Raw genomic sequence first — 144,179 nt, forward strand, 5'->3', positions numbered from 1 at the left:
TTTAGTTTGTATTAGTGTTACCTGTAGATTTTAATTTCTGTAGCCACTCTGCAGTCCGAAGTCTTTTGCTTTTGACTACGGGTTAATCTCCAGTTGTCACTGATGATTGTCATTTGGACCTTTCTGGATTACAATCCACCATCAAAATGATAAGTGTAATTATTGCAGCTGCTGTGAGAAAAGGCTATAAATGATCCGTCACATGCCATATACCCTACAAGCTGGGACTCCTTCATGTAAACAGACATGACATAATGACGCAAAAAGACGAACGGTGGCATGTTCGAATTTCCCGTGGAAACCCACCAGTACCGATTTTATTTTAAAACATTATTACAAACTTACCGTTGTGAATTGGGTTAAGGTAAGGAGATAGTTTTGAACACTGGCTGGTTATGTACTTGCTCAAAAGATTTTGGATCATTTTTAACCAAAAAAATGTTTCGGACTACAGCTTTAAATAAATGCAGTCTTGGTGAGCAATAGAGACTTCTTTCAAAAACATATTTCAAAAATATTTTCATAATTTCAAAAAAAATTGTTATGTTTCCAAACTTTTGACAGATATATATGTGTATAGGCCTATATAAAAGGAGTTTCTTATGCTCACCAAGGTATCATTTATTTAATCAAAAATATAGCAAAAACAGCAATATTGTGAAATATTATTACAAGTCAAAATACTTGCATTATATTTGAATATATTTTACACTGTAATTTATTCCTGTGATTACAAAGCTGAATTTTCAACATCACTGCAGTGTCACATGATCCTTCAGAAATCTAAAATGCTGATTTGGTGCTAAAAGGAATATTTCTTATCATTATCAATGTTGAAAACAGTTGTGTTGCTTAATATTTTTTGTGGAAACCATGATAAATTTTTTTTTTCTGGATTCTTTGATGAATAAAAAGTTCAGTGAACAGCATTTATTTGAAATATATATATTTTTGTAACATAAATGTCTTTACTCTAATTCAATTTGATCAATTTTATGCATCCTAGCTGAATGAAAGTATTTTTTTTTTTTTCAATAAAAAACTTTTAAATGGTAGTTTTCAGAATTGCTTTTCAATATTCCACTGCAACCTGTTTATCATTATTATCATATTAACACTCAAGCAGCACACTTCATGCTGAGAAAGGCTTCACTTGTCTGAGGTTGCATGGCTGCTTTTGGCATGACTTTGCAAGTTGATACTCTGAGGCATTAATTAACAGAGGATTTTTGCATTATTAATAGTGAACATCCCAGAGTCAGTGAAATGACTTTCATTTCCCTTGAGTGTGATATTGCTACAGGGAAGTTACAGAGATCACTAGGCAGATGATTCATCCAATCGCAAACTGCTCTGTATGCTGATATATTTCCAATTCCTGCACATTCATATTAACACTAGGGCCTAATTTATGAAAAACCTTCTTGTAAAAAGTCATCATTTATAGGCGTTTTAAAAATAAATGACATATAGTTGTGACGCGAGCATCACTATCATGGGTTATTGCAGTCCTACATTTAATTAACAAGTTGCCCAAGGCCTCTTAAAAGTTCAGCCAAGGATATTATAATGAACATCGCTTGAAAGGAAGTCGCAGACCGACAGAACACATGTACACGTTCTATGACATTTAAACCATACAGGCAGCTTTAAATACAATTTAGGTATTGCTAGCCTTGGTTGCTTTTCCCTTAAAGTATAGTTCATTAATTTATTTGCAACTTAATGAAAAATAACTATGATTTTTCCTTCAGTTTGGAAAAAAAAGAAGAAGTGTGGAAACAGAGGGACAGTAATACACACACTGTTGAAGCCCAGCAGACAAGTGGGCATCACCGCGAATAAACATTTAAAATAAGCAACAGTCATAACTGTTTATATATGTTAAAAATATAACCATAACATTTAAATGTGCAAAGTTATATCTAATCTTTCAAGTCCTGTCATGAGTTGCTAAGGCTTGGCATCCATGCAAGGATACCAGGAAGATGTATGGAAAAACATACTCGGATCCCCCAATGCACGGCACAAATGATGAATTCACACACAGTAGGTCTGGCCACCAGGCGCGCCGTTGACACGGGGGACAGGGGGGTCAGTTTTGAAAAGACAGAAATCGACCCCCGCACTTTTGATAAGGGCTGCTTCAATCAGTCACACTATATCATCTTTTAGCTTAGGATATTTCCTTTCAAATGAGACCATTTTCACGTTTCTGTGAGCTTTCGTTTGTAAATAACTGTTTTGTCGCGGACGTGAACAGGAAATGCGCTCTCGAACGGAGAAACACGCGATCTCCAAACAATCGATCAAAGCGTGCTAACGTTTTAGGACAGGTCGATGATATATAAATCATGCCCGAACGTTAGCGTTTGTCAATCAAGCCAAACCGTCCATTCAGAAACCGAGAAATTTGACACTTTAAGGTAAGGAGACTGATCTCTCAGGTTGATGCGCGAGCTGGCTTGACTGAAGTTTTCATGAGGATATAGTTTATGGACTGTTTTGATTTCGGTAATTACATCTAGAAAGGTAAAAGCATTGATGGTATCTATAAAAGAGGTATCTGAAAGCGAAACGAAAGTGATTATTGCCTCGACCAGCGACGCAGTGGGGAGGACGCACGAGAGGAGACCTGCGAAAAGTGAATCTTGTTTTACAAGATTTACTCATCTTCTTTCAGACGAACACAATCGTATATCCTTAGTCCTCCAAGGTTTAGAATGGTTGTGAATGCGGGGCCACGATTTAAAACAAACAAACAAACAAACAAAAAATTCATCCATCCATAATCAAAGTAATCCATATGGCTCCAGAGGATTAAGAAATGCCTTTTGAAGTGAAGGGATGCGTTTTTGTTAGAAAAATATCCAAATTTTAAAACTTAATAAATTCAAATAACTAGTTTCCAGCGGACGATTGTACGCATACTACGCAAGCCGACTTGCGCCAAATGAGTAATCCTCTGACGCGATGTATGACGCAGGATGTAGAAGTATCATAAGCTCAAGCTCCTCTTCTATTATATCGAAATCCTCCAACATTTCTATTTAATATTTCTCATTTTAGACTTCTAATTCATGACTGGTGTTTTGTTTTGCTCTCTCCTCGCTTCGTCATTGCGTCGGGTCAAAGGTTGCTCTTCCGCCCAAGTGGACTTGTGCAGTATGCGTACGGTCGTCTGCCGGAAACTAGTTATTTGAATTTATAAAGTTTTAAATATGGATATTTTTCTTACAAAAACACATCGCTTCACTTCAGAAGACCTTTATTAACCCTCTGGAGCCATATGGATTACTTTTTTATTGATGGATGCATTATTTTTTACTTCAAACCGCGGCCCCCCATTCACAACCATTATAAACCTTGGAGGACTAAGGATATTTTAGTATATCTCCTATTGTGTTTTTCTAAAAGAAGATAAACATATACACACAGGATGGCTTGAGGATGAGTAAATCATGGGATAATTTTCATTTTTGGGTGGGCTACCTTTAAGTAGGCTACATAGATTGTCTAATTAAATTATTTAAGTGAGGAAATAGTTGTACTCTGCTGGGAATCAAGACACTCATATTCTTGATATATGGAAACTCCTATGCACATTGGCAAGAGTGCAGTCCTCATTAGCAAAGTGTTTAAAGTCTAACATTTTTAAAGACATTTTTTTTTATTTTTAAGTACATTTAGTTCATTTCTTTTTATTCCAAAGTGTTTTGTTAAACTATTTTTAGTGCAAAGCAGTTGAATTTCTGTCAAAGGTGCTTAACTGGGCTTCTTGGCCGAGTGCCCTGGTTTAATGCAATGTTCGATTTGGGAGCTTTCCAGACTTCTGGACAGAATGTCCATGGTCCCCCACTCACTGCTGTCGTAAACTAGCCAATTAATGTAAAAGCTGCAGGGATATCATCAATAACACTGTGACATTTTTAACCAGTGTGTGGCACAAGGACGGTTTTAGTGTTGAACAAGAGCCATGAGCTTTAAAACAGAATCTCTGAAAGTGATAAAAGTAACTGTCCATTACGTAAGGCTGTCAAGCCTCAGATGGCTAGACCGCTGTTTTGTGTGGCCTGAGGTTTTGTGTGTAATGCATATTGTGACTAGTGACTGTTAGAGTCTGCACACTACCAATTGTATGCCAAATATCAACACAGGAACGTGTGCCTGTATATTAAAAATGTTGAAATTATACAGTAACAAGGCCAGTGCTTTGAACTGGATAAAACTAAAAGTCAGCATTCTGCAGGAGGTACTAGATGCATCCAGGCTCTATTTTGGCTTAATAAGGCCAAAGAGATAAACCTGGTCCCAATATGGCACACATGACGCAGGTAGTTCATTATGCACCTGAGATACATTAATATGGATCGCACATCCTCATAACCCACAGTGCTTATTGCACAAGTTGCTATTATATCACCGTTGAGAGTTTTGCACATTTGTTCATCGGGAGGAGGTGCTTACAGGAGGAGGCTGAATCTATAAATACAACAGGGGAACCATTTGATGGTTAGAGTAATTTTAGCTGCAGCGGACGTTATCTAGTAAACAGTCAGTGATATCAACACACCTCCCTTTCAGAAAGGTGCTTACATGGCATCTGGGTTTGTGAGATCAAGACATGTCTTTTATACCATCTGTGATGTCGTGAGATTTCAAAGGAGAGGAGGCAAAAGAGAGATAAGCAAAAATAGCAGACAAACTGCATGGAAATGAAAGAATGTTTCCCAGATATTTTCGTTTTATCTTTTCACTCCAATCCTGCCAACAGTTTACTCTGCATGAGCTTTTATTGATCAGGAACAGAGCTCAGTTTTAGAATAACAAAAACATTTGGATGTACAATTTTTTTTTAGACATAAATACATGATGAATAATTTAAATTTACTGTAGCTGTTTCTCATCTGTTTGCATGAGAGGGCAAAGAATATGTTGATTGAAACAATGGTTTACACAGGTGTTATTCAGAATGTTATTACAGGAATATAGTAGTTGCAACCCGATCTCACGGCAATTCGTACATATTTTACAAGGTGAAGGTGGCTAATTCGTATGAATTTGTAAGTTTTTTGCTAAATCGTACATATTTTACAAGTTGCCAAATTCGTATGAATTCGTATGAATGACCTACCCCTAACCCCGCCCCTAAACCTACCCGTCACTGGGGTTTAGGGGCTGTTTACACGACACCGTTTTCAACTAAAAACGTAAAACTTTTTATGCGTTTTGGCCATTCATTTACATGACAACGGCATTTTGGATGCCTGAAAACTTACTTTTGAAAACGGGTTTCAAAGTGCAAGGTTTTGAAAACGGTCTCTGTGTAAACAAGAAAAATGCAAATCTGTGAAAACAATGACGTCATACATAAGTCTCATCGCCATCTAATGGCCTGCCATCAGAATACAGCGTTTTTAGTCGTTTTCACGGATTTGTGTGAATGGTAATTGTTTTGACAATGGTGTCGTCTGTACGCGTAAAACTCAAAGGAAAAACCTCTCCGTTTTAAGCATATCGTTGTCATGTAAACGTACCCTTAGACAAATCGGATTAATTCGTTCGATTGAGGTCGTATAAATTTGTACGAATTGGCCACCTTGTAAAATATGTACGAATTGGTCATGAGATAGCATTAGTAGTTCACCACAAAATTTTATTCATGTCGCATGTCGTTCCAAACCGTTTGACTTTCTTTCTAGCATCAAACTTAAAAAGAGATGTTATATAGAATCTTTACACTCTTTTCACACAGTTAAAGTGAATGGTGACCAGGTGCTGTCAAGATCCAAAAAGGCTTTGTAACGTGCCATATCAGACTGGTGTGCCAGATATTTATATTGTTTTAAGCCATTATTCTGTAGTAGTTCTCAATTCTAATTTTTGCAATTTGATTATGCATTTGTTAATTAATATATATTCAGTTTATATATTCAGTTTATAAGACACAGTAAAATTTGGCATCTTTGACCTTAAACCTATTGTGACATGACTTGAAACATTCTATGTTAATACAAGCAAATGTAATGGAAGATTTGAGAGCTATGGTGGTGCTTTATTGGTCAGTTCAGTTTGATATCACTCCATATGTCACATGCTCTGATCCCTTATCAGGTGCAGTCAGCCTAAACAGCAGATACAGGTTCATACCTTCATCTTTTAATTGCTTTGACAGCTAACTTCAGTGATTGTTCTGACCTGGGGTTTGGTTCAGGGTCTGTGCTCTCTGAAACATGTAAGTCCTATTTTTCCTCCAGCCATTTATAGCTGTTTGGTCTATGACCCTCCCCTATTATCCCCTATGTGATGCTGTCATTTCTCTCTCTCTCTCTCTCTCTCTCTCTGTGTGTATATATAGAGATATATACAGTATATACAGAGGGGTATAGAGATATATACAGTATATATATAGAGGTATATATGCTGTATATACTCCAGAGAATGCACTATAAATCAAGCCATTTTTGTGAACTTTTTCATCATTGTTTATATGAATCAAACAACAAAAGAAAAACAGAAAATCACACACTGCTCTTGATCGATAAACTTTAGTAGCTTTAATAAGAATACATTTGCTGATCCTTTATCCTTAATACTCTAGAGAGGAGATAAACATGGCGGACTGTGTACAGCACACTCAGGGGAGGAGCTAAGCTAATAGGGCAGATTCCGTCGCCAGTTGTGGGCGGGGCCTGTTCCAATGTGACGTTGAGCACATTCCCGAATGGCTCATTTTGAGACACTGTTTCACATTTATGGGGAAAATAACAAACGGAGTGGATGGATTTTTACCACAATAGGGAGGTTGTGTTCACACACTGCGGACACATAATTATGTTCAAAAACAACATAAAAGTGAATTTAGGTCCACTAGGCATAATAGGTCCCCTTTAAGCCATTTGAAAGCACCAACATTAGTTGATTTACACAGATGCTGCACTTTTTTTGGCTGTATTTTTGGAAATGGTGAAATACAAAGGCTTTAATTAGCTTGAGCATTTTATTGGAGCACATTTTTCACTAAATGTGTTCATTTGTTATTTAAAATATCTAAAATACTAAGTATTTCAAAGTGTTAAGTTTTTCTTCCTGAAATATTTATGTACAGTCATTCTCCACTCTTATAATTTATCTAAGCAGAAGTTAAATTGTCATGCGTGTAATGGTCTGTGACACTTAAGTATGACATTAATATTTATTTATTTTTTTACAACAGATGAAATTAAGTCATACATCAGCAAGTGACAGGATTAAAATAGCATTTTAGCACATCATAGCTGCAGGCTTACTGTGTAGCATTTTATTTCTGTTTACAGTGTGGTAAATTATCACCTGACACAATTACTTTACTTGATTCTGAGATGAAATATGTCATAAAGAAGCTGAGAGTGTCCCTTAATTTTCCTCTGCTGAAGATGGCAACTAATAGAGTTGTTTATTTGTTTTAGCATTTATTTGACACTATATATTAATTTCGCAGGGACTGCCTTGAAAGACTGATCAGCACTTAGACACATGCCAATGGTGGAAGAGCACAACAGACATTCAAGACTCTCTGCCAAGGACCACATGAATCAAATGGAGGCCAAGGAACGTAGACGGTGCTATTTAATAAACACAAGTGCTGGATACATGTGACCTTCAAACAGATGATTCACGTACATACATTCTTGTGATTCGGTGGAAATCATAGTTTTTTATGTGCTTCCCTGCAGGGGATGTTAGACAGCTTCAGGAGAGCACATAAAGACCACCTCTGTTTATAGGGCTGGCTGTCCCTGCAATAACCTGAGATATACTGTCTTAAATAGTCTGATGAACAGCTGCAGAAATGCTGGAAAACATGCTCACACAATGTTGAACATACCGAAGATGTCATTTCCTGTAGATGAATCCATGTGTAAATAGTGTGATAAACCAGGTCCCCCACAAGACAACCGATTCTGAGGCACTTCACTAGGTTCAGGCCAAAAATTTATTTCTGTCATCATTTAATCTCCCACTTGTCCTGTATGAATTTCTTCTGTGTTACCCAAAAGAAAATATGTTGAAAAATGTACATACAATGAAAGTCAATGGGGTCCAATGTTGTTTTGGACCCTACTGACTTCAATTGTAAAGACAGTGTCTTTAGTATAGTATTAGTAGAGTATAGACTGTCTACTTATAGGATTAGTCCACTTTCAAATAAAAAATTTCCTGGGGGTGAGTAAATTATCAGGAAATTTTTATTTGAAAGTGGACTAATCCTTTAAAGGGATAGTTCACCCAAAAATTAAAATTATCCCATGGTTTACTCACCCTCAAGCCATCCTAGGTGTATATGACTATCTTCTTTCAGACGAACACAGTCGGAGATAAATTAAAAAATATCCTTAGTCCTCCAAGGTTTATAATGGTTGTGAATGGGTGGCCACATTTTGAAGACAAAAAAAATGCATCCATCCATAAAAAAATGACTCCAAGGGGTTAATAAAGGCCTTCTTAAGCAAATCGATGCATTTATGTAAGACAAATATCCTTATTTAAAACTTTAAAAAGTAAAATAATGAGCTTTTACGCATTCGATGTACGTCAATGTTTTCTGTCAAAATAGGGAATTGTTTTTCATCTCATGCTCCAATTTCTTATGGTGTACCCCAGAGTTCCATTTTGGGTCCTCTTCTCTTTGCACATATGCTTCCACTTGGCCATATATTTAGAGACATAATTTATCATATCACTTCTATGCCGATGACACTCAGCTCTATCTTCCTGTCAAAAACAGTAACTGTTCTGTGTCTAGTCTGTTTGAATGTCTGTGTGACATTAAACGTTGGATGGACATGAACTTCTTACAGCTAAACAAAGATAAAACTGAAATTATTATCTTTGCCCCGTCAGATATGACCTCTGACAGTGTTGTAGTAGTACTCGAGAATGTGTACAATAGTAACGAGTCGCTCAAAAGTCGGAAAATTCCTATTATTTTTACATATCCGTCAGTATGAGGCGTTGCCATAACGCGTTGCTATGGGTTGCGTGCGTGTGCCACAGACTGATTTTCCACAGTCTGTTCGAAACCTAGGCTCTCGAGCCATATATGGTTCTTTCTCTGAGTGCTCGACGGAAGAAAAAAATAAACCAAACAATTTTTTAAACTTTTTTTTCCCTATCAATAATCAAAGCTAGCGTGTCGATTTAATTAAAAATCTATTTATTATATATTTTAAAATATCACATAATTCACCAATGCCGGTTTGTCATGTATAACATCCCAACCAATCGTGATCTGGCACAACAAGTTCAAATTTCATTGGACAACGTGGAAATGACATGGACAGACGAGCGATTTCTGCGGTTTGTCTCATTTTATAAATCAAATTGCATCGCTGACAAAATGGATGTTAACTGACTACAAAGCCAAAAAGTCGCATTAATGGTAAGTAGTGTTCAATTCATTTAGTGTTGATACACCATTTACTATTTGATGAAACTATCATAGTTAATGAAGCCAAAGTGCCACCTACAGGCCTATTATGTGAAGTGTAGGCTGGCGAAATGGTGACGTGAAAGGACTTTATTATATTACCATTTTTGATAATTATTAGCTTATGTGGCATTATGAAATAAGTCTCTTATGCTCATCAAGCCTGCATTTATCTAATCAAAAACAGCAATATATATTTTAAAAATATTATTACAATTTAAAATAATGGTTTTCTATTTGAATATACTTTAAAATATAATTTATTTCTGATGCAAAGCTGAATTTTCAGCATCATTACTCCAGTCTTCAGTGTCACATGATTCCTTCAGAAAACATTCTAATATGCTGATTAATTTTTAAAGTTGGAAAGTGGAAACAGTTGTGCTGCTTAATTTTTTTTATAACATGCTGTGATCCTTTTTTTCAGTCGATTGATTTAAAATCTTTGATTTAAAAATGTTAAAAATAACAGCATTTATTAAAAATAGAAATCTTTTCTAACCAATTAACTTTACACCACCTACTATGTGGCCTTTTTACCCTTAACTGATAATATTTTTTAAACCAATATCACTCTAAGTAAATAAAATACAGTGTACATGCCATGGTATATTTGATGAGTATGGTGCCAATTTTATTGTTTCCACCAAACATTTACATATTCTTTTAGGTCTTTAGATTTCTTAGGTCTTGTCTCAGACCCAACCTTATGTGAACTTGAACTTGTCTCTGACTCGACCCTCTCTGGTCTCGGTCTTGACTCGGACACAAATGAGCTGGTCTCGACTACAACACTGACCTCTGACATAGTCAATCAGCTTGGTTCTCTTTCTTTTAATGTTCATATTTGTGTCAAAAATCTTGGTGTCATTTTTGATTCCAATCTGAGTTTTGATAAGCAGATTAGCGATATTGTAAAAAGCAGTTTCTTTCAGCTAAGATCGATTGCTAAAATTAGGATGATGCTCTCTATTTATGCTTTTATTACTTCAAAGTTGGACTACTGTAACTCTCTATATCTGCGTTTGCCTAATTCAACTGTCAATCGACTACAAATGGTCCAAAATGCGGAGGCCAGGCTTTTGACTGGCACTAAAAAGCATCAACACATTACTCCTGTGCTTGCCTCCCTCCATTGGCTACCGGTTAAGTCCCGGATTGATTTTAAGATTTTGCTCTTTGTTTTTAAAGCTTTACATGGACTTGCTCCTCAGTATATCAGTGATCTTCTTGTCCCGTACAATGCCCCAAGATCCTTACGCTCATCCAATCAATTTCTTCTTTCTGTTCCTCGCTCATGTTACAAAACTAAAGGTGATTGGGCTTTCTCGGTGGCTGCTCCTCGACTCTGGAACAGTCTCCCTCTCAATATTAGATCTTCCACTTCTGTTTCTACGTTTAAATCCTCTTTAAAAACGTATTTGTATTCTTTATGTTTTAAGCTTGTGAATTTTTCGATTGCCCTCAAGGTTTTGATCCAGTGTGTTAATTCTTTTTTTTTTTTTGTGTGTGTGTTTTAATTTTGTTTTAATTTTTCTGTACAGCACTTTGCTTGCAACTCTGTTGTTTTGAAATGTGCTTTACAAAATCAATAAACTAAATTAACTAAACTAAGTACGTCCAAAAAACGGTAACTTCCGCAACATAGTACACAATGACAATAACTTCTATGCAATGACATTACGTACAATGCGTTATAGCGTACTTGCGTACTAGTGTATAGAAGTACGCATGGCGTAGTGTAGAACGTCATGTCATTGTGTACCATGTCGCTGAAGTTAACACCTTTTGGACGTACGTGAAATGCGTATGTCCACTATTAGCAGATATTAAACTATCCCTTTAATATCTGGTAACACTTTTTTTGATGGTCCCCCAACAGACATTGACTGTAAGTAACTTTGCAAGTACATGTCAAATTATTCTACTAACACTAACCCCTAAATAATACTGTAATGATAGTTGACATGTAGGTACAACATTACTTATTATAGTCAACAGAATGTCTAAAGGGGACCATCAAAATAAAGAGTGACCTAAAACGGTCGGTTTCATTAACATTTTTCAAAATATCTTCTTTTGTGTTCCGCAATAATGATAGAATTTCATTTTTGACTAAACCATCTTGTTTAATACTTAAGCCACAGAGAGTGTGCTTTTAGTGCAAATGATGACCTAACCCTAACCCACATGAATCATCCTTTACAGGCTTTGCTAAAATACTAAGTGACTAGTAAATTTCGGAGGCTATACTATAATTGACTCTAGCGGGGTCCCTGCAGAGTCAAGTGACAAAAGTACGCAGTGGTGGGTGAGTGACTCTTTCATGTTGGCAGTGTAAGAGCTTGGCACAATCTCTGATAATACTGAGCAAAGACAGACACAAGGACACTTCAATGCTGTTTTATTTATTCCTGAGAGTAAGATTAAAGTGTCCTGGCAAATATCACCAAGCTAATTTGGATTGTCATGTGCATATTGTGTCAGATTGTATCAATAAATCCAGAGTCTGTTTGACCTAATAAAAGGGTTTAATACAACTGGAGAAACTCCTGACAGGATGATGGAATTCGCTCTTCTCTAAAAATCTCTAATCTCTTTAAAAGCTTCTCCTGGCCAAATATGAGTCAGATTTAATGTAAATTTTCTAGCGGCATCAAAATACGGGTCAAATACGAGAGAGTAGAAAATATTTTTAGGCTTCCAAACTCAAAGGGAACACATGACAGAATCAGGTGCCTATTTCATGGATGTTATAATGCATGCATGTTGTTGATGTTCAACCTTTTGATCCCACAGACGTTTTGGTCTTTCATTTATATGCTGATTTCTGTCCCGAGTGAAATTGGAGTTGTATTTAAATAACTCTCCTGGTCTGCAGCGAGAGATAAAAAGTGATTGATTGGTTATGAGCAATGACAAATTAAAAGTATTTTGTCCATAGTGTAACGTAATCATGGATATTTTTGAGCTTTTAACATTTTTTTATATCACAGTTTGTTCTATTTACATTTATATGAGTTGTGGACATTGCCTGGTTTAATTAATGAATGGTATAATGACAAATTGTGCTTCTTTTCTCATATGTCTAAACTGAGTAAACTGCATTTCATTGCGTAGGAAACGATAATTAAATTTTTAATATCAGTCCAGGGAGCAAATGATGGGATTGTCATGAAACATTATTGTCATTGTCTTCATCCTAATGAAGTCAAACACAAGCCTCAAAAACTGCCAAATATGTTCAAATACATAGTTAAAGTCCCTGTAAAGCAATATTAAAATATGTGTTCTGAGTTTGTCGCACCACAGAAAAATGAGTTATTAACCACACAGCCAAATTTGAATGATTAAAAACACCACCAAGTAAATGAAATAACTTATCAAAATCTTAAAAAAATAAACAGTGTTCTCTGCTGTCAAATGCTGGGGGTGTGTCCGCTGTCTGCGCTGAAACCACGCCCACTCGCGAGAAAGATGCTGTCTCTCTCAACTTACTTGGAAAAACAAATTTTCTAACCAGAATGCATTGCTTTTGTCAGGCAGCAGCCAATCTTTGCGGCGCCACATGAAGTCGAATGAGCCTAGAGGCCAAGGCGGGAGATAGTCGGTTCAGCCCCATTCACCAATAACAGCGGATTATCAGTGAATCCCTGTTGTCACCGATGAAAGTTTGTAAAACTATCCGGTGTTAAATTATGACTGCAGAGGCAAGTGTTGGTGGTTATTGTCAGCTCTCCATCAAGATGGCTCTTCACAAAATTAATCCACCTCTTCTTCATATCATCGTTTTTAGGAAATTTAAATAATTAGACTGAGCTGTTTTTTATATTATCGCAATCAGGTAATATGCATTTGAGTGACAAAGGCATAGCTAGCTAGCAAAATGTAGGCTGTAGTAACTAACGTAACGACAGTAACTCGCAATTGAGTGGGCACTGATGCTAATAGGCTGCAGTTATTAGGCTTGTTCGACTTCATGTGGCGCTGCAAAGATTGGTTGCCGCCTGACAAAAGCAATGCATTCTGGTTAGAAAATTTGTCTGACTTTGAACGGTGCTGCAGCCGCCTTAAGCCCCAGGTATACTTTGGCCGTCCGCGTTCGTGCACCGTCCGCATGACCTAATATTTGTCATGCGGCGGGCTCGCGGCCGGCCGCGCAGTCTCGAAATTTGGGCTGCACGCGGACGGGGACGCGTGCAACAGCGCATGCGCAAGCAGGACAGAAGAGTCCACTAGGTGGCAATACGCACAGTACTGAGCACAATGTGCAGTCGTTGAAGAAGTGTGTGTAAAGAGCGATTCAAAAACAAGACAAGTAAACGCAGAAGCATGTCTTCTCCATCGTTTTTGATTCCTGTTCTCTTGGTGTATCTTTTGAACTGTTGCAATAGTGGATGCACTATTTTTCTTCTCCGATCCTGCCCAGCGAATGTCGTGTTAATAACACGACGTCTGGTAAAGAGTATAGAATAAATTGTACTGCGCATGTGTCGAACTCGGTCATCCGCGCGCATCCGTGGTTAGTATACTTTGAAAGATGCGCGAGACGCGTCCGGGCGCGGAAAGTGAAGTATACCTAGGGCTTTACGATCACATGTGCCATCGAAGTACCGCGAGAGCAAAACGAGACCAGCCACCTAGGTCAGGCACTGCCATTAATCAAAATCAGCTGCGAAAGCCTTGATAACAACACATTGTATTCTCATTAGTCAGATTCTGTGATGACAAGGACGGCATCTTTCTTGCGAGTGGGCGTAGTTTCAGCGCCGACAGCGGACACACCCCCAGCATTTGACAGCGGAGAATACTGTTTATTTTTTTCTGTGACAACAAATCCAAATTAAACCCTGAGGCAGTTGGACATAGTGGTGTATTAGAAGTAAACAATTATAAAAAATACTGTTCGGTTTCTCGCACAAACCGATCGTTTCGTGTCTTGGGACATCAATGTGTCGTCACGAGCCGCAGGGTTTAATTTGGATTTGTCTGCATGTTTTTTTGACTCTTATAGATGGACATTTTTGGGTGAACTATCCCTTTAAGCCCCGATCTGTACAAGCTGACGGAATACCACAATATTATCGGTATTTAGCAGTGACATTGTCAGGCTTTTCTGTTTACAACAAAGTAAGCAAACTGCCTGCACAAAACATGGTAGCATTATAATATAACAATATAATATGTAACGATAAAGTTTACAGTGGCTTCATAAATTAATTCAAAACATAAAAAAGCTAAACACACCTGATGCACATTCTTTGTTCTTCATTTTCTGTAAGTAGAAGTGCTGTATTTTTGTGTACTTAATTAAGAGAAGGCACACTGCCATCTTACTCCGACAAAAGTGACTTGAAAGCACCTGCCGTCGTAAACACGACTTCCCACCTCGTACATACGAACTTCCTCGGAGGACTTGAATGCTCCATAGTTCATCTCGAACAAGCCTAGTATAGTGTTAGGGGCGGGGCCATGCTCAGTAGCTCGGGTCTGTCATCGAGCCACCGTTTTAACCCCGCCCAAAAAATCCTGAACACAGAATTGGTGAAGAACTGCTTAACGCTCTGACTCCACAATTCAGTACTACATAGTTCACAGTCTTTGTAATGTGTTTCAGCAATACATTTGTAACATTTATTACATGGCTCTGTGGAATACTTGATTCTGATTGGTCAATGGCGCCATCCAGCAGTATGTTATTCCCCGATAACAACCGCTAAAAACAGTTAACACAGGCTCATCCGGGTTACTGAAATCTGCAGCGCTACACGGTTGCTAGGAACGTTTTTTCCTCGTGGAAGTTTTGCCTTTGGTGAGCTAATAAAATATTTAAAAGCAGTCAGATTTTGTGTAGTTATTTAATTATGTCATCCGGTATCGTGGACTCGCTGTCTCGTTTCATACAAACACAGCTGCTGGCATTTTGCGACTATTTTGTTCACTGTAATGGATTAAGATAACAAACAGGTACGATTTTAAATCAGTTTAATCTCAAATCAATATCTCTTATCCCTATAATTATTTATGTGGTGAAATGCCGTGTAATATGTTATGACTGTACCGTATCTCTTAAATGTGTTTCTGTCTAGTTTGAAATTGCCGCACGAGCAACTGCTCTCTCTGCGGAAGCGGACTCAAATCGACTCAGATCAATATTTCGTGTCTAATTATTTACTTATGTGGCAAGTAGCCGTGTAATAAGCGGGATAATGTACATCCAGCCAGTTGTTATCTCAGAATAAACCCCGACAGGGTGATCAGGACCCCAACGCGAAGCGGATATATGTACAACCAGCTGGATGTACATTATCCCTTACTTATAATGGGTTTAGAAACAATTCTCAGAATAGACTTAACAGGGACTAAAAAAGGAAAGACCTACTTTATCCTTAAAGGGATAGTTCACCCAAAAAAGATATTTTGAAAAATGCCTCGTTGTTTGTTTGCATAATGAAAGTAAATGGGATTCAATCAATGTTGTTTTGGATCCCATTGACTTTCGTTGTATGGACAAAAAACAATAGAAATATTCTATAAAATTTCTTATGTTATATGGATTTGAGTAAATGATGACAATGAATTTTCCATTATGGGTGAACTACCCCTTTTACAACACTTGTTTCATGATGCAAAGACTGCCTTTTTGCTCAGAAATATGCATTTGTTTGGAAGTTAAAAATAATCATCAAAATCAACGGCCAAATGATTTTGTATTCCTTAGAGAATTATGCTCATATGAGGTTTACAGAGCCAAAGGCCTAATGTCAAAAGGCGTGTGAAATCTTTCCTCTTGTCAAGTCTCTTGTTCCCTTAGACAGCAGTGATTTCATTTTAGTGTAGCAAATGACTGAATAGTGTGCAGGCACACTGACTTTGTTTAGCCTGGAGGGGCTAACTGTTCACAGTCAGAGATGGAATGGGTATAAAGCCATTGTCTGCTTCAATCAAATGGGGCTTTTAGTAGAAATTCATTTTACTGAACAAGCTGAATCATTTCATCATTCTTTTATCCACTTGGCTTAATCAATTCTCTGCACACTCTTATGTGAAAACATCCTCTTATTGGATGAAATCGAAAAATAATGTTTTGTTAAGAGAAACAGTGTTCTAAGGTTAACTGAGTTTACTTAGACTCACTGTGAGGCTCATGTGTAATTTCTTTAAAGAAATGAAAATGCACCATGTATCTCACAGCGTGTCAACCCTCTCAGTTGTGTTCGTACATGAAACGTGTCATATTCACATACTGAGGCACAGGCCTCCTAATCAGCACAGAAATGATTCTAGTTTTTCTCATCAGTTTTGTTTCTCCAGTTTTATATCTTTTCCTACAAATGCAGGACTATGGGTGCTGGTATCACCGATTAACTGACAAATGAGACAGGAAGTCGCTCAGTGGGCTCTGACCTCATTCTACACTATAATTCAGATTAATGAACATCTTCAGCATTTCTTGGTATAAAATAGTGCAAATAGTAGACTTTTTTACACTACTTATGGTAAGAGCATTTGCATCTATTTTGTGCTTGAGTCTGGTTGTTATCAGGAACAGGAAAGCATGCTTTTATGTTTAACAGCATCTATTTACAATAGCAGTGCTGAACAGTTCAAAATGCTTCTCATTAAAATTGTAAATTTTGCAGCAGGCTCGCAATGTTATAATGAGGGAAAGTTTGCTGAAAAAGTCAACACAAAGTATAAAAGGAAAGCTCATAGCTATTGTAAAGAAAGGAAGAACATTTGTTCCTCTGACAAATTTCTTTTTGTTGTTCTTTTTCTGTTATTAGATCAGATTAAGGTTAGATTATTATTTTAACAGATTAATATATTGGTTTGAAAAGTAGCAGTTATAAATAAATTTGGATGAACTGTAACCGGCAGTTTTGGTGTCATAATTGTTTCATAATTTTTTCATAATTCATAATTTCATAATTCATAATTTTTCACAATTCATAATTTTTTATAAATGTAGAATTTACATAGAATTGACCATCTAAATTAGTTTAAAGAGGTCATATAATGCAACTTTTACAATATTTAAAATAAGTCTCTGGTGTCCTCAGAATGTGTATTAGTGTGTATTCACTTTTTGAGGGTGAGCAAAAACGCTCCGTTTTTGTGTGTCCCTTTAAATGCAAATGAGCTGCTGCTCTCAAGAAGAGAGCGGAGTTTCAAGAGCTCGTGTTAGCAGCTTGCAGACTCACTGAAAATGTCAGAAACTGTTCAGCCTTTTATGTTCAAACTGGAGTCGGACAATGATGGAGAGACTCAAGAAGAAGTGACAACATGTAGAATACAAGAAGACATTTCTGAATGGTTAGTTGATGAATTTATGCAGCTGGTGTGGAGTTAACTATCTTAAAGTCATTGATTAGCATATTCTGTCACCCCTTTAAACTCTAAATGCACTCGAATTCTGTCATAGAGAAAGATTATAAGTAAACAGTTAATTCAATTAAAACGAAATGTGACAATTAGAAATACTCAAAAAGAATAAATACAAGAAAAAACTTCATAAGATATTGAGTACAACACTATTTTTATATATCTTGCACATATCAAACATTAAACAGTGAGGCTTAGGTATCCTCATATCACAAAGTTTGTGATTAATCCACAGCCTAACCTTTAGAATTATAGCCGGGTGTAAAAGTTGTACCGCAAGTTTGAGATCTCATGCCAGTAAAAAGCTGTTTAAAGAGCACTGACATTTAGCATTAAGAGCCCAACATGTTCTCAAAATCAAAATTCCTTAAAAATTACTGCCTGTCATCTTGGAGTAGTCACTCAGTCGATAGCAGACCTCCCAGGATTGAAAGCTTTTAAGATTTATTGGGTCTTAGTAAATCTTTTAAGTCTTGTTGCCAGTATCGCAGCATTACACTGTCACTATCTCAGTTCTCTAAGTCATGAATGCGGATCCAGGGGCACTGGGTTTCTGGTCAGCAAGACAGAATTGTTTTTTTTTTTTTGTTTTTTTTGGATTTACAGCACTCTGTGCACTAAACTTAGCTTTGCTAGTTAGATTCAGTGGATTTTTGAAGTCAGTAGTTGCGAAAGTAAAGTGAACACTGAGGTTACACTGTCTAGGTTATGGAAATGCTGAAATATTGAAAACTGTCATGAGTCACCAAGCAATCCAATCGAGTTTCTTTGAGCATGTTGGCAATCAATTTGTACATGACTGTACTTGCTGTTAAATTTACACTTTAGGAATAGAAAATTGATTTCAAAACTACACTGTAAAAAATTTGGTATCAGAACAATTTTTCTTTTGTCAAATCAACTTATATACATAATGTGGTTCAGATAACATAATATTTTGAATTTCTGTTGATTAAACCAATTGCCTTCATTGTATTAACTCAAATTTTTAATTTCAATGAACTCAATATTTTAAGGCAACCAGGTAACTTACTTTTTAAAGTTAAACCAACAATTCTTTTTTACAGTGTACTGCATTTGCCCATGAACAAAAGAAAACAGTATCATGTGCCCTGGATCCCAACACCAGGTGGTAGAACATTAATGAGGGTGAGTCCTGACACAGCCGCCCTAACCCTTAACATACTGGTTACGCACAGAGAAGAGAAATAAAGCTTCTGTCTGCTTCAGGGCTTTGTGGTTTAATTAGCCTCATATAAATAGGCTGTTTAGGAGTGTGATCTGTGACCATGCTGTCCCTGTACCCTTGAAAAGCTCAATAATCTGCAGTACGCCAGCTATGGGGTCCTGCTCTCACACAGGCAGGATAATAACCTCTGGGAGGATCTGTCACTTTTTTTGAAAGTCAAAAGTAGATGCCACTTTTATTCCGAAGTGATGCTGGGAAGCGAATAGATGAATGGTAAATGACTGCAATCCACATGAATGCATGATTTAACAGCAACTTCAAAGACATGTTGCCAAATAATAGCCTGGAGATCTTTTATGATTTTTTTTTGTAAAGAAATAAAATGCATGCAACCCTGGCATCTGAACTTCTATAGATCACTAGTCGTTTCTCTGGAAAGGTGCAGGAAATTGTTAACACTGCGTTATCCTTCCCTTGGTGTCACAGTCTCAACATGGAATAAAATCATTCTCACTTCTGACCTCATCCGTCACTTCAAAAAAAGGACTGATGTGTTACCAGATGACCTCAAACCAGGATGAAATCTATTCTGAATCACGATCCTTGCATGAGATAACCCATACATCTGCTTTGGATTGATATCAAATAACAAGATTCACAGGTGATTTGGCATACCTGGTTAATATTCATGTCTATCATATCAACAAACAAAAGGTTTCATGCAGGGTAAGAATAACCAAATCCACTTTTCCCACAACAAACAAAAGGTTTCATGCAGGCTAAGAATAACCAAAACCAGTTTTCCCACAACAAACAAAAGGTTTCATGCAGGCTAAGAATAACCAAAACCACTTTTCCCACACTATTCCCACAATACATTGCCATTTGCAAGAAATTTCTGCAAAAATAAGCAGGCTTCTCTGCCTCTGAAACTATTTTTATTTTCAACTGACAGTACCGAGCCCTCTGATTTTTCTATTTCTTTTTTTAACGATTAAAACAATTCTCAGTGGAAAAAATTCCAGTCCCGATCTACATATTTAGCTTATTGAAAAATATTGTTTCACATGGAAATATAGATTACAGAAGTAAAATGGATTGCAAATGCCATTTCATCTTGACTTTAAAGGAGTGGTTGATTAGAGAAGAGGAAGAGTTGTTGTTGCCATGCCGTCATTTTACGCCAGACTGCTTCAAAACGAGGGCTGGATTTGCACAAAAGATGAACATGACGGCACATGCTAGTCGATGAGTTGAATCAACTCCACAGCAACTACATAAATTTATCCACTAACCGCTCAGAAACGTCCAGATGCTTTCCATAAGTTGTAACTTCTTCCTGAGTCTCTCCACCAGTGTCTGACTCGGGTTTGAACAATGTAAGGCTGAACACCGACAATCTTCATTTTGGCTGCGTGAGATTCTCCAGCTTTGTTGTTGTTGAGCAACCGAAGCACGAGCTGTTAAAGTTCCGCCCTCTTCTGGAAAGGGGGCCGGGAGCAGCAGCTCATTTACATTTAAAGGATTAGTTCACTTTCCAATTAAAATTTCATGATAATTTACTCACCCCCATGTCATCCAAGATATTTATGTATTTCTTTCTTCAGGCGAAAAGAAATGAAGGTTTTTGATGAAAACATTCCAGGATTTTTCTCCATATAGAGGACTTCAATGGTCTCCAAACAGTTGAAGGTAAAAATTACAGTTTCAGTGGAGCTTCAAAGGGCTTTAAACGATACCAGACGAGGAATAAGGGTCTTATCTAGCGAAACGATCGGTCATTTTCTAAAAAAAAAAATGTAAATGTATGCGCGTTATATAAAAAATTATGATCGCCTTCAAGTGGTTCCACCAAAACCGCACTTCCGTATTCTTCAAAAAGCTTATGCTGAATGTCCTACACCTTCCCTATTCAACTTACGGAACGAACGCGGCGCCAGTTCCGTTTTTTCCGTAAGTTGAATAGGGAAGGCGTAGGACATACAGCGTAAGCTTTTTGAAGAATACGGAAGTGCGGTTTTGGTGGAACCACTTGAAGGCGATCATTTTTTTATATAAAGCGCATACATTTAAGAATTTTTTAGAAAATGACCGATCATTTCTCTAGATAAGACCCTTATTCCTCGTCTGGTATCGTTTAAAGCCCTTTGAAGCTGCACTGAAACTGTAATTTTTACCTTCAACCGTTTGGAGACCATTGAAGTCCACTATATAGAGAAAAATCCTGGAAGGTTTCCTCAAAAACCTTCATTTCTTTTCTACTGAAGAAAGAAGGACATGGACATCTTAGATGACATGTGGGTGAGTAAATTATCAGGAAATTTTAATTTAAAAGTGGACTATAATAAATGATATGTGGGGTATTTTGAGCTGAAACTTCACAGAAACATTCTGGGGACACCAGAGACTTATATTACATCTTGTAAAAGAGGTATTATAGCTCCCCTTTAAAGTCTAAAATCTTCACCATAAAATCAAAATTGACAATTCTTATTTTTTTATGGAATATTGCAGAATATCCATGTACATCATAATTTTTTTTAAATCAATGTGCCCTCATAATCTTTAATCAAAATAACTTTCCCTCCCTCTTGCAGCGACATCTCTTCTCTCAATGACTGTGTTTTTTGGTGCAACCTCACATGAGATCACAGCAATAGCAAACCACAACCATCTAATCAATTCCCAGTTTTCTTATCCAAGAAGCCGTTTCACTCGGATATACGTCACAATACAGAAGAAAAGGCTATTGCAACTTCTGTTTCATGCCGACTTTAATGCATAATGTGCTACTTATTTAAAATCTAAGACAGGGTTAAAGAGAACCAAATGAGTGTGGTTTTTGTAGAATTAAGAGCATATTTCTCCACAAGTAGACCTAATATATTATGAAATGTCTCAAACATTCACAGTCTTAATATTCCAGCTATGCAACACTTACTTCTGAAGACAAACTGTGCTGAGTAACGTTTAGTGCACTCTTGGGTTCTAAAAATATCTATTCACCCCTGAATGTCCATTACGCCATCAAGGCTATTTAGTACTGTGCTGTGAAGTGCGAGGTTGTCATGTTTTACAAAGCACCCTGTCTGGCATGGTTTATAGTGTCTCCTGTGTGGCTTCTCATTCCTCAACCCTATTCTGTAAACAAACACATATTATTATGGTTACTTGATTGCCCACTAAGCTCCAACTGTGTGCTTACTACAAATAAAATCACTTCTATAAATAGACAAGCTAAAAGTTCTGCTATAGCGGCAATTCTGTGGTATTTTTGGGCCTTTGTGCTTGTTTTTCTGTATAACCAGTCTAATTTTGTTTAAAGGTGTGAATTGTGTGTGATGGGAATTATGGCCATTGTTTGACAAATTTCATTACTTGCAACTTCTCTCACATCCCTGTGACAGAAGAGATGAAAGAAACAAACAAAAAAAAATTGCATATAGAAATTGAATAGTGCTGGTCCATGTTTAAAACAATAATAATAATAAAATAATCAGATGTGTGTTATTGCTTGCATTCAATATTGTTCCACAAGTAGAGTATGTGTTCTCATAACATAGGGTTTATGAAGTAACATATGACAAGACCAACAATTTTAGACAGTATTGTCACTTGCTTACAGCTAATAATAATGTGTAATATTGTTACACATTATGCTTAACCCTGTCAGGGACTCTTCTTAATCATTTGCACACTGTCACGTGTATGTTCTGTTTAGTTCACCTTCTGTCTTGTCTGTATTAGTTCTCATTATTCACCATGGGTTCTAATTAGTTAAGTCTTGTCAGCTGTGTCCGTTTAGTAGTCATCATCTGTGTATTTAAATTCCTGTCTGTTCTCAGTTCATTGTCAGTCATTGTTGGTGTAGCTAGTAATGTTGTTTCTGTAATGCCAAGTTTACACTACGGGATTTTAAGCCCGGTTTGCCAGTTAACGAGCTCGCCGACAGGTTGGGCTGTGATCGGGGAAAAATCAGCGGGTGATCGGCACTCGCCAATCTTTATGTGTGAACTACTCAAGGACGCATCAAAGAGGCTCGCTGACGCATCGCAGACGCCAGACAAATATCTAGCATGCTAAATATCTGGAGCTGTCGGCCGACTCGATGTCCTGTGGTGTCACGTGTTGCAACGCAACAGCCAATGAAATATACACTGATGTCTATGGAAGCAGCAATAACAATCCATTCAAATATAATTTGCTGACGTTTATTCATATCAGATACACATTGTGTAAGTAACTATAAAGCTCACTCACTCTACTGTTCTCCCAGTTCACCGGCCACATGTATTTCAGGACAAATGGATGAATTCACGTTATATATTAAGATCAAGGTCATTATATAGGTTTTTAAATGACAAAACATTCACTTGCACATATTTGAGAATCGGAATAACAGATAGTTGATGACATGGGGAGAAAAGCAATAAATCTGTTATACAGTGTGGCCGGCTGGCCGCGGTGTGTCACATGACATCCATGACACATTGTCATGGAAACAATAAAGGGAAACGTTCTAAAATAACAGTCACCTTAACTCTGGGAGGTCAGCCAGAATGTTTTAAACTCATGTGTGAAAGGGTTATTTTAATTTTAATTAAATTTAATTCTAAATTTCATCTAATTTCCTCCCAACATCTATTTTCAAATAAAGTCATTGGGTGACAGTTGTCATCAGCTCATGTAGTGTGTAACCTCCTGTTGCATATCATTAACGGAATGTCACGTAGTGTAAACACCACAACGATCTGCCAACGTTTAAAGTCCTGTAAACGCTATTGCTATCTTATCCTGTGTTCATCATCTTCCTTCATGGACTTCGTGTAACACACCTCACTCTATAAGCAGTTTCTCATCTCTATAAACAATTTCTCATCTGTGTTTACCAATTTTCCAATTTTATTTTGTGCATAATAATGTACTGTGAAATTAGAACATATTAAAAAATTCTTACACAAAATGCCATCCACTATGCTTTTGTCTAAAGAAATACAAGACCATGTGGAAAATATTTCTCTGCTTTCTATCAGATGGTTTACACCACTGGTGAAAGAGTTTTTGTTCATTATTACTGATTAGCGCAAGCCAGGATCGTAAAGTTGATGCCTAATAATCTTTAACAATTAAGTGATTGTTAAACCTAAGCAGCATGTTGGAGCCTACTGAAAAATTACAAGCCATTTACAAGTCTCAGTGAGTGATTTTACACAGCAATGATTAATGAAGTTCTGTCAGCACACAACAAACTTTGTTAATTACGGAATGGCACATTTTCTTCCTCACATATACGCCCAATAGAAACATGTGAAAGCTTGAGTAACTAACAAGCCTGCTACTTTTTCTGAAGCCTTGAATTATTCTCACTAATGACGTATCCATGAGGATTTAAACAGATCTTTTATACAGTAACTTCTGTATAATTTTGACTCACTCTTCAAGGAAACAGACGTTCATTTTCAGTGAATAACAGTGATGCATGAAAAAATGTCTATCACCTCAAAATCCCCACACTTTCCTTAGCCTCAAAGGAACTTTATCCGAACAGGTTTCATTGATTGGTTGTGGAATGTGGAAAACAGGAACTTGGCAGAAAGTCATCTTGTGCCCACATTTTGGTCATAATCGTGAAAGGGCATGTCAATTAAAATGTGAAGTCTACCCTTCTAGTTTTTGAACTTCCAAGCCTATACTGAGTGACAGTGATCTTTTTTAGGCTTCATGGTCTATTTAGTTTGAGGAGCTCTTCTTAGGAAACTGATGCAAGGGAATAGAAGCCAGACTGATCTATCTTTAGCATGAGCCCAGTGAGTTATAATTCATCCATATATAAGTGCTTTTGACATATCTCACCCCTTCATTAGTTCCTCTCCTGAATGAGAGGAATAGATGAAATGACCGTGAGGTAAAACAGGAAGCCACGCTTTCAGGTCAGAGTAATTTTTAGTGGCTATGAACAGTGATGCAGTTCTAATGATCTGTGGTGAACCACCAAATTTTGAAACTGAAATCATCTGACGTAAGTTTGATACAAGCTCTGATTCGAATTTGTATTTAGCCTTCTATTTGTTAATGGTTGTGTTGTAAAAGGTAAAATTAAACATTTGTGACTTTGTGCGATGCCTCAGTGAAAAATAAAGGTTCTTTAATGGCATCAATGGTTCCATGAAGAACCTTTAACATCCATGGAACCCTTCCATTGGACAAAAGGTTCTTTAGATTAAAAAATGTTCTTCACACTGTTTCTTTAAAGATCTGTAAAGTAAAAGGTTCTTTGGGAACCAAAAATGGTTCTTCTATGTCATCACTTCAAAAACTCTCTTTTGGAACCGTTATTTTCAAGAGTTAGCATTAGCAAAATTTAAAGTTCTAATCTAAAACAGCTCTAGGTGTGCCACCCGGAAGTGCTGCCACCCTGTTTGTTTGTAAATAGCAATTCTTTCTTTACAACAAGAAAAATGAAACAGCCATGAGAGCAGTGCCAGGACCAATATTTGCATTTACTGAAAAAGTGAACGTCAAGGGTTTTCAATAGAAAGAGAAAATTATGCCCTAATATGATTTTCTATTTGAAGCCAGATCTGAATAAGTACAATGCTATCCAAAGGTAAAAATCTGCATAAGAATACACCTGCCCTTACTAACCCAACCCTTGAATGGTTATGTAATTAAGATTCTCATTTGCTTCTCTTTTTCAAGTGACCTTAACATCTTAAAACCCTAGAGTGAGTATGTATCTTGCATATAAACTTAGGTCAGACCTTAAAATGTGCCATGTCCTTATATTATCCATTTAATTGCTTGGAAAAAAACTATATATTAAAAATGAGTAATGATGGTTTGTTACTAAGGGTACATTTACATGACAACAATGTACTAAAAATGGAAAAATTGTTCCTTTGAGTTTTTTTTTTTTTTTTAACGTACAGACGGCAAAGTGTTCAAAACAATCCCCGTTCGCACAGATCTGTAAAAATGATTAAAAATGCTGCATTATGTGGCCAGGCCAGTAGTTGGCAATGTCACTTTGTAAAGAAACACTACGTGCCTATAGACTGAAGATGTATTATGCATCTGCATGACGTCACCGTTATCACAAATTCAAGTTTTTTGAGTTTACACGGAGATGATAACGGTATCGTTTTCAAAAACTTGCGCTTTGGAACCCATTTTAAAAAGTTTGCGGTCTTCGTTGTTGTGTAAATGAACGGCCAAAACACATGAAAGATTTTCCATTTTTAGTTGAAAACGGTGTAGTGTAAAGTAAACGGCCCCTAAATGAAGAACAATTAATTAAGTAAGCCGGCTTTCGGATGTAAACACGGAAGCCTGCACTGCATTCACTACGTCAACTGTGTATGACAAGAGTTCAAATTGTTAAATAAAGTTGTTATTTTTGTTTTGTTGTTGCGCACAAAAAATATTCTCGTCGCTTCATAACATTAAGGTTGAACCACTGTAGTCACGTTGACTACTTTAACAATGTTTTTACTAACTTTCTGGACCTCAAAAGTTGCAATGACATTCAGAAACCCTCGGATTTCATCAAAAATATCTTAATTTGTGTTCTGAAGATGAACGAAGGTCTTACGGGTGTGGAACGACATGAGGGTGAGTACTTAATGACAGAAATTTCATTTTTGGGTGAACTAACCCTTTCACTCTGCACTTTTAATGAATATACATTTAGATATTCATCTTATAGATCCACAAATTCTGTTTGATGAGATGTCATACAGGCATAATAAGCTTCAGTGTAAATGTTGCATGCACAGAATTGCAGTTCCTCATTATTTGCATGGAAAAGAGAGCATATCAATCACTGAACATTCAGATGTGGGGCGGCTGAACCTCAGCAGTGTCAACATAGATATTACAGTGAGTATTTTCCCCTAAATGTGATTTAGTTAGTTTAAATGGAAAATGATTAGAGTGTGCACCGCTCCGAGACACAGAAATGAGCTTATTTATCACAAGACATGCTGCGTCCAGCCTCACATGCACACTGATGAAAGATATTCTTCTGTCTAAACCATTCTTATTTCAGCTTAATTTCAATGAGGGACACTTGACCACTGCCAGATAAGCAGATGTAAATAATAAATATTTACAACATTTGCATATATGCAATGATTTTGTGAATTGTGAATATCATACACAGGAGGATTTGTGTTACTGTTTGTCATTGGCATAAATAGCAAAACTGATTTACCCGAATTCACTCTGGTTAATTATCGTACCTGTTGAATTTCTTATTTGAAAGTGAGGCTATTTACATCAGCATTGTGATGGATGTGAAATGGAATATAACAACATATTAATCACAGCACTTACATAATAGACTTTTATTCAGAATAATGGATTCTATCAGTGTCTTAATTAAATTATTTTGTCTCTAAATATTACTCAGACGACATACCCAATCAACCAGTGCCCTCTCCTTGAGCATGGCACTTAACCTCAGGTTGCTTCAGCAATTATTATACTATTTATAGAGTTAAAAGTCACTTTGGATGAAATGTGTCAGCTAATGACAAAGAAAGCAAATGCGTGTCCAATTTGCATAATTTACAGTTCAAATATTTGCTGATTGCTCCAGATAAATATTTCAGACAGTGTTTGAATTCAGAAGTTGAAGAACAACATCTCAGGACATCAATTTAATGAGGAAAAATGGTTCTAAACAGTACCAAATTAGGGTTCTTCGGCTTGTAATAACAGCAGAACCCTTTTTGGTTCTAAATATAACCCTTTTTGTAAGGTTCTATAAAGAACCGTGCTTTGAAAGTATAGGACCTTAATGGTGTTATAAATAACCTTTTTATTAATATTTTATTTTCATTAATATTAGTATATGAATATCTTTAAAGTTACAGTGTGTCTCTTCTATTTATGCAAAAACAATTATGTTTATGAAGGCCAAAATTAGCAAAAAACGGACAGTATACGTGAGCCCTTTAATGTTAAAAGGAAAAAGTGATATAAAGTCATGGGATAGCTTTAATGTTTTTGTGACTGGGTATGTTTATGCATAAAGTAAAAAAAAAAAAAAAAAAAAAAATTAACAATATAAATCATAAATTCAATATCTCTGTTACTTAGTGGAGAGGATAAGTGAACAAAGCTGCTCACACTAACATGTTCTGTTAAACTAAAAAGAGAAAAAGACATGAGTGGTAGGAAACAGTAACAAATTGAAAGTTTTATAGTTGAAAGTTTTACATTTTATAGACTTTTTACGAAGGAAATAATTTACCTGTTGAGAGTGTTGTTGACAGTCAGGCAGCTCCAGAAAATCAGTAATGACGTAGCTTTGACAGTTACAGATTTGAAAAACAAAAAGGCGGGAAAAAAGAACCCTAAACTCTAACACAAAGAACCATTTCAGCATATAAAGGGTTCTTCAAGACGATACGGTTCTAAATAGAGCTGTTTCTACGTGTAAAGAACCTTTAAAGAACCATCTTTTTTTGAGTGTAACACTTTTAAACAAAACACAGCGTTAACCATACAAAGACAACACTACCAAGGGAACACAAACAAAAATAAACATTAAACTCAAATTAATGTGAGATTCACACAGGGAGTTTTAAAATGGTCTCCTTCCCCATAAATTATAAGGCAATTCAAAAACATCTTTTTAAATATATAAAAAAATGATTGTATTACATTTTTGGTCAAAATGACATTTTTTTTTTTTTTTTTTTTGTACACAGAGTCCCTTTTTGATAACCTCTAACGGTGCATAGCCTACATGGCCATTTAGACTTAAGCGTATTTGAAAGCAACTACAAGCTCACACATGAATCATTTTCTGCAGCCAGGTGTTCACAAAGAGCACAGACCTTGAAATTTCATCTATTGCTTTCGCACTAACGCAACAAAGACAGTCGTAAGCTGATGACGAACAAGAGTGATGCAGTCTTGAGTTGTGTCAATATCTCGCAAGTAGTGAAGCTGTAAAGCTCCTCTCGTGTTCTGACTGTGATTCGCTCATTGGTCGCTGAACTGTCAGCAGCTCGAGCAGCGATGAGCCACTCACCCGGAGGACTGCTCACTCACGGCTCTTATGATGTCCCCTCATCTGAACTTATGTTTTACTCATCTGCCAACACCGTGTCCGATGAGACAGCTAACGTTTGAATGAGTTGATTTTTACACGTTTGTAAGAAAGCAGGATAAACTTTACGGACTGTAAAGTTTCTTTTTTTTAATGGTAAACGAACATTTAGCTACGGAAGAAAAAGCAGCAGCGATGGACGCCTCAAAATTGGTTTTATTGGTTTTAACGGTGAGCTGCGTGTTTTCTCCGGTAAGTATACTTTGTTTTTGTGTTATGGTATTGTAAATAGCATATGCAGTTGGTTATTGATTCATTACATTCATTATGAGATGCCGTTGTCATGTATAGCCTATATTTTCAACGATTTTAAACCCATTTGGTGTGAATTATGTCATTTGTAAAGGGATATAACGTTATATTCCTCGCATATTTAGTAAAAACCATAAATCTGACTAGAAAGCCACCGAGAAGTTGGATGCTGATTCAAGAGCAGTAGTCAGTGCGCTTGGGACGAGTGAAGGAACCGTGTATCTTTTACTTTATAAAGGCATGATATTGTTGACTTAAGCAAGTCATTTGTAATTGTCTTTTTTAAGACAGTGCATCTTAAAATAGCCTACTACTTTTTAACCTCGCAGAATGGGCTGAGCTCACCTAGTGTCCAGATAGCGAGGAATCATCTTCACGTAGAAAATTACTTAAATTTAATTGAATTTGAAAATCATTTAGGCTTTAATAATGAACAGTTTTGAGCCACGTGAGATCATGATTTTAGTTTCCCACCTTTATTGATTTTTACGCATTCATAGCACCAGTCCCCACAATAATCTCAGTGAATACTTGCATCTATCTATCTATCTATCTATCTATCTATTTTGGTAATTTATATACTTTTTGATTATCAGATGGTTAATTCCATTGGTTTGTAAATTGTAACTTGCTCTATTAATTTATTGATTTCTCTCATATCTATCTATATATACAGATTCTGTTCTGAATCTATCTATCTATCTATCTATCTATCTATCTTTTGAATTAAACATTTAATATGCAATTACAGTGTGTGATTGTGTTTTTTTTTTTTTTTTTTACTTAATCAAATGGTTAATTCCATAGGTTTGTAAATTGTAACTGATTGATTGCTCTATTAATTTATTGAATTCTCTCACATCAATCTATTCTTTGCTGAATCTATCTATCTATGCAAAATAATCCATACTGTGAAGTCATGAGATTAACACATTTCCATATTAGGGGAAAAATTAGGCACTTTACAAAACCAGAAAAAAAAAAAAAAATAAAAAAAAAATTAAACATTGCAAAACCAAAATGTCGTAAGGTTTTGGTTCAGCTATGATACACATGGCAATTGTAACCGAAGCATTCGCTGACAATGTAAATCATGCACTTCAGTGTTCACAAAAGCCTCTTACCTGCACTTTTAGCACACTTCACCCTCTTGAATCACTGTTAAAGGCAGCAGTGGTCTGCCTCTCTCACCATGAGTTGAATGAAAAGACATTTTGGTACTGACTAGGGAATTAAATGTACCAAACATCAGCTAAAAGCATCCTTTTTAGAAAACATTCCTGCTGCTATTTATTTCAGCAAAAAATGGGAATTCAGGTTGACTTGCATGTTGGAGGATGTTTCACACTTGATGGAAAGCAGCATGGTTGCAGTGGAAATGTATTTGTTTCACTTGAGTCACATTATCAGCATGTAATTGAGCTGTATTATATAAGAAGCTGTGGATTTTCTGGTCTGAGTTTAAACATATTGTTAACCTTTGGAGGACTCTAGTGCTAGGTTCAGCTTTGTTCCTTGCTATTTGTTTTATCCTGGAGATATTTGGCATCAGCTCAGCTTCCTGCTCTTATCAGCTGCTTTGCAAATGATGCAACATCTTTAGCATTTGAAATGGAACTTTACTTCTAAAAATGACAGTTCCAAAAGGGTTTTCACAGTGATGCATTAGAAGAACCATTTTTGGTTCCCCAAAGAACAGTTCAGTAAACAGTTCTTAAAAGAATCTTTTTTTCTTTCTAAGTGTAAAGAACATTTTAATAATCTAAAGATCATTTTTCCACTTTAAATAGGCTTTTGTGCAGTGGAAATGTTCTGTTGATGTTAAAGTTTCTTCATGTAACCATCAATGTCAACGAAGAACCTTTATTTTTAACAGTGTTAGTAAGCTGTATTTATGGATGGTGGCTGCCACCGCCTTCTTCACTAATTTACTTTGTTCTAAGGTCAACAAGCTTTCAACTGAGCTTGTTTTCAAACTGATATAATCTTGACACTTAGCTTCATGGAAGATAAATGAATGTGCGCTTCACGCTTACTCTGAATTCTAATGATCCTAGAGGGAAACTTTTAAAGACAAGAAATCAATCGTTATGTAAAACAATTTATGTAGCATGTGTTTTTGATTAAGAAGCAACTATTGTAGCATAATCAGTAGCAATACAATTTGAGTCCTGTAAATGCAGGTAAACAAAGTTTGATTATTTCATTTTATTTCCATTATTCCATAAGTTGTCAGTCTTTTACTGTACATTTAACACAAAGCATGCTTATTTTATTCTCGCTGTTAAGTGTAAGATTAACAAATTTCCACCTTACTCAAAGAGGATTAGTTCATTTGAGAATTTAAATTTCCTGATAATTTACTCACCCCCATGTCATCCAAGATGTTTATGTCTTTTATTTTTCAGTCGAAAAGAAATTAAGGTTTTTGAGGAAAACATTCCAGGATTTTTCTCCATATAGTGGACTTGAACAGGGTACAACGGGTTGAAGGTCCAAATGCAGCTTCAAAGGGCTCTACACTATCACAGCCGAGGAATAAGGGTCTTGTCTAGCAAAATGAATGAAGAATTTAACCACAAATTCTCGTCTTGCACTGCTCTGCGATGTGCCACGCATTACGTAATCACGTTGTAAAGGTCGTAGACGTAAGTACCAGATCCAGTGTCTACAAAGCGAACATGCAAAGACTAAGTGTCGTAAGTACAAAAAAAGATAAAACAATGATGTCGGTATCATGTAGAGCTCTTTGAAGCTGCATTGAAACTGCAATTTGGACCTTCAACCTGTTGAACCCCAGTGAAGTCCACTATATGGAGAAAAATCATGGAATGTTTTCTTTTCGACTGATGAAAAAAAGACATAAACATCGTGGATGACATGGGGGTGACTAAATTATCAGGAAATTTTTATTCTGAAGTGAACTAATCCTTTAAAGAACTTACTATTAAAATTGGGCATAGAATAAGATGGAATACTCTTTTTGAAGACAGACTAAAAGAACACATTATAATACAATTACTTTTAAGTACAACAAATGTATAGTTTAAATTGCATTTGCTCATATTTGTCAAGAAAAGGGCCTTTAGGAAACAAATGAGGAGTTTTACAGCTGGAGTTGATATCCATCATGATAATGAGGTTTTGTTACAGCACACACAATTCCTGATGCAAAACTATGCCTTCAGTAAAAGGTTTGTTCTTGTTTACTGCAAAAAAAGAACATTTTTGCTCCTTTTGTGTCTTATGCATTGTCTCTTGGAGCTGTATTGATATAATCAAAAGAACTAGATTTATATTTTGATAAAAGTATTCTCTTAAGCTTTTTTTTGGCTAAAAGTTGAGTTGCTTTTTTGCACTTGAATTCATTCCTTCACCTTCATTCTAACAGCGGGAATCAAGCGCTTAAGGCAGCAGACTGTGTGTGTGGAGAAAGTTTTCCAGACAGATTATAAGAGCTACTCACTCTCTGAAGAGCTAGTGCTGGAACTGGAGCGAAAGTAGCATTAGATTTCCTCAAGTCTTCCACTCCCACTCCCAAGAACACTCCCACCAACACCCAAACCTCATCATGACATGCACTTCTGTCTGCATGGTGTGTCAGCCAACCTCACTTACTCATGAAGAATAGATGTGAGACACCTATTGCTTAAGCACCATGACAACGGCCTTCATCTGTATTCTATATAACCAACTATATTTATAGCACAGTTTAAGCTAATGTTTTTTCACTCACTGAGAGATCCGTCTTTCTCAGGTTGTCCTATCTGGGCGCCCATATGTGGCGTGCCAAGCAGCAATCATTTTTGATAAATTGACTGAGAAATCGATAAATCAGAAGAGAAAATGGTAAATTAAATGAGCAATCAATTATAAAGTGGATTAATAGATAGAAGAATCAAGATTTTGATCATTAAAGACAATTAATAGAAACATAAACGATATTTAACATTTAAAAAGCAATATTCAGCTATATCTATCTATCTATCTATCTATCTATCTATCTATCTATCTATCTATCCATCTGTTCATTCATTCATTCATTCATTCATATATGATTCTGCCAGTCGGTCTCATCTAGGCAGCTTTGTTGACATATTTTCTTTGACTATAAAGGTTTTGTTAGTGTGAAATCATTTAAACAGCTGCTGGAAACTAGTGCGAACACTGGTGTCATGCTTCAGTTGTATACAAAAGTTTTATAATAACAAAACCTGACATGTTTTTATTATATAGTGGTCGAGGGTCCTCAGTTTTATAAAGCAGCAGAAAAATCCCTAAATTCTTCTATTATCTAAATTCATGGTGTGACACAGAGCAGATGTGCATGCAGGAAGTTTATGGTTGTCTCTGGGGTGGTCATTTATGACTCTGCTCTGCATAGTCTGTTGAGTGATTAACTTGGGGTTTTCACTTACAGCAGTAGTGTGAGTGTGCAACAGATGTATTTCCTGTTTATTCAGGTTTGTATTGCTTTTCCTTTTTTCCTCTTTGCTCATAAATAGTACAGGTCTGAACTTCTTGACGGCAACAATATTTTTGTGGTCAACAGACTACATAACAAGACCCCAAATCACTGTGAACACCCGCAAAGAAACCTGCATGACACACTAGCAGCACTTGCTTGAGTTTAAACTCATGAAGACCCTAACTGAGGGAATCTCAGCATGCAGTGAGTGTGCAGAATTAGGAAAACTGCTGTGTTTTAGGTTGGCTTTTGATTTTCAAGTGATTGTGCTTTCAAGTGATTGTGCTTACTTAAAAGATGGACTGATCAGTGTTTCATCCACTGATGTGTGTGTACCAGTGATTGATTGGACCTGTTGATTTCATTGTGCACTTTCAATATCATTGGTCTTGTTGGCTTCCCTTTTAAGTTATGGTGACATGAGATCATACCAGTTAACCATTCAGCAGAAATCAAGTGCTGTTTTAGACAAAATGTACATTCATCTAAGAAATTAAAGGAAAAAACATTAACTATAAAAACCTCAAGGATCGGTATCGGGGCTGATTAAGCAGTTTTTTAACTGATCGATGTTGGCTATCCTAAGCCTGATCCTTTATTTTACGTCAGCTGTCACGCAGGTGTCGTGCGGTAGGTGGTGATACGCACCTTCAAGTAGGTTTTCCAATCGCCATTAAAGGAAAAGAAGTAGTTTAAATGTGCTTGTGTGACACTTGAGAACCAATGAAGTCTGTTCTAGTGCTTCATACACACACATTCAAGCTTCTGTGCTTAGCATATCTGCTGTCAGACTATCTGAGACATCGTTGCCATAATACTTTGCTATGGGTTTGCTTCTGACTTGACTGACAGACTGGCATTCTGACACAGTGAGCTTCATGCTTTCTAACCTTATCTCCACTTTTTTTCTTTTCAATGCAATTATTCTGTTTATTGTACATATAAAATAAAAGAAGTTTATATCGGTAGTCCCATATTCATAATTGTGACCACACAGTCTGTTAAAGGAACACTCAACTTTTTTTGAAAATAGGCTCATTTTCCAGCTCCCCTAGAGTTAAACAGTTGAGTTTTACCGTTTTCGAATCCATTCAGCCGATCTCCGGATCTGGCGGTACAACTTTTAGCATAGCTTAGCATAGTTCATTGAATCTGATTAGACCGTTAGCATCTCGTTAAAAAATGACCAAAGAGTTTCGATATTTTTCCTATTTAAAACTTAACTCTTCTGTAGTTACATTGTGTACTAAGACCGAAGGAAAATTAAAAGTTGCGATTTTCTAGGCCGATATGACTAGGAACTATACTGTCATTCCAGCGAACTTTGCTGCCGTACCATGGCTGCAGCAGGCACAATGATATTACACAGCGTCTGTGACCCCTGCTTGCACAGGGAGCGTGCCTTGCAACCATGGAGACATTTGTGAGAGACGCTGCGTAATATCATTGCGCCTGCTGCACCCATGGTACGGCAACAAAGTTCCTTGATTATTACGCCGGAATGACAGTATAGTTCCAAGTCATATCGGCCTAGAAAATCGCAACTTTTAATTTTCCTTCGGTCTTAGTACACGATATAACTACAGAAGAGTCAACTTTTAAATAGGAAAAATATTGAAACTCTTTGGTCATTTTTTTTAACGAGATGCTAACGGTCTAATCAGATTCAATGAACTATGCTAAGCTATGCTAAAAGTGGTACCGCCAGACCCGGAGATCGGCTGAATGGATTCGAAAACGGTAAAACTCAACTGTTTAACTCTAGGGGAGTTGGAAAATAAGCCTATTTTCAAAAAAAGTGGAGTGTTCCTTTAACAATGTCTACCATTGTAACAGATGTTTACATCTACCAATGTCTTTATACATAAGTTCCATATATTGGAATTACTTCATGGTGATAGATGCAATTTTTTTTTCTTTCATTTAAGCCCCTGCACAAAAAACTTGATTGGACATCGGCATCCCTATCTCAGACTTCTCAAAGATTTTGAAACTAGCACAAAGAATACCGCAGCTTTTTAATTACGTCATTACAATGATCTGGACAATGGAAAAGTTCATTCTGTAAAATAATAAGATCTAAGAGAAAGTATAGTCATTAAGGAAAAAACAATATGTTAGACGAATTTTCCAAACCTGTAATTTTTGTTTATGTTGCATTGATCAGTACGGCAGTTAAGTACTTATACTGACACCTAGCGGTGTGGATGCAGATTTATTATAATTATTAAAGTTATTAGACAGTTACAGTTTTTCATCTGTTCGTTGTTAATCACAAAATTTCCTCTGGATTAAGTTCTGACTAATAGAGACTGTAAAATTAATTTATAGGTAAGAAGACCCTTCATATTTGACTTTATTTGACACTTCATTTTTTGCAATTTAGTAAAAGGCTACTGAGATTGATTTAAAGGTTTAAATGGTTTTGACAACAAATTAATTTTTTATAATATTTCATGTAGTTTCTCTCTCTCTCTCTCTCTCTCTCTCTCTCTCTCTCTCTCTCAGTTTAAATTCATTACCAAATATGTAGACCCTAAATTCTGTCCACAATATTAATTTGGTAACACTTTGCAATAAGGTTCATTGCTTAACATTAGTTAACCTCATTAGTTAACATGGAGTAATAATGTTAGCATTTATTAATCTTTGTTAATGTTAATTTCAACACTTACTAATACATTATTAAAATCTTGTTAACATTAGTTAATGCACTGTGAACCAACATGAACAAACAATGAACAACTGTATTTCCGTTAACGAAGATTAGTAAACACAGTAACAAATGTATTGCTCATGGTTAGTTCATGTTAGTTAATGCATTAACTAATGTTTAACTAATGAACCTTATTGTAAAGTGTTACCATTAATTTCAACATTACAGATTTTCTCAAATGATTTGACACATTTCTTCAAATTAAAATCACTGCTCTTAACACAGTGATCTGAACACTTTGTAATTGTCCTAAACAGATTGTAAGTTTTCATTCATTTCATACAGATTACAAATCATATGCATAATTTTCTCAAAACATTGTGCACAAAATTCACAAATCTGTCCTCAACAGTTTACACAGCTAACCAAAATTTTAATATACCAGGAAAAAAAACATTTCCAGCTCTTTTTATGGATTTTACAAAAAAATCACAAACGTTTATGTACCATTTTTCCAAACAAAACTCTGTAATTTGTCATATTCTCAATTGCACATACAATGATTTCAGTTGGCCCCAAACTGTATCTGCTGGGATAATAATACACAGGAAAATCACAGAAAACGCAATTTTCTTTTTGAAAGACAAAAACATTTTAAAAGACAAAAAAAAAAAAAAAAAAAAAAGACAAGCATGAGAAGGGGAAAGGAAGAGGTGTAAGAGTGGAAGGTGGTGGAAAGAGTTGAGGAATGGGTGTAATGAGAGGGAGAGGAAGAGATAAGGGGAGAGAAGGAGAGAGATTAGGAAAAGGAGGGGGAATAGGAAGAGTAGAATAGGGATAAAGGTGAGGAAGTAAACAAAAGGTTAAAGTAGAGGCATTGATGTAGTGGAAAGAAAAAGAGGAGAAATTGTAAGAAGACATAAACTGAAAGAAAGGGGACAGCAAGATAGAAGAGGAGTGAAGAGACGTAGAAGGTAGACTTTCAAATGAAATGGGAATCACCCTAATTGACCATGTAATAAATCATGGCCTCTTCTTGAGTGAAGCTAGGACACAGAAGTGTTACTATGACATTCCACTTCTATACTTAGATAATTAATGTGGTTCAGATAAAATAATATTTTGCGTTTCTGTTGATTAAACCAATCGCCTTCATTGTATTAACTCAAATTTTTGATTTCAGTGAACTCAAAATTTTAAGGCAACAGGTTAACTTACTTTTTTAAGTTAAACCAACAATTCTTTTCGAGAGAACACACCTGTAGTTTTGATGATAGTATTTACTTTTAATAAATGCATTACCAGAAAAAAAATGCAGTGCTTTATTTTGCAGTAAAGTTGAACTGTTTGGCTAAAGTAAGAGTACGTTTATTTGGCTGTGTTAATTGTTTTGAGTGACCTTAGTTTGGAGAAATGTGTCAAATCGATTGAGAAAAACTGAGTCCAATTACCACATTTACTTGATATTGCTCAAAAAAATTAAAACACATTTGAACAAATAATTGTATGACCATGCTGTTGACAGTATCAGTAATTAGTGTCCATCGGTGTAAATGTAGAAAATATATGAGAAGAGACTGGCCATTTGCTTTGAGGACAGTAAAATTATATGACATGTCAACTGTCTAACTGCGTTTTAGCCTGAAAGGCAATGAAACAAAAGTGCATGTCCCAGTGTTACCTGATACTTCTGTTCTCCTCAACTGCAGTCATAGTAATAAAAATAAACAGTTCATTGGCAGCACATTACTGCTGGCAAAATACTGTTAAGTGTTCCCAAATAGTCATGATTTTGAAATAATACAGTGTGCCGTGGCTTCTATGCCGTAAGCAAAGTGATAAACAGAATTGTCAGTGAAAGCATAAAACTAGAGTTTATAAATACTGCAGATCCCCCATATGGATGGCATATGGCCTGTTTGTACTTGAACTCACTAAAAGTGAAGCATCAATCCAGACAGTATTCAAAACAATTGCACACATCGCCTTTAAGTTGTAAAAGAATCTGTGTTCCTCAGCCAGCTCTGTAACACCACACTAGACAGTTTTAGGGAACATCTGCTTGCCAACTTGCCGTTTGTTACTTCCTTGCTATGTGCAGAATCTGCTGCTGTCTGCACTTACACTAACAGGCTTGAGCAGAGCGGCGCTATTATCTGGCTCAGGAAAGAGCGTAGCAGGTTCATCCCAAAGGTCAGCAGATGTTCTGATAAGTCATCTGAGGCACAGGACTTCATTATTCAGCTCAGCTGTGTGTGTGTGTGTGTAACAATCCTGCGTGCTGTGTTTAGTGGTATTAGTTGCGGATTTGAGCTGGATCAAAGCATACACAGACCAACTGCCGTATTATTTTGATACCAACAAACTAAACAGTTAATAAGTAAGGGATAACGTGCATCCAGTTGAAATAAACTGATCAGGTCTTGTGCCACCCTGAAGGGGTTTATTTTGCAATAATGACCTGATGATCTTGCTTATCTTGCTTATTTTCATCTACTTTCCAAATAAATTAAGAAATGGACATAAAATGTTAATTTCAGATGAGTTATTTTATTATGTGATTTGAATGAAATGATGACAGAAGGATACGAGAGGCAAGAAAACACACAAATATGTAGGAAATAGGTCGGTTACACTGTTTAGTTACCATACACTCTAAAAAAAAAAGGGCTATATAGGACTAAAAGTGGTTCTTTGGCTCGTAATCATAGGGGAACCACTTTAAGTGCTGTATAGCACCAAATCTTGGTGCTTCAGTGGTTCTTCAGCTGTTCTTCAACGGTTCTTTGGGATGACTGAGGTGCTATATAGGTGCTATACCGTACAAAGAACCTGTTAAGCCCCTTTAAAGGTTTTTACACACCAAAGAACCACTGTTGGTGCTGTTTAGCACCATTTTTGTTAAAGAAATAAAATGCAATATGGCACCTCTTATGGGTTCTACATAGCACCATTTGACAAAGGTGCTGTAGAGCACCTTTACAGATACGGTGCTACATAGCACCATAAGTGGTTCCCCCATGATTACGAGCCAAGAACCACTTTTAGTGCTATATAGCACTTTTTTTTTTAGAGTGTATTAAACTGCAGAATGCCACGTTTGAACAATCAGAATCAAGGGATAAACATTTTTAATTGCTTAAACTAATGTAATTATGACTAATTAGTGATTTCATAATCAGTACAAAAAAAAAAAAAAGAACTTTTTTTTTTTTTTTTTTAAATTGTAACAAATATTAACCAGATTACTTTCCATGAAAAATACTGAAGATTCTGTGCTACAGGTCATGTATGAAATTTTTGACTTGTGGACCCCTTGGTACATGTGAACCAAGGTTTGTTTAAAAGATCTAATGTGAAGTCTTTGAGCGATAAGATAATCTGATCTCTAATATTGCAACACTATTTTCCTGTTGAGCTTCTCATTTGGCGTGTCAATGAGAAGCTCTGTGGTTGACGTTCTGTCGCCAAGGTCTAGGTCTGAGTCATTGCATGGTCATTGTTTAGGGGACAAGCCCCCGTCTTTCAGTCTCTTTCTCTCAAATGCCACTGAAAAGCAAGGCTGACATTAAATAAATAGATCAATACTGCCCACAAAGACTGTTTAAAGATTCTTATGGAAGAATATACTCTTTTATCAAAGCTGAAAGTGAAGTGTTGACTGCAGAGATACTTTCACAGACTTTTCAGCAACTGACTTCTTTGGCGTTACTGTCTGTCTCTCCTGCTAGAAAAAACTACTCAAAGTGGTTTTCTGGTCTCTAAAGCTGGTCTTGTTTGCTGGTTTTAGAGGGGTTTTGGGCATTTATCTGCTCTGGCCGAAAAACTGTAGCCGAACACTTGTTTGGTCAGGCTGGGAGACCAGCTAGATCATCCTAAACCAGCATAGGCTGGTTTAAAGTGTTTTTTTTTTTAGCAGGATCCTAGACTTATCCAGTGAGAGGCGGATTATGTGCTGATATTTTTGGAAATGAGCTGTTTGAGGAAAAAAAAGTGTAAAAACACAAGGCTTGGACCAGCTAATGACCAGCTTAGACCTGCTATCATGTTCCAAAACACAGCAATCCAGCCTAAGCTGGATTTTCCAGCAGGGAATCCACTTACATAGTTGAACTCTCGCAAATAATTTGAGCATAAACACAAATATCTGAGCTGAGTGTGTGTGCTTCGCCAGGAATGCATGAGCGATCGGCCCATTGCCTGACCCGCCGCTTTATTGGGTCGCTTTCACACGCAATGGACCCTGCACCTGATGAAGGCGCCAACGCATAAGAAAGAATGCGCATCCGTTATCTGATGTAACTCCGAGGAGAAATATTTGAGGGAATTTGGCAGATTTATTATCAGACGAATAGCACACTGTTATTGTAATTTAGGGAAATCACTGTAAACAACCTCTAAATGGCTCCTTTGTCCTCAGTTTTATGGAGAAGCAAATAATCTGCTCCATAGAAACGTCTCTAATGCGGTTTGCATAAGAGACGTTTCTATGGAGCAGATTATTTGCAAGTAACAAACTGCGGGTTTTGCAGTTTGTTACTTGTTTCCATGAACCAAATGATGTTACCAACTTTGACTAGCACACAGGATACAACCTTTTATACTTTAGACTGAGAAGGCAATTATTAACCAAGGATAACTACATTTTCAGTGTTGTTTCAAGTGTATTTTTGTGCACTCTTCCCTTCCACTCCTACTTTTACAGTGTCTTAGGAGCTACACAAGGTTAGATGATGCAATAAAAAGTATGATGGAATCTTCTGCTGGTGGGGATTATAGGTGCACGCATGGCTGATGATGGCAGTGAAGCAGCCTCTCACTGAGCTGACCCTATTATCCATGCACCAAAGTGCTGGAGAGTGACAGCTGAAACCGAGCAAAAATAGCACCTATATTTTCAGCATCATTTCTGCTGCTCTCCTTATAAACATTTATTATAAAATGCAGCTCCATCATTTAGATCTTATTAACAGTGTCACAGAGCAGGTAGACTTACCTAAACTTAACAACTACCTTACAAACTATTAATAAGCAGTAAATTAGTTTATTGAGGGAAAAGTCGTAGTTAATAGTGGATACATGTTCCCTATACTGAAGTTTTATCGAATCTTTTGTTTGATTGTGTATTTAGGATACATAAAGTGTAAAATTTGCCTCAGCAAGATGAAAGATTTGGCCCATTTATTCCAAAAATGTAATTTCCATCATTTTCATTTCCATAACTGAATGCTGTTAAATACACTAAATCATTTAAGATATGGTGAAAATGACGGCAGTAAAAAATTTCATGACTTTTAAAAAGAATTGTGTATACATTCAGAATTCTGTTATACTGATACTTTTATTCAGACTTCTATTTTAATCAAATGTTGTTCTTTTGTACTTTCTATTCATCAAAGAATCCTGAAAAATGTATTATGTAAAAAAAAATGTATTACGTAAAAAAAAGTACTACAAAAATATTAAGCAGCACAACTGTTTTCAACATTGATAATAATAAGAAATCTTTCTTGATCACCAAATCAGCATATTAGAATAATTTCTGAAGGATCATGTGACACTGAAGACTGAAGTAATGATGCTGAAAATTCAGCTTTGCCATCACAGGAATAAATTTTAAAGCATATTAACATACAATACAAAAAGTTATTATAAACTGTAATAATATTTCACAATATTACTGCCTTTTATTCCTGATTTCTTTCCATTCATGTCAGTTGTTTAGCTAGTACTGGACCCAGCAGAAGTGCTTAAAATCTAACTTTTTCCATTTCTCAGTAACTTTATCTTGTTCTAGATCACAAATCTCTGGTCTGTGCCCTTTGTCTCACATTAAAATGCACAGACACACCTATACCCACCATACACACACACACACACACACACACACACACACACACACCAAAACAGAAGCATGCCCAGATGCTAACTCAAGACAATAAGCTGGGCACCACAAACACCCACACACATACAACATTATTAACACTATAGGGATTCAGTCCACCCTGTCCATTAAACCCCTCTTCCCCTGCACCATGTCTTCATTGACCTTCTCAAGCTGTTCGTTGGACTTTCACGTTCTTATTGACCGCAGGCTGTCTGCCACTGACTGTCAGCATGAATTTGTCATCAGCAGTGGACATCAGTGAGCAATCTGACGATTACTCACTGGCCCCACACGCCTTTCCTCCCTTATAGGCATGATATCATCTCCACAGTGCAACGCCGCTCTTTTGTCTGTGTGCCGCTAGCGTACAGGCGAACAACGGTCTGTCATTTTGTCAATAAGAATGGTGTATGGCAAACTAAAAGTCTGATAAGTAGTTTTAAAGTTTGTGAATTTTCCAAGCAGTCTAATTCCCAGTAGGCCTTTGCTGTAAATATTTAGCTACAATAAGCCCCCCTGAGACTTCAGTGCAATCCATAAATATGCATATGAAATGAAAGCCTTACAAGATGAAAGCTGACACCTTAAAGTAATAGACTATCCTGAGAAGAATATTGTGGTGAATCACTGAGACGAAAGAGATTGAAGCTTTGAAGGCTGTAATGTAGTTGAACAACTGAAATGCTCTCTCTCTCTCTCTCTCTCGCTGTCTCTTTTGCAGGTTGGTGCTGTTCAGATGTGTGACGTGGTAAATGAGATTGAGCTGGCAAGAGCGAGGTGCGAGAATAAAACAGCAGGAAACGTCACATCAGGTGATATTTACAAAATAACGTTGCTTTGTACCATTTTCACAGTCAATAAACAATTTTGCATTGATGGGGAAAAATAGACGTCACTCATGACAGAGATATGTTTGGTGCTGAAACAGAACAAAAATAAAAACAATCTAGAATTGATATTTGTTGAAATGGAAAATATATCTTTTTTGGTATTAAATAAAAATATAACAAAAGTATATAACAAATAAGAATTTTATGTGTATATACAGTTGTGGTCAGAATTATTGGCACCCTTGATAAATATGATCAAAGATGACTGTAAAAATAAATCTGCATTGTTTATCCTTTTGATCTTTAATTCATAAAATTAGCAAAAATCTAACCTTTAATTGAAGGAAATGAATTGAAAGTGGGGGGAAAATCACATTATGAAATATTTTTCTCCAAAACACGTTGGCCACAGTTATTGGCACCCTTTTATTTAATACTTTTTGCAACCTCCTTTTGCCAAGATAACAGCTCTGAGTCTTCACCTATAATGCCTGATGAGTTTGGAGAACACCTGACAAGAGATCAGAGACCATTCCTTCATGCAGAATCTCTACAGATCCTTCAGATTCCCAGCTTCATGTTGGTGCTTCTTCTCTTCAGTTCACTCCACTCATTTTCTTTAGGGTTCAGGTCAGGGAACTGGGATGGTCATGGCAGAAGCTTCATTTTGTGCTCAGTGACACATTTTTGTGTTGGTTTTAATGTTTGTTTTGGATCATTGTCCTGATGGAAGTTCCAACCACGGCCCATTATAGGATTTCTAGCAGAAGCGGTCAGGTTTTGATTTTTCATCTGTTGGTATTTGATAGAATCCATGATACCATGTATCTGAACAAGATGTCCAGGACCTCCAGCAGAAAAATAGGCCCACACCATTAAAGATCCAGCAGTATATTTAACCGTGGGCATAGGGTACTTTTTATCCATGTGTGCACCAAACCCATCTGGTGGGTTTGCTGCCAAAAAGCTCTTTTTTTAGTTTCATCTGGCCATAGAAGCCGGTCCCTTTTGAAGTTCCAGTCTTGTCTGACAACTGAATATGCTGGAGATCGTTTCTGGATGAGAGCAGAGGATTTTTCTTGAAACCCTCCCGAACAATTTGTGGGGATGTAGGTGCTACATAATTTGATAATTTTTTTAGGCTTTCTGAGACTCAAGACTCAACTAATCTCTGCAATTCTCCAGCTTTTATCCTTGGAGAGTCTTTGGCCACTCAAACCTTTCTCCTCACTTAACATTAGGACGATTTAGACAGACATCCTCTTCCAGGCAGATTTGTAACATCTTTAGCTGATTGGAACTTCTTAATTATTGCCCTGATAGTGGAAATGAGGATTTTCAATACTTCAGCTATTTTCTTACAGCCACTTTCTATTTTGTGAAGCTCAACAATCTTTTGCTGCACATCAGAACTATATTCTTTGGTTTTTCTCATTGTGATAAATGATTAAGGGAATTTGGCCTTTCTGTTTGCTCATGTTTATACTCCTGTGGAACAGGAAGTCATAGCTGGAGAATTTCATGTTCATGATGACCCTGGTGTGCTAAAAAATGTAAATATGAATGGGAATATACTTCAGAGATATTTTACTCATAAAAAATTCTAGGGGTGCCAGTAATTGTGGCCAACGTGTTGTGGAGAAAAACATTTCATAATGTGATTTCCCCCCCACTTTCAATTCTTTTCCTTCAATGAAAGGTTAGATTTTTGCTAATTTTATGAATTCAAGATCAAAAGGATAAACAATGCACACGTATTTTTATGGTCATCTTTGATATTTCATATTTACCAAGGGTGCCAATAATTCTGACCACAACTGTAATATATAATATAAATAATATATATAATATAAATACTGATGCTTTAGCCTAGCTGATTATTTTGGTTTTCCAGCAAAGGGTCCAGGGACCAGTGCTTCGCACATAGATATCACAATTAAATGGAAGCTCCTTTGAGGTATGAAGTGGGTTATCCTCCACTGACTTGTTCTTCTGGTTGACGAGATGAACTGGCAATCAGGCATGAAAGACAATTTTTTTTTGAAGTGGAAGAAAAGTCAGACCCCCATCATGGATAGAAAGTGGAATGAATGAAAGGATCTGCTGTGCCCACAAGCATTTCATGTAGCTGTTTGAAGTGAAAGCCCTAGTGTGTATTGTGCATTATTCTAAGATAGACTTGAGAGTTGGCGTTACTAGCACCTTGGCATTGCTAGCATCAGTTGGGCTACAGAATAAAGAATAATGCTGTAGATTTAGATTTTTTTTTCTTAGATAAAGAGCATTTTAGCTTTACCAGCTAATTGATAGGTTGGGTTTTTAAGGTTTAAGGATGAGCAACTTGGTAGCTAATGAATCTAGAGGGAGTTTTTAAACAATCCATGTAAATCTTTAAAGCTCTGCTGTGACTTTTTGGTAGTTATTGTGGTTAGGTATAAATTGTGCCCAATGTGCAGCTTTGAATAACATTAAATTAACAATAACATGAATTTATCTGGTGTAATGCAGGACATGGCACAAAAAATACTAGGGATGCACCGATCCGATACTCAGACCGGGTATCGGCTCCGATACTGCCATTTTTGCCGGATCGGGTATCGGCCGGATGGGACCGATCCAAATCCGATATTGTGCGTGTACTATTCTGTGTTATTGTTAAGCTCCACAAAAGGCACAAAAACATTAAAAAGCACAATAAAGTTTCCGTGCACTATATTCCAAGTGTTCTGAAGCCACTGCATAGTTTAATTTGAGGTACAGATAAATATTTAAGTCGTTAAATTAACCTAAAGTTCATGTAAATGCCTCCCTCCGCTGCGGCTGTCAGTCATTCTCCATTCAGCATTCAAACTGCGTGTCGCGTTCGGTTACGACAGTCAACACAATGAAACTCTCTCCAAGATGAATCAATTTTTCTATTATTATACTTCATCTGTAGACAACGATACCGGTAATACAATACGCATCAACTTTGTCACTTTGTGCTTTGAACTTTTCAATGCGGAGCTGTGACTCCATGATGCTTCAAGTGCATCATTCTGCACACGGGATGCGCATAAGCGCTTTGTGCCGCTCTGTATGGGAGCCGTTCATATTATAATACTTTTGCGCAATGAAAGATTGTTAATAGCATTTTTTGTTCTGTCCTATCTATCATATGTTGCTTCCTCATTTAAAAAAAAACTCCGCTATAAATTTAAAAGAAATGTCTTTTAATTTTATAGTATAGCCTATATTTATATATAAATATATTTAGTTTATGTCATGTATGACTCAAACATTCATGAAAAACAAGCTATGAGTCCTGTTTATTTTGAATGTCTACCAAGCTAGTGAAGCTATTGGTTTATTTACAGTTGTTGCACTGATGCACAATTATTTAATAAATAATTCACTACATTTGTGTCTGTTATTTTCTTTTACAAAGTTAGGAAAGTAATGTTTAAGTCAAGCCTGATACCTTGCACAAAAGAATGATCCCAGTTTCTTCCACACAGTGAGGCATACAGTTTATTAGGTAATTTAGCACTTTTTTTTATTATTACTTGAATATCGTATCGATATCGGCCAAATCTAAATCCCAGGTATCGGAATCGGTATCGGAAGCAAAAAAGGCGGATTAGGTGCATCCCTAAAAAATACCATTGATTTGCATCAGAAGACTCATCTAAAGTTTGCATATTGTGAGCTCTGGAAAACTAGAATTTATAGTAGGTGTCATTCAGTAGGCACTTATTTGCGAAGAGCAAAGAGACATAAACTGGTAGAAGATCTACACCTGAATAAGTTTATGAGTTTATGTTTGGGAAAACAGTGCTTTAAACCCACAACACATCTGTAGATAACTGTTAAACACAGGTAGGTGAGGTGTAGTGCTATTGGCAGCCGTTTGACCTAAACATTGAGTTTACGATCCCTCAAAGAATTTTTTTTACAAGAGTTCTATTCAACAACAGCATTATTTCAATTTCAAAACCTGTTGAGCTAACTTGTATTGTTTTTGTATTATATTAGTAGTCAAGGTATCTATTTTTTCCTTTCAGAGTTTCCTAGTCAGTGTGTATATAACCATATTGCTTTGGTTATATTCACACATTTATCAGATTTCAATTAAAACTGAAATCCTGTGAGGATTAAATTTACATGTCTACAATCTGTGTGCTGCTGACCCACCCGCACATCTATATACGTAGTGTCTGAATGAGGTGGATTTTTAAACAGGCAACTTAGCTCTGGAACATTCCGCTGTAGCTTAGAGAGGACGAATAAGATAAACTAGCTGTCAGTTTTCCACATTCACAGTCACGAACCAACTCACCTCGTCTCATGAATCAGACGGATGCATTCTGGGGGCATGAGAAGTGTCGTAAATATTCAAAATATTACGGGTAAAGCAATAAGCTGATACCAAATCTCAGTTTATTGTACTCACAGGTGTCTAACTGAAGGATGAGGGAAGTGTGTGTTTAAGAGTCCTCATGTTACTTTTAAATAAATCCCATGGTTAAATTTAGGCAATGAGTACACACAGGACTTAATTAATGAAACCACTAGTGAAATTAACCAGTGACAAATTTTTCTGATGATTAATTTACTGGACCACTGGATATATTTATCTGTATAATGATTAATCCATGTTTTTGTGCATGAAAATAACAATTTAATGTAGTAAATATATGCTTAAATAGAAATGTGTAGTTTTTGTAGAAGATACACATGCACATTTATATACATTTTATCAAACAAATATCACATCAGCATATGAGAGTCACTCATTTAACAGGATCGCTAATTTAACAGTTTTAAATTATGAAAAAAAGATCAGTCAAGATTAGAAAATTACTGAAAATATTAAAATCATGCAAGTCAGAATCAGAAAGCGTAGTTAAAAAATGTCTGTCAAAATATAACATACAACTTCCGGTGTCCGTCAGGTACCAAGACATGTTGAACGATGTTAAATAACCCCGCAAAGTTTTTCGCTTAGATTACAACTCTTTAGCATGCAGTATTTCACTCAGTTCCCTGATCATTCCAATTCAATTTCAGCAAGTGAAGAACAAATTTATACTCGCGTGTGTTATGTATTATGCACGTTATCATCTCAGACAGCATGTTGAAGCCGCTAAGTCCACCTTTTTCTCCCTCTTCTCGGAAAGTGATGACGTAGTCAAAACATCCAGTACTGTGGGTATTCCAGGAAAGCGTGTACTCCCTGGACCTCTGCTTCTCGTAAATACTACCGTGTATTGTGCACGTAATTTTTTGACAGACATTGATGTGGTGATTGAAAACAGATGGATTGTAAGGTAATAATTATTTATTTCTTAGCCGGCAAGTATTCAGTGAAGTGAATGATGCCCATGAGTGTGTTATGTCGATGTTTTTAGCTCTAATATTCCAATCGATAGCCAGCCTTAGTTTTTGACGGAAGTGATAACGTGCGTAAGGGGTGATCTATGTTTGATTTTTGGGTAATTTGGGTAAAGTTTTGGGTAAAACGTGCTGGAGACATTCAAAATGCTTTTTCGTAGTTCATTATACTTATTTTAAGGAATGAAGTTTATTTTGTGACTTAAATAAATTACTCAGAGACTGACATGTTCGGCAAAAATGTTACATTCAGCTGTCGCAAAATCATTGAGTTTTGAAAATCAAGTTTATTTTTATCAGGAAAGGATTGTTTTTGATACACAAAGTAGTTTTAATGGTCTCTTTTAACAAAAATAATTTATTTAAACCCATGAAAATGCAGATCCTGTTGTAAAAAATACAAGTTGTTTTATTATTACCCCTTAGCTGATTTTTGACTCATATAAATATTGTGAATACAGTAACGGCTGAAAGGAAAATACCCAAAACACCCAAAACAAAGGAACGGCTGAAAGCGAATACCCAAAACAAATTATATCTCATGTTTAACCAACTACAGAGACATCAGAGTCAGCGTCAAATGACAGAAGGACTAGCCAAGAAAAAGCTGTTTTCGGCGGGCACATTAGTACTAAGTGCCTGGTGATCGCCTGGACCTCACGACCCCGAAAACATCGAAGCAAATTCTCAGAGGCGCTATCTTTTTAAATAAACTCCAGATTTAACGTTTAAACAACTACATTCTCGCAAATCTCATCTGACAAAACTCCTAAAACTATATTCCGTGACACATCAACAGTAGTATTTAGAAAATTATAGTGGATTTTTGTCCTCCACCATTGACGCTTATTGAGAGAAATGCTGCCTGTCTAGAACACGCAGAGACACGCGGAGTGATACAAACGGTGAACAGTCCCCATGCTGATACTGGTGAAATATCCGCACTTTAGGAAGGCGTCTCAGCCAATCAGATTCAACAACCAGAACTAACTTATGTATATAAGACATATACTTAAAACCTAATTGTGTTTTTTGCTTTTGTACAACAGGTCTATATTGAGTTAACGCTAAGTATTGTACTTTATTCTTTTGCCAGGCTGCAAAGGAATGTGGGATATTATTGCTTGCTGGCCATCAGCCAAAGTTGGGGAACATGTGGTTATCCCTTGTCCAAATTACTTCAGACACTTCTCTGATCATCATGAGGGTAAGTTGAACTCACCATCAAAAACCTTTGATGAACTTCAAGGCATTAAGCAACAGGTGTAACTCCTGAAGAAAAGTGTAAAGTGTCTTGTCTTATCTTGTCAGTCGCTGTCATGGGCTGTCACATTGCTGTAAAACTAAAAGTTTAGAGGCACTTCAGTGTCTGAAGTTGTTCAGGATCTAATCTGAAACTCCCACATGCTCACTGGAGTAGTTTCTTTGATATCAGACTTCTCAAGGCAAACTGGTGTGCTTGGGAAAATGGTAACTCTAAAATGAGCATAAAAAAAACAACATCTAGCAAACAAGAGTTTAGTGGTATGTCGTCATGAATGTACATATGGTCAACATAATTAATAGCATGTTTGCAGAATTCATAGAATGACGAAAATTATTTCAGACATTAAACTATTTATAGACAATGGAATCTATATTTAGTATATAAATGCAGATATTACAACTGGAGGTTACATTTTACATGCAGAACTGCTGCTTTGAGTGGATGGAATGGGTAATTCATCAGGAGGCAAATCAGACCCATGGATTATGTACTGCCATTAGGTCATGCTTGTTTATCTGATATTTCTGTCTCAGCCACATCTCACCAGTAACTATTAATTAAACTCATTAAAAGTCTGGCAGAATATCAAGTTTAACAGACTTGCACAACACCCTTTTTTTGCAGTGCATTTTTGGGTATTTTATCATACATGGATGTCTTAGTGCAAAGTTCTATAAATGTATATTTATTTATTTTTATAATCATTCTTTACAAATAATTCTTTAAATAATAAATACCATGTTATTTTTGTGTTATACTTGTCTGAGGTCACTAGTGAAAATCTGGGTTTCAATAGCAAGCTATAGGATTTCGAAAAAAGAAACATAAAAACACTCAAATTATTCTTATGATTATAATTGTTAAAGGCAAAATAATTTTATACCTGAAGTCTCAGAATTTTAAATCCCACTGTAAATTGCTCTATTGTAGATTAACTGTTGAATACACTAATTAACATTTATTAAAATCTGCAATGCTGTAGATATGTTTAGGTTTGCAAAAAATGTCAGTGTGTGATGCAGAATGTGCATCAGGTACAGTCTACAAGGAAACCAATGTCGATTCCATATAGTGGAATTACAGCCTCTGTGTTGGAGGATGTAAAGTGTTTCTGCAATGATGAAAGAGGGCTGGAAAGAAGAGCACATCTCCTTTGAGGAGCTCTGAGTTTTAGGCAATTATTTTCCAACCTGAACACTTTAGGAATGACCTGTGAGAATATAAGTAAGATTCTGCCATTTTCTTTGAAAAATCCTTTTTCATTTTTTTTTATGCTTAAAATGGGCACCATGAATGTAAGGATTTGGTCTATATGGGCATCAAATAATATTGTGAGTTTTGATCACGTCACTTAAGGTGAGTGTGAAAGTGTCAGATGATTCCTTCTCAGATAACGGGGCACCAGCCAGGAGTTTCACCATGACATTAAAGAACAATCAAAGATTGCTGAACAAATACAAATTATGAGAAAGGAATAAAGTGTATAAAGTGATTAAATTGGGTGTGGCTATGGCAGTTACGTTATCTTATGCCTCAAACAAAGTAAATGAAAGATTATTTGTTATTAACTAGCATCAGTTATATTACTTTTATTGTAAATTAGAAAATCATATACTGCTTTTCATATACAATATATTTCTATATATTGTAATCATTATGTTCACAACTTGTAATAATTACAGTGAGCTCATTGTTTCTGCCTAAAATTAATACATGATGTTAGCTAACTGCGTGATTTGTTTACAGTATGCACTTTTCTGAAATACATTACACAGTCACCTCTGATAACTGATCACTCATTACATAGACATGTGTATATTCTGTAATGCTGCTTTGAAACTACATGTATTGTAAAACGCGCTATACAAATAAATGTGAATTGAATTGAATAATATACAACAATGCCAAGGTCTCTAGAAAGAGGTTTGGTTAAGTGATATTTACGGTCACATGGTCGAGTGAGCAGTCTGATGTCAGTGACATTTTACACTGGTTGTGCTGGGTAACAATGCAGTGGGGAAAGGAGCCAGAATCTGTTTCAACAGCCTTGAACATGAATCTCTGTGGTATACGGATCTCCTGGAGCACCAAAATGGGTCCTAAAATCTGGAACACGCAGATAGGCCCTGAAGTAGGTGCAAAAGGTCCTTAACAATCTGGAACATGCAGATTAAAGTACCTTGAAGTGAAGGTTTGCTCTCCTGAGCTTAACCTTGTTGCAAATGTGTCTGTATGCCTTTTGCCTCTGTAAGCCAGAGACTCAGAACTTGGTGAATCCGCTTTTGTCTCTTGGCATGGAGACAAAGATAGTGTCCAAACAAGATGGAAAAAGATTTAACTGTGATGCATGCATTCATTTGTACATTAACAGTTGAATTTGTGTAAGATGTTGCACTACAAATAGCTATAACTGAGAATACTTATTTCTCTGAATAAGTATAAAATGGATGTGTCTAGTTTAAAGGTCTGTTTTAAGGTTTACAAACATAGTTATGAATGGATTGGATGGATCACCGTTGCCTCCCTTTGTTTCAGCCACTGCTCTTGCATCCAAAAAGTCCTAAAGATTTTTTTTGTTTAAACCATAATGGGTCCAGGGCAGAAACTGCCCATGGACCAATGAGAAGTCCTGTCCTTTGAGAAGTCCTCCCTTGAGGTGTCTGTCAGTTGTCCTAGCATCCTTATTTGATGGTGTGGCACATTTGTTTGTGTTAGTCCACCAAGATCCCATCGAAATGTAGCAAACCTTTCTGCACTGTTGCAGTAAGAGAGGGGCCCTGCCATAAAACTGGGCCCTGGAATGTGCCATTCCCTACCAACAATTATATGGAACTCCAGGTGATTCTTGTCATAGTGTTTCCAAGCTAGCAGTCTGGATAGAAGATGCAGCCCCTTGGTTTAGCAGAGAGGTTAAAAATCACTGCTGTGTGAGAGTTTTCATGCCAGTGACATTTCTAGGCTAAAGGAACATTGGAGAAAGGAGTGATTGAAAGTCTTGAGAAGAGCCAATGCTGATGACTCAAACATAAATCGTTGTTAGCAACAAAAAGGCAGATTTTTCTTTTCAGAGACTTTTGTCTTTTTGTAAGATGGTCACTTTAATGAAGGTCACTTTATATTTTGCAATTTTTCCAAATGCCTTTTATTTATAGATATTACGGTTTTAGCATTTTCCCCACATCCAATCTTAAAATCTGAAAAATCCGCAAAAATACTAAGTACTTATAACAATATTTGTTAGAAAATGATTTATATACATTTTTTTACACACATAATGACTGGCACAATTTCCATAATGTCCAATTACACCAGTACCAATTACTGGTTTGCTTGTGTTCCCTAGTTTCTTTGGTTTTTAATTAGTGCTACACCTGTTCTGTTTTATCTAGATTACTTTGTTACTTGTTACAGATTGTCTGTGTATTTAAGTCCTTAGTTTCCTCAGTCCTGTGTTCCGTGTCGTTAATGTTTGGTTGTTGTTATAGCTGCCTTGGTATTCTCCTGCATGTTCTCTTCTTGGATTTGTGATTAAATACTTTTATTTTTTGTGATTCCTTGTTATAATGTGCTTCTTTATAGCAATGATTCATGGCAATCACTTGCAAACAGTTTGTTTTTAATTATTTATCGTAATTTAGTAGATTTAAGCAGTATTTTTTTTTTTTTCAAATTATGCAAAAGTTTTTTATTATTATGGTGCATAGATTTTTAAAAATATATATTTTTATGTGATTACAGGTTTTAATATGATTTTTGCATGGCTTAAATTTTTTTTAAAGGTGCAGTAAGGCATTTCTGGGAAAAGCTGTTGAACATTTAAATCAACACCTATAAACAAACAATTTTGTGAATATTTGCTAGATGACTGTTCTGTGTGTGCTGAAAACATTTTTGTTTGAACATAGTCCTGGCTGTGTAAATAGGAGAAAAAACAAAGTGGATCGGACCAATCGGATTGGTAGAAAGACTGTAGAAAGAGAGATAGCTGAGATGTAACCAAAGAGGAAAAGGTCAGAGAATTATAACTGAAAGAAGAAGGGTCAGGCAAGAGCTAGGATCCACATTCATATTGAAAAAGCTTTCCAGCGCTGGAGAGACGTTAGAGGTCTTAAAGGGAAAGTTTACCCAAAAACATCATTTACTCACCCTCAAGTAGTTTCAAACCTGTATGAATGTCTTTGTTCTGCCTAACACAAAGAAAGATTTTTGGAAGAATGTCAGTAACCAAACAGATCTCGCCCCCCGTTGAGTACCATAGTAGGAAAAATAAATACAATGGTAGCCAATGGGGGCAAGATCTGTTTGGTTACTGACATTCTCCCAAATATCTTCCTTCCTTTCTTTTTTAGGTGTACTATCCCTTTAAAATGGACACAGAGGTTGCTTTGTTTCTGCTAGATATGCGAGTAGCATTGTTTTTTTTTTTTGTTTTTTTTGCTGTTTCACAGAACCAAGATATGCCACAGCTGATTCATCCATACATGCGTGAGCTGTCTGATGCACCAGCTGTTAGTGTGTTGCCTGTGTTACATAGCGTGTTCATTATTTTGGGGGCGGAGCAATGAAGGTATCAAACTGTTCTTACTTATCACTTGATCATCTGTATTTCAAGTACAGACAGTTTGTTTCTGTATGGAGGTGTATTTATGAGGTATTCATGGAGGTCCTCAGCCTCGACATTTAATTAAACAAGGCTCTAATCTTACTCTTATGTCATTTTGTCCTCTCAGGAGAGCTTAATTAATGAATGTTTGATTAATGAGGCACAGTATGCCACCTGATTTTTTTTAGTGCCTGTGTATATATATATCACAAATCATTAGCTCATTCAATCATCTAACAGAGCTGCTTGTTTCATATGCAGCAGAGTGTGAAGGTGGCCACGTGTGAGTGCTGAATATAAATGTAATCATATTCATTGATCTTTCTCCAAAAGAGATCAGTCATGCACTCTGTAACTTATATGATTCCCCACAGGCAAATAGTGAAGCCCTTCTGGTGCTTCCTTGTCATCGGATGAGTTTATTTTTAGCAACAGAGTTCAATTAAATGAAAAAGAACAGAGTTACCATCTGAGCCCTGCTTTGCAGACATATAGCAGTGTATAAACTCTCACCTCACAGGGTCCCTATATGCAGTGTTCACTGCTCCCTAAAAAACTGAGTATCTGTAGAAGTTTACTTCAGTTGGCAATTTCTTATTTTTATTTTTTATATTTTGGAATGCCTTGCATTGCAATGTCATAAAACTTGAGGCAGACTAAGTCGGATTAGTCATAGTCTTAATATAATATAATATAATATAAAACAGTTAGTTCCTGTCCTTGATTCTGATAGGTCAATAGCTGTGTTTTATTCATGATAAAACACGGCTATGACCGCTTCACCCAACGGTTCTGTGTATCACTACACAACACCCTTAGCAACCACTCTTAGCAACGTAAACTGTATGTTCTCAATTGATATTGTTCATTGAAGCTTACTGTATTATGTAGAAGAGTGTTGTGAGAAAGAGATCGAGTGAGCGAGTTTATTACCTGCATTCAGATTTAGCATTTTCCTTCAGGTCAGTCCTATGTTCATAATCAAAAATCTGTTTAAATGTCCAATGTATCATCTTGTCCTTTTAACAATTAAGGGGGGTTTCCCGTGACTGACAGCTCTAGTCAAAGCATTTGTCAGTTGCGTCTTGTTCTTTGTTCACAACAATTCAGTGTTTTCAATATAGAAGTCTTTGCTACTGACTGACACACTCATAAAGACAGTCTTTGCCGCCATACAATGGCGTAATAATGTAACTTCTGTTGCTGTTCACAGTCAGGGACTATTTTTTTCCGGCGGAAGGAAGGCTTTAGTGGAAGTTTACGTTATGAAAGTTGCATTGATACATATTTTTGGCTTTAATATTTGTATTGTGTAGTAACCGTTTTATAAAAACAATAAGGTACTCGAGGCTAGTGCTGTATCGTGAATAAGTCACGGCTGAAGGGGTTCTCGTTGTGCCTAACAACGCCCTTCAGCCGTGACTTATTCACGATACAGCACAGCCTCTCATACCTTATTGCTTACATATAATATAATATAATATAGTGTTATATAATATATGCAATATGTATGTATGTATATATACAATTTCACATTTTGTTTCGTTTCAATTTCGATGTCATCAAACTTGAGGCAGACTAAGTCGGATCAGTCTTAGTCTTATGATGATATAAAATGTCACGTCTAGTTTTGTTTTTGTTTCATGTCTTATTTTGAAATTGAAGTTTCCTATTTGCCATGTACTCCCTTGTTTGTAGGCTTGTTCGAGATGCATCAGCGTCACGCGAGAGCGTTTGGAGAGCATTCGGCTCCTTATGCTTTTGAATCGCTCTCACGGTACTTTGATGTCAGACGCCGATCGTTCTTCGCAACAAGCCTTGTTCAACTTGAACAAGCCTTGTGTCTTTTTCTAGTCATGTGATCCTGCCATGTGCTCCCCTTATCATGTCATGTGTCATTGGTTTGTTTAATCATGTTCAAAGGTGTGTCTTGTCAAGTCATTAGTAGTTTGTGTATTTAAGCCCTCTTGTTTGCCATGTGTATTTGTGTTCGTGTAACCACTGTTTGGTGTTTTCCATGTTTGCCATGCCACACCAAGTCAAGTCTAGTCTTTGTATAGTTTGATCTTGTTCATGTTGGGATGAAATAAACCTGCACTTGGGTTCTATCAACTTGCCATCAGTGGACTTACTTACATAAAAATACTTAAATTGAAATCAATAACTATTAAATACATAATAATATAATATAATATAATATAATATATGCATTATGTATGTATGTGTGTGTGTATATATATATATATATATATATATGTATAGTACACTGACACAAATTCACGTTTCGATTCGATTTTAATTAACAGGCTTGCAATTTTATTTAAGTCCGATTTTGATTTAGTCTGATTCGTTATCAATGCTGTATCTAATGCTGTATACATTTATTGCTGCTATATTATATACTGCTATATTACTGGTTAAATAGCTGATTTGTAAATATTTAAACCAAGATTCGATGTGCAAGATTCGATGTGTGCGTGAAACACTTACTGAACTAGGGAGCAGATTGAGACACACCCTCAATATGCAGCTTCTCTCACTGCCACCACTCTACGATACATATCGTAACATTTTTGCATCGCAAAATATCGCACTGCGATATATCATTACACCCCTAATATATATATATATATATATATATATATGCATACATGTGCATTTATGAAAAATGAAAAAATAATTATAATTTTAATTCATATCATTTGTCACACTTAAAGGGGACCTATTATGCCCCTTTTAAGAGATGTAAAATAAGTCTCTGATGTCCCCAGAGTGTGTATGTGACGTTTTAGCTCAAAATACCGCACAGATAAATTTTTATAACATGTTAAAATGGCCACTTTTTGGGGTTGAGCAAAAATGTGCCGTTTTAGTGTGTGTCCCTTTAAATGCAAATGAGCTGCTTCTCCCGGCCTAAGAGGGCGGAGCTTCAAGAGCTGATGCTCCAAGCTCCGGTGGCAGAACAATCTCACGCACTAATAATGTAAAAAACTCTCCGTAGCGGTGTTCAGTTCAAACCGGAATCTGAAAATGATGCCTGCAGAGCCAGAGAATATATGCTGCGTGGAGATAGAACAGGCATAGTTCAGTTTAATTGCAGTTATAACTCATGTTGTCATCTTGCTTTTATCCACTATTAGTACAAGCCTGTTGTATCGGACCCCGTTTGAATAAAGGCCAAAACTTTATTGATGAGCTTTATGAAGTTTATTGTACATCACACAAAACATGAAGCGAATGTTTTCACTCCAGAAAATCACCATAAGAGCTGAATAAAACAGTACATGAAGTGCACGTTAAAGTCTTTTATCTATAAACTCTCTCTCCCTTGTATTATCATCAACATACACAGCGAATTACACAAAAACACTTGTTACAACTAACAGTAAACAAGTATATACAGACCTTATACCTTTTCGGGGGTGCTTAATAAACTAGTAAACTTTATATCCATAAATCAACTCCGATGGACTGTAATAAAGTGCACGCTTTCCCCTTCTGCCGTGACCAGTATCGCTCCGGAGAGGATCATGAACAGTTTGTACCGATCCATCCTTGAGTAATAACTTCAACCACGGTGTCCTCAGTGACTCAGATGGCGGGAGTCTATGGAGCATCGTATGTTCGTTGGTACATCCAACAACAGAACATTTGTAATGTTTTTTTGTCACAGACATTGTATATCTTTAGCTGATACAGCGAGTACACAGAAATGGCAGACTCTGTGATTCTCACTCAGGGGTGTGTCTATGCTAACAGTGCAGATCGTCACCAGTCATAGGTGGGGTTTCCCCTCTCTTACGTAGGAGTAGGGGGAAATAAAAAACAGTGTGTTCTGAGAGACTGAAAATGATAAATGGGGATTATAAAAAAGTATTTGGTGGATTTTTACCATTATAGGCTGGTTGTTTACACACACTGTGGACACACATATGTGTTCAAACACCTTATAAAAGTGAATTTTGCATAATAGGTCCCCTTTAAAGGCTCAAATTTTAGTTTTATATTTGATAGTTGCAATGATTAATGTTAAAATAAATGTGATTGGGGTTCATTTAAAGTATGAATGTTTTTCCTATGTTGTAACTATTGCATCTTGTGAGATTGATATTTTTATATAACATTGTGGAAACCAAACCTGAGGTGAATTACTTTGGGTAAAAACATTGGATCTTTTCATCACATATATAGCCAAATTTTGTGGACTACTCAGGTGGTTTGCAGTGACTGCTGACTTAATTTCCACTTTCTCTGAAGTGATATATTGTTTCCTGCCCTTTGAACTGAACATATACTCTCCTTATTATTTGGAAGCTCAAATTTGAATATCCTGCACATAATACTGTACTGGTGCTGATATACTGATGAAATACAATTCAGCAGCAATACCTTTCACTTAAGTCCCACACATTTCTAATGGATTTTGCATGTAAAGCATACGCATTACAGTGCTCCCTCTGAATGGGAAAGGATAGATTAGGCTTTTCAGAATGATAAAAGTCTGTCCGTAGTTCAATACCGAGGATTAATGTGACATTCTGGATTTGCTTTATGGGATCTCTGTGGCTTATGACAAAGCCGGAGGTCCACTGGAATAATGTGTGAGGATGGATATATTGCATGTGGGTGTTTGCGCACGTTGATAAATGCGAGAGGGTTGGCGTCAACCTTACATGACAAACAAAGCTTACACTAAAAGCCAAGAGTACACTAAAAGCCAACATCCCATTCAATAATATTACACAAGCTTTCAGGTACTGGTAACATGTTTGTATAAATTCAGTGTATGAAAATTAGCAGATTTTAATCCTTGTCTTTCTGATAATCTCAGCAATATGCATATCATATAAACCAGCATCAGGTATTAGCTGGATTAGTTTATAGCAAGTGAAAAAGAATCTTAATCCTACATGTTAAGCATGATGTACCTATTAATATTAATGCATTCATTTATTTATATCAAGGTTAAAATATTGGCTTTTTTATATGGCGGTAATAATTACTGAAAGTGTCTCAGATGATTCAGATGTTGTGTGGTGTGCTGTTGGATTATAGGAATGAGATTTTGCATCTGAAAAATTTTGAAAGATACATTACATGCAACATGTCGAAAAAATAAATAATCTAAAAGTTGAAAGTCAACTGGATTTCAAGCAGGTGGCAGTTTTCAAATTGTTTTAGATGGGATCATTCAACATTTTGTTATTATGTCAGGATTATCTGATAAGCTTTTCACACCTCAGACAATTTTGCAAAGGAAAATGTAATCTTTTTTTTTCTTGTCTGTTCTGATAATGTTCTGACAGCTTGTCTCGTGATTGTTTGCATGTTTGCCTATGAGATTTTAAAAGATAAATCGGTAACACTTTATTTTACAGTGCCGTAGTTTCACATTACTACATGTACTTACTATAGTAATAACAGTAAATTATGCATAATTACAAGTAACTAACCCTAAACCAAATCCTAACCCTAACTGTAACTCTATAGTAAGTACATGTAGTTAATTAATAGTACTCAGTACTTATTTGAGTAATTACAATGTAACTACGGTACTGTAAACTAAAGTGTAACCGATAAATCTCTTAAAATAGATTAAAATAAAAGATAATTTATTAAATGCATATGTTTATGATTTGTTTGTATATTATTTTTTTCCAAACTTTTGCAAATATTGTGATACAGGGTTATTATACTTAACTAAAAAACTGACACTAAACCATAAAAAACATTTTCTTATTAAAAATACTGTAAAATAAACATTAACTGAAATAAAGTAAAATATAAAAAACAAGGCAACATTTCTCCTTTTATTCAAATTAAACTGATGTACTAAAATAACTAAAACTGAAATAAAACTTAATTTATTAAAACGGAAAATATAAAAAAATAATTCAAACTATAATAGTATCTCAATGATACTGTCATGGTATGATTACATAATATACTTAAATAAATAAAATAATATATACACATTTTTACATTATCTCTAGATTAGTGAGGTACCACTGAATTTCCCAAATCTGCAGGAGCAACCAACTACCTCAAAACAATTATCTGCAGTTTTAAGTAGTCTACATATTACCCTTAGTTTATAATATCCTGCATGTTACAATAGCTTCACTTTTACTGATCCATAGTTTTGACAGACTGTTGTTTTATTCAAATTTTATTGCAGACTACAGTGGATCGTATAATTATCAGTAACAGAAACACTTCAATTGATGTTAGTCACAAGTCAATATTGAAACATAATAATCACTTCATTAATCATTGCAGAGTTGATTAATCTGTTGATTAATTTAATATTGGTGCTTTCTGTCAATTCATTTATTTAGGTCTGTTTTTTTTATGAGCCAATTAGCCAATCAACTTGACACACAAACTTTCACGTTCAACTTGCTTTTGTAGCCTTGACATTCTGAAGCTGTGTTTAGTACTTTTATGGTGCGTCTTTGTCTCCAAATGACAAATAAACTGATCAATACATATTAAAGGAACAATAAAACTCTCAACAGGTTATTAGAGAAACAAAAGTGTAATGACAAAAACAAATGTCAGAATGTCATCTTTGTTTAATTAAAAGAGTTATCCAGGGTTTATTCCAATTTTTTACACATGGCAATGTATATAGTTGGGGGTGGAATATAGTTGTTTTTGATAATGACATGACAGATTTATTTTGTTTACCCCATGTTTCAGTGTGAGTCAGTTGGACAAATCTAGACATAACAATAACCAATTAATAGCCAAATAGACCTTATTATCATTTCCCCTATTTTACCTTCTTCAAATTTAATAAGTTTTTGGTGGAGACAAAGTTAAAAATTCCATTAATTGGCCCAAAAAAGTTCATTTACCAATAAATCTTTCCAGCAGTTGGAAAACACATCATTCTCTACCTGTCAGTATGATTCATTCAGCTGTGGACATCATTGTTATATCTAGATGGAGGTCACTGCCTGTCAGGGCAGGCACAGGTGGTCTTTGTGGCTAGATTTAATGCATTTAAGCTGTTTCTGCTGGCATTTGTTCTTTTTGGAAAGTAATTTGTTGTTTTTTAAAAGTATGTTTCCATTTCAGAGCTCTGTTGTATGCCTCTATTCAATGTTCATTTTGTAATGTTATGAAACTGCATTGCTTTTTTCATTCATTCAGTGTTCACAAAACAAGTGCATTGAAGAAAAAACACACAGGGACTCATGCACCTACAGTCTTTTTAATTCAAGCCTGAGTAAAATTGATTGGCTTGTTTTGGATCAATATGTGGCATTGTAACACAGGATCCGCTATGAATTCACTGAGGAGGAATTAAGTGTCCTTCCTCCAGAAGTATACATCATATTTTTCAAAATCTGTGGTCCATAAGACAATTCTCTCTCTAAATGCATCATTGTAATGGGATACCCATACCTAGTCCTTGAATGTCTCCCTTATTCTTATATAAAAGGCTCTTAATTGAGTCATAGATTGTGGTATAATCCAAGGTAAATGATCTCATAATCATTTGAACACTAGTTTATTAGTCTCAATAAAATTTTTCAGTAGTTCAGCTGTTTTCAAAGTACTATAGCTTTTCCAGTTACAAGCTCTTTTTTTCAACGAGTATCTAGTGCAATATGTCTGATTCATTCTAGTGAATCGATCCATCTTAAATGGTTCAATCTCAAATGTAGAATTGGAAAGTCAGATTCATTCCAATGAATAAGTTCATATTAAATGGTTGTCTCTCTCATACTGTATGTGGAGTTGGAAAGCCTGATTCATTCTTAGTGAATTAGTTCATCGTAAACGGTTCTCTCTTAAATGTAGAATTGGAAAGTCAGATTTGTTCTAATGAAATGGTTCATCTTAAATGGCTCTTTCTCTCATACTATAGCTGTGTCCCAATTCAGAGGCTGCATCCTTCAAAGGCCGTGAAGTTTGAACCGAGCACTGTTATATGAGACGGTCTAGCCTATGGAGGATTATTCTTGTTATCTAGTAACAAGTAACGTTTGTACTGGTTTTTAAAGTTATATTAATCTGTCTGAAAACAAAACAGGGTTCCCAAACTGTCTAAATATGTTCACCATGGTCCATTTCTGCATATAATAAAGAGTATAAACTATATTTAATTGTATTGTAGTAAGATAATACAACATTTGAAATGATTTAAAGTTTATTTTTTATGTTTACATTTGTATTAATAGATATTTAAGTAATTTGAAACCCAAAAATTAAGTTTAAAAGTGTAATTCGGCAATTTCTCTAAAAAAAATTCTTGCATCACTGGTGCGCAATGAATTCTGGGGTAGGCAAGACTGTGAAGGATCCATCTGTTGTATCCTTCATTTCACAGGAAACGAAGGACGCATTTGGAGGCCGCATTTGAAGGAGCCTTCGAATTGGGACAGACTTCGTCACGCCACGGTGAAGCAATCAGCCTTCGAATGTGGCCTTCAAAGGATGCAGCCTCTGAATTGGGACGCAGCCATTATGTGTAGTTGGAATGTCTGATCTTTCTAGTAAATCAATTCATCCTAAACGATTCTCTCCCAAATATAGAATTGGAAAGTCAGATTGTTCTAATGAATCAGTTCATCTTAAATGGTTCTAAGTCTCATAGGCCAACATGTCCTCCAACCAATACGCCCATATAGGTTGTTTGTCACTTCCCTGAAATACGGCCCATAGGAGTGTTTACTAAAGTTACGCCCCTATCGACAACAGGACACTTTCATTTTAATCCATGAAATAAAGTGTATATGCACTATAAATCACTAAGGGTAGGTTTAAGGATGGGGTAGGTGTAGTCGTTAATAAAAAAATGAGTTTTGCTAAATGGAAATAGGACAAATGGCGGGTAAGGGACCGTGTAAAAAGTCCACACATTGCATTTAAATGAACACGCATTTTGATTGGTAATGACGGTCAAACGTCATTTCATGACGAGAGACGTAACACGACACTGTCATTATTTTTACACCAGCTAGAGGGCGCATGACTTTAAAACGTAAAAATAGGTCGTAATAAGGTGCTTGAAAAAACGACCTATAGGGTGTTTGGAGGACAGTCTCCATAGGCTGCATCTGAAAGTTTAAAAATGCTGCCTCCAAAGTATGAAGGCATTAAGGCATGTCTGAATCCAATGTTAGATTCACTTTCTGTCTCCTGAGATACTTTTATCTGATTGATTTTTGAATCGAGTGTCTGAAATCAGTTTTGCGAGGTACCTTCATGCCTAAACACTGCCTACAAAGTCATTGCCTGATAAGGCAGCAAGGCAACAAGTCAGCTGCCTAAGTTTTCAGACGCAGCCATAGTGTATGTGGAGTTCGAACTGAACAAACTCAGGGTTTAAATAACACAAGTCAAACTAATCAATGAAATAGAGAACAGGTGCTGATCATAATCAATCAATGAAAAACCAAGAAAAAAAAATAAACCAACATAGAAACAGATGATCCCTTACAAATGTGTAGCTAAAATCTGATTAATTCTAGTGAATCCTTCATCCTAAATGGTTCTACCTCTCATATATAAAGTTGGAAAGTCTGATTCAGTTCTCTTTCTCATATGTAGCATTGCAAAGCCTGACTCATTCTTGTGAATTGGTCATGTTGAATGATTCATGTAAATGAAAAGATTTTAAAAAATGATTCACAAATTTAAATATCCATAGTATATGTGCTGTTTTTGACTTGGTTGTGTAAATTAGGATGTTTTATCAGCTTAAGTTTAAAACTGTCAAACTGTCAGGGTAATTTTTGTAAGAGAAAAAAGTGGCTCTGATGAAATTACAAAATATATAAAAAAAATTTAATGTCATTTGGTGGCTGTGGTAATGTAGTGCACAAGAAATATAACAACAGTCTTTAATATCACACTTAGGAAATTACAGGAGAACTCAGGAGAATCAGCTAACACAACCACTTAATTCAAAGACGATACATGACAAAGAACTAAGGACAACTCAGGGCTTGAATACATGGAGAGTAATGAGGGAACTAAACAGGTACAGCTGAACAGAATGAATAACTAATTAGTTACAAATGAAACAAACTACAAACTCAGGCAGACATAACAGGAACTAAACAGAACATACATGTAAAAAAAAAAAAAACGTAAACAAAATGTAATTCTCACTTAAATAACTTCAATGTTGTTTGCTAATTTTGTTCAAAACTTATAATGCAGTTAACTACCTTTTCAAACAGTATTTTGACTGTAGTTTAACTACTTCCCCAACGCTGTTTAAATCTTATGACCTAAAAAATGTTGTTTTTCTTTCCCAAGCATCTCAATAATTCATTATTTAAATTTGTATACAGCATAGATCAAAACAATACTCTCACTGAATCACAGTGCTCAGTTGGGTCTCATTGCGAGACACCTCAGCAAGAGGGGTGACGTGGCTCCGCATTTCTCTGCTTTATTCCAGAATGCCATTTAACTTTGTGTGGACTCACTCCAGGATGCCAGCTTTCAGGGCTCACTTTGTTTTAGTTAAAGTCAAAAGAGTAATAAACAGATGCAACTTCTAAATAGAGCAGCCAGCATGTGTATCTTGAGGTTAATGACCTTTACATTTTTCACACAGGTAACCTCTCAAAGACTTGCACTGCTGATGGCTGGACTGAGATGGACCCGATGGAAATCGCAGTGTATTGTGGCTATAATCTGAATGGTACCGTTGACGATGTAAGTACAAATTGTTTACAAAAGCTCTTTTCAGAGAGTAATTGTTTCTCATGGGGACGTAAGGTGATTTTAACATTTACAGTATAGGGGCTAGTCAGTCATTTGTATTGCCATCCGATTTTTTTTTTCTCCAACCATCTGCGTAAAAATTCCTGGTTGAATTACCTACTGTTGTCAAGCACCAAGGTCGTGTGTTAATTTAAATGCCATCCGAACTCTGAATCCACATTTCTAAGTTTACAAGAAGGGATCAATTCGAAAGTCATTGTCTAAATCCTTTTTTGACCACTGCCAAGCACCATATGGTAACTGTTGCATTTTACAATAATGTACAAATGGACACTTTTATTACTGAAATGCTGGAAACTGTTTACAAGAATAAGATTACTTCACCACTCTACTACAGTGAGTGGGAGCTGTTAAGAAGACAAAGAAATAAGAGAACAAAATCACTTTTAAAACAATTTACTCGAAACTAAGAATATATGCTAATTTCCACATTTTTTAAATGACATCCATCATTTTGAGAGATAAAATGCTAGACAGAAAACCATTTCAACCGTAGCGTGTCAGTTTTCTTATTTTTAAACAGGATATTTAAATAATCAAATAATAAATAAGTAGGGGTGTAACGGTACACAAAACTGACAATTCGGTACATACCTCAGTTTTGAAGTCACGGTTCGGTACAGCAGGGGGGAGAAAACTAAATTGCTTTTTTGCTTTTTTGAACAAATGTGTCTCTGTGTTTAAATAAATTCAATTATGATTAAATTTTTCTTAAGAATAAAAAATTATCTCTGCTAATGCTGTAAACTATATAGGGAGCCCTTACTTGCACATTACTATAATAATTAAGGTTATAATTAACAACAGAGCCCAAACTATTAAATTCAGTTGCTATTTATTTTTAGATATAATAATAAATACTCAAATAACAAATTGTATGCAAACATGTAAACTGCACATAAGGCAGTTTTTGCATTAATTTCTAAATCTAATTATAAAATTACGTTTTTACTCCAATTCATTGTTGAAATATAACCATTTACACAGTGGTTATCATTTTCATGACAGATTTATTTAAACATACGTTAAATAATCAAGACATCACTAACAGATTAAGTAAAATATAATTAATATAGGCTAATGCAGTTCATATATTTAGCGAAAGAATTAATTTCTCTAGCGAACTACTGTGTGGACACTGAATGACTTGCCTGAGGTACATGTAATGCTACGTGACATATTGTTTATAAGCTGTTTTATTGATGTTTTTCCACCACTGAAACACTAATTGAGCAATTACACAAGATATGATACGTTTCAGTAAGTTGTACTGTATACCTTCAGATGTTCATTCATGTTTGTTCTGTAATTAGTATTAAAGAGGAAGAGATGATCATGTTCACCCGTGCTGTCACTTGAACTGAGGCACCTATACAGTCATCTGTCACGCCACATTAAAGAGCATCAAAATTTATGGCATTTATGGTTTGAATTTCATGATAAAATGGACAGAATTTGAAAGATGAAACTTTAAGCAGCACATTCCTGGATTCGTAGAATCACAGAAATTTCTCCTCCACTGTGAATAAATTGCCACCTGAGGTGTATGCAAATTTATTTTTAGACGGTCCCCATGAGAAACAATTACTGCCCAAATAGGGCTAAAATAGTTTACTATCGCTAAAGGTGATTGGAAGACTTTAGAGAGCATCATACATGCAAAATATCTTAGTAAAGTTATGTCAAACTAGTGTTTTCAACTCCACTGGCATTATACAACACTGAAATGCTCCGACTCTTGACGTATTGAACTTTTAGCCTACACAAAGTGATCGTTCTCATGTTATGTTGAGTGTTCCTCACCCCAAAAAAAAACAAGCTTTACCGTTCACCCTTTTTCAGTCAACCTCTCAGCCTCCATTTCCAGCCTGCCTTTTATTGCCTAGTGCAAACTAACAAGTCCAAACATAATAGCTCCTTTATTTAGCAAAGCACATCGGCATAGTCTTTGGATGTATTTGTAAACACACAAATAAGCCGTCGTTGAAGCAGTTGTTATATAACATGAAACACCTTGATCTTTTGAGCAGAATGTAGTTAAGTGAAGAGCAAATGACCTTTGCCCTTCAATGAAAGCTTTCCCAGCATGTTTTCACATCAACAGGATGGGTAATCAGCACGCCCGGTCTTCAGACCCACCGGGAATATGTGGGCATGGGACTTAAAAGGAATTTTATGTTGTTGTTGATGAGTGTCTGATGCTCCTTGTTGCCATGTTCAGGTTTTTATATTTGACTTTGGTCAAAGACTATAGAGGGGGTTATTTAAAATACGCTCTACGCAGGTGAGTCTTTTAAAGATTTGCGTGGAAGAGACAGCACAGTGCCCATTCTTACCACAAAAAAGATAACCTTGAGTAAGAATCCTCCTTTTCAGACATCAGGATCCAATAAAATGGACAAAAAGAGTTATGGTCAGATACCAAGGTTGTTGTTTTTATGAGCTGTAATGTTTGTGAAGATTGTTTTGAGGGGCAGTGAATGCTTGTTTTGACCCCACTGTTGTCATTCATACTGATAGCAGTGTGCTTTTTAAAAATCTTATATTCAAAATCTTGTATTGAACACAATTGTGACATACTGCATATGAGATACATATTTAGACCAAGACAAAATATAAATTTCTTGCTTTTAAAAGAATGGTTTGCTAGAAAGTGCATTCAGTGATGTTAAAAAATATGATACCGTAATCAAAAGATTTTATACACTACTGTCATTACAAATTTTTAATGCTTTTGAAAGAAGTCTCTTATGCTCGCCGTCACAAAGGCTGCATTTATTTGACCAAACACAGTAAAACAGTACTATTGTGAAATATTATGTCAATTTAGAATAATAGTTTTCTGTCTTAATATATTTTACAACATAATTTATTCCTGTGTGTAATGTTTAGTGGCTGTAGTAAAGTGCACAATGATGGAATGTAATGAATAAATCCAAAACATAACACACTGGAGATCGACAGAAAACAGAATAGCACAACCACATGAACATAAACAAGACCGAACACTGAACAAATGGAACACCGGGCTTAAATACACAGGGAGACTGATCAAAGGAACTGGGAATAGGTGAGTAACTAATTAGAAACCGTGACAGATGAGTAACTATGGAAACTAACAAGGAACTATAGAACAGACAAACGGGAACGGGGAAAACCAAACTAAAACACAATCAAACTGAACAGAACTAAACATAACCCTGTCACTGTGACGACAAAGCTGAATTTTCAGCATCATTACTCCAGTCTTCAGTGTCACATGATCTTTCAGAAATCATTCTAATATGTTGATTTGCTGCTTAAGAAACATTTCTTATTATTATCAAACTGTTAAGCTGCTTAATAGATTTGTGAAAAAACTGATGAATATACTTTGATGAATAGAAAGTTCAAAAGAACTGCATTTATTTGACTTGCTGAATATAAGTATTAATTTCTTTCAAAAAAATTTTTACTGACCCCAAACTTTTGAACATTAGTGTAAATTGAAAATTCGAGCAGACATGGTTGTTTAAATTGAGTCCAGTGCTATTTTAACTAGTGAACACACATTCTTTCTTTTCTTTTTGCAGGATAGTTTCTTCAGGTCGGTAAAGATTGGCTACACCATTGGACACAGTGTTTCTCTCATTTCGCTTACTACTGCCATTGTAATACTTTGTATATTCAGGTAAGAAATTCTACATTTGTCGAAACTATGCTAACATATAGGTCTAGAGGTGGGTTATGTTCAGTCGATTATGTTATTTTGCTAAGACATTGTGGTTAGACTTTTTTTTTTTTTGTTGTCCTTGTTACAGTATAATTATACATTTAAGCACTGAGTAATATTAATTAACTACATGTACTTACTATAGAGCTAGGGTTAAGAATAGGGTTTTGGTTTAGGGTTAGTTGCATGTAATTATGGATAATTTATAGTTATTACTATAGTAACTTCATGTAATATGTGACAAGGACAATTGTTTTAGATGTATCATGTTTGTACTAGTACTGTATTTGCTTTAACTAGTTTTAAAGAACCCATCCAAAGCAATTATTTCTAGGAAAAATGGCAGTTCAAATGAACTGAGAGTGAACTAATATCATTTACTTATTTTAACATCTTCATATAAATTAATTGCATGAACAGGGTCCAAGAACAGGGTACAAATACAAGGTATATATATTTCAAGGATGACATTTTGATGAAGCTAATGGTTAACAGGCTTTAAACACAGAAAATAGTGCTTTATGCGTGGTTAAAGCCAAACCTAAATGCACCATGGGATGTCATGAAACGAGTCACTGAATCACTGAAGCTGTCGAGGATTAAACAGCGAACAACATGCTTCCGTCGTGAGACTACAGCGATTGATCCTGCTCACTAGAGGCAGAACGCCCTGCTAATGACAGAGATAAGAGCTTTCTTACATGTATTTTCCAACACACACATTTCATCTAAGCCAAAGAAGACTCTCCGCCATTAGAGAAACATTTCAGTGCAGTGCTCATAAATAAACCCATGTGAAACACCATTTAAAACCATTTACGTGGCACCAAGTTAGCATTCAAATCGTATAGGCAACATTATTTATGTAGGAATTAAACATTGCATACATTTGTAGTGGATTACACTATTTATGATGCTGTTTTAGTGGATCATTCATTTTTGACATGGCTCATTACTGTGGCATGCTCATTACAGTAACTGCTATGGATGTATCTTGTTCATAATAAGGTGACCAGATTTCTGAAATGGAAACCAGTTACATTTCCTAGTTCAGTTGTCAAAATATTGTCACTGAAATGTCAGTTCTACCATAAAGACTCAGAGGGCAGGTGAACGTTTACTTGTTATTTATTCCATAAAGTATAAACAAATGGTAGTGAGCTACAATGTTTCATGTTTAGTTGTATGGAAAAGTTCTTTGGCGTAGGCCCCGTCCTTCGTCCGAATCCTGGGGATGCAAATTTGGCTGATCCTGCCTGAAGATGAAGGCAGGGGCGGAGCCTACCCCTGATGGATCGACAGGGCCAACCTGGTGGTGGTGGGGAGGATGGAGGGGAGCGTCAGAGTCATCAGCTGCGAACGTGAAACCGAGAATTCTGTGCTCATTAACACCAGGTGTCAAGCAGTGATTGGCCAGACTTATTATTACGAAGGATGACGTGACATTAAGTCTTCCTGGTAGAACTTGCGCTGGCGCTTTCATTTCTATGAATTCAAAAATGAGGACAATACATTTAGTATGTTTTGTTTTTTAATTGTGGGTTTAAATATACTATATTATTATAATTAATAATTATTATGATGTTTGCGGGTCAACCCTAATTGGTTTTAATACATTTCACAAAAACCAAACTATGCAAACTGTTTTTTTATTATTTATTTATTTTGATTATTATTCATATTGGAATGCATATTTCACCCACATGATATTGTTAAGATGTGTGTGTGTTGGATTAAAGCCTAAATTAAATCTGTTCATCATATAAAGCAATTGTGTCTCTTCAGAAGACTTGGATTTAAACGCTCTATTCATATGGATTTATTTTACGATCTCTTTATGAACCATCAGAGTTTTGGGTGAATAGACTTTCAGTGGACGGACATAAATCTCTCAGATTTCATTAAAAATATTATTTGTGTTTCGAAGATGAATGAAAGTCTTACAGGTTTGGAACGACTTAAGAGTGAGCAGCTAATGACAGAATATTCATTTTTGACTGAATTAACCCTTTAACATGAATAGAAACCGATAACAATTGATAATTGATGATAATATTGTGTCCAGGTTAAGCTCTTCATTAATTAGTAATTTTGTTAATTTCTGTAAAGGCCTTTGCACACTGAGTCCAAAATTTTAGTATGTGTTTTTCCGTATTCGTGATCCTAAAAATTTGTCACGCACAGAGACCTTGCACACTGAGTCCGATGCATATTAATGAATCCGTTGCGAAAAAATTCGCAAAACAATACAAAATAGAGTCTTCAAGCAGTGAGCACTATAAAAAGAGAAAAAGAAAGAGGAAATATTGGGTCCATCGAATCCCATATTGCATAGAGAAAAAGGAGAGTTCACCTCATCAAGGAGCTGCATGATTATCCCGAGCGTTTCAAAGTTTACTTCAGGATGTCAGTGGCTCAGTTTGATGCTTTGCTACTGGCACAATCTGTCTTATATTCTGTCTCTTTGTATTCCGCACTTTGTTTGTCATACAGTGCTACTGCTTTATGCTGTAGATGAAGTGGATCAACTTGTCAGATGGCATTCGGGATTTTGGCGTTCGCTTGTACGGTGGCTCTGGATTGTCAAAACGTCTCTCAAAATGCCTGCCACGGATGCGAAAAATGCAGAAAATCGAATCTGATCCGAATTTTTTTATGACGGACGAAAGTTTCTGAGGCAGTGTGCAAACGTGATTGACATAACGTGAGGTCATATTTATTTTTTAATGTGCGAAAATTTCGCATGCGAATTTCGGACTCAGCGTGCAAAGGCCTTAAGTTTGACTAAATAATCAGTGTAGCTGGCAGCCCCCTTTGTTGATTAAAGGGATAGTTCACCCAAGAATAAAATTTTTGTCATCATTTACTCACCCTCATGTTGTTCCAAACCTGCATGTTGAACACAAAATATGATATTTTAAAGAATGTTGGTAACCAGACAGTTGACGGCACCCATTGACTTCAATAGTATTTTTTTTCCTACTATGGAAGTCAGTAGGTGCCGTCAACTGTCTGGTTACCAGCATTCTTTAAAATAACGTATTTTGTGTTCAACAGAAGAAAGAAACTCTTACAGGTTCGGAACAACTTGAGGGTGAGTACGTAATGACAAAATTTTCATTTTTGGGTCACCTATCCCTTTAAAGTGGCTATATGTAGAATTCAGAAACCCCTGTTATTAGCAGCACCAGTGGCCATTATGCGAACTGCAGCCAGCAACTTATTGCTTGTTCTTGCACTCGTGCACACGTAACGTACAAGAGACTGAATGTGATTCAAGACCCCAATATACTTACGGCGAAGTTCTTTTTTATTCTTCATTTAAAACTAAAAAGAATTTTGGGTAACACTTTAGTATAGGGAACACATATAAACCATTAACTATGAATTTTCCCTCAATAAACTCCTAATTTACTGCTTATTAATAGTTAGTAAGGTAGTTGTTAAGTTTAGGTATTGAGTAGGATTAAGAATGTAGAATAAGGTCATGCAGAATAAGGCATTAATATGTGCTTAATAAGTACTAATAAATAGCCAATATTCTATTAATATGCATGCTAATAAGCAACTAGTTAAAAGACCCTAAAAAAAGTGTTACCGAAGTTTGAAATACATTTGCAGCAATATACTTTTAACAAACATCCTGACACCATCCACGCTGCTTAGAGCGACGTTAATATGTAAATATGTGCTGTGCTCTTTCCTCTCAGTAACAAAATAAACAACAAAAAATGGCAGCATGAGAAAACAGCAGTTAAGAAAGCATCTGATCATAGAGATGTGAATATGTTAACACAAGCATTTCACCAGCCTCATGACGACAGATGAGGTCATTAAAATTGCACTGTTTGGTTATAAAGTTTGAGACTATAGACTATACAGATCTGGCTATGTCAGACTATAGTTTGAAATAATCCCTTTGACATATTGACATTACAATACAGAATGCCTCTTTCAGCGTTATTCTGAACATTGTATAAGCATTCATTTCATATGTGTCATTGAACGGAAGAGAGGCTCTTGGGAGCGCACGTAAATATCACATCCTTTTGATTTTCCCAGCAAAAACGTCCTAAATCCTTCACATAAAAATACATGCTTTCATAGACAACCTAGGAAGTCAGGGAATTGGGTCTCATTTTTTATGTTTCATTAGAAGCTGTTCACACATTGGCAATAAAAAAGCGATTAATACATGAAAATACTTATAGCCTCTTTAAAATATTCAATATATGTTCTGCTAACCAACAGGCTATGTTGGTCAGGCTTTTTTACACTGTATTTGCAGGCTGTTTAGAACGTGATGTAAAATGAGGACATTTTTGGGGACATGACTCCAAAAACCAGGACTGCGTCTGGGTCGCGTCAGTTCACCCTAGTAAGAGGCAGACCTATAAAAATGCAAAAGTTCTGCTGTAAACAGCCATAAATGGATACTTTTGGCAATTCACAGCACACTTATTACAGCGTAAATCCTCCCTGGAGCATCCTGGGGTTAAAGTGCTTTGCCCAAGGGCACAAATATGATAGTTCACAGCTTTCCCCTTCTGATTACCAACCTGAGCTTTAACTACACCACAGCCCACCCTAAATGCTGTCATTCCCATCAGTAATAAGGTTCATGTGTATCACCAGAGTACTGCTCCTCAGTAAAGCTGCTCATGTTCAGCTCTGCAGCAATGTAATCAGTCCTAATCCCATCTCTTAACACTATCTGCACTCGAGCTGCAGGCTTAAGCAGTCTTAACTGAGACTATATCAGTCTGATGTGGGATTTCAGGAACTGACAGGGGCTGAAGACCTGATCACACCTCAGGTTATTATTGCCGGTTTGAACACTTGCTCCCACTCCATTGAATGACTCAGGTCACAAGTTGTCATTGCTTGGTGGAAAGACAGTCTGTGGTCTAATTAAATTGTTCCCTTACCAAGAAATACTTGGTAAAAATTTTGTAGTGTTTAAATCTGTCAATGGTATATGTCAAGGTGATCCTACAGATGGCCACACACTAGAGACGCAACATAGGCCTGTGTATCTGTAAAATCATGCTGATGGTGTCAGATCACAGCATGTGAAATGAGCAAACCAGAGACATCATGCCTGTGCATGAGTGCTAGGTTAAAGGAAACACACTGATTTGACCTTTAACTCAAATGAATGTAAAGTTAAAGTCAGTCAGGAAGAACTGCAATGTTATGCAATGAGAATGGCAACTTATATAAAAACCAACACTGCTTCATCACTGGTTCACATGTGTTTTTGAATCTTTATTGTCCATAAATCTTTTTTTTTTTTTTTTTACTAAACTAAACATAATTTGTTTATCCAAAGGATTTGTCCAATGTATCTGAGTTTTACTGTTGGCTAAAACTTAAAAAAAAGAGATTTTTAAAAAAGTAGGGGCTAGATGCTGTAGTAACCAGAAAAGCGAGATTCATTGATTTCGACCTGCTATAATGTATAATATTTTTGACCCATCTCAGCAGGCTTTTGCCACAGAAACAAAACTATTGGATTTCTGGAGTAATCAATAGTAACTTTTCCACACATTGTATAGAATTCATCTTACTGGACACATAATTATAACAAGTTGAAGCAAGACATCACCAAGGAAGGTAGACAAATGAAAATCCAATACCGTAAGTCAAAAACCAGGCAAAAAACTAATTCTAGGAAACTTAATATGAAAAGACTTTTCAATAATGAAATTGGTAGACAAAAGAATGACTGGTAACACTTTGCAATAAGGTTTTATTTGTTGACAAATGATTAACACCACAAGTGTGACTTTGTTCCATTTTGTACAAAATAAAGGCATTTCAAAACAAACGTCCCTGTTAAACATTAAAGGGTTAGTTCACCCAAAAATGAAAATAGTGTCATTTATTACTCGCCCTCATGTTGTTCCACACACGTAAGACCTTCATTCATCTTCGGAACACAAATTAAGATATTTTTGATTAAATCCGATGGCTCAGTGAGGCCCGCATTCACAGCAATGACATTTCCTCTCTCAAGATCCATAAAGGTACTAAAAACATATTTAAAACAGTTAATGTGAGTTCAGTAGTTCTACCTTAATATTATAAAGCGACAAGAATATTTTTGTGCGCCAAAAAAACAAAATAATGACTTTTCAACAATATAGTGATGGGCTGATTTTAAAACACTGCTTCGAAGCTTTGCGAATCGAATCAGTGACTCAGAGCGCCAAAGTCACGTGATTTCAGCTGTTTAGCCATTTGATAGGAGATCCGAGTCACTGATTCGATTCATAAAGCTCTGAAGCTTCGTGAAGCAGTGTTTTGAAATCGGCCCATCACTATATTGTTGAAAAGTCGTTATTTTGTTTTTTTGGTGCACAAAAAGTATTCTCGTCGCTTTATAATATTAAGGTAGAACCACTGAACTCGCATTAACTGTTTTAAATGTTTTTAGTACCTTTACGGATCTTGAGAGAGGAAGTGTCATTGCTTTGAATGCAGGCCTCACTGAGCCATCGGATTAATCAAAAATATCTTAATTTGTGTTCCGAAGATGAATGAAGGCCTTACGGGTGTAGAATGACATGAGTAATAAATTACATTATTTTCATTTTTGGGTGAACTAACCCTTTAAAGCACACTAGTTTGATAAACAGTGCAATTTTTTCCATATTTTGTTGAATATTGACAATTTTATCCACAAATAATGTTTTTTTCCAATCAAAAACTGAGCTCAGTTAAGCTCAGATCAATGAGGCCTATGATCAATCAGTTCCAAAAATAAATACAAAACTCGTCCTAATTGAAAGAAAACAAATAAAACAAGTTTTCACCAGGAACACAAATGTGTTACAGTGTTTTCAACACAGCACATGGGTTAATAATAAGCTATTGAAAGCTATGTTTACTCTAAATTAATAACAGGTCTTCATTACATGCATTCCTTGTCCCCGAATTCAGTAGCCCAGTGATAATACCTCTTGTGGTGAGATAATGACATTACATATGTGACAATAAAGTAGTTTATGTACATTTTTTAAATATAGCTTTGTGAGAAGTACTTTACCATTCAAAAGTTTGAGGTCAATTAAATTAATTATATATAAAAAATATTTTTTTCTTTTAACAGAAATGCTTTATAAAATGCTTTAAATTGATCAAAAGTAACAATAAAAGTAATTTCATATATATTTTGTTCTGTTGAACTTTCTATTCATCAAAGAATCCTGAAGAAAATGCATCATTGTTTATTAAGCAGCACAAATGTTTTTAACATTGATAATAAGAATGTTCCTCAGCACCAAATCAGCATTTTAGAATTATTTCTGAAGGATCATGTGACACTGAAGACTGGAAATTTTAATAATATTCCAAGTCAAGTCAAGTCACCTTTATTTATACAGTGCTTTTTACAGTGCAGATTGTGTCAAAGCAGCTTTACAGTGATAGAGGGAACGTAATTTTGGCTGTACAGCAGCTCTAGAAAAAAATTTAAATATTATTAATTCCACAATATTATTGTTTTTTTATCAAATACATATTATTTCTTTCATACTCATGAGAGACAAGTGACGCTGTTCTACAAGTGTGAGGTATGGACAATATAAACAAAAGAAATAATGTTCAGGGTGTTCTGGGATATCAGAGTGCCTCAATGCAGGTCTGGATATATTCTTAAAAGAATAGTTCCCCCATTAAATGAATATTATGTCATTTACTCTCTCTTTTATTCCTCCAAACCCATTTCTTCCATAGAGTAGATGCAATGTGGTCAGTATTTTGTCTGCATGCCATAGCTTGAAAATATTAAATAAGCATGTTGGACATGAGCAGCTACCTTGAATTTTTTTAATCAGATTTTGTGAATTCCCATGTTTACGGTAAGTAGAAATGTGTGTGAAATGGACAACACAGTGCAACAAATTATCTGTTTAACGAACCCCTTTCAAGGACCAGAAAGCTCAATTAGGATTTCATTTGTAGTGTAATTAGCTGTCATTTTTTCCATTATTAGTTCCAAGGACGGGGTGTAATTAGGGGGCAGGGGATTTCCCATTCAGGCTTAACATATTTTAGGTTCAGTCCGTAAGTGTGGCTGATTGTATTCCTTGTATTCCCTCAGGAAACTCCACTGCACGCGGAACTACATCCACATGCACCTGTTCGTGTCCTTCATTTTGAAAGCCATTGCTGTCTTCGTCAAAGATGCGGTGCTGTATGATGTTGTTCAAGAGTCTGACAACTGCTCCACTGGCTCTGTAAGTTCATTTTTGCATGGATCCCTCAGCAGTCTGTATAGTTTCAGTTAGCAAACCATGTGATTTCCATACGCAGAAAACCAAGTATTCATCTAGCATTGTTAATAATCAACGTAAATATAGTATAGCCCAGCTGACCGCGTTTACATTTTTTTCATACTCACGGGTCTCGTGGTGTGTTAACAGAAGTGTCTTGGGCCTCTCGACTGTTATGTCTGCTGCTAAACATCCATTGGCATAACTTCACACTCGCTGCTGAATTTACTGCTCTTGGTGACCTCTGTTTGAACCAGCTTGCCGAAATGCTTGTTCCAATCATTCTGGATGGTGTGTACTTCCACTGTTATTGTTGTAGCCCCTCAAGCCAATTCAATTTCACAGATTTTCCTTTCACAACATTGCAGAATCACAAGATGTAATGTGAATTTTGGGTCATTTTTTTTACACTGACGCCATAGGGTATTTCTTTTGTGCTAGTTTTACACTACTGTGCTGATAAGCCGATGTATACTGGTTTGCTAGTGTCCCACTAAGCTTCTTGTCTATTTTAACCAGTAACATTTTTAGAAACTCCACCAGGACCATAGCTGGTTGACTACTCTCACCAGCTATGTTTTGTTTAAACCAACACCACACTAGCTCCAAACAACCAGAAATTTGTGAAAGCAGATGAAAGTGGGGAAGTGACAAAATTAAAAATAAAAAGCAGGTAAAAGAGTAAATAAGCAAAACTAGAAGTACAAAAGTAGTAAAAAGCAGGTAAAAGAGTGACAGTGACGAAATTTAAAAGCAAGTAAAAGAGTGACAGTGACAAAATTAACATTAGACCATGTAGGTAAAATAACAAAAGAAGTTTTAAAAAGCAGGTAAAATAGTGACAGTGACAAAATTTAAGTTAGACCATGTTAGTAAAACTAGTAAAATGCAAGTAAAACAGTGACAATATGCAACTAAAAAAGCAAAAGTAGTAAAAAAGCAGGTAAAAGAGTGACAGTGACAGAATTAAAATTAGACCATGCAAGTAAAACAGCAAAACTAGTAAAAAGCATGTTAAATATAGTGACAATGACTAAATTAACATTAGACCAAGCAAGTAAAAAAGCAAAAGTAGTAAAACAAAAAACAAAACAAAAAAACAGGTAAAACAGTGACAGTGACAGAATTAAAATTAGACCAAGCAAGTAAAAAAGCAAAAGTAGTAAAAAAACAAAAAAAAACAAAACAAAAAAAAAACAGGTAAAAGAGTGACAGTGACAGAATTAAAATTAGACCATGCAAGTAAAACAGCAAAACTAGTAAAAAGCATGTTAAATATAGTGACAATGACTAAATTAACATTAGACCAAGCAAGTAAAAAAGCAAAAGTAGTAAAACAAAAAACAAAACAAAAAAAACAGGTAAAACAGTGACAGTGACAAAATTAAAATTAAACCATGCAAGTAAAACAGCAAAACTTCTAAAAAATATTTGAAAATCATATACAACCCGAATTCCGGAAATGTTGGGATGTTTTTTAAATTTGAATAAAATGAAAACTAAAAGACTTTCAAATCACATGAGCCAATATTTTATTCACAATAGAACATAGATAACATAACAAATGTTTAAACCGAGAAATTTTACACTTTTTCAAATTTGATGCCTGCTACAGTTCTCAAAATAGTTGGCACAGGGACAACAAATGTTGTTGTTGTATGTTGTTGTATATCTTTATTGTCCACCGAGGTGGAAAATTGTCTTTGGCTCACCAGCACATAAAATAACTATACAAGTAGTGTTAAAAACAACAAAAACAGAACAAAAAAAAAAACAACAACAAAAAAACAGACAAATTCACATTTCATAAAGAAATGGCTGAAAAAGCAAGAAATTTTGAAAAGATTCAGCTGGGAGAACATCTAGCAACTAATTAAGTTAATTGATATCAGGTTTGTAACATGATTAGCTGTAAAAGGGATCTCTTAGAGAGGCACAGTCTCTCAAAAGTAAAGATGGGCAGAGGCTCTCCAATCTGTGAAAGAGTGCGTAAAAAGATTGTGGAATACTTTAAAAACAATGTTCCACAACATCATATTGCAAAGGCTTTGCAAATCTCATCATCTACAGTACATAACATCATCAAAAGATTCAGAGAAACTGGAGAAATCTCTGTGCGTAAGGGACAAGGTCGAAGACCTATATTGGATGCCCATCGTCTTCAGGCCCTCAGACGACACTGCATCACTCGTCGGCATGATTGTGTTAATGACATTACTAAATGGGCCCAGGAATACTTCCAGAAACCACTGTCGGCAAACACAATCTGCCGTGCCATCTGCAGATGCCAACTAAAGCTCTATCATGCAAAAAGGAAGCCATATGTGAACATGGTCCAGAAGCGCCGTCGTGTCCTGTGGGCCAAGGATTATTTAAAATGGACTGTTTCAAAGTGGAGAAGTGTTCTATGGTCAGACGAGTCCAAATTTGACATTCTTGTTGGAAATCACGGACGCCGTGTCCTCCAGGCTAAAGAGGAGGGAGACCTTCCAGTGTGTTATCAGCGTTCAGTTCAAAAACCAGCATCTCTGATGGTATGGGGGTGCATAAGTGCATACGGTATGGGCAGCTTGCATGTTTTGGAAGGCACTGTGAATGCTGAAAGGTATATAAAGGTTTTAGAGCAACATATGCTCTGTTTAAACATTTATGTTATCTATGTTCTATTGTGAATAAAATATTGGCTCATGTGATTTGAAAGTCTTTTAGTTTTCATTTTATTCAAATTTAAAAAATGTCCCAACATTTCCAGAATTCGGGTTGTAAAAGTGACAAAATTGAAATTAGACCATGCAAGCAAAACTAGTAAAAGTAGTAAAAAAAAAAGCAGGTAAAAGAGAAACAGTAACAAAATTAAAATTAGACCATGCAAGTAAAACAGCACGTAAAAGGCAAATAAAAGAGTGGCAGTGACAAAGTTAAAATTAGACCATATAAGTAAAATTAGTAAAACTAGTAAAAGAGTGTCCATGGCATAATTAATATTAGACCATGCAAGTAAAACAGCAAAACTGGTCAAATAAAATTTAAATGTTTCCAACTAGAACTGCACCAGATCAGCCTAAACCAGGCTGGAGCAATTCATGCTTGTTTTAGCTGTTTAGTTGAATATTCTAAAAAAATTTCTAAAGAATGAGATGAATCAGTTTCACAATATTTAGCAGGGTTGTGACAAACATCATCTCCTGACTGCTAGTAATAGTGAAGGACATTTTCTGAGATGACTCAGCTGTTGAGTTGACTATTGATTGAACTTGACAAAGGAGGATAAACCTCTCAATAAACGTGGCTTCTTAGAGTGCGTGTGCTTCTAAAGTGAAGTGCCCTGCTGTAACACGTGTCCAGTTTTCAGATCTGGTGTCTCTCAATGTCTGTAGTTTGAACAGGAATTTACAATAGATCAAGGCCGTCTGTGAGATCTTCAGAAGTATAATTCTCTTTCAAACTGAGCATTTGACTTTTAAGGCAAGTGGATTTTAAATGCAAAATGCTTTTTACAATAATGATTGTAGGTAGAAAAGGGTCTGAAATGGTCTGAAACACTGTGGCAAAAAGGATGGACATGTTTAAATGTGGACAGTCCAATTGAGTCGCTCTTTTCACGGGTCATTTGCTGAAAATCATGTCGCTCCAGGCTTTTTTCTGTGGAACAAAATGTCAAATGAAAATGTCTATGAAAACTGGTTCTACCATATTCTTATTTTGGTGCCAAAACAAATGAATAGCCATCTCTTGACATAAATTGCAAAAGCCACAGTTTACATCTGTATCTATGATTCAAAGTGTTCACTGGCTGTCAGTTTTTACATCAATTTGCTAGGCTGAGATTTGAATCTATGTTTTTTTTTTTCGCCCATTACAGAGCCTATATATTACAATGCTTACATTTAAATAAAGAACTACTAAGCAGTGCTCCTCAAAACACCTTACATCATTCATCTGCATAAAAAATAATACTAATCTACTGTGGAATCAGTGAATATTCACAGCTAGGTTATGTGTCAAGCTGCCTTATTAACATTATTCTCACCTTTAAATAACAGTAGGCCCATGGGGAATGGCAGAATGACTGATTGCCAGAAAACAGCGTCACAAAAAGAATTAGTCACAGTGGTTTTATGTATGATACATAATAAATGCATTATAAAAAGCAGTTGAGAGGTGCAGCTCAGCAGAAGGTGTTTGTTAGCCATTTGTGTAGTTGAGCCTGCAGCGAAAGCTTTCTATCTATTTCAGGGGCCACGTGCCCTGAGCAAGAGGCTGCAGCTCTCAGAGTAATTTGGGATGATTTGTGTGCATTAGAACTATGAGCCGGATCCATTCATCCTGCACTGCCTCATTTTACAAGCCCAAAAGGAGAAAGCATCATTCAGAGCCTTCTGCTGTCTAAACTGTCAATTGCTTCATCCACCCAATTCTTTTCTTTTGCCTGTAAGGCATGAGCTCTCATTTTGAGAGTGTTGCAGAGAGGAACAGAATTTAAGATGTGTTAATCTTTCTATGATCCTCAGATCACGGAGCTTAAAGAAGTATTTTTAGAAAGACTGAAAGTTTTATTGTTATGTACAAAACTACATATTTTCAAAATCAAGGTGGGTGTCTGAACTCAACCTGTCAATCTTTTGGAAGCCCTACACTGTAAAAAGTAATACGCTATATCGACTTCATAAAATTTTGGCAACAGATTACAAGCAATATTATTAATTAAATTCAACAAATAGAATTGAGTTAGAATTAATCAAATTAATTCCTTAAATGTCAACCATTTAAAAGGAGTAAAATGTAAACAAAAATATCTGAATAACAGACAGACATCAAAGATGAATTAAGAACTCTATTTTTTATTGCCAACATTGAAGACACCTGATGATAACAAGCAGAATCACTAAAGGAAAGAGAAACACAAGAATTAACAGAGGTTTAGATGTTGATGTTGATTTTATTGAAAATGTTTGGTCACCATTATGATGATCAGTGTTTCATTCAGTTGGCCAGTTTTACTCTTTGCTTTTTATGTCAGTTTGTGGTTTTTGGAAAAAAATACTATGGTAGTCAATGGGGGGCGAGATCTGCTTGGTTACAAACATTCTTCCAAATATCTTCATTTGTTGACTTAAAATTTACCGGACATAAATATATTTTTATGAAACTGTTTTTGCAAAAGCAGACAGTTATGACACCAAACTTTCATAATTCTCTATGCCAATTCGATACCACAGCTAAAACTACTAGCTTAACTAATATAAATTTAAAACATTATTAAAGACAAGTAAACTGTCATGAATTGGTGGTGTTAGTTGTTGTGGCAAGCACTGCGTGACAACAATTGAAGATCCAAACGCAGTTTATTGAGAACACAATCCAAAGTAATAGTCCATTAAACAGGCAGAAGGTCAGAGCACAGTAAATCAGTCCAAACATACAAACAAGACCAGAGGGCAAGACAGGAACGGGAAAACCAGGATATGAGCAGATATCAAAGACCAGGAACATAGAAACAGGGAAAACACTCAGTAATGCTGTGAACCACGAGACAAGACTTCGCAAAGAGACAAACAATAGAACAGCTGTTTCCAATTACGAGGTAATGGGAAACAGCTGCACAAGATTACACAGATGACCGACAAAGCATTGTGGGAAACTGAGTCCATGATGTGTGTAGCGTCGGTGGCAGCTGGCAGGTGTGACATTAGGCTTGTTCGAGATACATCTGTGCAGCGCAGACTGATCGGCGTATGACATCAAAGTATCGTGAGAGCGTTTGAAGAGCATACGACTCCTTAAAGCAGGAACACACCAAGCCGATGCCGACGAACTAGTGGCGACGAAAGCAGACAGTCGACGGCCAAGTAGCACGTCTGTTCTGCGCCTGTGTAAGATGAAATGCCTTTCCGTACCAGCAGGTGGCAGTAGCCCGATGGGCCGACGAGCTCCGACGCCGATTCGACATGTTGAACATGTCAAATCCGCCGAAAAAAAGCAGACGAGGATCAACTTCAGCCAACTGTGCGGAACACACTGAGAAAACTTAGTCGGCCGACGAACAAAAACTGCCCGATGGCCGACCGTCGGCATGGTGTGTTCCTGCCTTTATGCTTATGAATCGCTCTCGCGGTTCTTTAATGTCGTACGCCGATCAGTCTGAGCAGCGCCGATGCATCTCGAACAAGCCTAGCGTCACGTCCACCAGCTGCAAGTGCCCTTGCATGCCTGCAGAGGGCACTGTTTCCACTAACAGTACACACATCATGGACTCAGTTTCCCACAATGCTTTGTTCTGTCATCTGAGTAATGCTGTGCCAAGACAAGACAAGACTTCGCAGTGAGACAAACAACTGAACTGGGTTATATAGGGAGAGAGACAAAGGGATAATGAGGTGATGGGAAACAGCTGCACATAATTACACAGATGACAGAACAAAGCATTGTGGGAAACTGAGTCCATGATGTGTGTAGTGTTAGTGGAAACAGTGCCCTCTGCAGGCATGCAAGGGCACTCGCAGCTGGTGGACGTGACAGACATAAACAGTCAGTCAGTTTTTAATATGCTTTAAGACAAACCATGTGTAAATTAATAAGTCAACACCATTGCTGAGTATTTTCTCTTTAAATCTGCAGTAAACCAAATACAGTCTCAAACCCACGGTTTGAAATCGCTGGTGTTTCTGACGCCACAAACTACCTTGTGACCAATCACATTAACATGCCTGCGGGCTTTAACATATCATTAACTGACCGTGCTAGGGAGTCTCAAAAGAAGGTTATCCCTGTATATTTTTCTGTTGATATGAAAAATCGGGTAGATTTAGCAATATGGCGGGTGTATGATGCATATTACGATGTTATGATGAACTGTATGCCTTTCTCCACTGACCTTCTGAGGTGTTCAAAGCATTTCTAAGGATATTGATTGTTAGAAGGCAGCTGTCTGACTCGTGAATGTGAACATGGTTTGTGTAACATTAGCAACACATTATTAGCTGTTTGATAATGTAGTCAAGCAAAACGCTAATCGTATTAATTACCGTTATGTGTCCGACTTTGTAAAAAGCGATACCAATGTGCAGCGTTTACGTCAGTAAGTTGATGAGTGGATCTCGTCTGAGCTCGTGCGAGTGAGTGGAGGCGGGGCTAATTATCGTATTCATTGATCCGTGTATATTAAATGAGGCAAGGGTGTAGAGTTACATCCAAGCTATTTTAAGGCATGAATACATTTTTTTTTTTCACAGGAAAAAAACGTTTATATATGCAATTTTGGTGATTAAAGATTAGTTTTAAGGGATAAAATTATTGACTACAGGGGGACTTTAACAACAATGTTGACCAGACAACACAATACACATAAAATTTGGATAGAAAACACAATACAAAAAAATTATTATTCTTGAACACACTACTGTTCAAATGTTTAAGGTTGGTAAGATTTTAAAATGTTTTTGAAAAAAGTGTCCTATTCTCACCATTATTTGATAAAAAATACAGTAATATTGTGAAATATTATTACAATTTAAAATGTTCTATTTTAATATATTTATTTAAAATGTAATTTATTCCTGTGATGACAGCTGAATTTTCAGCATCATGATCCTTCAGAAATCATTCTAATATGATGATTTGCTGCTCAAAAAAACATTTCTTATTATCAATGTTGAAAATTCTGTTACTTAATATTTTTGTGGAAACCATGATACATTTTTTTTTCATGATTCTTTGATCAAAAGAACAGCATTTATTTGAAATAGACATTTTTTGTAATGTTATAAATGACTTTTCTGTCACTTTTAATACATTTAATGCATCCTTGCTGAATAAAAGTATTTTTTTCTTTTTAAAAAAACAAATAACTCTTACTGACCCCAAACTTTTGAACAGTAGTGTATGTACATTGTAAGAAAAGAGAAATTTTATGTGGTACTACTTGAATATTTGGTTATTTCTTACCTTTAAAATATTTTTTCCCTCTCTCCTCTTTTGCGACTCCAGTTTATTACTCCATGAAGTAACCACTTTGCACATCCCAATAGTTGATTGTAGTTTCATTGATATAAACATCACAGATCATTAACTGTGTTCAAACTGTTAGCACCACATCTAGAGGCCTCAACAACATAGTTTTGTTTATATCGAACAGTCAAAAGTTAGGAGTCATTATTAATTCATTCTTCTCTTGAGCATGAGGGCATGGCATTTTCAGCATGATGCTTTATCTTTGCCCTGTTTTTTCTTTTTGCCTTCAACCACTTACACCCTCCTGTCTGATTTCATTCCATTGTGTTTGTCTCACAGTCATTTGTTTATAGTCTTCCTGCAGTCTGCCTGCCATGTCTCACTGTCTTCCCGTCACAAATCCTCTCTACCTCCCACCGGTTCTACCCAAACAGAACCACTGCTTTCAGGAACCCCAAAAAAGGGGAGCACTAGCTAGGCAATACATGACTTACATAATTACTACAGTGATTAGGGTTTGTAATTTGAGGAATTACAAATACAATTTTATTTTTCCCTGTTTCCTTAAAAATGGTTCTTTTAATTACTGTTCAATGAAGGGTTCTTTGGGGGAAAGCAGTAGTCACACTGCGTACTTTTTTACAATTTGTTGTTATCATGGTGGTAAATATCAGGATACACCTACTCCTCTAAAAGATGAGCGCTCAGTGGTGTGAATGACGTCTTCAAAGCCATTTTCATTTCCACTGTCTCTGATTTTCAGGTTGGCTGCAAAGCTGTGATTGTCTTTTTCCAGTATTGCATTATGGCAAGCTTCTTCTGGCTCCTAGTGGAAGGTCTGTATCTTCATGCTCTGTTGGCCGTCTCTTTCTTCTCAGAGAGGAAGTACTTCTGGTGGTACATTCTGATTGGTTGGGGTAGGTGTCATAATATTTATGTGCATCTTACTCACCGTTTGTTAACCTTTGACATACTGATTATGTCAGTAAGCCATATAAAGCGACTGACACAAATACGCTCTCATTTTACCCCGCTGCAGGAGGCCCGATGATTTTCATCATGGCTTGGAGCTTTGCCAAGGCTTACTTCAATGATGTGGGGTAAGATAAACACAAAGGCTTAAATGATTTATTTAAAAATCAAGACATAATGCAAAAACTGCAAAAATGTATACATGACATTTGTATGTCGTTTTTTTTTTTTTTCAGATGTTGGGATATAATTGAAAATTCTGACTCATTCTGGTGGATTATCAAAACCCCGATATTAGCTTCAATTCTGGTGAGATTCCTTTTGTCTCCTACAGTATCTGACATGACATGTATTTTATATTTTTGTGCTTTTATATATTTTATGTTTTTATATTTTAAATTGTGCTTTTTCTTTTCCATATTTGTACTTTTTAAATGCTTTTATTTTTATATATTTTTCATTATTTAGTATTTTTTATATGTTTTAGCGCATTCTTTTTTAATGTATTTTTCATTGTTAATGCTTTTATTTTTGTATTTTCTATATATTTTAATATATTTTCAGTCTTTCATATTTTATATAGTACTTTTTCTTTTTATATTATTTTCTTTTTATATTTTTTGTATTTTTTTATATATTTGTATTCTTTGGTATTTTTGTATATTTTGTCTATTTTTTTGCTTACAAAAAGTGATTAGATACACATCTGTGAGCAAGCTCCTAATAATTATTGTAAAAACTTCATAGCAATCAATCTCTAATTTTTTTCTCTCAGTTTTGCTGCTTGTTTATACCTTGATATATATGATGATTTGCCTTAGTCCTGAGTGTTAAGATTTAAGTAACACACAAAACCTGTTGACGTATGTGCCAGGCAATGTTTCCCTCCAGGGATTTACATTATACATGAAATATCAATAAGGGCTGAAAGGTGTGAAAAACATTCTTAAAAGCCCTTCTTGGCTTTTCTTTTAAGAGATTTAAAGGAAAAAGAAAAGCAATTGAGAGAAAGAATGAAAGAGAGAGAGAGATCTGTCACTCTAATCGAATGTTTATGTCGATTTATTTATAGTGTCTGGGTTTTGCTATTTTAGTCTGGAATACTGAGGCACTTCTTGTCTTCCTCCACTCAGACATGCCTATTGCACAGTTACTGCTTGTTTTTGCTAGTCAGAAAGTAAACAGTCTTAATACAGTCCATCTTGTCAACTTAGAGTTAATTTTGTCTATCTCGCTGGCGTCTTAAGGAGGTAGTTTTGTTCTGTACCTCTGCTAATAGAAGTCATTCCCTGCTTTCTCCGAGAAGCAATAATAATCACTGTGCTTCAGGACCATTGACTTTATGACCCCTCAGTGATTTCAGGAATCTTTGCTGAATAACAACACGAAGCTGTTCAAAATAACGACGCCCGCTATTTTGTTATTTTGTTTTTCCACCAACAACAGATGAACTTTATCCTGTTCATTTGTATCATTCGGATACTGAGGCAGAAGATCAACTGTCCTGACATTGGGAGAAATGAATCAAACCAATATTCGTAAGTATATTCAAACAGGTTTTTGCATTAAAATAAGATTAATTCTGTAATTTGTTCTTTTAATGCTCTCGGAATTATCATAAATACGAGATTCCTAGGTAAAAATTTCACATGAACGCCCTCCCATTTTGAAACTTGAATGCGACGAGCTCGTAATCACGACTTCAGAAGTGGGAATTATCAAATTTCCGATAGAACGTGAAATCTCCTCACCTTGCTGAAATTTAAAGGGATAGTTCACACAAAATGAAAATTCTGTCATCATTTACTCACCCTCACGTCATTCAAAAGCCATTTGACTTACTTTCTTCTGTGAAACACAAAAGGAGGTAGGATGTTATGGTGTGAGACATCTTGACAAATGTGAATGAGATTCGAGAACTGCAGCAAAGGTGAAGATTACCTGTGAATATCGACTTAAATTTCAGTCCTTACAGCTATAGTATGACTTCAGAATACTTGGAATATAGCAAATGAGTCATATGACTACTTTTACTTTGTGTTTTTGTATCCTTTTTGAAGCTTGAAAATGAATAAATCATGATCGAATATTCATTTTTGGGTGAACTATCCCTTTAAATGCTGGCTAAGATTTTTTAAAGTGGATAAGTGCTGGTCTAGCTGATAGACCAGCCTGAGGCTGATCAGCAAAACCAGCAGAAAACAAAAGCCGATTGGCCACAAGAGTCTTATTTGTTATGATAGTTATGAAGTCTGATGGGGACATCAGCATCTAAAGCACAACTTCTGCTGTAGACCAGCTATTCTGGTCTTTTTGGCTGGGTGAGGATGGGAGGTACATGAGAAACATTTTAGTTTATGTAATTTTAACACAGGCATAAAATATGGGGATATTTTAGCTGGTCTCTCCAGCAGCGAGTGAGAACCGACTGCACTGCAATCTCATCATCTAAAATGTCACTGGCTCTCTCCGCCGTTGTTCGGATGATTTAATGTCCTTTGTCCTTGAGTAGCTCTGCACTATGCAGTTCACACAAAACAAGACTCATTTCTTAAGCACCTCCAATTTTCTACCCAGCATCACTAATGTTGTTATTCCAAAAGTATGCTTTTCGATATTACCTGGTAATAATATCATTCTCAGCCCCACACTGAGTGCAGGTTATGAATGACAGCAAAGTATCGCATAAAGCTATTTGTTATGTTTTTTTCCCTTCTTTTCTATAGGAGGCTGGCAAAATCCACACTTTTGTTGATTCCACTCTTTGGGATAAACTTCATCATATTCGCTTTCATTCCTGAGAACATAAAAACTGAGCTAAGGCTTGTGTTTGACCTCATTCTTGGGTCATTTCAGGTATGTCTGAGGATTTAATCACTCAAACTAGCTGTAAAAACAAAAAGTATAGAGCCCAAATATCAATAGTCTCAAGTGACAGGAAATGCTCTCAGGCTAATGGTAGGACTGTTGTTCAGATAGCAGAATAGTTTAATGATGTCTGGTAGAGCTGCTCAAGGGTCCTCAAACAGTCTCCAAAGAGAATCTCTGTCTCACACACTTTAGCTGTTGGCTGTTGTTGTTGTTTTTTTTAATGGCATAATTGGGTGTTTCTTCAACTATGGGCACTTTTTACCCTGCAGATGTTTAGAAAATAAACGCTCTTAAAAACACTTTCCACAATCTCATTAGTTTATTAATTTTAATTTAAGATCATGGACATTTCCACCACATCTCAAATGATGTAATGTGTTTAATGGCATTCTGTGTTAGAAATTATGGTGGTTAAAAATGTCATTTAATTTTTTTTTTTTTTTTGACTCCTTTGTCTTGGCAAGACATTTTTATGGTAGCTTATTTTTTGTATCCTAAATACATATGCATAAATACAGCTTGATTAGAAATGACAATCTTTTTTATTAATTTTATTTTATGATCATTTTTGATTGTCATTAAATAAATACACTAACTTTTCAGAAAACTTTATTAGGGTAAACAAAATGCCACAATTGTAGTTGCACTGTAGTATACAATAAATATTGAAATTATTTATGGTTATTTTATTTTTTGTTAGGATAATCGTTGTTTTAAAGATAAAATTGTTTTATATATACAGTCAAACCAAAATTTATTCAGACACCTTGAACATTTCATTCATTAATACAGCTTATTCACTATAGTTTAAAAAAAATCAGAGTTAAACTGTGTCAGAAAAAATTAATCTTAATTATGTCAGATAACACTTAAGCAAAACATGGTCAGGTCAAAGTGTCTGAATAATTTTTGGTTCCAAATTTGTATCAATTTTACTGGTAGTCCACTGTATGAAGAATTTTTGGTTATAATATGTCACAGTTTACTTTATTTTGCTATCTTCACTTACATAAATGAACTATAGTGTCCTGCACCCACTAGTAAAAATATATCAAAAATATAAAAATGTCGTAATAATTTTTGGTTTGACTGTATATATATATTTTTTAATATTAACAAGCCTGAGTAAAACAATAAAATCTTTAAAAAAACAAATTTGAACACTGTTAGTTTTAATAAAAATAAGCTCTGGGGACAAAAAAGTACCCCAATTATAAGAGCCACCAGAGTGACTAGCATGAATTCAAGAAGGATCTGCCCTGCTTAGTTAAATATACCTTTGTCTGCTTCAGGAGGACTCACCAACTTATATTTTTAGGCCATAGTCATAGACAGTCTGGTGGGAATCTCTAGACATCTAGCACATTGTCATTCATGTGTGTAATGCTTTGAAAGAATAGTATTGCAGTGCCTACACTGGACCTACAGTGACGTATGAGTAAGTTGTTTTTACTTGTTTTAACAGGGTTTTGTGGTAGCTGTACTCTACTGTTTTCTGAATGGAGAGGTAAGACACGAATGGATGGATGGATGGATGGATGGATGGATGGATGGAATGTTTAGGTGCATTAATTCACAATTGATCAGAAGCCACTTCCTATATTGAAGTTTTATTCAATTTCTCTAAAGCTAAAAGCTAAAACCCTTGAAGCCTGTAATTGGCTTATATTCTGTTAGCTCACATAGGCTGCAAATAGCTCTAGATGTACTGGCAGAGGTGGCCTATTACTTTGATATATGCATTGATGTTCATAGCGTCTTGGGGCTTCTTGCTTGTACAGATTAAATAAAAGGGTCACGGGTGCAGGCTCTAGCACCACGTACATTAGAATAATTTGAAGTGTTTGTGCACCAGAGATAAAGTTTAGCAGCTATTGCACAAACTTATAATGCTTTCTATGTGTAAAATGACTGTTTTACCTTAAAAACCAATCCAGGCTCATTGGAAATAAGTGACTTTTGCTACACTTCTAGAAAACCTAAAATACACTGCTCAAGGTACATTTTGCCGCACTTTTCAGGTGAAATAAACATTAAAGGCAGTAAAACGACAATAATTTTTGTTCCTTTCAAACGAATTATGATTACGTGGCAGATTATTGATTAATAAAGATTTATTTTTGTATGATTCCTTGCACAATACTATGTTATGATTATGAATTCAAAACACTTTTACCATACTGCATGATGTGTAAACTACTAAATTTTCATGTTTACATCACATAAGCAGCTTTTCTTATGTAGTAAACTTGCTCGGTAGCTCACCTGGTACAGCTTTGCACTTGTGATGTGGCAAGCTCAGGTATGAGTATTCAGAAATACGATCACAATAAAATATTTCAAAGACTTGTAGAAGCAAGCTAAAATGGCATGATTGCTTTACCAAATGCTCTCTTACTATCAGTTAGTAAAGTAGGGTTTAGTGTAGGTGGTATGTTATTTTCAAACACGCCAGAGCATTAAGTTTTGTTTTGATTTTGTACGAAACTGTAGAGCATGACTGCATTTTATCCATCACCAGTTGATTGGACTGGTTCTTGTCTGTCTCTCAGGTCCAAGCTGAAATCAAGAGGAAATGGAGACGATGGCACCTTGAAAGATTTCTGGGTCCCGACACCAAATACCAGCACCCATCCATGGGCAGCAACGGCAACAACTTCAGCACGCAGATCTCCATGCTAACTCGCCGCGCCTCTGCGTGTCAGGATGAAACATCCATCACGATCTAAGCTAGCATCTACAATGACGTGGTATTGTCACACCAGAGACTGTGAGAGGCCATGACGATGTTCCGGTAGTGTTCTACTGAAATAGTTCTGAATTTCAGTTACTACATATAATTCTTTGGAGGTATGAGCTACTAAACCTTACATTTTTGCTGAATATAGCGCAATTTGATGCCATAGAAGTCACTGACGAGGTTCTTATTTGAAAAACTCAATATCAGATCACCTTCTACAACACATAAAACCTGTAAATAAAGCCACAGTGGTCTTTTGGAGAGCAGAGATATTGTAGTTCTAGACTTTTTCAGTCATTTTGTGCAGACTCGGCTCTGCAAGGACACAGATGCAACAGCATCATCAAGAATGAATGATGATACGTTGTAGGAAAAAGAGGTTAGGGATTCTCTACCTGGACTGCTCTTATATATTTTTGCTTATGAGGTAAGTTAAAAACAAAACAAAAAAAGAAACAAAAAGGCAACCAAAAGTGGATTGTTGAATATCCAATATATGGAGATACACTGTAGAGACCAAATGTGATGTTTCTTTGAAACATGTCGTTCATAATTTTTTTTGACAATGTTTTCAGATCTGTGTGTGTGTAGGCACGTTTGGAAGCCGAATGCCCTTCTCTGCACTATCATTCATTCCAGATCAGTCATCCCAGCAGTGTCAACATTCAGTGTGCATGCTTGTTTTACTGTCATTGTGCCACGTATCGCAGTGACATGATGGTTTTATGGTCTAATGACAAATCCTTTTGTGCAAAGAACAAACTATCCATTGTGACATCAATGTTCCTGCCAAGGACGGCACTGTTGGAGCTTGATAAACCTGTCATGGACTTTGACAATGCTTATTATTAATCTTAATGAATAATACACGTCGACCAATTCATGCTAACAATGGAAGTGGTACTTGAGTGCATTGTAAGTCTTTGCACTAATACTATTGGTGTGGCATCTGTAAACTTGCCATCTCCATTGTACTGTGACACAAAATAGATTTTCATGTCCTTTGGTTTCAGTAACAACTTTCAGTGCTTGTTCAACTAGAAGGATTTTGGTGTTTATGTACAAGATAAAGGGAAATGAAAAAAGCAGGCCGTACTGTCACACCAATGCTCATGTCTCACAGTTTTTACTCATTGGGATGGACTTGCAGCCAGATCAGGGCCTGTGAAGTTCCGGAAAGCGACTCAAACTGGGTCAGTGCCACATCAAGGTAGTTCAGTTTAGATTGTGGTCTCTCATGTTTTTGTTTCCAGTGGAGTGTAAAATAATTTTGTACAGTCACATCTGATAATATATAAAGGGAATGTACAGTAAATTAATTTTAATGCTACAGATGGGATGTCTCGCAAAGGTTATAGTAAAATATATATGTTAAAGCCTCAAATCACTGCCCAACATTGTTCGATTACTTAATTTTTTAAATGTTAAATGTGTGATTAGCCAGATTACCTCTCATCTGTCACAATAAAGAATGTATATTCTTATAAAAATATGTTCAAGTTGAATAAAATGTCATTTTCAATATATAAAAGATCAAATATCACTCTAAGTTAGCTGGCTTTGTGAACTTTATACAACTGCTTAGGAAAAGGTGCCTATTTTATTCAGTTGCGCTGTACAGGCTGTGTCTGGTTTTGGAATGATGTGTACATACACTGGTTGTTGTATATTCATTTGGTGAAGCTTAATATTTCAGTGCACAGCAGAAGAACTGGATGTTGTGTATATTAACTGTGTATTTGTGCTGTGAAAGTGAGTAATGTTTGTCCATACCGCATGCTACAGAGGCAACTTACGGTACATTTCAAATAATAAATTCACAATAAGCATGACCCAGATTCTTTACAGTCATGTGTACACATACTGAATATTTTTGTATCCACATTTAAACAAGCTTGATACATGGTATATGTATTTTTGTAACATTTGGGACCATTTTCCATTGTTGTTTTAATGTTCACAATCAACAATTTTAAATAAACAACCTAAGCTGTACATTTGCATTGCAATTTTGTGACTGCATATAGACCTTATGTGCCAGAGAAACAAGCGCGCAGCCATCTTTAGAATTTTGTCATTGAACTTCCGTTTTTGCAGTCCCAGACAGCAACATGGCCCACATCTGGCCCGCAGGGAATCCACAGGTACCAGATGTGGGCCGGATCTGGGCCAACACTATGTTGCTGTCTGGGGTAGCTCTGTATATTTATGGCATCGCTGTCGAAGAGTAATTAGCTGGTGAAGTGGATTTACTTATTGTATAGTTAATGAAAGTTATCATGAGCATTGTAATGTTTGAAGCAGATGTCATAAGAAATGTCAGTAGACTGGGGAGATTTTAAAATAAGTGGTTCATTCATAATCCGTAAGAACTTACCTTTATGCTGATACAAACCGGAAGACGGAACACAACAAGCGCAGCTCAGAATAGGGGCGGGGTTACATAAGATATATATTTGAAGTCTGCATGAAATCAAAATTGACCCTATTTACTTTGTTAGCACATACAGTTGCAAGAAAAAGTATGTGAACCACTTGCAGAATCTGTGAAAATGTGCAAAATTTTAACAAAATAAGAGAGATAATACAAAATGCATGTTATTTTTTATTTAGTACTGTCCTGAGTAAGATATTTTACATAAAAGATGTTTACATATAATCCATAAGACAAAAAAATAGCTGAATTTATTAAAATGACCCAGTTCAAAAGTTTGTGAACCATTGATTCTTAATACTGTGTGTCATTACCTGGATGATCTACGACTGTTTTTTTGTTGTGTGATGGTTGTTCATGAGTCCCTTGTTTATTCTGAGCAATTAAACTGAGCTCTGTTCTTCAGAAAAAATCTCCAGGTCCCAAAAATTCTTTAGTTTTCCACCATCTTTTGCATATTTGAACCCTTTATAGAAGTGACTGAATGATTTTGAGATCCATCTTTTCACACTGAGGACAACTGAGGGACTCAAACACAACTATTAAAAAAGGTTCAAACATTCACTGATGCTCCAGAAGGAAACACGATGCATTAAGAACCAGGGGGGTGAAAACTTTTGAACAGGATGAAGAGGTCCAAATTTTTCTTATTTCGCTTGAATATCATTTTTTTTTTTCATTTAGTACTGCCCTTCGGAAGCAACAGAAAATACTTGCATGTTTCCCGGAAGACAAATTAAATACAATTTACCTTGATCTTCAAATTCCAAATGTTTTCACCCCCCGTCTATTAATGCATCATGTTTTTTTTTTCTGGAGCATCAGTGAATGTTTGAACCTTTTTTAATAGTTGTGTTTGATTCCCTCAGTTGTCCTCAGTGTGAAAAGATGGATCTCAAAATCATTCAGTCACTGCTGTAAAGGGTTCAAATATGCAAAAAAAAAAATGCTGGAAAACTGAAGAATCTGCAGGACCTGGAGATTTTTTCTGAAGAACAGAGCTCAGTTTAATTGCTCAGAATAAACAAGAGACTCATGAACAACCATCACACAACAAAAAAACAGTCGTAGATCATCCAGGTAATGACACACAGTATTAAGAATCAATGGTTCACAAACTTTTGAACTGGGTCATTTTAATAAATTCAGCTATTTTTTTGTCTTGTGGATTATATGTAAACATCTTTTATGTAAAATATCTCAGGACAGTACTAAATAAAAAATAACATGCATTTTGTATTATCTCCCTTATTTTGTTAAAATTATTAACATTTTCACAGATTCTGCAAGTGGTTCACATACTTTTTCTATTATTAATCTTGTGGTGAACAATTAATCTGTGCAAGTTAATCCAGATAAATGATTATCTTTGTATTCATAACCTAAAAATGGTGTTGAATTAGCTGAAATGTCTTTTTGTCTCTGGTGTCCCCAGAATGTTTCTGTGAAGTTTCAGCTCAAAATACCCCACAGGTCATTTATTATAGCTTGTCAAATTTGTGGAGTTGATTCAATTCATTGACTAGCATGTGCCGTCATGTTAATCTTTTGTGCAAATCAAGCGTTGAATTGACCCTCGTTTGTGAAGCAGTCTGGCGTAAAATGACGCCATGGTAACAACACTCTACTACAACAACTCTTCCTCTTCTTTAAAGCAGCCCAACATGGCCTCAACCCCTTTGTTGCGTGTTCCCAGGGGCAGGGTTTATGTACATTTTGGGGTTTGTGATGTCACCAACCGGGGAAAAATCTCATTGTAGTCCCTACTAGCCATTTGTTGTAGTCCTTAAAAAGCAAATATCTCCCTTCGCATTGAACTTTGAGCATCGTAACTTTGCAGATGTTGTTTATGCTCAAACAGCAACATTACACATTAACTAAAGTTAAAAAAGTGAAATCATAATCAAGGACCTCTTTAAAACACTACTACACCAGTTGAATATGCAGAATCGGTTATAAGCCATTTGTAGGTTGATTTCACCAAAAAGTGTAAACACTAGCTCTGTTTCAGCATTCCAACCAACCATTTTGTCAACAAATGATGTGAGTTTGGGGGCGGGGTTCTCTGTATATCTGACCAATGGCAGATGGTGAGAGTTCAGGGAAACCTTTTTTGAAAACACTATTTTTTTCTACAAAGTAATATGTAGAGACACTTTTATTTTGCTATTCTGACTATAAGTTTGTTGCATTTTCTTATTTGCTTTTAGCATTATTTTTCCAGACCTGTGACAACTCCAGTTTTGAGTTCTTTGGGTCATTTAAGTTTAAAGACTTTTAAAGTGCATGTCATGAACCACATTAACTTGTTTATATTGGTTGTTTCCTCATGTTTTGCAGATTATAAATATCATTGAAAGCCCAAAGCGAGGGTTGAAGAGCTGCATAGCAGGAACAACAGAGGAACCTTAGTAGATAAGGAAAAAGTCATGTTTCCTGCAGGATTGATGTGAGCTGGCACAATGGATTGCTGAAATTATCTAGTCAATTAAACAAAAGCCACTAAAAGTAAAAAACTGTGCTATGGTGTTAGCATTTGATTCTGCCCTTTTATTCAATGCTTACCAGAAGGCAAAAGCAGAATGATTGTTCAAAGTATGTCTGGGATTTGAGCTCGGAGGGGAAGCTGTGTGTTTTAGTAGAGTGAAATTTACACAGCAAATAAATAATTTAGCTGAATCTCTCTCGGGGAAACAAGCACTGTGACACAGGGCATATTCATTGTTTTCTTAAAAGCAGATGGAAAATAGAAAGGATTTGATATGCATGTAACCCAATCAACAACCTCAACAGTTGTTTTAATTAATTTGTGTAAAAAGTGTCATTTCAGTGCCACCAACATCACCAAGTGTAACTGCAAAAACTGATAACATTATAGATTAAAACTTTAAATAACAAAATTAAAATTTGACTCAAACCCAAAAAGCAAAACTTAAAGTTGTATTCAATTGTTTTGGCATTCATATTGATATGATCTCATCAGATGTAAAAATTTCAGCTCTTTAATATGTCATTTTATAATTTCGGGATTATGCTTTCTGTTACCCTGAGTGAATCCAATTATAGTCACACCATAATGTGGCTGCATTATGACATTCACTTACATCAGCAGGGGTCTGACACGAAAAAATCATTTCCAGTCACTCATCAGGCACTAGCTGAGAACATTATGAATAGCCAGAGTAAAACACTCAAAAACACAAATTTGTGTCAGCAATGGTGAAAGATTCATTTTCTCAGTGTGGTTTCACCTTCTTTGTCCTCAAGTATCTCTCTTAAAGTCTCTGATTCAGTTTAGGCATAAATGCAGTGAGAACACCTCACTGCTAATGTTACAGTCTGGCACCTGCTTCACTGAATTCAATAAAATGTAAAAAGAGCAGCAAGTGCCTGTATTTTCATTTATGATGTGTTTTTTTCTGTCCCATCCTAGCAGTTTAGTACACTTATCTGTGTTTTTGTTTTTAAGGGTTCACTGCTTCAGTCAGGGATCATCCATCTGCCGAGGTCAGATTGTACTGATAACAAAATACATGAAAAATAAAGCTGTCAGAATGCTCAAGAGACAAATATATTTCATCTCCCCCAGCTTCCCTTCAGCCTGATACCATAAAAGTTTCTCACTGTAAAAAATGGTACATGTAACCATAAAATGGAGCTATTTCTACCGGATCTAACCCTTAAATTAGGTTTTGTTGCTGTAACCTAATAAATTTAGGTTGATTCAGTGATGTTAAATAATAGTTTGACTTAAATAGAATTTATTTATTTATTTTTATTTTTTTGGATGAAGTATTGTAGATTTATTGCAGCTCTGTTCTATATGACTAAATTAAAAGATTATGATTTCACTTTTTTAACTTTAGTTCATGTGTAATGTTGCTGTTAGAGCATAAACAACATTTGTAAAGTTACGACGCTCAAAGTTCAATGCAAAGGGAGAAATTTTCTTTGGAAGAATTCTCTGTTTAAGGACTACAACAAACGGCTGGTAGGGACTACAACACTACATCTCTAACCCTAAAATTTACACAAATGAGGGTCAGTTCAACGCTGGATTTGCACAAAAGATTAACATGACGGCACATGCTAGTCGATGAGTTGAATCAACTCCACAGCAACTACATAAATTTATCCACTAACCGTTCAGAAACGTCCAGTTGCATTCTAAAAGTTTTAACTTCTTCCTGAGTCTCTCCATCAGTGTCCGAACAATGTAAGGCTGAACACCGTTACTGACAATCAGCATTTTGGCTGCGTGAGATTCTCCAGCTTTGTTGTTGTTGAGCAACCAAAGCGCAAGCTGTTAAAGCTCTGCCCTCTTCTGGAAAGGGGGCCGGGAGCAGCAGCTTATTTGCATTTAAAGGGACTCAAACAAAAAACGGCGTGTTTTTGCTTACACCCAAATAGGGGCAAATTTGACAAGCTATAATAAATAATCTGTGGAGTATTTTGAGCTGAAACTTCACAGACACATTCTGGGGACACCAGAGACTTATATTACATCTTGTAAAATGGGCATTATAGGTCCCCTTTAAGATGCAAAAAAGATAATGAACAATGTCAATGAAAAATTCCTTATTCTACATGCCAACAAGCCCATCTTAAATTTAAAATTTGTTAATAAAAGTAACTTTTTATTTCTTTTTTTCTTTGCTTTCCTCAGGGCTGTTAACAGGTGCCTATAGCCGCAGGCCACATTTCAGTATTCATGTCCATTGTTAAATATTCATGAGCTAAAGTGCCCATGGAGGGTCAGTACAACCACTGTTTCAAAGCTTTGAGCAGGATCAAACCTGCAGATTTGGCATAAGAATATGCCAAATCTGTGATATCATGACGCTGGATCAAGCTGTTATTGAAAGAAATTACCCTCCTTGTGAAATCTAAGCAGAGTTCAGTCGTTTCCTTGCCAGACAGCAAAAGCATGGCATTGTATAAGAACTTAATGTGATTTGGGAGAAACGGGAGCTGATCTGGTAATTTGCTATCCTTTCAGTTCTGAGTCACTGATTTCACCCTCGTAGTCGTGATTGGGAACCACAACTGGAGCTCGACCTGTCAGACAGTATCCAATCAGAGAAAGCTTGGCTTGCCTCAGGTTTTGTGGTGTTGATAAGATGCATTTGAGTCCCACACAGACCTGAAACTGCGTACAACAATCCCCAGGCTCTTATTAAGACAACCGACAGATTAAACTTTAAGGGCTGGTTCCCAGTTTCTTTTTTTTATACTGCAATGCTGTGTTTTTAATTTTTCTTTGTAAACATGCACTAAACGGAAGCATCTGATCATCGCGCCACATTTTGTTGCCTCTTTAGCGTTTCGTGCATGTGCGATGAGTTTTTAAGGCCCTGTTTACACCTGGTATTAAGATGCATTTTGGTCAATCGGATCAAAAGTAGACAAGGGACACCTGGCGTTTACACCTGGTGTTTTAATCTGTTTCTTTTGCCACTTCTGTCCTTATTTCTTCGAGGGGAGGGTCTATGTGTGGGTAAATGTATGGGCTTTTTTTTAGATCTTTCAATCTAATGGACGAAATAATCTCACGCAATTTGCACGTGAAAGATGACAAAAAACACAGAGAGCGTCAGCTTTCGTTTCTGTCCTGATAGCTGCAAGACCACCCTGAACGCTGTGAGTGCGTGTTAGAAATCAGGAATGGTGAGAGAACATTGTGCTTGGTATGTTTTCGTCCTTAAACCAAACTTAGGTCTTCAGCTGACAAAGTTTGTCTAGTGCTCTTCCCATATGTTTATGCATTAGGTCAGTAGGCAATAGCCACGTTTACATGTACACTTTTTTGTCATTCCGATTAAAATCATTCCGATTGAAAGATTCGGTGGACTGTTTACATGAGACGTTCTCTAATCCGATATGGTGTTTACATGCGCTGGCGCTTTCAATCGGAATGACGTTGTGACATGCGCACATTAGCTTATGTCCTGTTTGCCACCTTGTATTCCTGTCAACATGGAGCTCCATTATTTCTTATGTGCGCTATTTTTATGTAAAGTGTTGCTCTTAATCAAGCAGCAACAGTGTGAATTTGTAGCATATTACTGCAGGAAGGTATGAGGAAAAGACGGGCGCGGGAAGCTGACCTTTTTGGTGGCTGTGCATCTCGGAGCTTCTCAATACTACCCCTCCCTCCTCCGTAAAGCAGAAGCGTGTGGATGAAGGTTCGTAGTAATGATACACTGAGTTCCTTCAATGTATGTAATAAATGTGTTGTTTTAGTTTTACTACAGTTGACTTATAGGTGGTCTTTTGTGGTTGTTCGAACGCATTTGACCACATTAGAGTTTACACTACGAAAGCAATCCTGTCGAATGCGTTTTCAACTACCTCTGGAAGAGGTCAAAAGTAGACAAGCTCAAAATGCTTTAGACCCGTTTACACCTGTATTTAGCGTTGTACACTTGTGATCGGATTGATAAAAATGCTTCTTAATACCAAGTGTAAACAGGGCCTAAGACGGTGATTTAAGTCAAAATTATTGGATTTTTAATAACAAGTGCATTCCGCCTCACTGCGTCTCGCATTTTAAAAGCAAGTACGCGTACTTGCTTTTTGCTGCGCTATACATTTCAATTGTTTTTCTATGTAAATATGCACTAGACAAATGCCTCTGACAGTCGTGCCGCGTTTCCATGTTGCGTTGCTTTATCAGTATGTCACAAATGCGTGACGGGGTTTTAAGACACTGTCAAGTAAAATATGTTCGATTTTTAAAATGCTGCATCTCTTGCTTTCTACTGTTTTCTACTTTAACTGTTTTTATATGCAATCATGAACTAGATGGACATATTTGACTGTTGTGCCACGTCTCGCTTTTTCAGCATCTCTCGCAAGGTGTCGTACTTGTTTTTACGTCGTCCTTCAACTTTTAAACTTAAAAACTCAACTGTGTTCTTTTTCATTTTGCATTCTGTGTGACTACTTGATTTTTGTATAAGACCTGTAATATTTTCCTAATATGTTTGATTCTGCTACTCCTATTTGTCTTGGTTTTAAATTGTTTTGTTGGACCAATTATATGCTTCAAAGCTTCCTTTCAAAGCTTAGAAACTATTGCACAGTGTGAAGCTGTGTATATTATGAGTCAAGAAAATATTTGATTCATTAATATGTTATGCTGGCACTGTCCCCAGCCATTCATTCACAAGGCTTTTTGGGATTTCACGTCCATTTTTTGCTATTCAAAACCAAGGTTGTGATTCCACACACATTTGAAAGTGAAAATTAATTGAAGTGAATTCATGCTGTGTGGGTGAATAGAAAGGTGAGTCATAAATATGTGCATTATATTTGCCAGAATCTAAATTACGACTATCATGTCACATATTATCTAGTTTTAAATTAATTTACTATGCAATTGATCAGACGAGACTCTCTATTCCTAATTAGTAAACATTTATTTGTACATGTTGGCAGATGTATAAATTTCATTATAATTCTGTGTGTGTGTGAGGCTTTGTCATATCAAGATTTTTGCCAGCTCTTTCCTGTATCTCCAATACAGACTCGCACAACTGCACCAATGCATGCTATTTTCCTCATTACTATTGCTTTTGGTGCCATAATTTACTTTTACATGACTTTTCCAGGTCTAGAAATCACATATTTAAAATCAGGCTTTTGTGTGTGACCCGTGCTGGCAAAATGAGTCACAATGCGCACGGGGCTAATTACAAGCAAAAATGTCGATTTTGGTCGAATTTGAGGTTTTCACAAAAATTAGTTCATTAATCCCTCATCTAGTGATCCAAATGCTTCAAATAACAATTAAACATCTTTATTTGTATGTTTTCTGAGTGGAGTACCTTTCCTTTGTCCATGAAAATGCCATTTTTCTCTGCTCGCTTCACCACTCGTGCTTCCCCTCAGCAACTTCCTCATTAGTCCAAGTCTGGTATCGTTTTAAGCGCAGCATTCCTACTTTGTGAATATTCATAGCGAATGGCATGAGTGTGAACCAATGAAATGTGAGTTTCAAACTCATGCTGATGTAAACAAATCGATCTTACTCACGCTGACTGACAGATCCGAAGCACGCCCACAAAGATGCCTCAGACAGCGTGCAATCCTGATATACATATAAGTAAGCAATAAGCCTCGAGTACCTTATTGCTTTTATAAAACGGTTACCACACAATTCAAATATTAAAGCCAAAAATATGTAACAATGCAACTTTCATGAAGTAAACTTTCACTAAAAGCCTTCCTTCCGCTGGAAAAAATAGTCCCTGAGCGTGAACAGCAACAGAAGTTACATTGTTACGCCTTTAGATGGCGGCAAAGACTGTCTTTATGAGTGTGTCAGTCAGTAGCGAAGACTTTTACATTGAAAAGACTGAATTGTTGTGAACACAGAACAAGATGCAACTGACAAATGCTTTGACTAGCGCTGTCAGTCACGGGAAAACCCCTTAACTGTTAAAAGGACAAGATAATAGGCTACATCGGACATTTAAACAGATTTTTTATTATGAACATAGGACTGACCTGAAGGAAAATGCTAAATCTGAATGCAGGTAATAAACTCGCTCACTCGATCTCTTTCTCACAACACTCTTCTACATAATACAGTAAGCTTCAATTAACAATATCAATTGAGAACATACAGTTTACGTTGCTAAGACTGGTTGCTAAGGGTGTTGTGTAGTGATACACAGAACCGTTGGGTGAAGCGGTCATGGCCGTGTTTTATCGTGAATAAAACATAGCTTTTAACCAATCAAAATCAAGGACAGGAACTAACCATTTTATAAACAGTGCTTCAAAATATTTAAGTAAAATATTGAAAAAAAGGTTGAATACATATATTTTCCAATGGATATTTGGTTTTGATGAGGTGCGTGCCAAAGTAGGTGTTATTACAGTTTTTTTTTTATTTGCTTTGGTACTATTTTCACAAGGTGTATATTTTCAAAACTCTTAGTACAAAAATCCAAACCGATCACACTTGTAACACAGCTAGTCATTCTTTCAAAACCTGATCTCATGCTTTCATTCTAGCTGTACATATTTTAATTTTACATAATATATGTATAAACAGTATATTGTATCCCCTACCCCTAAACCTACCCATCACAGAAAACTTTCTGCATTTTTACATTTTATAAAAATATAATTTCATATGATTTATAAGCCGTTTTCCTCATGGGGACCAAAAAAAATGTCCAAACAAGGTCTAAAATTACTGGTATTACCATCCTTGTTAGGACATTTGGTTCACAACGCAGTGTTTACCAGGACCACACACACACACACACACACACACACTTTGAAAATTGTGGATATCATCTAAGATAAATTGCTTATAATGTAAAACGAATTCATTACATTTGGTTATCCATATCGGAAATTGCAAATAATTTCTAGAAACTATGCCTACAGAATCAATATCTATAGAAATCTATAGGTGTACCAAATGAATTAAAAAAAAACTGTAACAGGGATTTTAAGGTATGGTTGCTATTGTAAAAATAACAACTCATTTTTGAAAATTTGCTCATTGCGACTCATTTTGCCAGCACGGGTCACATATATATAATTTTATGCCCTTTGGAAGTGGTCTCTGGTTGAGATCCACTGATGTAAATGAGCTATCCCATTTAGATTTGATTTAAGCCAAATCTAAATGAGTAAGTCATTATGAGATGAGTGAATGAGCGAACAGAATCAAGCTAAGTGCCAGCTGTGAAATAATTAATGTTTTCTCATATTTTTTTCTCTACTTTAAAGATGGCTTGACATTTTCTCCAAAAGTCCAAGGGAGAGAAGATGCGCTCTCAGTGGTGCAGACTTACCCTGTGGCAACTTGCACAAGTTTTAATGGGTTTATGTGTTTGATTTTTCCAGAGGTGGAGAATTTCACACATGAATGGAGCAGACCTCTAACATCAAACACAGACGGTGCCTATATCATGCTCTGAGGAAGACTAGGAAGCAAAACATATAGGCTTATTCGCATCGCTTTCTAAATTAAGAGGAAAACGTGGCTGTACTGAACTGCTAGCAACAAGCCAATGCTGCATTATCTATAAATGGCACTCTCACAAAATTTTTGGATCTCTATCATACACTGTAAAAAGTAATACGCTCTATCTACTCAATAAAATTGATTACAAGCAATATTATTAATTAAATTCAACATTTAAGAATTGAGTTTGAATTAATCAAATTAATTCCTTAAAAGTCAAAGTCAAAAAGTCAATCATTTAAAATGTGTAAAATTAGCAAACACCATTACAAAAACCACAAACTGACATAAAAAGCAAAGAGTCAAAGTGGCCAACTAAATGAAACACTGATCATCATAATGGTGACCAAACATTTATAATAAAACCAACATCAACATCTAAACCTCTGTTAATTCTTGTGTTTCTCTTTCCTTTAGTGATTATGCTTGTTATCATCAGGTGTCTTCAATGTTGGCAATAAAAAATAAAGAGTTCTTAATTCATCTTTGACGTCTGTCTGTTATTCAGATATTTTAGCTTAAGTTTTACTTAAATTTTACTCATTTTAAATGGTTGACATTTAAAGAATTAATTTGATTAATTCTAACTCAATTCTATTGAATTTAATTAATAATATTGCTTGTAATCTGTTGCCAAAATTTTATGTAGTAGATAAAGCGTATTACTTTTTACAGTGTAGGCTTTGATATCAGTTATCATTATATAAACAAAGCTAAACTGTCAGCGAGCACTTATTGTTATTCTATGCACAACTCATGTTGTGCTTAAAAAATAAACTGCAAGGATCTGCAAACCAAAGCTTAAGATAACCAGCAAGAAATCGCCTGCGATTAAACCGAGTAAGATTCATCAACGTAATGAAACTCTAGACCCGTCTGAAGTCTTTGATAAAAATCGCACAGCTTAATCTCCATTTCTAATTACAAACAGCGTTCCTTTGTTCAGTGTGACTGCATCAGGCCAATGACTTCAAATTCCTATGAAAATGAGAGTTAACTCCTGTGCTTAAAAGCTTGCTTTTAAGTGTTCATTTCAGATTCAGGAGGTAAGCACTACAAAGCAAAGCTCTCTCAACAGGACTTCTCCGTTCATTTTTTGTTTGTTCTTTAATGAAGGGTTTGATACCATTGCGGTACTGATAGGAAATGTCTGTTTCAAAGAAATACAAAAGCTTTCACAACAACACGAAGACATGAAATTTTAAATGACATTGTGTCATTTCAAAAATAGACTTGATCCTTTCAACCTGTACTATTGAAAGCATGAGGTGGAATAAAATCTGACAGAATCACTTTTTTTTTTATTTCAGTATTGAATAGAATAAGCCATGTCCCTGAAAACATGTATATGGGGTATTTATTTGAAGCTTAAATCCAGACACTGTAACTTATTAAGTTGCAGTGGGGGTAAATAATTAAATGTTATTCAGTATTCTTGATATTAATATTATATAGTGATTTTAATATATTATATTTCTAATATTATTTTAATATGAATTTCTCAAAGGCCTTATGTAACTACAGTCTTATTTGAGAAGGTTTCTGGTATAACATGTATATAGATAAATTAGTCAGTAGTGTCTATAAATGAGTCTACACAGCTTTTATCTGTCAAATGTGGGTTTATGACTTCTATGACTCGTTAGTGGCATATATATATAACATAATTCAAAGTTGAACATAAAATAGAATATTAGTCAGATTTTTCATCATTTCTCACAAAACTAAACATCAAAAATGCATGCTGTAAAATCTGGAATTCTAAGGATCTGGAATTTTATAATGAATTTCAAATGTAAGACTCATTTACAAAGATGTCAATACTAAATACAGAGGGGGGCCAAAAGTCTGAGGCCACTATGGGAAAAGTCTTCACTTCTAAACATCAATTCATCAGATTTTCTTAGTATTGGGTTTGTCCCTCTTTTGCTTTAACAGCAGCAACACTTGAGCTGCATGACCTCCAAAAGTTTGGGTAAAACCTAATGATCATGTTGAGCTTGAGCTTGGAAAGAAAGAACATCTGACCTTTTGTGCAAAGGAGTCACATGATAAATGTCATAATTACCTTATTTGAACAGAGACCTAGAAATAGTGCAGATTTTTAATTTAATGCCATAACGTGTCTATATTTTACATTTTTCAAGTTCTTGTTCAAAAGTACGGTCTTTTAATGTTTTGGAAAGAAGTTTTTAAAAGATCTTTTAATGTTTTTGAAAGAAGAAATCTTACTTTTGAAAAGAAGTGTAGAATCAGTTTTGAATCTCAGATGTTCAATAAGGTCTTAGCAACCTCTAAGTAGACCAACAGTGCAGGGCAGAATACAACGTCCCTGAAGAATACTTTGTATGTGAGGTATAAAATATTCATGGTTCTTTGTACGGAGGGTCACACTGATGTTTGTGGAACATCATTTTTAAAACTCACATAATAAAGTCTGCAAAATGCCATAGTATATAAAACATTAAAGAGATATTTACTCACTTCATGTTGTTTAAATGTTATTAGACAGAATGGCAGTCACCATTCACTTCCAAAAGTAACTAGGAAAGTCATACAGCCCTGGTCCATCTTGACCAGGACTCCCTGATAGAAGAGATATTGTATCTCAATGGGACCTTCCTGGTTAAATAAATAAAAAAATAATGGTAACACTTTACATTAATGTTCCCTTTGTAAAGGGTTTATAAAGGTGTTTGTTACTGACTAATAAGCAATTTACAAATGCATTATAAATCATTGATAAGCAGTTATAACTGCATGAATAATAAGAGCGACTTTAAGGCAATAACCGCCAAATAGTGAGCCGTTTTTAACTCACATGATATAAATGCTTAAGAAATGTACTTAACTCAAAACCAGATTTCTGATTTATTTCATGATGCAGCAAAAATGTACTATTATAGTGAGACTGAAGGGTGTTGTATTTGTGGTTTTCTCAATATCTCATGACTGCCACTTTTCTTACTTTGTTGCTTATTAGACGTAACTGTCTTACCCATGATACTCAAAAAGCTCATGATGCCTATCCACAGCAGTGTATAAAACTGATTTCTTGTTTATCAAGATGAAATTCAACCATAATAATGATAATCAGGAAGTGCTTTCTTAGTGACCTACCAACCACTGCAACATGATGTGCCACAATGGCAGCAACATACACTTTCAAGGTGGAGGGCAACAGCCTCCGCTCCAGCCGCGATGGGCACATAACTGGTCAGTCCCGCCCAGAGTGCTGCACCATAGCTGGGAACCAATATGACAAAAAGTCTGATTTACACAGATTTCATATTTTAAAATAATTATTTCTGGGCATTAGTTTTGCTTTGTCATCTGAAAATGTGTTTACATTGTTTTTCATTATAAATTTAACTATTTCAGATTTCATTTAGCTTTTTTTAAATACAGTGCTCAGCGTAAATGAGTACACCCCCTTTGAAAAGTAACATTTTAAACAATATCTCAATGAACACAAAAACAATTTCCAAAATGTTGACAAGACTAAGTTTAATATAACATCTGTTTAACTTATAACATGAAAGTAAGGTTAATAATATAACTTAGATTACACATTTTTCAGTTTTACTCAAATTAGGGTGATGCAAAAATGAGTACACCCCACAACAAAAACTACTACATCTAGTACTTTGTATGGCCTCCATGATTTTTAATGACAGCACCAAGTCTTCTAGGCATGGAATGAACAAGTTGGCGACATTTTGCAACATCTATCTTTTTCCACTCTTCAAGAATGACCTCTTTTAGAGACTGGACGCTGGACGAAGAGTGATGCTCAACTTATCTCTTCAGAATTCCCCATAGGTGTTCGATTGGGTTCAGATCAGTCAATGAATCACTTTAACCCTGTTCTTCTTCAGAAATTCAACAGTGGCAATAGATGTGTGTTTAGGTTTATTGTCATGTTGGAAAAGTCCACGACGACCAAGGACACGGAGTGATGGTAGCATCTTCTCTTTCAGTATAGAGCAGTACATCTGTGAATTCATGATGCCATCAATGAAATGCAGCTCCCCGACACCAGCAGCACTCATGCAGCTCCACATAAGGACACTGCCACCACCATGTTTCACTGTAGGCACCATGCATTTTTCTTTGTATTCCTCACCTTTGCGACGCCATACAGTTTTGAAGCCATCAGTTCCAAAAACATTTATCTTGGTCTCATCACTCCAGAGTATAGAGTCCCAGTAGTCTTCATCTTTGTCAGCATGGGCCCTGGCAAACTCTAGGCGGGCTTTTTTGTGCCTGGGCTTTAGGAAAGTCTTCTTTCGTGTACGGCACCCATGCATGCCATTCCTCTGCAGTGTACGCCGTATTGTGTCATGGGAAATAGTCACCCCAGTTTGGCTTTCTACTTCTTTAGATAACTGCAGTGAACTTGCATGCCGATTTTCTTCAACGCTTCTCATCAGAAGACGCTCCTGTCGAGGTGTTAACTTCCGTGGATGACCTGGACGTCTCTGTGAGATGGTTGCAGTTCCATCTTTTTTAAATGTTTGTACCACTTTTGCTGATCATCTTGTAGCCTTCACCTTTCTGGTGTAAAGAAATTATTTTCTTTCTCAGGTCTTGTGACATTTCTCTTCCATGTGGTGCCATTGCTGACAGCATGAAATGGGAAGGGGTTTTAACACTATTTTATAGTCAACTGTCTGCTGGACACCTGTGTAATGAATAATTAGACTCACCTGTGGTTGAATTCTTGTTAATTAGACATTTGTAGTCTAAAATGTAGCTTTGCTCCAGAGACTTTCAGAGGGGTGTACTCATTTTTGCATCACCCTAATTTGAGTAAAACTGACAATTTTGTTCACTTTAATGTTATAAGTTAAACAGATGTTATATTAAACTTAGTCTTGTCAACATTTTGGAAATTGTTTTTGTGTTCATTGTGATATTGTTTAAAATGTTACTTTTCAAAGGGGGTGTACTCATTTACGCAGAGCACTGTATTCGGGTAAGAAATCGGTACTGAAGTTATTCACGAAAAAGCAGTGAGTGATTTTCTGTTTTTGATTCTTATTAACAGAATAGACAACAGCATGCTACCTAACAGGGCTGCGTTTTCCAAAAAAAAAAAAAAAAAAGCCGTCCTATTTAGCTCAATGCTTTTGAGAAATAAAAATAATACAAATCGGTTTGAAAATTGGCAAAGTTACACTTTAAGGGTATTATCAGGAACCTGAAACCAGTACAAACGATAATCAAAGCAGCACTCTTGACTAATGCTGTTGCTGTTTACAAGGGGAAAAGTGTAGGATGTGCTCTATAAAAATATAGATAAGGTGCTCCGTGTTACATGTGACCGCCCAACTATTCAGAAATGAATGCTGTGAAATCATTACTGGCTGGAATGAACACTTCTACAGATTTTTACTCCTTGTACATGATTCAATGACATGACGTGCATAACTTTTGTGTCCAAGTGCATTATTTTCTTTTAAAACAATTTGATAAATTCATGATATCACTTTATCTATAAAACCTATTTATTTTTTCACAGGTTATTAATGTTTGTAACTCAAGAATAAATGATTCAAAGGTGTCCACTTTACATTAAGGTTTACTTTCACAGGTTATTAACATTTGAAACCTATGAATAATGGTTCACAAATGTTCACTTTAAGGTTCACAGGTAACTAATACTGGATTTAAATTTTTAATTATTAATTTCTCATCAAGTTATGGTTGTGCTCTTATGTTTTATTTTCAAAATAAAGTTTGAATTTCATCTTGATAAAAAAGAAATCAGTTTTATACACTGCTGTGGATAGGCATTATGAGCTTTTTGCAGAGTATCATGGGCAGTAACTTCTGGTAAACAACATAGTAAGAAAAGTGGCAGTCATGAAATATTAATGAAAAAAAAAAACAACACAAATACAACACCCTTCAGTCTCACTATAATAGTCCATTTTTGCTGCATCATTAAATAAACAAGGAATATGGTTTTGTAGAGTCACCAAAATAATAATAAAAAAGAACCTTTATTTGGGGGCTAAACTATCGATTTAATGTTATGTTTGAAATGATTAATATTATTCGGTAAATCACTGTCTTTCAGGTGCTGAGACCTTGTTAACTGACTTTAATAAATCTCTACCCATGATTAACAATCTTTGTTAATCAATCACATGTTGTTTGGTTTAATCAGATATTCACAATGCTGCCAACGAACTGCCTCAATCAGTGCTTCCATCTGCTGTTTGAACCAGAACAAAAGGTCTCTGCAGTGTCTCATTTTCACTGAAAGCAATGATTTATCAGGACAAAGATTATTGTAAAAAAAGATAGAGATGGTACAGTATCGGACATGGTTCTTGTTGCTCTTTTGTGTGCTGTACAGGCTCCCTATTTATGGTCCTATCTGAATCGTGAGGCTGTGAATAACAGCAATTGACACTCAGTCACCAAGCACTGCATTATTAGAAGCTTATTTGGTGAAGATCCTACTCGTCCAGAGTCCAGCTGAGAGCCGTGTCAAGTGAGTTTCCAGTACAAATGCATTATACATGGACCAGTCAAGTGTGGAAACTGTTTTGACAGAGCCTCAGACACACAAGTTAACCTATGAAAAAGCCATTTTCTTTTTCTCATTGGTGCATATGTGCATGAATGAATTTACAATCAAAAGTTTGATTGTAATGCATATATATGTGTCGCATGGGGAGAAAGACATAAAAAGGAGGTCACAAATAATTTCCCAAACTTCTGATTTTGAATTGCAAACACTGTTCAAACATCATATATGGGTGAAACACAAAGCAATTTACAGAATGTGAGCAGAGCAAGGCAAGCAAAAAAAAATCTCCTTAAATAAAACCCACTATCTCACCAAATCATTAATCCTCTGATTAATGATTCATGTTGAGCATAACGATGTGCCTCTTTTTCTTTGGACATCCGCGTTTATCATTCAGAAAGAATGTTAACGGGTTGTTAATCACAATTTTGTTAAGAAAGCGTGAAGGGTCTAAGTAAACGTTTAACTTTGAGGAGGAAAAAGTGAGGCATGACTATAGTAAGACTAACTTGAATTCCTTCAGAGTTTCTGAGAAAAACAATGAATATTATACAAGGGCTGTTCACACTGATGACTGTAACGATGACTACCACTAGAAAGTTTTAATAAAAGACCGTTCACACCAAGGACGATCACTACAATGATAATGATAAAGATAGTTCTAAAAATCTTTATAAATCTAAAAGAGTAGCAGAGTCCACACCGCAACTGTAATGATAATGGCACAGAGATGTCGTTTGAATCACTTTGAGAATGATTTTTTTCCAGCTGATGAATGACAAAAACATTGACAGCCAATCAGAATAAACAGAATGATGTCCGTCTGCTGGTGTGCATGCTAATATTGTTAGCATTATCTTTATAGTTATCGTTCTTGGTGTGAAATCGGCCTAATTCTATGAGAATAGAGAATGTGAAGCTAACGTCACACCGTGTTGAGTTCTGAGTAACTGTCTTGTTTAGACGCCATATTAGGAGGATCGCGCTGAATTTCTGCTAGTGAGTTTAGGGCAGTATTTTGATTTTCTGTCATGATTATGATAAATTTCGCCATTGTAGGTCATTCCTGCTGCTTTGAGAATTCCTCACATCATCGTTTAGGGAATAAAATAATCACATTGCTGAGTGTTTTTGAAAGTTTTGTATTTTGTTTGGTTTAATAATTAACATTACCTTTGCGTACTTGGTTTGTGAACTAGCATAACTAGTACGCAGCCACTGCAAAACTGTTCACAAACTTCTAGGGATTTGATTTTGGTTATCATTTGTTGAAATAAATATATATATAAAAATAGTGTGTTAGTGTCTGTCCACTGAATGTGTATCCCTCAATCTCTGATTCTCCTCCGTGGCCATGTGAAAGTGAATATTGACAATGACAACAATAAAACTTCAGTTACATTTAAACGTTTCCAACCAAGAAATGAATCGACTTCTGTCAGCTTGTTGAACACATTTTTATTTCCCAGGTGGAAAATAAGTACACTTCCATAATGTAGCCAATAAGAGTGCTCTATTTTCACGCACTAATTTTGTACTTAATATACTAAAATTATTCTTTAGTAGGCCTAATTCTTAAGATAATCTTAAGAACATCTAAGTGTACTCAACTGTGCTATTTTGAGACACCATGAATATGAACTAAAATGTGCTTTCAACGTATTAAAAAAATGTTTTTATTACCATTTGTAGTACACTTATGGGTTCAAGTGTACTACAAGTGGTAACTAAATCAACTTTATTGCTGACTGGCCTACTGCGTTTCGAATTATGGGTTCCACTTCCGGTTTGGGGAACTTCTATTTAAAAAGACTGAAACGAATCGTTTTTCAATCATAAGATTGTCCTACAAATAAAGCTTAGGCCTATCGCCGGTTTGACTGAATGAGCTGTCGATTTTTCTTTCATGTTTTATTTTCAGACATCATGAGAATAACGTAACGCTTGGTATTTTAACGTAACATGTTATAACAAGAATATCTATGGCAAGAGCTCTTTTCAGTCGCTGCTTTCTATCCTCGTGATTATTTTCTTTTGTCCCTTTGCATACCGCTGTAATAGTATGAAAAAGGACAACGTATACTGCACATTTGTGGTCTGTTCTCCCGATATAATTTACGATATATCTCATTAATAATTCACTGGAATGCACGAAGAATCTCTCGTTTTTCTCCTCAAACCTCACATCTCTTTCCACGTTTGTTTTCACAGGTAAATACAATTTATTATCCGTAAAAATAAGGGAAATCACTTTGAAATAGTATCACGCAATGCTGAAGTTCATGAACATTTTTTATTAAGGCAACGTATATTACATAATACAGATATATATAACTATAGTTGTATTTAACACGTCCGTTATTGCTGTGGAAAGGATCACGCGTTTTCATAGCCTGTTGAAAGTACCTTGTTGATACTTTTACACTTTTAATTGTCCTTTTAATGTTTGTTGGTTGAAGAGTGAGTAGAATAATGTCATCTCATTGTACCCAGTTTAAAAATAAAACGTATTATTGCGTTCATAGAGCGAGACTTTCACTGACTGTTTACAGCTTAACGGATGTTACACCCATAATTCGCGCAAAGCGTCATGGGGCGTAATAAGGTGGATACAATTCTTGGTAACACTTTACAATAAGGTTCATTAGTTAACATTAGTTAACTACATTAGTTAACATGAACTAATGAACTGCACTTCTACAGCATTTATTAATTTTTGTTAATGATAATTTCAACATTTACTAATACATTATTAAAATCTTGTTAACATTAGTTAATGCACTGTGAACTAACAAACAATGAGCATCTGTATTTTCATTAACTAATGTTAACGAAGATTAGTAAATACAGTAACAAATGTATTGCTCATGGTTAGTTCATGTTAGTTAATACATTAACTAATGAACTTTATTGTAAAGTGTTACCTAATTTTTAATACAGAAAAAGTATGTTAAAAGCACATTTTAGTTCATATTCATGGTGTCTCAAAATAGCACAGTTCACTACCTTAAGAAGTACACTACAATACACTAATTTAAGAAGTACTAATAAAGTACATCCAGATTACATTCATAGTACACACATTCATACTATATGTCAGAAATGACTTATTCAAAATAAGTAAATACTCAGAATGCAAGCAATTTCAGAAACAGGTCATTGACTTATTTGTTCAAACAATTCATTAAAAACAGATTCATTCAGGAACAAACCAGTAATTGACTCATTCACTCAAGCGACTAGTTAAAAAACGTAATAATTCAGGAATTAAACAAGTGAGAAATGGAATCATTCACTCAAGTGATTCGTTCAAAAGTAATAATTAATTTAGGAGCATACACCACCACTGTCTCGCTTTGACTGTTTTTTGTTGGCAGAGCAAAAACAGACCAATTAACTTTCAATGTTGTCTAAAATGTACGTTATTCAATATTAAAGACAATAGAGAAGAAAAGACTACCGCAACTTCAGTTTCATGCTGATTTTATCTGAAGCAGTATCACAATCGCAATTGTGATCTTGTTCTGAAGATGCTCCATAGACAGACATCTTAAACTTCTCCGGAAGTAAAAGAGATGTTAGTTGCTCTATGACTACACCCTCAAACCAGACCTGTGAGCACAAACAGCAGAAGCAGAACACTGGAACTGATCCTCTCATGCTTCTTTAACACGGAAATGAAATGGATCAGTGCGGTAGAGAAGGATCTGGGTCAAACCAAACCTCTGCTCTAATCTGTTGGAAGGTGACTGTATACAGCCAAGCTTTCAGTGCACTATTGCCAGGCAAGAGACAACAGCACTGAATGTGTAATGCCTGCTCTAGACATGATTTTCTTGTCCAGCATTATACTCTGTGACCTACACGATTGTCTTTGATCAGAACTGCTGCTCTAAAAGGCAGAATTACTCACAGAAGACTAAGAGGATGGACCAACAGAAGTGATAAAAGGTCATAAAGTTGATATTACACTCCTACAAGTCCCAGACCTCAGCTTAAAGGGTTAGTTCACCCAAAAATGAAAATTCTGTCATTAATTACTCACCCTCGTGCCGTTTTACACCCGTAAGACCTTCGTTGATCTTCGGAACACAAATTAAGATATTTTTGTTTAAATCCGATGACTCCGTGAGGCCTACGTAGGGAGCAATGACATTTCCTCTCTCAAGATCCATAAAGGTACTAAAAACATATCTAAGTCAGTTCATGTGAGTACAGTGGTTCAATATTAATATTATGAAGTGACGAGAATATTTTTGGTGCGCCAAAAAAAACAAAATAACAACTTATTTAGTGATGGCCGATTTCAGCGTAATGAATCAGCATGTGTTTTGAAATCGGCCATCACTGAATAATTCGTTATTTTGTTTCTTAAAGGGTTAGTTCACCCAAAAATGAAAATTCTTTCATTAATTACTCACCCTTATGTTGCTCCAAACACGCAAGACCTTCGTTCATCTTTGGAACACAAATTTAAGATATTTTTGATGAAATCCAAAAGCTTTCGGACTTTTCTGACTGCAACGTTATTACCACTTTCAAGGCCCAGAAAGGTAGTAAAGACATTATTAAAATAGTTCATGTGACTACAGAAAAAACAAACAAAAATAATGACTTCTACGTCAGAACGCCGGCTCATTATTAGCCAGCTCCTGCGTCAGCATCACACGCATGCGTCATGGTGATCATGTGAACAGCATCGGCCAATACTGAGCCGGCATCCTAACGTAAAACACGGAAGCGCTGCACTGTGTTTTACTACGTGAACAGCGTAGGAGACTGACATGGAAGAGAAGAAATTGTTGAATCAAGTCGTTATTTTTGTTTTGTTTTTGCGCACAAAAAGTATTCTCAAAAGTTAAACCATTGTAGTCACATGGACTATTTTAACAATGTCTTTACTACCTTTCTGGGCCTTGAAAGTGGTAATTGTTACAGTCTATCGGAAGCCAGAAAGCTCACGGATTTCATCAAAAATGTCTTAATTTGTGTTCCGAAGATGAACGAAGGTCTTACGGGTTTGGAGCAACATGGGGGTGAGTAATTAATGACAGAATTTTAATTTTTGGGTGAACTAACCCTTTAAGAGCTGAAGAATTTGAACATGAAACCTCATTATCATATAAAGTCAATAGAAGTTATTATTTACACACAACAGGTCATATGTTCAGTTCAAAAGATTCTTCAAAATTTACAGGATATGAGAATTACATGAAAATGCAGGCATTTCTCTCAATCAAAATAGCAATACTAACCAAGGCACATCTGACCCTTTTGTCTTTGATCTTTACGTGTTTAAATTAAAGCCATAACGATTTTTGAAAAGTAAACTAAACCTTTAATCCATGTACGTAACTGCATACTGTTGACAATCATCTAGTCCCATAAAATGTACACAGCTCAATCAGCCTATTAAGACACTGTAGTTTCATACTGCCACCCAATGTTCTGATACATATATTACAACTTCACAAACACCATCTGATATGAATGTTTATAGTTATGTGAATTACAAGATTAATGTCCGCTCAAAGATGATTAAACAACTCTAAACAATACAATTAAAATCTTATGGTCATAAGAATGCCTGAATGTGAAGCATTCTAAAACATAAGCCCGGTTTCACAGACGAAGTCCTAGACTAAAATCCATGTTTGAGCTGTTTTAACTGAAGGCAGCTTGTACCGACATATCTTAAAATATGTCAGTGCCACTGTTTTGTCTCAAGATGCACACCAGTAATGTTTTTTCTAGTGTACGATTATAAAAGCCATAGTCTTGTTTGGTGAACAGCTTGAGAATGATTAGTTCAATTCCAAAATATGCAAATGCATATTAATGCACTAAAGCTATTACCTCAATTGCTATGAAACCGTATAAAACACGCACAAAGTCTATGAGAACTCTGTCAATTATGATGAAAAGAAACAGCACTTACATTTGAAATAAAAAGTAGATGAAATTGCTAGAAAACTACAGTACGGAAAGAATGAAGGGCTTGAATTTAAAAGCTCTGAAGCATTTTAGAGCATCAGGGAATCATTCATCTGACGCAACCTTTGTTTTACAGAGATACTTCAACTACATTAGTCTCTAAAGCACAATATACTTTATGTTTTCATGAGACTTTCTATTGAGTTGTTATACATCATAATTTCATTAAAGGGTTAGTTCACCAAAAAATGAAAATAATGTCATTTATTACTCACCCTCATGTCGTTCTACACCCGTAAAACCTTCATTCATCTTCGGAACACAAATTAAGATATTGTTGATAAAATCCGATGGCTCAGTGAGGCCTCTATTGAGAGCAAAGCCATTCAAACTCTCAAGGTCCATAAAGGTACTAAAAAGATATTTGAAACAGTTCATGTGAGTTCAGTGGTTCTATCTTAATATTATAAAGTGACAAGAATACTTTTTGTGCGCCAAAAAACAAAATAACGACTTTTCAACAATATATAGTGATGAGCCGATTTCAAAATACTGCTTCAGAGCTTTACGAATCGAATCAGAGCACCAAAGTCACATGGTTTCAGCAGTTTAGCTGTTTGATAGGAGATCGAATCACTAATTCGAAACAAAAGATTCATAAAGCTCAGAAGCTTCATGAAGCAGTGTTTTGAAATCGGCCCATTACTAGATATTGTTGAAAAGTCGTTATTTTGTTTTTTTGGCGCACTCTTGACGCTTTATAATTTTAAGATAGAACCACTGTACTCACATGAACTGTTTCAAATATGTTTTTAGTACCTTTATGGACCTTGAGAGTTTGAATGGCTTTGCTTTCAATAGAGGCCTCACTGAGCCATCGGATTTAATCAACAATATATAACACTTACTTTGTGTTCCAAAGATGAATGAAGGTCTTACGGGTGTAGAACGACATGAGGGTGAGTAATAAATGACATTATTTTCATTTTTGGGTGAACTAACCCTTTAAAGGGTTATAAACATGAGTCAACATGACTGTTTTTAAAACCTGTCAGGATATTTAGGCAAATTATCAAAACTATTTTTTGTTTTGAGTCAGCTATACAGTAGATTGTCTAATTCTTTTCTATTAGAAAAATATAAACGTATACATTACTTCAAACAATAAAAATGCTCAAGCAAAACTTTTAACCCAACAGCCAAATAATGCAAACACACAATGCTTATAATATATTCAGTTGCTGATTTATATTAAATGTCTGAATCCGTTTTAGCAACAAACAAGTTGCAACATGGGAATAGTGCACACAAATCTGCTCACATTTTTGAGGACTCGTAGTTGCTGGAGGTTCATGTTGGTAGAGGTTAAAAGAGCAGTTTTCCAGTGAAACAATATCTAAAAGTCTATCTAAAAGTGTTTGCAGGGTATAAGGCAAAAATTGCCACAGTCCTTGATTTAAAAAAGTTTTAAATGTATGCATCATCTGAATCAATGTAGGTTGATGAAAGAAAATATTGGTCTCATGCTAAGTGTAAATAAGTTTTACAAGTAATAACCTCCAGCAACAATTACAGTTCACTGACCAAGAGGCTTTAAAAGAAACATGGGACACAAATGCATGAGATCAAATTCATCTAAATACAGGTTCTCTCATTTGTGCAGCTAAACAATTAATTCCATCTACAACATGAAAAACTATTATTATAAAAATACATATCTCATAGATTCAACAAACACTACTTCATGTATTATATGAGGAGTGAGTAAATATGTATCCATTAAAAAGGCTGAGAGCTGTGATCTCAGCAACCCTCAATCAAATGCTCTTTTAAAATGTATAATTAAGAATCCATAATTACAAATCGGAACGTCGCTTTACTTTGTCATGCTACCCTGAAAAGAACACCTAAAAATCAGTCAATAGAAACAGAGCCCTTACATCACTATTATTACAATTAGTATTAGATTTACACACTTTAAAATGATCATACAGACATTCTCACTCCTCTGTTTTGATAGATGTAATTATATAATGTAATAAGGCATTGACACATGAACATACTGTACCGTACCACAGCACTAAATGTTATCCTTGACAAAAACTTTACATGCAAGCTGCTGCTACTACACAGCAAAATGACATTTAGAAGCGCAGCTTGCTTGTAAAAACTCAGGAATTTGATTATCGTTCAGATAATTATGTCTACACTTATTACTTGCCTGGAAACTACTTTTGATTAAAATTTTTCCATGTGGATTGCTTGAGGAATAATAGTAAGTGCATGACATTTGCAATAAACAGAAATGTAGTGTACAAACTTAATACTCTGTGTCAGCGTAAGATGATATGATATTCTTATTATTTCAAACATATTGAACTGATAAAAGATGAAAATAAACTCATTATTAAGTTTATTCAGGATTAACATGATCAAATTATAATACTGCCTGCTGCAAAATAAACAAACAAAAGTTATAGTGGTTTTTGTCTATTTTATGAAAAATAATAGTGCAAATAAAGTAATTACATATTAATATGTAAACTAGACTCTTTAAATCAACTGTAAAATGTATACTGACAAAAAAAAAAAAGTAAACTATTTTTTTTTTTTGGTAAGAAAATAGATGTGGAGTTGCAAGTTCCTGAAATTTTTTAAGCACCTGTTCTTCCTCTCTACATCTTGCCAACTTGATATATGAATGCTGTATTATGATAATTTGTTGAAATGATTTTAGATTTATAGTCTTTGGAATGAAAATTTTAGAAAGGCTACACAAAATTATCTTGTGTGGAAAAAATGGCATAAGACTAATTGAACAACATGAATGTGCTTTTTCTATAAATTATAGTACTAATACAATACAAAAATAACCATAACTAACCGTCACTGTCCAAAATAAAAAACAAAATATCATGTTTAAGCTTAAAAAGATTGAAATAGCTAAATGACCAAATTTCCTTCATAACCTAAAATGGCTGATATTGAAAGAAGACCACCAGAATTTACAGTTTTATAACAATTGACCATTCGCAAAGACCCGCCTCCTATAGTTACTGTTGCTATGTCCGACAAGCAGATCTCTCGCCACGTTTTCATGCAGTGAAAAATACATTGCGGAGCAAAGAAGACACTGACAACGCGTCGACAGACAAGACAGAGCAGGTTACTTTTGATTTGAAACAAAGTCTCAAATTTCACATTTTGTAATTTAAAGAAATTTAAACAATAAATACCGTTTTGTGGCTCTTTAATGTGTCGTGACAGATCGCTGTAGCGCCTCAGATCAAGCTGCTCATGAACCGATCATCTCTTCTTACTAGTTAATTTATATCATCAAATAAACCACATTTCAAACACAGAAAGACGTCAGTACACATCATTTTTCAAATTCAAGTCCACCAATGTTAATCTACTAACTCCCCTCACTGCTTTGTCGAACAAAATGGCAGATTCTGCGTTATGATTGGTTAGATTGCATGTCAATCAAACTCCCGACGAAGGGTCAATTAACTCCCCTCACTGCTTTGTCGGACAAAATGGCGGATTCGGCGTTATGATTGGTTAGATCGCCTGTCAATCAAACTCCCGACGAAGGGTCAATTAAACTGACAAAAAAAATGAGCCATTCCTACAAAAAAAGATTAGGATTAAATTAGCTTAAACAATGGTAAGTATTCTTATTTTGCAGCAAATAAATAAAATTAACTTAACAGAATCAGCAAAATGCTTACTTCATGTCTGTTCATCAATTCCCCCATATTACATTCACCCAAAGTCATTAACAACTTGATTTTTGATGTGCATCAGTGTATTTGAAGACCCCTGTAAAAAAGTCATTGCACTCACTATCCATGTAATACAAAAGAAACATCATAACATTAGATCAAAGCAAGAGCTAAAGCAAAAATCAATGTCAGTTTACACCAGCCACCAGTTGATGAGTAAAAAGTCTTGTCCCCTCTGCTGGTATCTCACCCTACAGCTGAAGTCCTCATACTCCACAGTCCATGTTCTTGTCCAGCAGTTTGCGGTGGAGGGTTAGCAGCGTGGAGAGGCAGGCCACGGACATGTGGAAGACCAGCTGCCAGATGTTCCTCAGGCCAAAGAGAAAAGCATTGCATAAGATGATGAGAGTCAAGAGAGTGAAGGCTTTCAATTTCTTCTGGCAGGTATGGAACAAGTACAGATGACACTGTGTTGGGAAGGAGACAAAAATTTGAGTTAGGCAGCTTAAACAGACCTGTGCATTTGCGGATGTTATAAAATGCTACATGCAGAGTAGTAATACAATTTACCTGGCAAACACAGCAGAGAAATGCCAAAAGAAATGCCACCACATTCCACAAACCATCATAATCATCCTGTAAAAAATTGTGTCATATTATAAATAAAAAAAATTAATTATAATTTGAAATTAATTAATTATAATAATGAATTGATTACATATCTGTAATATAATCAGGGGTTATTATAGGGATTTTGCACCAGTGTTATTTTATGTAAGCAATAAGGTACGAGAGGCTGTGCTGTATCTCCGCTTCGCGTCGTGCCTAACAACACCATTCAGCCGTGACTTATTCAGGATACAGCACTAGCCTCTCGTACCTTACTGCTTTTATAAAACGGTTACCACAAAATACAAATATTAAAGCCAAAAATATGTATCAATGCAACTTTCATGAAGTAAACTTTCACTAAAAGCCTTCCTTCTGCCGGAAAAAAAGTCCCTGACTGTGAACAGCAACAGAAGTTACATTATCACGCCATTAGATGGCAGCAAAGACTGTCATTATGAGTGTGTCAGTCAGTAGCGAAGACTTTTACATTGAAAAAACTGAATTGTTGTGAACATGGAACAAGACGCAATTGACAAATGCTTTGACTAGCGCCGTCAGTCACGGGAAAACCCCTTAACTGTTAAAAGGACAAGATAATACATCAGACATTTAAACAGATTTTTGATTATGAACATAGGACTGACCTGAAGGAAAATGCTAAATCTGAATGCAGGTAATAAATTCGATCTTTTTCTCACAATACTCTTCTACAAAATACAGTAAGCTTCAATGAACAATATCAATTTAGAACAAACAGTTTACGTTGCTAAGAGTGGCTGCTAAGGCTGTTGTGTAGTGATACACAGAACCGTTGGGTAAAGCGGTCATAGCCTGTTTTATCGTGAATAAAACACAGCTATTGACCAATCAGAATCAAGGACAGGAACTAACCGTTATATAATTTTATTTATAGACTTATTATTATAGAATTATTCAAAATATGAATAATAATAATAATAATAATAATAATGAATCTCCTCCATCCTAAAAAAGCATAATTACCTAACTTGACACTCTTTTGTGGTATTCCTACATACATATGACTGCTAGGTAAAAATGAAATGAAAATAAACAAAAATAACAACTTTATTCAACAATTACTTCTCTACCCTGTCATTCTCCTATGCAGTTTATGAGCTGGCATTCTGACGTAGAACCCGGAAGCTCTGCAATGTGTCTTCAACATAAACTGCGTAGGAGAATGACAGGGTAGAGAAGAAATTGTTGAATAAAGTTGTTATTTTTGTTTTGTTTTTGCACACAAAAAATATTCTCATCACTTCATAACATTAAGGTTGAACCAATGTAGTCACGTTGACTATTTTAACGATGTCTTTACTACCTTTCTGGACCTTGAATGTGGTAATTTTGTTAATTTCTATGGGGGATAAAAACCTCTCGGATTTCATTAAAAATATCTTAATTTGTGTTCTGAAGATGAAAGAAGGTCTTACAGGTTTGGAACAACACGAGGGTGAGTGATTAATGACAGACATTTCATTTTTGTGAGAACTAATTATATCAATTTCTCATAATATACATTATAATGCCTAAATTCATTTGTAGCATTTAAAATGGCTGTTTTTAGTTTTTAGTGTTTAATGTTTAATTTAGACGAAATCGTATAAAATTGTGCCATTTATTGGTTATCAGCCATAACATCTCTAAAAAGAACACCTGCATACAACACTTGAATCCAAGTGTTACCTGGAAGGTGTATTCTATAAGATGAACACCACGTATAAGGTTGAGGGCAGCACACATGATGTTAAGAACCAGTGAGAGGATCCCTGGTGCTGAGATTGGTTCCAATCTCTGACTTTGACCTTTAAAATCAACAGAGAGCAATAATCAGTCAAAACATATGTCCAACTTAAGATGCAGGCATTATGAAATAACTATAATCATCACTACAGCAAACCTGACGCAGCTGCTTGTTCTACATGCCCATTTGCTGCTCCATTGGTGAGCGCCACGTCCTCCATGGTGAGAACCTGAGGGGGGCTGATCCTGAGGTCTTCCTGCACCTCGGCCAGGGTCACCTCCAGAGATGGACCCCCTTTCTGGTTATAATGTTGCTGAAGTTTTTGAATGGCACTATCTGAAATAAAACCATCAGACAAACATGATCAGCTTATTAGTGCAATCTTAATTTAAAGTGCTGGTAAATACACTAATAATGATTCAAATCCAATGCATTTAAATACAATCAAATGCATTTTTCTGTCACCCTACCAAACTCCAGAAATGGGTACGGCCGGCTTGCCAGGGTCACTGCAGAGTTGTCAAAGCATGCTGTGAATTCCCAGCGCAAGTCTTCCAAGAAGCAGAAGGCCGTGGCAGCAGGGAGACTGCATGCACATACGGTCATGTAGGACACGCCTTCGGATGAGAGGAAGCTACAGCACACAGAGAGACCACTTAGTTAACAAATTCTTTCACAGGGCGGCCACCAAAGTCCTTGGCTTATCCCGGACTCTGGGAATGCAGGTAAACAAGGCCAGGTACATTCTGATATGGCAACACTTAGAAGTGTAAACAATACACTCATGTCACGATTCGGTTTGATACACGATACTGATCTTACAAAAAAAAAAAAAAAAAAGTCACCATGTTTTCAAAACTGACAATTCATATTTTTTAATGGAATATTGCAGAATTTATTACAAATGATTTATTTGTGCACATCATAATTCTTAACATTCATATGCCCTCATAATCTTTAATCAAAATAACTCCCTTGTGCAGAGACATCTCATCTCCTTTTTGATGATGTGTTTACTGGGGCGAGGGCAGGACAACCTGTCACTCACATGAGATCACAGCAATAGCAGACCCCAACCATCCAATCAATTCCTGATGGACAAAATCAAGTCCCGCCCTACATTTTTTCTTGTTTGAGAAGCCATTTCACTCGGAATAGAGAAGAAAAAGACTATTGCAACTTCCGTTTCATGTCTACTTTATATGATTACTTCTAAGACATGTAATAAAGTGTTCATTAAAATGTTAATTTTGTATTACATCAGGTATTACATCAGGAATGGAATTGAATAGGCTTGTACTTGGTCCTTCTCCCACATTAACAGGGCATTGGTGACACCAGAATAGAAATATTCATGATTCTGCTTAGCTAAAAATACAGAATCATGACACATAAGCTTGCACTCTGTCCCTGACTATATACACATTTAAGAATTTTTAAATATTGCATTTTATTCAATTATGTATTTAATTTTTTATTTATTAATAATGCATTTTAGTTTATTTATTTGAAAAGGGACCATGTACAATTTTTAACATAAATGTTTCTATTTAATGCAATGTACCGGATTTAGCCAGAGGCTAATTTTCATCCACAGTCCCTTGGCAGGTCACCACTAACAAACCTCCTTACATGACAAATTCTACATAAATAAACATAGAAGCTCAAATGTGTGACATTCCGGGTTTACGATATTCGACGCTACATTAAATCTGTGTTAAACTTTCATTTTGGGTGAACTGTGCACAATACTTATTGTCACTATGTACTTAAAGGGTTAGTTCACCCAAAAATTATATTTCTGGCAACAAGCCATTATGAATACTTTTACTAAAGCGACAAGAATACTTTTTGTGTGCAAAAACAAAACAAAAATAACGACTTTATTCAACAATATCTTCTATTCCCTGTCATTCTCCAACGCTGTTTACGTTGTATAGACAGTGCAGCGTTTTCTGGGTTATACATCAGAACGTCGTTATTTTTGTTTTGTTTTTGCACACAAAAAGTATTCTCGTCGCTTCATAACATTAAGGTTGAACCACTGTAGTCACGTTGACTATTATTTTAATGATGTCTTTACTATTTTTCTAGACCTTGAATGTGGTAATTTCGTTGCTTTTTATGGGGGATAAAAAATCCTCTCTGATTTCATCAAAAATATCTTAATTTGTGTTCCGAAGATGAACGAAGGTCTTACGGGTTTGCAATGACATGAGGGTGAGTAATTAATGACAGAAATTTAATTTTTGGGTGAACTAACCCTTTAACATATTGTTCCATTTTAGTATTGCGATATATTTTTACACCCCTACTTGATTCGCTTATATATCTCATGCATATTTAGTCATTTAGAATAATCATTTATAAAAATCAACACACAATACTTGTAGTACACATCCATTTGGAGTTGCTCAAGGGCACAATTTCTGGATCACACATTGTGGGTTTGAACCTGAAGCCTTTTGGTTTCCAGCCCAGATTTTTAACCACTAAAAAACACTTATTGTCCACATAGTGCACTTACTGAATGTTGAGTTCATGGCCCTTCACTGTCCCTCTCTCTGGTAATAAACTTAGGGATTTTGAGATCACTTTCAGCTGTTGCTTTCTCTCCTGAAGTTCCTTGTCATGCAGGAAATCAGTGGAGGCGGAGAGAGGGAGTCCATCCCTGACCCGGACCACAAAGGCAAACAGGATCAGTGGCATGCTCCTCTGAGGTCTCTATGAGAACACATCCTGAACACAAAGCAGAGAGAAGATACAGGTATTACAAAGTAACAACTACAGCAATTGTCTGTAGCATGTCTGATGAGAAGGACCTTTCAAATGTGTAGCCACAACTGTGGATGTAAACTAAACTAGCAGTAAAAAATGTAGACACATCTACGCGTGCTTTATTTTTTATATTTTCACTTTGTTATTGCTTATTTTGTAGCACTTTACCATAAGGTTCCATTAGTTAACATTAGATAACATGAAAAATACTTATAAAGCATTATATGTTATTATTGTAAATATTATTTCATGGACCTGGGCTAACATGAACTAATAATGAACAGTTATATTTTTATTAAGTAACGTTAAGTAGATTTAGTGAAGTGTGCCCAAACGTTTTATTGGTAGTGTATGTCTATGCAGTCTTACATTATATACATGCATATTATAACAAGATATTACATTACAGTTTGACATGGTTAATATGAAATTAATTTTATACAGAGATTTACTAGTGTAAAAGATTTCACCACTGGTTTGTGACTGTACGATAGCCTAAGCATTGTTTCCGATTTAACTGGACCACATTTGCAAAGTTTGGATATAAATTTTCATGGTGAATCATTAAATGTGGACTGGATTTTAATTTGCCTGTTATTTCAGTAGTTCAAATACACAGTCATTCTGCAATGCACTGCTAGCAGGTGCAGATGCGCTTTACCATCCCTTACCTTACAACAGCTCAATACATTCACACTGATTATGTCAAACAGTGAATTTAAAATGCGCAGGTCTATAACAACTGTGTTTCAAAAATGTCTCAAAATAATTATTACAGTTATTTATGACTTAATGATATCAAGACGCGACCAGGGGCTTTTTGTTTGTCTCTCTGAATCATGGGAAACATGAGCGTCACCAGCAGCCGTTATTTCAAAATAAAAGTCCTACATTGGTTCATAGCTGAAGATCAATTTCAAAATGTCATAAGCTGGTTTATTGTGTTCCATTTACAGGGAAAAAATAAATAACGCAAATTATAATATTAATTAAAATCAATTAAGATAAATTTATATAAATTAATATAATTATATAACTTTTTTTTTTTACATTTGTCAACAAATATAACATAATACGCATAATTCGCATAAGACGAATAATTTGTAATTGCTGTGGATTTCCGATAGTCGGCGACTGTGCAGCATCTCAGTGTAATAAGCAAAATAGAAAGTAAAACAGCAGTGTTGCCATGTCTTCCTATTATAAGCGCCTTTGGGATTTTTTCATAAAGTGTCCCTACCTATAAATATAGGCAGTTTTGGGGGGATTATTTACAGAATACAGTCCCGTAGGGTAGGGAGGATATGTGGTGGTGCTTATGGAAATTAATCAATTCTTCATAATTCATACACAACTAGCCAGCCACCCTTTAACCACACCTCTCAAACAAAAATAGGTTGCTCGATTCTCCTGAGAGATCTGGCAACAATGTACTGTAGGAGCTACTGCGATCAGACGACAGAGCGGGTTTAGTTAGTTAAAAGCTTTTTGCCCTTTAACTATCTATACAGGTACGTGCAATTAAGTAAAACGATGTTTGTGTCAGTACATGACTATGACTATATCTGAGTCATACTGATTTTTTATTAAACAAATTAACACTGAAGATGCCTTTTATAGGTTCTTATAAAACATCGTTAGCTTTAAAAGGTAAACAATGTTAGCCAACCAGCACTCAAACGACGTTTGGCCAAAACTAAAACATTTAGTATTTACAGTTATTTTTTTTTAAATAATAATTTTAAGTAGAAATTGTTTTTATGTTTGACCTCAGTTATGAGGTGTTGTTTTAGCTACCCGTGCTAATGTCTTTAGCAATTGGCTAATAGTCTCAACGAGCACCTCATTTTAGTTTCTCCTAAACACTGTGGTTCATTTTGAGTTCATTAATTGATATTATAATCATACATATTGTTATCTTTCATACGTGCTTATTTATGAACTGGCGTTTTTCTGATTTAAGGCTCAACACATTTATTTGAACCCCTACATGACTGCTAATGTCATACTATAGTAAATAAACGTGTTATTGTATTATGAAGCAAGTACAATCACAGATTGGAAGTTTGCTTGATCTAGATTATGTAACCTGTCTGAGAATGGATTATAACCGTATATATTGTTTGTAGGTGTTGTAATAAGTTCTCTTGAAAGTCTATTGTAATTATCATGGATTTGAATCTGCAGAAATCATGAAATGAGCTCTGTTGAATGTCCATGAATGTATTAGCAGATGTTTTGTTTGAAACATACACGACTGGAATAGCTTGCTTGTCAGGTAAACATTTTAGCTTAATTTAAAAGAAGTGATCATTCATCTGCTAATTGTGGTTAAAGTGGAACTGTTTTACAGGTCTAAGACATGAATATGTCCTTTATATCCTCCTGTGACATTCACTCTGACATTTGCCATTTCACTAAGTAGCAATTAGAGCACTGATAAACTGAGTGAGTTGTTTTGATATGGGAAAGCAGCTGGCTTGACATTTTCTGTAGTTGTAATATAATATGCGCCATAAGGAAGTTTAATAAATTCATTCCATTCTTGTAATTTGAGATGTTGTGTTAATCTGATGGCAAGTCATTCCTCTGTTCAGCTAAAAGACTTTAGTGTCTGTTATTCGAGGGAAAGTAAGTCAGTGCTGTGTGACAGGATAAAGATCTTAATATTTCCTATCATTTTTTACATACATGCTTAGTTCTTGTTTTAGTTTGTTTGGTCCACTAAACTATATTTGGAGCTCCTCCTCATACAAACGTTTGTAGCCCAAAGATAGCACATATCTGGTTTAACCAGGGTTCAGGATGACAGCACACATCACAGCAACAATGTCTCATTCATCACACTACTGAAGACTCTGTGACAGACAGAGCAGTTCTCAAAAAAGGGGTGGAAGTTGAGGTTGGAGTGGCATGCATGGAGATTTACATCTCATTGGTTAACCGAAACACTTCCCCATTCTCAGTGACTGGCTTTCTGTTCACTTACACATCAAGATCCAACTGAAACTGGAGAGAAACAATATCCTGGAATATGCCTGAAGTGAAATGTATTATTTTCTGCTGTAGGTGATTGGGAATACAAGATTTAACCGTGTTTTGCTGTGATTTTACACTACAGGAAGCCCACTCTTTACAAAATGGGGGTAAAAGATCGCCCTCAGTGCTATTTTGATGTGGAAATCAACAGAGAACCAGGTAAGATGTGACAATCATTGCTGTTTGGCTGTTCTGAAATAGTCTTGTGTGAAGGTCAAATAGTTAAAAGTACAAGTTTTGATAGAGAAATGCTTAAAATGTTTGCTTTTGGGTGATTTATTTATTTATATCTGTTTGATATTGTATTTCAAAATTAACTACAGAAACTATCTTTAGCTGTAAACGTCAGTGTTTTTGATCAAATGTTGTAAATAGTAGCATTTAAAAGGGGTACAGCGTTGAGCATTTTGTGCTGAAATTTTGAAGTTATGGAGCTTGTACAAGGGATAAAGAGTTAAACCAGCTAATAGTAAGTGCCTAATACTGAAAGTGAAACATTATATGTGTATGTTTTGTGAGTGCTTGGGTAATGGCAGTTAAAATTCCTGTACTAGTGTGTGAGAAGCTGTTGTGGCAGTCCACACCCTGACCTGCAGGGCTGTTTTAATGAACCACAAAACTTATAGTGTGTACTAAATAACATCTGGTTTTCACCTCAGTCTACCACTAATTATGTGTTTTAAGAGAGACGTCTGCGTCATAAAGCAAAACCCCTTATTTAGTGATTTTACAACCATTATTTTACAAAGCAAATGTTTTAACACCCTGTTTATTTTCCTTTTATCCCTTATAAATTAATAGTATAGACCTGGCTTTATTTACTATACAAAAACACACTTAAATTTGAATGTTCTTGTATTTGAATATGAATGAGATGTTGCCGTTTGCCATACTGAAATCAACCTGAAAGTTATAGCTTATAAATTGAATTGCAGTTATAATCACATTAATCTAACTAATCTTTTTTTATCAGCAAGCTTAAACCTTATACATTTTTGATCCATGAGTCTAATGATTGCTTTTTCTTTCTTCTAGTTGGACGAATTGTCTTTCAACTGTTCTCCGACGTTTGTCCCAAGACAAGCAAAAATTTTCTTTGCCTGTGTACTGGTACGTATACTTGACATAAATACCTTTATCATGCTACAGCAAGTTATTTTACCTAGACTGGGTATTTAAAACTGTAAAGAGCTTCAATACCAATTCATGTCCATGTACACAAGCATAAACTTATAGGCAAATAGCACAAAAATAAACCTGAAGGTGACAAAATCCTGGATGTATAATGACAAGTGCAGGTCTTTTGCTGACAGTGCTGTGGAATCAACCAAAGCTGTATTTACAGCCTGTTCCTAGAAGACAGAAGCTGCGTTAGTCTGCGTTGAGACGGTTTGGTCATAAATTTAAGTTGGTAATGCTTTGGGTCAATACAGGGATCTTTTTTCTCACCAGCTGAGATTGAAATGAGAGACACATACCTTCAGCTCACTGTTGTGTTGTATATATATCAATCCCCATGTCACCGACACCCTCCCTCCCGTATTCATTTCAGTTTTATCGGCATCTCTTCCATGCTGATCAGATTGTTATTAACCTTTTGCTGTCTATGTAATTGTATACTTCAGCACTGATTCCAGTTTTTTCAATTCAGAGTATAGTACTTGGATAAGCTTGTCCACATTTTTAAGAGCTTAGTCTGTGAAATTCTGGTCTTTGGTTTGATTTATGGCTGGTAAATTTCTGAGCTGCACCTACTAGGTCTGTTATATAAAAGTAATCAGAAATGATGTACTTCTTTGGTTTGCTTGCAGGTGAGAAAGGCAGTGGCAAAACTACTGGAAAAAAATTATGCTATAAAGGCTCAACTTTCCATCGAGTTGTAAAGAACTTCATGATCCAGGGGGGTGATTTCACAGAGGGTATGTGCAGCCATACTTATAACTGACTTGGATATATGAAGATAGAAATATCTGTGGTGCCTTAGCACAAGATCTTATGCGTTTATTGCTTACATTCAATTGTCTGTGTGCTTATGAATGTGCTTTTCTTTGCTTAGGCAATGGAAGAGGAGGAGAATCTATATATGGTGGTTTCTTTGAAGGTAAGCCATCTTCAGATACTTTCTGTTCTTTATCAAGCATTCAGTAACCTTAGCAAGGTCCCTTAATTTGAGTGTTTTAACATCTTTTGCATGATTTTTGAATGGGCATCTCAGTTCTGTGCATGAATTACCAGTCATTGTTTTTTTTGTTTTTATCTCGCTGTAGCTGAGAATCTTGACTTTGTTATTCCTGTGATCTTATAATCTTCTTTTTGAGTCAGCATGGAGATTCAGGGCTATTTATTCATTTAAAGGTCCAGTCTTCTTGCCTAAAATTTTCAACATATTCTTTTATTTATAGAGATTGTGGTCTTTTGCAAAATGAGAAGGTAAGAGATGTACACAGTGCAGTAACACAATCTAGACAAACATTCCCTATTCCAAATCCAATATGTGAACCATGACAAAAACGTCCACACTGCACAGTGTGCTCATGGATATGGTTATGTGGTTGACTGACTTCTCTTTTTTGTTGTTGTTTTATTTTGTTTCTTTCCTCATTTTTTTCAGGATGGCTTGTCATGCAATACAATACTCTTGAACATAATCCAACCCTAAAAAGTATTAGTTCACCCAAAAATTGTCATTTATTCATCTCTGATGTCGTTCCAAATATACATGTCTTTCTTTCTTCAGTGGAACAAAACAAGAAAATTTAAATAATGTGCAGGTCAATATTTTCTATGCAATTGCAATAAACTTTTACAATACTTTTTTAATCTTATAAAACTTATTTTTTGAAGCTTGAAAGCTCCAGCAGTTGCATAGAATAGAGCTGTATTTGATTGACAATTTTTTTTCTTTTCATGATCCACAGAAGAAAATTATTCAATTTGTTTGGATTGTCATGAGAATGAGTAAAAAAAAAAGACAGAATTTTCAGTTTTGGGTAAACTATACATTTTAGAAATAATTCGGCATAAACAGTTTTAATGTAAACTGTAGTTGTTTTAGTAGCCTTCAGGATAGTAAAGCTCTCTTTTACACTAAAGAGCATAAGATACACTCAGAGTTCAGAAGCAGGATAGAAGCATCACTGATGATAGGTGTCCATGAACATCTCTTTTTGCCTGCTGCAGTCCTTCTCCTTAACACAACTTTTTGAAGCAGTCGACAAGCACTCAGTGTCCTTCTTTGTCCGTGTCTCTCTTCAACAGATGAGAACTTTACTCTCAAACATGACAGAGCCTTCCTCTTGTCGATGGCCAACCGTGGCAAAGACACAAATGGGTCCCAGTTCTTCATGTAAGTAGTATTTACTCTGGTATAAGACTCAGAGAGGGTGTATGTGTGTAGAGAAACAACCATTCATCACCAGAACTTTTGCTTACCATTTAATATGACTGATCGGTCAGTATTAAATGACACATGCATTATGTATAGATTACATATTCCCCTAGTGTTCAAGATCATCTCAGAACTCAGTCATAGCCTTTGCACTATGGCTCAGCTTATAAATATGTGCTTTTGAAAGCCTATATCTGTTTTAAGAGCTTGCCCAAAAACACAAAGAGCATCTGGGCTTCTAACTTGGGCTCAGTCTCATACTTATGATGTTCCAAATTTGTTTTTTAGACCAAAATCAATTTTTAAAGACCACTAGTGATGTTCCTTTTGCTGTTCACGCTCACGCTCTCTAACTTTCCCAGACCTCTTCAATCTCTTTACCATATATAATATATATATAAATTTTGACTCTTTTATTTTGGAGACTCTACATAGTGTACATGTTCATGTGGGATGCAGGTGCATTTTCATCTCCCTTTTCCCTTGTCAATGTGCATTTAGAAATATTTTAAATCAGAAAGAAATTCCTTTTTTGCCTACAAATGTATTACAATTTTTCTCTTGCCGTTTTTGTGTAAAATTTGCAGAAACTCTAGCATCCTGCTCTACCAAGGTAAAGTGTCTCTCCAAGGCTGTGCTTCTCTCTCCTGACTGTGTATTTCTGGTTGCTTTTAGCTAGCACTGGCTTTTTGTTTATCTTTAAATAATGTTTTTACTTCATTAAAAACTTGTTCTCCCAGCACAGAGAACCTGAGGTCTTTCAATTATTGATGTATTTCAAGTTTAGCATTACGGGATGTATTTTCCTGCCATGGACACACTGATTTCTAATTGAAGTTGTCCCTATGATATTTTTAAACAGGTTTAATTGGTTTTGTCAGCATAATGTTGGCAGATGTTGGACCAGTCCCTGTTCATCATTAGTATTTATTCATCCAGCCTGTGTTATTGTGCAAGCACTGCTGGTTTTTAAATTCTTCTGTGTTTGAATAGATACACTCAAATTTCTTCTTGATGAAAGACTAAATGCGTTTGTTTTTTTGGACTAAATTTTCTTTCGTTTATTTTTTTCCCCCCACATGTACCTGTTGGATGACCTGGACTCCCATTATGTAATTTGCCTCATAACAGAACTACAAAGACAGCGCCTCACCTAGATGGGTACGTTCATAATGATCCAGTGGCTTCATTTAACCAGTTTTATCAGTTGTAGTTCAAGCCATACTGTCGGAAATTGCTTAAACTACAAGAAAATAATTTTAAAATACTCATTTAAAGTTTAGAAATAATTTATTTATTATAGGATTATAGGATATGTATGCAAGATTTTCTCTTAAATCCCACAATTTCTTGTAACTGTAAGGATTGTTGGTCTAATTTAGAGTGCATGTGGTCTTTGGGCTGGTCATCTCGGGCTTTGAGGTCATAAAGAAAATCGAGGGGCTGAAGACTGACTCAGCCAGCAGACCCTATGCTGACGTCAGAGTGATTGACTGTGGACAGCTGATTACAAAGTCTGCTAACGATGGTAAGCTTGTTCCTGTGTGTGCGAGACAAACTAGGAATTTTGGCTGCAGACCTGCCGCCTGTCATTATGCTGTCTGAACTTGTCTTTACCTAATGGAGAATGTTTTTTAATCTCCACATAAACTGCATTGTGGTGTGAAATATGGTGTTTAAAGATAGAAAGTGTGCTTTGAAATACTGTAGACCCCTATTTTAATACATACACTTACACTGTGTCCTAACCAGGCATGACATGACAAAGCGTCAAGTAACAAATCACTTCTCCATGTTGAGTTTTTGCCCTAACCACCCACGGCAGGTGATGTGCAACAAGACATTTTGCCAGTCGCTTAATTTCTATTTTGATCATGTCATTATGGACAGCCCCACCCAAGGCGAAATCTCATTGGTCTAAAATCCTGCTCCTTACAGATATATACCAAATATAACTGTACTTTTTGGACAAAGTGTTGTTCATGATATGTTGTTTATTTCGTGCCATGTACAGAAAGCTCCAGTTCAAAATAAACTAATAAAATCACATGCACTGCACTTGTAAGCAGGAATAAAATGAATTAATAAATTACATTCTGTGTAATTACAGCTGTTCAGCTGTACATTTTCTGACTAAGTTTGGTGCATCTTCTGTAGTTCTTCAAGGCAAAAGGAGGAAAGCGTTCCATTCTGAGGATGACTCGCAGAGTTCCTCAGAGTCTTCATCTCAGTATTCCTCCTGTGAAGAAGAGTCTGACAAAAAGTATGCATCTCGAAAGAGGAAAAGAAACTCAAAGAGTAAGCACGCGAAGAGAAAGAGAAAAGAGACAAAGAAGGAGAGAGAGACAGTTGAAACAGCAGGACATGGAAGGTAAATTACTGTAACCAGTTCAGTTTCCTATTAAGCACAATGAAAGCATCTGTTTGCATTTCATTTGTTATTCAGGCAATGATCTAGAGCAATAACACTTTTCTATTTGCCTATACTGATACTTTTCAGCTATTTCACAGTCTGACATTGTTATATAGTACAATCCAAAGGAGTCACCAAAGAATAATTCAGAAATCTGAGCTGATTATTAATTAGTGTTGTTCATGCCTTAATATGGTTGACCTTTAAATTGGTTGTATAATAAAAATATATGTTTTTTCTGATTCACAGTCATGCTGAGGGAGAGATGGCAGAGGAAGATGATGGTGAGGCTGAGCAGAATGTGAAAAGGGAGAAGCCTGTGGTTCGACCAGAAGAGATCCCACCCGTGCCAGAGAACCGTTTCCTGCTCCGCAGAGACATGCCTTCTCAGGAGGAGACAATAAAAACGTTAGTATCTTTTGTACAATTCAACAAATAGATGTTCCTCTTTCCATTTAACATCACAAGAATCTTTCCTCCCCATCTCCAGTTATTAGATAATATCTAAAATTCTCTGGGGTCAAGTTTTAAAGTGTTACAAGCGAACCATAGTGATTAATATTTTAGTTTTCTTGCTTAATGATTAATCCCTGAAATCCATGGCTCAGTTTTGATACTATATTTTGAACCAAAAGAGGTAAAGTCTTGAAACTGATACTCTTCTGCCTCAATAGGGTTGAACAGGACACAGTCGTGGCACCAAATGACACCAAACCAGCTGTCACAAAATCTGGACGCAAGATCAAAGGACGCGGAACTATGGTATGACAGCCATGCATTACATTTATACCACAAAAAAAAAAAAAAAAACTAAGACACGGAATGACATTGAACAAAGGACAGTGGACAAAATGAATGTTTTTTTGTTTTTTTTTAAAAACCCAAAACTATATCAGCTGTTTTATTTCTAATTATCTACTTCTAATGATTTGACATTGACTCTTTAAAAAGTGCTTGATGAGAATGTTGGTCTGTTTGATTGGCCATGCTTAAAGTGTTGTTGTTTTTTATTCCCCCTGCAGAGGTACCATACACCCCCTCGGTCAAAGTCCCGATCAGAGTCAGAAGGGGAACGGGGGAGCAGTGAGACTCCCCCACACTGGAAAGCGGAAATGCAGAGGACCAAGGCTTACCAGCCCCCCAGTGTGGAGAGATGGAGTAAAGGAGAAAGGTATGTTATGTAATGTCATGCATGAAAGTATGAGTCTTATTTGAATTAATTACTGTATTTTTCATCAGAATTATTATACGTGGCAAGCTAATATTGAGAGTTTATTTCTGGTTTATCCAAGTTCATATTCTTTTTATAAGCTTTCAGAAATGCATTTTTATGAAAAACATGGTTGGAACTAGGGCTGGGCGATAAAACGATAACAGTAATTATCGCAATATAATTTTCTTTAATGAAATAATAAAAGATTGATAAAAGTTTATGCACTATGCAAATATTGTGATAATTATCGGTATCGACTGATATGAAAAAATTTATTGTGATAATTTTTTTTGGTAATATTACCCAGCCCTAGTTGGAACAAAGATTTTTACTTATTGTAATTTTTTTAACTGTTGTTGAAACAGATGGGATGACAGAAGTGACACCCCAAGGTCTAGGTCAAGATCAGAAGAACATTCCTTAAGTGAGGCCTCTGTATACTCCAGCCGGTATCAATCCAGAAAAGAAAAAAAGAAAACCAAACGCAAGAAGAAAAATAAGAAACGAAAGCACTCAAAGAAACATAAAAAGAACAAGACCAAGGAGACCTCCCTGTCTGAGGGTGAGATGACTGGGTCCTCGGGTAAGAGGTCAAAACACTCAGGCCGTGCTGAAAGGAGACATTCTCAATCACGCTCTCGTTCTTACTCTCGTTCGTCCTCGCGTCACTCCCACAGATCGTATCGATCAGAGTCAGAAAGGAGACGTTACTTATCAAGCTCTTCTAAAGATTCAAGATCTTATTCAAAGTCCAGGAGCAGATCCTATTCCAGAAGTCGGTCAAGGTCTGAGAGGCGGGGTCGGTCATCCATGAGGTCAAGTCGTAGTCGATCAAGACGGTCTGTTACACATTCTAGGTCACTGTCTCATTCTCGATACAGGACAAGGTCAAGAACAAGATCAAACTCTAGGTATAGTTCAGAAACCCCACCACGTTCCAAGAAAAGAAATGAGTTGAGATCCCCTCGAAAGCCAAAGTCTACAGAGGGTGGCATTTCCAAATTAGACAAGCCTAGATCAGTTCAAGGTGAAGAACCTAAAGGACCACCAGCAGCATCTTCAGAGAGTGTCTCTGTTTTGCCTTTGAGTGACAGTCCACCTCCCTCTCGATGGAAGCCAGGCCAGAAACCCTGGAAACCCTCTTACGTCCGCATACAAGAGATCAATGTAAAATCAGCCCCAGCTTCAGATGCACTAATCAGCCCATCATCAAATGTACCTCTGGAAAAAATGTCCTCTTCAAAGCCAGACATGGCTGTTATTCACAGAGGCCCCAGCAGCAGTAACAGTAATGTTCCTGATAGGCTTCTGCAAAGCAGTTTGTCCAGGAGCAGGTCACGTAGTCGATCAAGAAGCAGCAGCAAATCATTGAGTCAGTACGGAAGCAGATCATCCTCCTGCAGTAGGTCAGAATCATATGGTTCAAACAAAGAAAGATCCACTGACAAAAAGAGAAAACGTAGTTCTCACAGAAATGGCCAAAAGAGGGACAAGCATGCAAATCATGGTAGTGGCCACAAATATACATCTCCCTCTTCAGAGGATGTATCTGATAGTCAATATAGTCCTATCCATGGACACAATGATTCCTTGGTACAGAGAAACACACTTGATTCTCTGTCAGATCTACAGGCAATGGCAATGAAAAGCAAGAATCCCATTCAAAGGAAAGAACCAAACAACAACAATGCATCAGGATGGGAAAGTGAAGGAGAGAACTCAAGTAAGACTAATACTGCTGCAGAACACAATCAAATCCCTGTTAAGGACGAAGGACTTACTGAAACGAAAAAGAGGCAGATTTTGGCTCGTTGCTGGGAGTCCGAGAGTGACTCTGAAATGCCAAACAAAAAGGTATGTGGTGATGCCAAACATGTGTCTGAAAAAGAGGAAGGAGAGGCTAGTTCAGAATCAGAGGATGATGACCCTTTATGGTCAAACCATGGTGCAGAAATGTTCAAGCTATTAAAGGGTAATGAGGAACAGTCTGCAGACACAAAAATTTCAAAACACAAGAACAAGAAAGCCAAGCGGAAACACAAGCACAAAAGAAAGAACTCTTCCAGGTCAGGATCTCGCAGATCCAAGGCAAAGAAATCCAAGAAGCGCCAGAAGCCAAAAGAGACATTTCACTGGCAGCCTCCACTGGAGTTTGGTGACGAAGGCGAAGAGGATGATTCAGTCACTCAATCAAAACAGTTATGCATAGCGAATCCTGATTCTGTCAGTGATGGAGCAAAAAGGCATGTAAAGTCTGGAAAGATCAGGCCCCAAGTCTTAGAGAATAAGGATCAGGATCAAGGGATTATCGAATCACCACAAGATAAGTTTTCAGTAGAGTCTTCTAAAAGTATTGATGAGAATGGGAAGATAACTGAAATCCAAAAATCAAAGCTAAATCGCAATACTAGAAGAAGTCCAGCTCAAAGCTGTCCAGAGATTCCAAAGCCATCCACAGATCCAGAGACCAGTCTTTCAGACACTAACTTGGCAAGTATCAAACCAATAAACCCAAATAAAGTTGAGATATGTTCTCCAGAGCGCATCCCAGAGGCTGAGCAACCAGGGTCCAAAGCGATTGGCTTTTCCCCACTGAAAAATATTCTGAATAATGGTGGTGTGCTTGTTCCACCTCAAATAGAAAAGGGAAACTCTATTACTATTGGACCTGCTTTATCTCATGGCAGTCAGCCAGAGGAAACTGTACCAGGTGACAGTTCTGTCTCAGCAGTTGAAAATAAATGGAAACCTTTGACAGGCATGAATGCTCTGCAGGCCATTACTATAAAGCCTTTCATTATGAAAATAAACAAACAGCAAAATCAACTGGAAGGAAAGACTCAGGGTCTCAAGATCGAGATCAAGAGCAAGAGTAGAGTCCGTCCAGGATCCCTCTTTGACGAGGTACGAAAGACGGCTCGGTTAAATCAGAGACCCAGAAATCCAGACAGCTCAAGTGAAGAAGACTCTCTTCCAGCAACAGGAGAAAAAGCTGGATCCCTTAATCACTCTCAGAACAAGTCAAGGTCTGTGTCCAGTCACGGGTCCCACCGCAGAAGTAGGTCCCATTCATATAGCCACTCCAGGAGCAGGTCCAGAAGCTACACCTACTCTTCCAGGTTGGTTACAACAGCCATTGTTTTCATGTCTACATATGTCCAATCTTTCAGGTCAAGTCAATTTTGTAAATGTTTTAATTTTTCACACAGAAGCTACAGTAGAAGTAGAAGCAGGAGTAGATACAGTAGAGGACACTCTCGTTCTCGAAGTAGCACCGACCGAAGTTATCGTAGGTAAGATATTTATCTCTGCTTCAGTCTAATATGCTTCAGTCTAATATGTATTTTAAAGAACCCTTTGATGTGTGATGGGAATTAAAATGTTCCTAATTGATTAAGATGCCACGTGATTTTGTTTTAGTCACACAGACAGTAGGAGCCGTTCTAGAAGTCGGTATAGAGGTCGCCACAGATCAAGGTGAGCATAGAGCCAAAATGATTAATGCACTTTGATTGTAATTTGGTGTTATTTAATTATTCTTTGCGTTATGTGTTCTATTCCTGGAAATACAGGTCTGAATCTTACGATAGTTACTCTAGCCGCAGCCGCAGTCGTAGCAGGAGAAGAGGGCATCGGAGAAGTGAGAGCTCTGATCGCAGGTCCAGGTACATCATAAATAAATCCTTGTATTTTCAAAACTGTCTTGTGTGAATTTGATAATGTTTCTCACTGAAGCTAATTCTTTGATGTCTGTTTTCACGTTCAGGTCATATCGCTCCTACAGTCGCAGTTCATCCAGGCGGCGAAGTCATAGCCGAAGCAGTCGATATAGCTGAGTTGAATTTAAAAGACACAGGACAGTCTGAACGATAGTCTCAGTTTAAGTTTTGTGAAGTATGTATTTTGATGTACACTGTATCATCATGTAATGTGTAATTCGAATATGTTCTACTGTATTTTTCCACATGAGTCTATGTATGAATGTCACTGCTTTATTCTTGTACATTTTTATATTATTCCTAAGAAAATGCGCATAGAAACTCTCTAACTGTAAAGCTAAGCTTATATATAAAAAGCCACTTACCTCAGTCTTTTGAACATGAGAACCTGTGAAATGTAAGTCATGTTTGGAAGGATTTTAACATTGTAGACATGGATGGGAAGTGGTAGACATGGATGGGAAATGTTTAGTTTTGGCCAAATGAATGTTTTGTGTTTAAAAGGTTGGTGCATTTTTTTAATTTGTACATAAAAACAAAAAGTCTTGCTGAATGTATCTAGTGCTGCTTATTGATGCACCATTTCATATAAAACTAACCTTGCCAATTGTAAATAAAACTACATTTGTTTGTGAAAAGTGCTGTAATGTGTATTCTGTGAGAGGACATGTTCTTGTAGCAACACATCATGTTTTATTGACTCCTGCAAATGTACACAAAGTTGAGTATGATGCATTAGGAGACAGTCATTGCGGATGCAAGTTATTAGAAGTCCATTTCAGGCTTGTTTGTTAGTATTGACCTACAGTGGGTTTACAAGCATGTTTGCTTTTTGATTTAGTCCTGTACTACAGTGGGTCTAATGATATAAATCTAGTGTGTCAAATAAAGGAGACATCCCAAATCAGGACCAGGATTGACAACCACGGCACTACTGCATCCAAATTCATGTACTTTCAGAGTATGAACTGAATTCTTTGATTAAGAATTCACTTATCGACTGTAGATAAATTGTTCTTTTATGTGTAGTGTGCATACTGTATTTCCAGACACACTACTCCTGTTAAAGTACTGTTTAACCATAAAGAAAGAAAATCTTGGTACCTTTTTTTTTTTCTCTTCCTCTTTAACTTTTCAAATCTGACAGTTCCTCAGCTCCTGTAGCCTCCTGAGATAGTGTCTACTGGTTACTCGCTTCATAATCTCAGCAGGTGCAGTATGTTATCTGGGTATTGTTTGCCTATTGTTTCATGAAAACTGCATATTTGGACATCCTGTTCACTATATAGTAGAAAACTATGCATATTCGGACACAAGGAATACGGATTTCAGGATTCAGCATGTTGAGCACAAGGCAAGGTGCTGTTAGACATGCAAGGTCATGAGAACCTGTGAGACAATGCTCCATCTCCCCATAAGGACAGTTCGTATTGATTAGTCATTTTTTAGCTGTAGATGTAGACTAGAGCTCAGACAGGAAAAAAATTATCTAGTGCAATGGCCCTTTAAAACTTCTGACAAAAGCCCATATGATCCCCGAGCTCCAATCACCAATTCCTACTGCAAAAGCAGCCTCTGCATTTTTGTCTGTCTGAATGCTGCTAGCACGGCGAAAGAAGAAGAAGAAAAAAAAAAAAAAACAGTGAGGGGAAGGAAAACTGAAGAAATGTGAAAATCCAACGTACTATTACATGGCGAGCGGAAGTCCTGGGCAAATGGAGGTTTTCGCGGACTCTTTCGATGCTAGAGACCTCGGATCAAAATGGTACAGTAGACAACGACATTTTGATCGTTTTGTATCCATATTTTATCTTTTGCAATTTTAAAACACTTAGCTAGGCCGATGAAACTTGGAATAGTTTGTCCTGGGATGTGTCTGACTTTTGAACGTGTTAAATAACGTGATATCGCCAATAAATTTGACCGCGAAATGAAGTTTGCAACTTGCACGGAACGCCGACAGCCACATAAATTGGAAGGTTAACAAGAATGCAATGGCCACAATAGCTACATTGTTGCATTTAAATAGTTAAATTCTCTCATATCAGTGTGGACAGGGATCACGTCGTGACTGGTGCATTTTGTGGACATTGATGTATGTAAAATTAAAAACGGAACATATTTATTCCAAATATACTTTTGAAATTATAGACTTTGTTGCACAGGAAGAGACAGAATGCATGTCTCAATACTGCTAACTTAGACATGACCTTAAATTTGTGGATCCCCATCCATAGAGTTCATATTTCAGTTGTGCAATAACGTTGAGTCTCCAAATAAATGTTGAAGGCGCTACACAGGAGCTTAGAAACGTTTTACTTTAAATAACACTTAAATTAGTTTGTGATTAGATAATTTTCGAAATGTTACTTCTTCTAAATACAATTTAAAAATTGCCCAAATCAAAGACAAATAAGCTTGAGACCATTTATATAGCAAATAGTTATAATTGCATAATTACTTTTTTTTTTTTTTTTTACCGAAGTAGAAACAAATACTTAAATTAGTTCTGCATATTGTTTATCAAAGTTAAACACATATCTAAATTGTATTGTATCTAAAATATCCTAAAAATAACATTTTTAAAAATCCTTATCCACCAATCACAAATGACTACAAAAGTCTGTTTTTAGTTGCAGATTATTAGTTAATCATACCCATAAGAATAAAATGGCAATAGAATAAGAAAAGAAATGTCTTACAACCAGTTATTTTCATTATCGGCACTCTTCTTAGTATATTAATGTTTTATATTCATCAGAGAGGTTGCAGGATGACAGCGAAGTTGATTTTAGGAGCCTTCATTAAAAATAAAGCATGTGTATTGTAGTACAGTGAGGTCCCTTCACATCTGGAAGCTGGGCTAATACAGTATCTGGGTCAGGTCACTACTTTAGTGCCATGACCCTGTCTTTTTGACCTCCAGTTGCTCGCTTGACTTTTTTTCGCATGACCCTTAAAAAGTGTGGTTGTCTCTTTTTATTATTGTTTATACAGTGCATAGACAGTGCAGTGTTTAAATATGCATTGTCTGTGCTGGCTGGCATGTGAAATGAGTCAGAACCCAAAGGACTCGATTACACCCCCATTAATGCGTTCGGTTATGAGGATATAATCAATTTTAGACAATTACCAGAATATCACTTGATGATGCCATTACACTGTTTAATTTCTAAAACTCGAATAACAGAAAAGGAGCTGTACTTATTCAGCTGCACTTGGTGACTGGTTAAGCATTGGTGCTAATAGGTCATCATTGGTTTGATTCCTAGGGAAGACTCATACTTATAAGACGTTTTGGATAAAAGCATCAGATAAATTGAAGAACCCTAACCCTACAATGAATTGTTGCATGATGATTTCCTAGCATTAACCTACATGAATTGCCTCTTTGTTAACTGTTCCACTTGAAAGCACTATGAAAGTTTGTACTTTAGAAAGAGCTGAAATAGAACAACTCCTGCTAAACTCTGCAGTCTTGTCCTTTAGTGCTGCAGCCTGGAAAAAAGCATCATGCTGAGGGTTTTTATGTAACCGTCTATTCAGGACATTCCTGCCCACCCTTGACTTTGAGGCGTCGTTGTCTCTCAGTGCTTTGCTGTTGGGGACACTTGAATCCATGTGACAAGTGCTCCTCGAACGACTCCCAGCATTCAACTCCAGCAGAATTGTTCTTATTATTATCAATGTTGAAAATGGTATATTTTTTAAAATTAAGTAAGTGGATATAAGATATACAGTAAAAACAGTAATATTGTGAAATGAATTAAAATAGAAATGTTATTTTAAATTGTAATAAAATAACTATTTTCTGTTTGAATATATTTTAAAATGTATTCATTCCTGTGATGACAAAGCTGAATTTTCAGCATCATTACTCCAGTCTTCAGTGTCACATGATCCTTCAGAAATCATTCTAATATGCTGATTTGCTGCTCAAGAAACATTTCTTCTTCTTATCAATGTTGACAACAGATATGCTGCATAATATTTTTTATGAAAACCGCGATACATTTTGTAACAGAATTCTTTGATGAATAGAAAGGTCAAAAGAACAGCATTTATTTGATATGGAAATCTTTTGTAACATTATAAATGTCTTTACTGTCCTTTTTGATCAATTTAATGTCCTTGCTGAATAAAAAGTATTAATTTCTTTAAAAAAAGAAACTCTTACTGATCCCAAACTTTTGAATGGTGGTGAAATATTATAAAATCAGCATAAATTAAAGGCAGTACAACTGCTTGGTATATATGTTGCTTGTGTGTATCATTTGAAGGATCTATTCATTGAATCTATATGATTTTAATCTTATCAACACGCGTTTCTTTCTCTTCGGTCATTTACAAGACATTTACTTCCCTATATCACAGTCTTTCCCACAGTGTCCATGTTGTTTGTCAGGTTCAGTTCCTCACATTGCTGCACACTTAGGTCAGAGTCTGTACATGGAGAAGAGTTGGCCTCTGAGCAGAGTTAGCAGATCTGTGGCAGTTTGTGTTTGTGTTTTATGTGGCAGAGACATGCCAGCTCCACAGGCTCTTCTCTTGGCCAGAAATCCTGACTCAGCTCCTGCTTGCATAGCTCAGGCTGAGTTCGCCTGGCAGTCCTGCTCTGAACATGGTAACCTGGCAGATCACATGCAGCTTTGATTATTCAGTTCCTGCATTCAATAAGTTTAAAGTGCCACATTTAGCCTATTTTAAAGGTTCCTAATTTTGTTTTGGAGGTCTCCAAGTAATACGCTCTATTTACTCAATAAAATTGTGGCAACAGATTACAAGCAATATTATTAATCAAATTCAACATATAAGAATTGAGTTAGAAATAATCAAATTAATTCCT

General features: G+C 36.0%; 4 protein-coding genes across 5 annotated transcripts in view; 3 read left to right on the forward strand and 1 right to left on the reverse strand.

Moving 5' to 3' along the window:
• Positions 1-28,777: 28,777 nt before the first annotated feature.
• On the forward strand, positions 28,778-93,770 carry vipr1b (vasoactive intestinal peptide receptor 1b). Its single transcript, XM_051882482.1, has 13 exons — positions 28,778-29,355; positions 43,148-43,238; positions 49,726-49,836; positions 65,082-65,182; positions 68,824-68,921; positions 77,071-77,206; positions 85,956-86,109; positions 86,232-86,292; positions 86,401-86,473; positions 87,611-87,702; positions 88,891-89,020; positions 90,501-90,542; positions 91,588-93,770. Exons 1-13 carry the CDS (start codon positions 29,257-29,259, stop codon positions 91,762-91,764), a joined length of 1,365 nt encoding a protein of 454 aa, XP_051738442.1. The 5' UTR covers positions 28,778-29,256; the 3' UTR covers positions 91,765-93,770.
• Positions 93,771-117,901: 24,131 nt separating this feature from the next.
• sec22c (SEC22 homolog C, vesicle trafficking protein) lies at positions 117,902-126,418 on the reverse strand. Its single transcript, XM_051882416.1, has 7 exons — positions 126,233-126,418; positions 125,311-125,522; positions 123,254-123,417; positions 122,940-123,119; positions 122,726-122,844; positions 120,977-121,042; positions 117,902-120,873 (listed from the first exon to the last, which is right to left on the reverse strand). Exons 2-7 carry the CDS (start codon positions 125,490-125,492, stop codon positions 120,673-120,675), a joined length of 912 nt encoding a protein of 303 aa, XP_051738376.1. The 5' UTR covers positions 125,493-125,522; positions 126,233-126,418; the 3' UTR covers positions 117,902-120,672.
• Positions 126,419-126,934: 516 nt separating this feature from the next.
• On the forward strand, positions 126,935-139,971 carry nktr (natural killer cell triggering receptor). Of its 2 annotated transcripts, XM_051881741.1 has the most exons (17): positions 126,935-127,072; positions 128,683-128,759; positions 129,636-129,710; positions 130,412-130,519; positions 130,657-130,701; positions 131,859-131,946; positions 133,120-133,149; positions 133,371-133,516; positions 134,146-134,359; positions 134,651-134,809; positions 135,076-135,163; positions 135,424-135,572; positions 135,980-138,733; positions 138,824-138,907; positions 139,035-139,091; positions 139,187-139,279; positions 139,381-139,971. In XM_051881741.1, the coding sequence occupies exons 2-17, from the start codon at positions 128,702-128,704 to the stop codon at positions 139,448-139,450; spliced, it is 4,218 nt and encodes a 1,405-aa protein (XP_051737701.1). In that variant the 5' UTR covers positions 126,935-127,072; positions 128,683-128,701; the 3' UTR covers positions 139,451-139,971. The 2 variants fall into 2 exon arrangements, with proteins under 2 accessions (XP_051737701.1, XP_051737702.1); XM_051881742.1 differs by lacking the exons at positions 126,935-127,072; positions 128,683-128,759; positions 129,636-129,710 and adding an exon at positions 131,003-131,030.
• Positions 139,972-140,802: 831 nt separating this feature from the next.
• zbtb47b (zinc finger and BTB domain containing 47b) overlaps positions 140,803-144,179 on the forward strand; it is a 32,403-nt gene continuing 29,026 nt past the window's right edge. The window contains exon 1 of the mRNA XM_051882358.1: positions 140,803-141,098. The gene's annotated coding sequence lies outside the window, so the exon portion shown is untranslated. The remainder of the gene's footprint in view (positions 141,099-144,179) is intronic.

This window comes from Ctenopharyngodon idella, chromosome 23, assembly GCF_019924925.1.
Source record: "Ctenopharyngodon idella isolate HZGC_01 chromosome 23, HZGC01, whole genome shotgun sequence".
In the NCBI taxonomy this organism is placed as follows: domain Eukaryota; kingdom Metazoa; phylum Chordata; class Actinopteri; order Cypriniformes; family Xenocyprididae; genus Ctenopharyngodon; species Ctenopharyngodon idella.

What these genes read in the sequence shown, in the direction of transcription:
- sec22c (XM_051882416.1), bottom strand. Translation starts at nt 125,492, where the DNA reads ATGCCACTGATCCTGTTTGCCTTTGTGGTCCGGGTCAGGGATGGACTC. An exon ending in GGCCATGAACTCAACATTCA is followed by an intron (nt 123,418 to 125,310) that starts GTAAGTGCACTA and finishes TGTGTGCTGTAG; the next exon opens with CTTCCTCTCATCCGAAGGCG. An exon ending in GTACCCATTTCTGGAGTTTG is followed by an intron (nt 123,120 to 123,253) that starts GTAGGGTGACAG and finishes GTTTTATTTCAG; the next exon opens with ATAGTGCCATTCAAAAACTT.
- nktr (XM_051881741.1), top strand. Translation starts at nt 128,702, where the DNA reads ATGGGGGTAAAAGATCGCCCTCAGTGCTATTTTGATGTGGAAATCAAC. An exon ending in TCAAAGGACGCGGAACTATG is followed by an intron (nt 135,164 to 135,423) that starts GTATGACAGCCA and finishes TTCCCCCTGCAG; the next exon opens with AGGTACCATACACCCCCTCG. An exon ending in AGATGGAGTAAAGGAGAAAG is followed by an intron (nt 135,573 to 135,979) that starts GTATGTTATGTA and finishes TTGTTGAAACAG; the next exon opens with ATGGGATGACAGAAGTGACA.
- vipr1b (XM_051882482.1), top strand. Translation starts at nt 29,257, where the DNA reads ATGGTAAACGAACATTTAGCTACGGAAGAAAAAGCAGCAGCGATGGAC. An exon ending in GTAATACTTTGTATATTCAG is followed by an intron (nt 68,922 to 77,070) that starts GTAAGAAATTCT and finishes GTATTCCCTCAG; the next exon opens with GAAACTCCACTGCACGCGGA. An exon ending in AATGAATCAAACCAATATTC is followed by an intron (nt 87,703 to 88,890) that starts GTAAGTATATTC and finishes TCTTTTCTATAG; the next exon opens with GAGGCTGGCAAAATCCACAC.